This window comes from Trachemys scripta, chromosome 5, assembly GCF_013100865.1.
Source record: "Trachemys scripta elegans isolate TJP31775 chromosome 5, CAS_Tse_1.0, whole genome shotgun sequence".
In the NCBI taxonomy this organism is placed as follows: domain Eukaryota; kingdom Metazoa; phylum Chordata; order Testudines; family Emydidae; genus Trachemys; species Trachemys scripta.
In genome coordinates, this window is record NC_048302.1 from 101,588,838 (window position 1) to 101,733,016 (window position 144,179).

Below are 144,179 nucleotides of genomic sequence, written 5' to 3' on the forward strand. Positions count from 1 at the left end.
TACTATTATTTATATTAACATCATCCCTGAGCAGAAAGCCAACGTAACAGTGAAGTCCCATGTGCATCCTGTTTTGAGGAACCTGGCTAGATCTCTTCAAAGGGGTGAATTTCATCTAAAATAAAGGGAAATATAAATAAAACTACAATGCTTACGACACATCTCATATATATGTGTATACTTCTTGATAATGCATGACACCCAACAAGTCTCTTACTCTCTACTTTAAAAAAACAAGCTGGATGTATTATGATTTTGCTGATTCTATTTACTGAAAAAAAGTGAATATGGTGAGTTTCCCAAAAAGAAAATGTATGCATAAAGGACATAAATGGCCCTGCTTATGCATAGGTTATTTAAATTCTACTCCTATGTAGAGCTTTTAGTTTTTAGGCCAAATTCTCTTCTGTGGGAAACTGGCAAAGCTCCACTGAAGTCATGGAAGCTGCACCAATTTAAATTATTAGACAATTTGGCCTTTTATAATTAGCAGCACCTTTCTCCCTCTTCCACAGGTCTCCAGGGAGTCTTACAATACTCATCTTCTCCTTGACAAACTATCCAAAATAGCAGAATCTTAACTGCAGTTTTCCAACTAGGTAATGTGTGCCACTGCCTGATAACTTGGGACGCTGTGGTTTGTACGTCAAGAAAAAAAAACATGATGAAGCTTAATAGACACAAGGTAAGAGGTTTTCTGCTGTCACCAATAGGGAAAAAAAAAGAACTCTTAATTTGACTTCAGTCTTCATTATTCACACTTGTCAATATAAAGGTGAAGAGCAAAGGAAATATTAAGTTCCCCAATGGAACTCACCTAGCAACCATGCCTGTCTGGAGAGAGTGTTGTAAATATTGTAGCTAACCCAGACATTTGAAAAAAAAAAAAGAATGCACTGCAGATGATGTACATGATTCTTACAACTGTTGTTAAACTGATTGTGTTCACAGATGAATTGCACACACTTGTTATGTTATTTCCTCTTTCTATCAGACTATCTATTATTTAAAGAAACAATAAACTATACTTAAGTATGCATGCTGAGTGCTCTAAAAGGGCACAGAAGGATTTCTTTCTGTAATTTCTGCTATTTTGGAGAGATGGTAAAGTGCACCCACAACCCCATATGAATCATCATGACTTCTACAAATTGCCTCAAGACTCATGACACTCTTACTGTCTAACTGAAACCCTACTGCTTGCCAGTTCCTGAAATGAATTAATGTCTGTGAATGCTAATACTGCATATCTTCACCTTTTAGTCTTGATATTACTGATATATTAGAATAAATCAATTATACCACACCAGCACTTGGCACAGCTGAGGGCAGGGAGTGGCTTTCCACTCTTCCCCTAGTCTTCAGGCTAACCAGATGGCAGTTCATCCCACAGTAGAATGTAGAGCATCCTGAGTCTTATCAACTGTCCCATAATGCATATGCACAAAAGGGCTAAATTAAGGCACAGGCAATCTTAAGTCTGGCATTTCCTAACATTTGAGTGCTTGAATTTGCATTCTTAATAATGTTCTTTTAACCAAGATTTTTGTGTGACCAGGTTGCCTCTGCAGTAACTCCACCTGGCCCATAAGGGGACAACTCACCCACCCTAAAGTTTCCATTGATTCTTGTGAGGTTTCTGGCCAAGGCACACTTCAGTCCCACCCCTGCTATGGTCCAAAATAAATCAGAAACAGAAAACCACAACTCAAAACAGTGTCATCCAACAAGCCCACAGTGGGACTCTACTGTTCTTAGACCAGCACTGGAGGGGCATGAGACACACACTTTGCCAGTGGGTTTCACAACTATTTGTTGACAGCAGAAGAATGTTGAGACTCAGGAATTTTGGGTTCCATTCCTGGATCTGGAGGGGAGAGTGCTCTAGTGAGCAGATTCTTCTGTCCATTTCTTCCAACCTGGAGCCTTTCTTTGTTGTCCCATCCATCCTGTTCTTGTCCCAGTCCTGTCTCTTTGATACCCATGGCTCTGTGTCTCAGTCTCATTCTCTTAGCCCAGCCAATTCTAGTCTTCCCCTCTGGACCCACTGTTTGAATCCCAGTTTCCCCATCAACTTGCAGTCTCTGTCCTCCCCACACCAAATCACAGTCTCCTTTTCCAGCCTATCCTATTTTCCCCCTCCCACCCATCTTGTCTAGCCAGTCTCAGTTCTCTCTTCCCAGCTCCTCGTCTGATCCCTCTTTCTCCCCCCATCCCACGCAATGGCTCCCAGTTCCAGTCACCTTCCCCTGCTTCTTCAGTCTTACCCATTCACCTCTTCTTAGATCCTTTTCCCAGTCCAAGTTCTCCTCTCACCAACTCCCATTCCCCAGCTCCAAGTCAAATCCTTCTCTCCCTTTTTTCTGACCCCATTCCCAGTTCCTAACTTCGTATCTAGCCAGTCCCTGTATCACTCCCTGCACCTCATCTCATATCAGTGTTTACCCTGCTGCTAGTCACAGTGTTTCCCCATGGCTCCAAGTCCCAGCCTAGTCACTTACCCAAGCCCCCTCCAAGCCCAAATTACACTTGTGATCCCCAGCTACCTCAGTTCTAGTATCACAATAATCTTTGTCCCAATCTACTCCTTTCCCTTCCCATGGTCCAGCTTTTGTCCCTCTGCACCTGAATCAGATGGCTTCCTATTCCGTGCTTCCTGGATGCCAGCAGGGGGATCACTAAGGGTATGTCTACACCTCAAAGAAAAACCAGTGACTGGCTAATGCCAGCCAACTCAGGCTCATGGGGCTTGGGCTATAGGCCTGTTTCATTGCTGTGTAGTCATCTGGGCTCAGCCTGGCATCTCAGTTTGGTGACTCTCCCACTTTGCAGGGTCCTAGAGCCCGGGCTCCAGCTCAAGCCCAGATGTCTACACAGCAGTGAAACTGCCTCACAGCTCAAGCCCCTTGAGCTTGAGTAAACTGTCACGGGCCTGTTGTGGGTGTCTAATTGCTGTAGATGTACTCTGAGAGCACAGATGAAACAGGCTCCTTGCTCTCAATTCTGTTGCTAGCCCTACCCCGTCTCAGAGCATCTGGGAGCAACCATCACAGAGAAAGTCCTTCTGAGCCCTTGTAGCCGTGGGCTGAAATCACTCTGTGGGGATTCCAGTGCAGTGTAGGTAGTAATGGGAACTGTGAGTAGATGGAGCATGCTCAGTCACTCTATGGGGATGGCACATGGACAGTCCAGTCAGCACTAGGAGCTTTGAGAAGCATAAGCATGCTCAGTGCACGTGGAATCTTCAGAAATTTTAGGTTTTACACTCGAGAAAATCTCTACTGAAAATGTGCAGACTGATTTTTAAAGGGTTATACGTTGGCCAAATTTTGATGGATTTTGCTCAGGGATGGCAAAAGGCACAACTCTAAAACTGAATTCTCTGCTAAATTTCAAGTCCAGGCTCCAAAGCATATGAGTGCTCAAACCTCTCACAGAAAATATCTCCAGAACTTATTTTTAAATATGGTTAAAACAACATATTTTCCCCTAGCCTTGTTCATAGAAACAGCTGAACCATTTTGCCTGGAATAAGTAAATAAATAATAAAACAGGTGGAGGCAAACACCCAGCTTGGAAACATTCAGTCCAAATGGTTAAAGTTTCACAAAATTATGCATAACAGAAGTGTCAGGCAAATTTAATAGGCAGCACTACCAGCTCTGCCTATAAATGTGTGTGTGTGTGTCATATATTTTTGTGTATATAGTGCACAATTAAGTAAGAGAAAACAGTATTAGATCATCCATTGTGGTCTAGTATGACACTTCCCATATTCCTGTATTTTTATATTATTTAGTCAAGCAATAAAATGACTGAAAATTATATTTTGTTCCAGAACAGATTCTCAAATTCCCATTTCTCTCCAGTGGGAAAAATTCAAACTTCAGATTAGTAATCCTTGATAGCTGCATTTTTGGCTAGTCTGTAATTTATTTTGCTCACAGACAGAAATTTAATAATTGCTTCCTTTGTATTATAGCAATTATGTGGCAAAACAATCAAAGATAAATAACCATTATAATCATAATTGGATTAATTGGCTAACAATAAAAAATTAGATTATCTCCCATGCTTAAACCATGAGTTTATTTAAAGGTTAGTGTTCCTATCTTCTCTTATGAATGGCTCTGATACTTCCAGTTTGCAACTACTACTGTGTACTTTATTTGTGTTTTTATCAACCACCACCATCTTACAGTCCTGTACAGTAATTCTATTAACTGTGTCATACAATTATAAGAGACAGAAAAGATCTCTCTTTGCAGAGATCTTCTTGCACCCTGGCTCTGCTTGACTGACTCACTGACACACACACTCACTCCTGTCCTACCCCTTGCTCTTCCTTCCTATGCTACTTTTATTCTCTTTTATTCTCTCAGTTAATAGGTGAATTTGTTCCTTAGCTCTTCCCAGTGCAGGTTAATCTAGTAATTAGCCATTCCTTCCCTCAATCAGGCCCCCTCTTAGGGAACTAATTGGATGTAGAGTGACCAAAGTGCTGGTTTAGTTGCTGGTACTTAGCAATCTGTCACAGCCAGTTATACTATCCTTTAGAGCTGGTATACACAGTGGTCTTAATTCACACTGATTTTTTGTACACTAGCTGATGCATATTAGACAGTCTGAAATAATGATTTCAGTGTAATTCCATTAACCTCAGTGGATCTACTTCTGATTTCCCTTGGTATAACAGAGAAAACCCCTTGGAGGTTGGACTAGATGACCTCCTGAGGTCCCTTCCAACCCTGATATTCTATGATTCTATGAAAAATCATCCATAGAGACTCTAAAATACATGCTAGACAGCAAGGACTGCTTTTACTGCCTGGAAAATTTGCAGCCATCATGAACTTTCAGTGTAGAATATACCACACCCTGTGCAATGCCTGAAACACCTCTTGACCATCCAGGACCCACTGTAGAGGGCAGAACTTTCACAGTAATATCGATTAATTGTTGGCTCTCTCCTTTCTGATGCTTAGTCGGCAACTTCTTCTCAGAGACCTGGCCCTTATCATCAGTCACTTGAGCCATTCCCTGTGAGAAGGAAGAATTAAACATGCTCAACCAATCCTCCTCTACATGGGGAGTAGGCTCATCAGTGCCCCAAGCATGTGTCCTCTCAAAAGAAAACCTGCTGCCATGTGGAGGGTAGACTTCCTAACAGGCTCCACAGGGGACCTATTCAAAAAACTGTAAATATTAATTGTACATGTCAGGGTCGACTTTTCCCTTGATGTGCAGGCATTTCAGCCTTGTATTAAGGGGAAAATAGCAGACTGGGTCTTGAAATATGTATCAGCCCATATGTTTTCCATGTAATCATCTTTTGATGAGAGATTAGAAGGCTGCAACTGAGCTTAATGTAATGCTGCAAAGACCTGGCTTGTATGCTTATCAACTTCTAGTATTACAAGGATGTGACATTAGTTCAGAATCACAGAACAGGCATAATATTTACAATGGGAAGCTATTATCTGCTTAGCTTTGTCATATATCCCTTTCTTTAACTAAACTGATAAACTCATATTCTGGGATTTTCTTCCTTTTCGATTTATCAAAGCTCTTTTCAATCAGGTTTCACTGATTGGCATATGTAGGCAACAAGAACAAGAACAATCTTGTTTTTTTTCATAGCACCGTTCATCCCAAAGTGTCCTGAGGGCTTTGAGAACTACTGTATAAACAGCACTACGCACAGGGACCATGTCATCCAAAAATGAAATTCAGCCAGCTTAGTATTGAAACCTGGTAAATGTTTCATAATTTACAATACTACACAGTGGGTTGAGACCGGTAGTGAAGAATAGCTTTTCTTTTATAATCTACAGGAGGAAACTAGATAAGTATTAGGTAATTACCTGAGCTAAGTTGGAATTTGGACAGGACATCAGGGTTAGCATATGTAGGGTGAAATCCTGGCTCCGTTTATATCAATTCCAAAACTCCCATTGACTTCTATGAGGCCACAATTTCCATCCTTCAACTTTAGAAAAATTCCATGGGATCTGGGATGGCCATGAGTGATTTCATCTTATTTCTGAAAGACTTTTATGTATCATTCAGAGTTACAGGGTTTCAGCATTATTCTGTCTTGACAAGTACAAGGGAGAAATATGGAAAGGACCAGTTATAGAAGAAGATAAAAAAAGGTTTTTACATTTTATTTTTATTGTTAGGTATCATTATAATTGGAAACTATGGACCAATGGGAGCTGCCGGGTGCTGAGCACATTTGAAATCTGTTATTCTCAAGTTTGGTTTACTATTAAAGTGGTTTGTAACAAATATTTTATTTATGTGTCAGTGTTATGCAGGGTCAGCCAAGGTTTGAGATCCAGTTTTCATGAAAATAAATCTTTTTAAGTTGTTCATAAAGTTCAGAAACAACTTATACTAATTCTAACATTTTCTTGGTCTCACCCTAGATTTGATGTTTTGTTTGTTTGTGTGTTTTTGAAAGGCTGAGCAAAATATAATCCAACATTTTTGAAGGGAAAAAGCACTTCTGAAGTACATTCTGATTAAGAATTGCATTCGTGCATAACTCAAAAATGGCCCAAACAATTTTCTTCAATTTAGTAGATCCTATTGAGATCTAAGAAAAAAGAAATACTTTAAGGGAATCCATTCTGTAGTTGTGATTTGTATGCAAATGCAATAGAATTTGCTGGTTTTTTTCCATTGACTTCAAGCTGCAGAAGTTTAGAAATTTGGGGAATTCTGTAGTATTTTAGTGTGAATTAAAGCTGCTATGATTTTTAAAGACTACTGTAATATCTATAGTGCAGCCAGGAGAAATGGTCTGGACCTCTTATGATCTAGAAGAAAGAGTACAGGGTTAGAAGCCAGGGACTCCTACATTCAACATCCCACTCAGCCGCTCACCATCCTTAACAATATTTTGAATGGTATTCAATATTTTTCAAACATTATACAACTATCCCCACAATACCACTCAGAGGATTCAATCTCCAAGTGGTTAAATAACAAACTCAAGGTGAGATGCAAGTCAGCATCAGAGGTAGGGGCCTCCTGATTCCAAGCTCCACACTTACAATATTATGGTGGCCAACAGCTAAGTCAATTAACCTCTCTCAGTCTCAGCTTCCAAAGTTGAAAAGGTAGGATAAATATACTTACCAACCTGAAAAAAATATGCACCCCTTGGCTCTTCTATTTAATGCAGAGCTGGAGCTTGATTTAGTGGCATTCTCATCTGTTGAGATGGGGAATTATGTGTAAAAGACAATTCATTTCACATCTGACATGTGAACCAGTTACCAGACAACAGACACTAAATGTGTTACCACATCCTCTGTGTCTGCCTGGAAGACAAAAGCTGGATAAGAAAAAGGAGGAGGGAAAACAATACTGCTGCAGTGTACAGCAAAATCTCATAGCATATAAGCACAGTTTCCAAAACCCCACACATTTGATTCAGTTTACTCAGCAGTATGACTGAAGGAAGGTGATAGATCAGTGCCAAATTGAGTGTCTAAGGTGCCACAAGTACTCCTGTTCTTCTTTTTTCAGAGAACTGGGCCAATCATATACATGTGGTACTGGACTGACATGGAAAAATTAAGCACGAGGGTCTAATGGCTTAGACAATAATACCAAACTAGTTCAGGGACAAACTGTGCTCCGTTCTCCCATTGTAAATCCACATTTAGACACCACAATAAATGCCTGATTTTCTGAGGTTCTGAGCACCCATAGATTCTATTGACTCCAGTGTTGATAAATATTGGTAAATATTGATTTCAGTGGAAGCTGTGGTTGCTCAGCCCCTCTAAACATCAGGTCATTGATTTATCATTGTAGAAACCTAATCCTATGCATTGGAGTCAGAGGGCCAAATTCTGTTCTCAGTTCCACCACTTAAAAACAAGGGTAACTTCATGGAAATCATGAAAAGACAATACATTAAACAGATACTTTATTTGAGAAGCAACTACCATATTGATAACTTGCACTCAGTTAAAGAAAACTGATTGTAGGTTATTGTGTTGTGTGACAAAGTTCCTCCTCTATCTTGGTGGGTCCTGTGCTTATTGGCGGATTTTCTTGCCTCAGAGATTCACCATGTAGGTTGGGAAACTGCCCAGAGACCTTCCCCTGTGGAAGAATCCACAGTCCAGGTCAATTGGTAGGTTTGGGGGGAACCCGGGCTCGTCCTCTACTCCGGGTTCCAGCCCAGGGCCCTGTGGACTGCAGCTGTATATAGTGCCTTCTGTAACAGCTGCATGACAGCTACAACTCCCTGGGCTACTTCCCCATGGCCTTCTCCAAACACCTTCCTTATTCTCACCACTGGACCTTCCTCCTGGTGTCTGATAACACTTGTGCTCCTCAGTCCTCCAGCAGCACACCCTCTCACTCTCAGCTCCTTGCACCTCTTGCTCCCAGCTCCTCACACTCGCACCACAAACTGAAGTGAGCTCCTTTTAAAACCCAGGTGCCCTGATTAACCTGCTTTAATTGATTCTAGCAGCTTCTTCTTAATTGGCTCCAGGTGTCCTAATTAGCCTGCCTGCCTTAACTGGTTCTAGCAGGTTCCTGATTACTCTAGTGCAGCCCCTTCTCTGGTCACTCAGGGAACAGAAAAGTACTCATCCAGTGACCAGTATATTTGCCCTCTACCAGACTCCTGTACCCCACTGGTCTGGGTCTGTCACATATCTCTCCCCCTGCTCAACGCCAAGGGGTTGGGCAGCTTGGGACGCCAGACAGTGCACACGTGACAAGCCATTGGCGTTGCCATGATGGCTCCCTGCTCTGTGTTGCACACGGAACTGGAAAGATTAGAGGGATAAGAACCATTTGGTCACCCTTGTGTTCTTCTCCTTGTTCCGCTGCATCCATTGAAGAGGGGCATGGTCGGTCATAGGGACAAATCTGCGCCCGAGCAAGTAGTAGCACAATGTTTCCATGGCCCATTTTACAGCGAGGCATTCTCTCTCCACCACTGCATATTTTTGTTACCTTGGAAGGAGTTTCCGACTGAGGTACAGAATTGGGTGTTCCTCCTCCCCGACCATCTGTGATAGAAAGGCCCCCAACCCTACTTCCGATGCATCTGTCTGCAAGATAAACTCCTTGGTGAAATCAGGGGCTATCAGTACGGTGTTACTGCAGAGGGCAGTCCGTAGGTCTGTGAATGCTTCCTCTGCTGCGTCAGACCATCTCACCAGATCAGGTCCACAGGCTTTCACTAGGTCTGTGTGGGGGCTTGCCCTTGTGGCAAAGTGGGAGATAAATCGTCAATAATACCCCACCACACCTAGGAATGCCCGGACTTGTTTCTTGCGACTTGGTCGGGGCCAATTTTGGATGGCCTCTAACTTGTTCACTTGGGGTTTTACCAAAGCTTTTCCCACAATGTAGCCAAGATATTTGGCCTCTGTAAACCCCACAGTGCACTTGGCAGGGTTTGCTGTAAGGCCAGCTCGCCTGAAGGTATCGAGGACTGCCTCCACCTTCTCCAGATGGGTTTCCCAGCCTGGGGTATGAATGACCACATTGTCCAAGTAGGCAGCAGCATAACTGTTATGCGGGCATAATAGCTTCTCCATGAGGCGCTAGAAGGTAGCTGGGGCCCCATGTAGTCCAAAAGGGAGGCCAGTATATTGAAAAAGACCCTCTGGTGTAGAGAACGCACTCTTTTCCTTTGCGTCTTCTGCAAGGGGAAGCTGCCAGCACCCCTTTGTCAAGTCTAAGGTAGTCAAGTACCGGGCATTACCCAGAAGGACCACTAGCTCATCTATGCAAGGTGTGGGGTACGCTTCGAACTCGGATACTTTGTTTAGTCGCCAGAAGTCGTTGCAAAACCTTGTGGTGCCATCAGGTTTGGGCACCAGGACAACTGGGCTGGACCACTGACTGTGGGATTCTTTGATGATCCCCAACTCCAGCATTTTTTTACTTCTGCTTTTATTTCCTCCTTTTTTGCCGCTGGCACCTGATAGGGCCTCATTGTTACTCTGGCCCCAGGGTTCGTGATGACGTGGTGATATGTCTCAGTTGTTCGACCCGGTTTTGTCGAGAACACAACTTGGTTCTGGAAGATCATCTCAGACACGTCATTCTTCTGGTCTGGTGTTAAATTGGGAGACACTCTCACCTGTTTGGAAGGCTTGTTTTCCTGGGTTAGGTCTTTTTGGACCATTGTGCATGCCTCTTGTGCATGCCAGGGGTTCAGAAGGTTAACGTGATAAATCTGTTCTTGTTTTCTGCGTCCTGGCTGCCGCACCTTGTAGGTTACTTCCCCCATGGGTTCAACCACCTCATAGGGCCCCTGCCATTGGGCCAGAAGCTTGCTTTCTGCCGTGGGTACCAACACCATAAACCGATCCCCTGGTTGGAACTGTTGCACTTTTGCCTGGCAATTGTAATGGGTTCACTGGGCCTTCTGGGCCTTCTCCAAATGTTCCCGTACAACAGGGGTAACCCGGGCTATCCGGTCTCGCATCTGCATTACATGCTCTATTATATTTCTCCCCTCATTGGGTTCCTCTTCCCAGATCTCTTTGGCGATATCTAGTATGCCACGGGGGTGACGCCTGTATAATAACTCGAAGGAGGAAAACCCAGTTGAAGCCTGAGGTACCTCCCAGATAGCGAACATAAGGTAAGGTAGTAGGGTGTCCCAATCCTTCCCTTCCTGACTTACCACCTTCCTTATCATAACCTTGAGGGTTTGGTTAAACCTTTCTACCAACCCATCAGCCTGCGGATGGCAGGCCAAAGTTCTCAGGATATGTATATGGAGCAGCGTACAGAGGTCCTTCGTTAGCTTCGACATAAATCGGGTTCCTTGGTTGGTTAATATCTCCTTCGGTAGCCCCATTCGGCAAAGATCCCCACCAGCTCTTTGGCTATAGTTTTAGAGGCCGTGTTCCGCAGGGGCACGGCTTCTGGGTAGCGAGTAGCATAGTCCAAAACAACAAGTATATATTGGTGGCCCCGAGCCGCCTTCTCCATGGGTCCTACTAGGTCCATGGCTATTCGCTTGAAGGGGACCTCTATGATGGGAAGGGGTATTAACGGTGCCCTCAAGTAGGGACGGGGACTGTGCAGCTGACACTCCAGGCAGGAGGCACAGTACCTCTGCACTTCTTCATGTACTCTGGGCCAGAAGAACCATCGTAGGACTCGTGCCAGGGTCTCTGCTTTCAGCTGGGGGTAGTTTGCCGCAGCCTCCTCAGGCAGATCATGGTAGGCCTTCTGGGCCTCCCCACACAGGAACAGGGCAAGGATGCCAGACCACTGATCTCGAGGCCAGGCCTCCCATAGGGCTGTCCTCTCAAAGGCCAGAAGGTATGGCTCTACATCATCCTCCCGTGTCATTTTCTGCAGCCAATGGCTGGCCCGTATGAGCCACGTCCCATCATGGCCGCGATTCAGCTCTGTAAGGGACTTTACCTGGTTTACCAGTTCCCGTAATGTAGCTCAGTCTTGAGCAGCTTGGTCCATCAGCAGGCAATTAGTCTCTTGCTGCAGCTGCACTGCCTCCTGTTGGGAGGCTGCCTGGACACGGGTAGCCTCCTGCTGGGCTGCCGTAGCTTGTATCAGTGCCCGCACTACATCATCCATTGTGGTGAAAAAAAAAAAAAACCTTCTTTTTTTTTGTTTGTTGTTGTTGTTTTTTTAAATCACCCTCCTTCTTCCGCCATGTTGTGCACCCCAAGATCCCACTGCTGACACGAGTGTGACAAAGTTCCTCCTCTATCTTGGTGGGTCCTACACTTATTGGTGGATTTTCTTGCCTCAGAGATTCACCATGTGGGTTGGGGAACAGCCCAGAGACCTTCCCCTCTGGAAGAACCCACAGTCCAGGTCAATTGGGAGGTTTGGGGGGAATCTGGGACCGCCCTATATTCCGGGTTCCAGCCCAGAGCCCTGTGGACTGCAGCTGTCTATAGTGCCTCCTGTAACAGCTGCATGACAGCTACAACTCCCTTGGCTACTTCCCCATGGCCTCCTCCAAACACCTTCCTTATTCTCACCACTGGACCTTCCTCCTGGTTTCTGATAACGCTTGTGCTCCTCAGTCCTCCAGCAGCACACCCTCTCACTCTCAGCTCCTTGCGCCTCTTGCTCCCAACTCCTCACACTCACACCACAAACTGAAGTGAGCTCCTTTTAAAACCCAGGTGCCCTGATTAGCCTGCCTTAATTGATTCTAGCAGGTTCCTGATTACTCTAGTGCAGCCCCTGCTCTGGTCACTCAGGGAACAGAAAACTACTCATCCAGTGAACAGTATATTTGCCTTCTAATAGTCTCCGTACCCCACTGGTCTGGGTCTGTCACAATTGATAGATTTAACTTTGTTTAACTAACTAGTTAGCTGTTACTTCTTTAACCATAATTTCCAGCCTATTATTGAACAGAAAATCTAGGTCTTTCATATTTCTTTGGATATATTGAAGCTGCCATTCAATCAATGATGTACTTGAACCAGTCCTTCAGAGTAGTAAATTTCACTTTTATCCCAATTAATTTGGTAATTGACTATGGGTGCAAATTCTTCCATCATAGTTGTATTTCTAGTGGACTCCACACTGCTTTCTCATAGATTAGATTTAGTCTCACTATTGTTATGTAAATAACCTTGATATAGATCATTAAACTAGATATTTTCCTGCACAAAGAATGATATGAGTTTGTGATGGTTACCCATTTAAAAATAAAGTATGGACTATTGACTTTCAGTTCTGCTGCAGATAGCACTTTCTTCATCACATTAGAAATTTTGGCTGAGGCAGTGGTAGTAATAGCAAGGGACCAGAGTTCCATAAGAAATAGGAGTATAGTACATTTTCTAATTAGTGCATACTATGGTATTACTCACTGCAGTCCATTAAATTGATGATGCATCTGTTTACGACATCATATGCTCCACTTGAGCATTTGTACTTTGTGTCTTAAAAAATGAAAGATTAGCATTTTGCATTTTGTAACAATATCTAACATGTCTCTGTTTTCTTTTTTCATTTGTCTTGTAGTCTGACAGGCAGAGAAATTGTCAGTCCACAAGAGACCTTTTAAGTCTTGCAATATTTTTCCTGACATAAGCTTTATATATATACAAATACACAAGCACGAGAAGTTTAATATTAGAATGGAAATGTAGCAAAGCCAGAAACTCTACTGTTTTGCTCACTTTTTTTGTAATAATTTAACCAAGCATTTGTGCATCAAACATATTTTAAAGGCCTTCCTGATCACAAGTCGCTCTTGTTAGCTCACTACCTTTAGACAGCTTGTGGACTCTGCATACAGTTACAAAATCATGCCTTTGTATCCAGTCAAGTTATTCAAAAGAAATCTGCCATGCAGTAGAGCCATTCAGAACAATTTTTGTTGGTTCCACCAATGGAAAGCTGCACAAAGGTGGACCTTTAATGCAAATGAATTTCTCTATGCCTTTGGACCTTTTCTCTGGTTTAAGGAGGCCAAAATATTAGCTTGATGCCCCCTTTACAGTAATTTTGTTGTAGCCAATGGATAATGTGGCCAAATGCTGCATTAACTGCCATCTGCATCAGCAACTTGTCAGCCAGGTGCAAGTACTCAGCTGGCAAAGCTGGCAAACTTTCTTCTGGTTTAATTCAAAAATATGGGGTCTTTCTCCATTTGACAGAAGCCCTCAATCAATATTTCAACATTTTAAAAGTTTTAAATGATGCTGGCACTGTTTCCTCCCCTGGCTCCTTAGTGCAGTTCTTTATCACATCTAGTGCAATCCACATGATATTTACCATATTGTCCATCACACATACATAACTTTCAAGAGGAAGTTTGGATGGCACAGTCCTTGCAAAGGGAAGGGAATAGAGTAAAGCTAAAATCCAGCACTGGCATTCAACATGACAGGTCAAGAGCTAATATTTGTATCTTATTAATAAAGATTTCATCTAATGTGTGCCTATTCTGTGGGTGATCTGCGAACAACATTTACAGAATTCACTTTCAACCCTTCTCTAACAAAAATGGCTATTTCTGGAGTTTCCATGTAGCAATATTCTTGTTACAGATATTTTTTTGAAGTAATTGATAACTTCCTAAAGTATATTGCAAAAATTCCAAGGAATATAAAGATAGTTCTGACAACATGCTTCATGTTTCTGTAGTAGAGAGGGAATGAGATTATAAATATTAAGATAGGAAGGAAGGAATATAACTATTTATGAAAAGCAAATAAAATACTTTGAATGAAGAAAATATAGTATACAATTCAGCTGTTCCGGGTGACATACTGGCTAAAATGCACAGAGAATGAACACATTTATTTACCAAACTATACACAATTCTTTTTTTTTTTAAGTTATGGGAAGTAGAAATGCTTTTTGGGCTCCTTTTCCTGTACAGAGATCTGTGCAAGATTAGGCTGGATTGGATAGAATTAGGATTAGGGAAAAATAGCATATTAACATTCTCCCGAATAGCAAAAACAATAGCTTTGGATTTACCATCCTGTGGCCTTTATTCTTTGTGTAATATAAAGTAGGAGTAAGAGAAAGAGTAGGTCTAAGAATTCCATGGTTTCTAGTTTATATGTTTGGTGCAGTTGTGTATGAGGTTTTCTGATTGTGAAAGTTGGATTTAAGATGTGAAATTTGGATCAGATTTCAATCACCCCCAAATTAGTAGATATTTTAAACCTGGTTTTAATTAAACCCATTATAAAAGTGACAGTTGTTTATAAAATTCAGATACACATCATGTTGGGAGTTCAGTTCACACACATACACACACAAACACACACACACACAAATTATGAGTGGGATTATGTGCTGTGGTGTGGGGCTAAGTTCAGTAGTTCTGGTGGACCCTTCCAGTTTGTGTATTACTTTCCTAAAATCTCATGCTTTAAGATTTCAGCCAGTCACCTGTAGGGGCCAGGAAGGGAATATTTTTCCCCTGATGTCTTCTGGAGTTTTTAACTCTTTCCTTTGAAACATCAGAAATGGCCACAGCTGGAGGCAGATCACTGGGTAAGGTAAGACAGCTCTCTGAGGTGGTGCTGAGAATTCTCTTTCTCAGGTGGTTGGATGGTGGGCCTTGCTCACATGCTCAGAATCTAACTTTTTGTAATATTCAAAGTTGGGAAGACATTTTTTCCCAGGTCAGATTGGCAGGGACCTTGGATTTTTTTCACCATCCTCTGCATCATGGGCCACAAGTCACTTGTGGATCATCTGGAATGTCTGCCATTGCAAAGGCTTCAGGCATTGATGAACCTCAGTTTTTCCTGTTCTCTGCCTGTGGCACACAATAGTTTAGTCTCCTTTGATCTAATTTTGGTTGCTGGGCTTGATGTGGGGGAGGCTCGGTAGTAGCTAGTGACTTCTGAAATAGAGAAGGTAGGCTATATGATCTGGAAGTACCTTCCTGCCTTAAACTATATAACTCTAAAGTAGTCCAAGGTGGCTGGAACCAGGATTTTGTTTTGGGCTCAACTCTGAAATCTGTGGGAGCTGGGGGTTGGGTATGTTTATGTGTCCGCTGGTTTACAGAGAACTTTGAAGAACACTGTGTGTAATATTTGTTGTTGGACATCCTTCCACTGTTATTTATTACTTGAGATAGTTACTTAAAAACAACACTATTGATTCTTAGGGTTTGTTCCTCATGCTTATTCATGACTTTAAGGCTAGGTCTACACTACCCGCCTGAATCGGCGGGTAGAAATCGATCTCTCGGGGATCAAATTATCGCGTCTCGTAGGGATGCGACAATCGATCCCCGAATCGACGCTCTTACTCCACCAGCAGAGGTGGGAGTAAGCGCCGTCGACAGGGAGCCGCGGAGGTCGATTCTGCCACCGTCCTCACAGCGGGATAATTTGGCTCCGATAGATCGAATTTGCGTATCTTAAATTGACCCCCCCCGTAGTGAAGACCTGCCCTAAGTCTTAATTCTCCATTTGTGACATTATCTTCCTCTCCAATTATATTATTTATTATTTGGATGATAGAAGTTCCTAGAAGCCCCAGTCATGAACCAGGATATCATTGTGCCACAGTTTGCAATTGTGAGGTCATCAAATAACGATTATGATTTCAAGTGGTATCCTCTGCAGCAGGAGGAACTAGACATGAGGCAGTTGAGGAACAAAGATCTTATGATTGGGAAATTACCCCTTTCAATACACCTGGCAGGAAGTGGAATGAAAATATGACATATACGTATTATCTGTAAATACAGTTTACTGTAAGGTATCAGTGGCTTTTTTTCTCCAAAGAAGAAAAATTAAAAAGCAATGTTACCTTTCTATGGTGGTTGAATATATTATACTTTCTCATATAATAAAATATGGCAAAATAAAAGAAGAGAAAGGTGAAAAGGGACCATGTCATTAAGCAAGTCAGGTGAATAGGGATATTTCCAGATGTCTCCAGCATATAATGATAGATTTTAGGGCTGTCCATCAGCAGAGAATTTTAACAGTCCAATGCAAAAGGCATAAATGTGTATCACATGGAAGTGGCCAGCAACAGAATCATCCAAGCAAGAACAGATAGAAGCCAAAGTCCTTCACTGGCAAAAAGTAGCTCTAGTACATGCAAAATATGATTTTCTAGAGATAAAACAGAATCCATAAATATCTCAATAATATAAAACACATGTTCCAGTGTATTTTTATTCAGATAAAATGCCAAATGGAAATTCTGCACTCTAATAATACTGATAAGAGCCAACAATTCTCAACCAGAAAATAATAAAATTGTCCCCATTCCTGATCTCTATTCCCCTAGCCGTGAGCTTCATACTGCTGCTATTCAGTATCTACATTTAGAGCTGGGCTGCCAGCTGGAGGCAGTCAGATCAGGAGTAGTGCCAGTAGTTGCTGAAAAAGACCAGGAAAAGGCTGCTGTAGAACAACATACAATACCAAACATACTCTTCCAATTTTTTTTTTCTTTAGCTCAAGCCTATAATTATTCAAATAGCATCAAAACTAGAAAAAGGATAGCCAACCCAGGGGCAACAGGAAAAGCCAACAGCTATAGTGAAGTGTGTGAAACTTTCAGCGATCCAATTTGAATTAGTTCAGATTCTTGTCCAAACCATCCGAACCTTTTCAATCTCCATCATTGAATTTGTCCTCCCTAAGGAAGAGTCTCTCTCAAAAGTTCACTTATAAATATAGACAGACATCACAGTGTCTTCAGAAGCAAGTGCCTCAGGAAAATACTAGGTATTAAATAGAATGACTAGTCTCAGCATGTCTTATAAATTCAGAAAGTTCAACAATTCATTATCTCCAAAATTATCCAGGAAAAAAAAAGGAAATATCTGGGACTTGTGTTATTAATGAAGCCAGAGCATCTGTCATGGCAGGCATACCATTGGATAGCTGGAGGAACACACAAAAGGAGCCCTGAAAGGATCCCTCCTTTCAACATTACTCAGAAAGCTAAAACTTAAAAACATAGAGGAAATTCAAACAATGGCCCGGGATAGACAGGGATGGAGGATCCTTGTCCATGCCCTGGCTTTGATCTCCCATGATGCTTATGGGCATCCCTTAACCACATCCACACAAATCATGGCAGATGTGGATACTTGCTGCACAAATAGAAAGTTAAAGACTGTCCAGTGTGTGACTGTGGTCACCCAGAATAGACCATGGAACATATAACAACTCAATGCCCAATTCACAAATATGAAGGAGACATCACAACCATTCACTCTGGTACTCCTGACACAATTGTCTGGCTTGACCATCTGAATGTACAATTATAATTGTTGCTCTACATCTACATTAGCCATACAAAGAAGAAGACTGTGTAGCACAAGAAATACCCCACAAGAAAATAGTAATGTCAAGACTCAAAGATTGCATACAAGTATTCAACAGTTGTCAAGTATGGTGTGTACCAACTGTCTTCTTGGCTTGCCACACAGCACGTTTGAGATGGCTATGTTTCAGTAGTGTATGTGAATCATTTGTAAAGAGCTTGGGATCCTTTGCAATGAAAGATGTTACACTCAGCAATTGTGGATTATTACTTATTCATATACATTTCTTGCCATTTGGCTTAAATGCATTCAGCCTGTTTAGCAACAGCAGAAATCTTGTTCAATCTGTTTTGTTGTGCTGCTAAGAGTGACTAAACATATTTTTGTCAATTGATCAATTTATTGAACCTCCATGGGAAGAGACTATATGTGTTTGTTGTTTTTTGCCATATGTAGAGATACCAGACCCTAGTTTGCATGAGCCCTTCAAATGCTAGTCACATGCAATCCTGCCAATACTGTGGTTTACTTTTATGGAGTCTGTAATTTAACAAAATAACAGGACAGCTTAGAGAATATTTACTTTATTATTTTCATTTGCCTAAAGAACAGACTATAAAACGAGCCTTAAATAGCATCTCCATCTACTTACTTAACTGTGATTGGAACTTCAAGTGTCTATAGAACTCAGGCCCTAAACACCACATATAAATAATCATCTAAAATAATGAATGTCTCCTACCTAGACATCTTGTTTTAGCCTTAGCAAAATTAAGGACTGTGCACTTTCCTTGTAACTGTGATCAGCATCCATAGTCATATCTAAAGTTCAGATATATTATGGTTGTACTAAATACTATATAATTCTAAAACCCAGCAAAGCACAGCATTTGCTGTAGAGTGACCACAATCCTGGGTTACTGACACCTTTGCTATTTATAATACCTGATTTTCAGAGTTTTTTGACATTTCATATAATTAAATATTACAATTTTCTTGAAATTGAGTTGGCATCAATAAAACCTAGTTATTAACTTGTTCAAAGCTCCCCAAACTGTGGCAGCCTGTGAGCATTCAGAAAGTTTGCATTGCTCCTGAAATTACTATGGATTTGTATTTTAAATTGGGGTTCAGAAAGCCTCCCTCACAGTCAACCCATCTCAGACTGTGATCTCAACAGATCTCACCAGCTAAGAAGAGCAGGGGCCTCCTTTATACTTGGAAAGGAGGGTGTTGTAGGGTGACATGATCCCTTTTAGATGCTACAGCTTATCTCCCAGAGATGGTGGAATTAGTGTGAGCCAGGGCTAATAAGAGACATCTGAATAGTAACTGGGGCATAAGTATCAGCTGAAAGTTTTTGCCTAGTTGATGGCTATCATCTGGGGAGAATGAAGTTAAGAAGACAAAGTGTTAGAGCTTGAAAAGAGAAAATGATACTGAAAGAAAGAAGTCAGGAACAAAGATAGTTGGAGACATAGGGAAAAGGAAGTTCTCTGGATGACCAGCCTTGAGAGAAACGCAGTGATTGAAGGTAGTTAGACTGTAGGGAAAGTCAATTCCCCTGTTTAGTTGGCCCTGAAAAAAGGGCAGGACTAAAGAAAACCTGGGCCTTATTGGAAACCAAACATTCCTGTGCAGTGGGACTTGGAAGGAAAAGAGAGTCAGGACTAACACTAATCAGTCTCTATGGGGCAAAGGCCTGGGAGAGGGGATAAGGAGGCCGGCATAAAGAAGTGGTGACTCAGAGACCCTAGTGGCTGAAGGACTGTTCCAGTGGTGGCCAAAGTTTGGATTGATGAGGTAAGATACTATAACATTGGAAGGGGCCTGACACTAGCAGGAGTGTGCTCAGATGGTCAGGTTTCAGTTAAAACTATGTATCTGGGAAGCAATTAGGGAATGCTCTGGACTGTTATGCTTTGTGACAGAGCTTCAAGTAAACCCACATACTTCTGCAGGAACTGTCTTCTAGGTCTGCAATTAATCTGTAACTCAGTGTGAAGCCATGAGTCACTCTACAATTGGTTATGCCACCTTGCACATGAGATCCAAAAGTGAGGTCCCTTACTTCATAAGTATCAGAGGGGTAGCTGTGTTAGTCTTGCATCTGAAGAAGTGAGGTTCTTACCCACGAAAGCTTATGCTCCCAATACTTCTGTTAGTCTTAAAGGTGCCACAGGACTCTCTGTTGCTTTTTACTTCATAAGAACATTAATGGTGCTGTGTGATTTTCCACCAGAAAAGAGACATTAATTCCAGTGCTGTGGCCATATGCCAGCTTAGTTATGTTCTGTCAGCTGTGACAGACCCAGACCAGTGAGGTACAGGAGTCTGGTAGAGGGCAAATATACTGGTCCTGGATGAGTACTTTTCTGTTCCCTGAGTGAACAGAGAAGGGGCTGCACTAGAGTAATCAGGAACCTGCTAAAACCAGTTAAGGCAGGCAGGCTAATTAGGACACCTGGAGCCAATTAAGAAGGAGCTGCTAGAATCAATTAAGGCAGGCTAACCAGGGCACCTGGGTTTTAAAAGGAGCTCACTTCAGTTTGTGGTGTGAGTGTGAGGAGCTGGGAGCAAGAGGTGCAAGGAGCTGAGAGTGTACTGTTGGAGGACTGAGGAGCACAAGCATTATCAGACACCAGGAGGAAGGTCCAGTGGTGAGAGTAAGGAAGGTGTTTGGAGGACGCCATGGGGAAGTAGCCCAGGGTGTTGTAGCTGTCATGCAGCTGTTACAGGAGGCACTATAGACAGCTGCAGTCCACAGGGCCCTGGGCTGGAACCCGGAGTAGAGGGAGGGCCTGGGTTCCCCCCAAACCTCCCAATTGACCTGGACTGTGGGTTCTTCCAGAGGGGAAGGTCTCTGGGCTGTTCCCCAACCTACATGGTGAATCTCTGAGGCAAGAAAATCCGCCAATAAGTGCAGGACCCACCAAGATAGAGGAGGAACTTTGTCACACTGGTGTCAAGAATAGGATCTTGGGGTGCACAGCGCGGCGGAAGAAGGAGAGTGATTTAAAAAAAAAACAAAAAGGGAGAGGGTTTATTTTTTTTCACCATCATGGATGACGTAGTGGGGGCACTGATACAAGCTACAGCAGCCCAGCAGGAGGCTACCCGTGTCCAGGCAGCCGCCCAACAGCAGGCAGAACAGCTGCAGCAAGAGACTAGTCGCCTGCTAATGGACCAGGCTGCTCAAGACTGAGCTATGTTGCGGGAACTGGTAAACCGGGTAAAGTCCCTTACAGAGCTGAATCATGGCCATGACGGGACACGGCTCATATGGGCAAGCCATTGGCTGCAGAAAATGACATGGGAGGATGATGTAGAGGCATACCTTCTGGCCTTTGAGAGGACAGCCCTATGGGAGGCCTGGGCTCGAGATCAGTGGTCTGGCTTACTTGCCCCACTCCTGTTTGGGGAGGCCCAGAAGGCCTACCATGATCTGCCTGAAGAGGCTGTGGCAGACTACCCCAAGCTGAAAGCAGAGACCCTGGCACGAGTCCTACGATGGTTCTTCTGGACCGGAGTACATGAAGAAGTGCAGAGGTACTGTGCCTCCTGCCCAGAGTGTCAGCTGCACAGTCCCCATCTCTACTTGAGGGCACCTTTAGTACCCCTTCCCATCATAGAGGTCCCCTTCAAGCGAATAGCCATGGACCTAGTGGGACCCCTGGACAAGGCGGCTCGGGGCCACCAATATATACTTGTTGTTTTGGACTATGTTACTCGCTACCAAGAAGCCATCCCCCTGCGGAACATGGCCTCTAAAACTATAGCCAATTGCCCGAATGGGGCTACCGAAGGAGATATTAACCAACCAAGGAACCCGATTTATGTCGAAGCTAATGAAGGACCTCTGTACGCTGCTCCATATACATACCCTGAGAACTTCAGTCTACCATCTGCAGACTGATGGGTTGGTAGAAAGGTTTAACCAAACCCTCAAGGCTATGATAAGAAGGTGGTAAGTCGGGACGGGAAGGATTGGGACACCCTACTACCTTACCTTATGTTCGCTATCCGGGAGGTACCTCAGGCCTCAACTGGGTTTTCCCCCTTCGAGTTATTATACGGGAGTCACCCCCGTGGCATACTAGATATCACCAAAGAGATCTGGGAAGAGGCACCCCGGGTTAAACTAGCAGCACCAAGCCCCAGGAGGGCCCAAGTGGAAAAAGAGAGATCTGAAGGCCCATCAGAGGCCACAAAGAGTTGGAGCACTGAAGGAGAAGAGGATCGTGCTGTTAGACTGCCCAAACCAAGGGATCGGGGAACGCCTAGGGCTCCATACAGATGTTATGCCTGCGGGGAGTGGGGACACATAGCTGCACAGTGTCCCAATGCTGAGGAGCCTATGCAGTGTAACCTGGGGAACTGGGCAGATCCATGCTCCTTAATCCACCTAGTGAGGGTCTCACTAACACCACATATGTATACCAGACCAGTGAAACTAAATGGGGTAGGGACCATGGCACTGGTTGATTCGGGGAGTGCTATCATGCATATCTCAGGGAAGCTTGTGAAGCGTAGTCAGCTGCTGCAGGCTAAACGTACGGGGATAACATGTGTCCATGGGACAGTTAGTTACTACCCACCATCCCAGTAAAAATCGAGATCCAAGGGAACACTACTGAGGTAGCAGCAGGTGTAGTGCCTAAACTCCCATACCCGGTGCTCATAGGCAGGGACTTCCCAGGGTTTGGAAACTTACTCCCAGTAGGGGAATTGGAGAAAGATGGGGACCTTAAAATTGGTGAGGCATCCACAGCAGACTATCAACCCGCAATCTTCTCTGAAATATCCCCAGATTTGTTCTCCACTCCCAGACAGGGCAGAAAGACAAAAAAGGGAAAGAAGGGAAGCTAAGGCCTTGGGAACCTGAATACTGATCCAAAGCCAGAGGGTCGCTCTTGTAGGTAGGCGGATCCACGCGGCTGAAAAGGAGGCCACTCAGGAGGGAGAAGCACCTGAGTCTGACCCCCACCCTAATGCGTCTGAACCAGTAGAAGCAACAGAGACTGGGCCCCTAGATCTTGGGCAGATTAGCCCCAGGAGAGGAAATTTTGGATGGGACCAGGCAGAAGACCCAAGGTATAACAACATTAGGAAGGAGGTGACTGAAATAGATGGGGTCCCCATGGAAGGGAAAACCCAGGGACCAGGACCCTACTTCATAATGAAAAAGGATCTCTTATACAGGGTTGCACCAGTACAGGGGAGTAGCTGGAGCAGCAGCAGCTGCAGTTGTAGGGAGAGCCAAGGGACTAGTAGCAGGAGGAGTAGCCCCATCCCTCCCTCCAGAGGGTTACAGGAGAGTGATCCTATTGGGATCCAGGAAGTGGGCGGGCGAAGCCCACCCACTGCTGACGGATCCCCCCCCAGCCCAAGGGGACCTGGAGACCAAAAAATTATGGGGCACAACTAATAAAAGAACAGGGACAGGAGTGAGGTCAAAGGGTCAAATGAAGCAAACCAGATGGGGATACCGAGCAGAGAACCTCGGACAGCACCCACTGCTCCTCGAAGGCGTCAAGGGAGCCAGCGGATGCGGCCCAGAGGAACTCTGCCCGGATACGTGAACGAACGGAGAACCTGAAATAGGCCCCACAGTCACAGGAGACTCCATCGGCCAACTTCCTCACTCTGGTTTTATAGATGGCCAGTTTCGCTAGGGCCAGGAGGAGGTTGACCAGGAGGTCCCGTGACTTTGTGGGGTGACTGATAGGGAGTACATAAACAAAAAGGTGAGGAGAAAAGTGCAACCAAAATCTTAACAAAATATCCTTGAGGAGCCGGAATAGGGGCTGCAGCCTGGCGCACTCCAGGTAAACATGCAAAAGGGGCAGGTGTCTGGGATAGGGGTAAACTGCGCCAAGTACATGCCCGTGCTCACAGCTCCATGAAGGAGCCGCCACCTGATGTCCCCACTGGGCTTCAGGATCAGAGCAGAATAAAGGCTGGCCCACTGGGGCTCCTCACCCTCCAGAGGTGGCAGAAGGTCCCACCACTGAGGGTGAGGACATGAAGAACATGGAGCACGAGCGTGTATAGATGTTACCTTGGCGCGGTCCGGAACAGAACCGGCTGCAGATTGTACAGTCAGCTCATGGCGAAGGGACGGGGAGGGGGCCGGTTGGGTCCACGGGGCAGGGGCCTGATGAAAAAGTCTGGAGGGCTCGGAGTGGAGGGTGGGCGGGGCGTGCCCTCTCGCAGGACCCGGTCGAGAGAGTCCCGAGCAGCGGGCGGCAAAGCGGCCCTCACCTCCCTCGAAGGGAGAGACACCCGAACAGTCCTGTCCATTTCCGGAGCCGCTCCGACACCCTGCCCTCTAAACCTAGCCAGTTCTCCGGCGGAGACGGATGCGTGGCAGAAAGGTAAACGCCAAGATAGAGCAGCGGACCCGCGCTCCACCTGATGACCTGAAGCGCGGGTGGGAGGGAGCTCGCCTGCCACCCGTCCCCTACCACCAGGCCAGAGCTCTTGACCCAGTTGACCCGGGCGGAGGAGGCCGCCGAATAGATGGTCTGGCAAGCCTCCACCCACACCAAGTTGTCTGGGTCCTGGACCACGAGGAGCACGTCGTCGGCGTACGCCGACATGACCAGCCGCAGCTCCAGCTCCCACAGCACCAACCCCGTCAACCTCCTACAGAGGAGACAGAGGAAGGGCTCGATCGCCAGAGCATACAGCTGGCCCGAGAGGGGGCACCCTTGACGTACTCCTCGCCCGAAGCTGACCGGTTCAGTCAGGGTCCAGTTGAGCCTGACCAAACACTCTGCAGAGGCGTACAGCACATGGAGAAAACCCACAAACTGGGACCCAAAGCCAAACGCTCGCAGAGTGCCCAGGAGATACCCGTGGTCCACCCTGTTGAACGCCTTCTCCTGATCCAGGGACAGGAGGGAGAACGACAGACCATCCCTATACCCGAGTTCCAAGAGGTCCCGGACCAGATACAATTTGTTGAAGATGGTGCGGCCCGGGACGGTGTAGGTCTGGTCTGGGTGGATCATGTCCGCCAGCACGGACCCTAGCCGCAGCGAGATGGCCTTTGCTAAGACTTTATAGTCCATGCTGAGGAGTGAGATGGGACATCAATTCCGTAAATCGCGGAGGTCCCCCTTCTTCGGCAATAAGGCAAGGACGTCTCGCCTGCACAAAAGAGGGAGGACCCCACCCTGCAAGGACTCAGCCCAGACAGTGACAAGTTCCAGGCCGAGGACGTCCCAAAACACGCGGTAGAACTCCACGGTCAGCCCGTCCATGCCCGGAGATTTATTGGTGGGCATGCGGCGGAGGGCTTCCGAGAACTCGGCCAGAGTGAGAGGCAGCTCCAGCCGGTCTCGGTCGCCCGCGCCAACCGTCGGGAATTCATCCCAGAGCATTCTGCGAGCGTTAGGATCGGTCGGATCCGGGGAGAAAAGGCCTGCGTAGAAGGCCCTGGCCCTCCCGCACATCTCTGCCGGATCCGTGAGGGGGGTGCCATCCTCTGCTAGAAGGCAGGTGACGTGCTTCTTGGCCCCCCTCTTTTTCTCCAGGGTGTAGAAGAAGCGGGAGCCGCGATCCATCTCCCGAAGGAGGTCGATGTGGGATTGAACAAAGGCACCTCGGGCCCGATGGTCCTCGAGGGTCCGGAGCTCCTCCCGCTTCTCCCGGCACGGTCCATAGAGGGATGGATCACCGGGGCTGGTGGCCACACGCCTCTCCAGCTCTAAGACCTCCCGTTCCAACTGCCCTATCGCCTCATCCCTCCGTCAGCTAGCGCCCCAGGTGTAGTCACGGCAGAAGAGCCGGGTGCACACCTTCCCCAGGTCCCACCACCGCCGCGCCGAGGGAAAGGGACGCCGCTGCCCTCGCCAGGCCAGCCAGAACTCCCGGAAGGATGCCACGAATCCCACATCCTCCAAGAAGCTATTATTAAAGTTCCAATAGGTCGGCCCCGGCCTCTCCGCGCAGAGAGAAGCTGTCACGGTGGCCAGATGGTGATCTGAAAAAGGGGCCGGCCGGATGCTGGAGGAGTAGGCCCGGGAAAGATGGAAACGTGACATGTAGATGTGGTCCAACCGGGAGTGGCATGAATGATGGACCTCCACCCGGACAAAAGTGAACGTCGAAATGTCATCCAGGTGGTGGTCGCGCCAGACCTCCACCAGGGAGTGATGTTCAATGATCTCCAGGAGGACGTCCGCAGCGGCCGGGTGCTGATCAGTCCCCGAGCAGTCCCGTTCCTCGAGGTTGGCGTTAAAATCCCCGCCCAGGACCAGGCACTCATGAGGATCCAAGGTGCCGAGGAGGGCGGATGCCTGCTGATAAAAATGCAGCCTCTCCGGGCCCGATGTCGGGGTGTAAACGTTGACAAGATTGACCACAAGCCCCTCCATGCGGACCTGGAGGTGCAGCAGGCAGCCTAGTACAGCCTCGGCGACCCCCAACACCTCAGGCCGTAAGTCGGGGGAGAACAGGGTCACCACTCCAGCCGTACGAACTGTGAGTTGGCTAAAGTAGACCCTGTCTCCCCACTCCAGCCGCCAGCTAGCTTCAGCGGCCGGATCTGTATGGGTCTCCTGCAGGAAAATCACAGAGTACCCCCACTCCCGAAGGAAGGAGAGCACCTGGCTCCTGCGGAGACCCATCCTACAGCCCCGGATGTTTAATGTTGCAAAGATGATTGGTGCCATGAGGAGGGCTGGGGGGGGGATCCTCGCTAGCAGAGACACCCACGGCCTCCGTCGGGCCGCGCAACAATCCGTAACCTACCCCGTGGGCGATTAAGGAGTCACGGAAGAGGCGGACATGTTGGTAGGCTGCAGCGGCCTGCCTCCCGGTCCTCTTACCCTCCCCCATGAGGGCCCTCGTGACCCGGAGGATCTGATGAAAATCTCCCCCACCGCTGGAGTGCAAGCTGTACCTTGTTGCGGGAGCCACAGACATCCTCAAGGACCTCCCGTAGCTCCTCTCTCAGCATATGGGGGGGTGGGATTACTGGTCTATGGCTTTCCCCCAGTGGGGCCCCTGTCACAACCCCGTGGCCCACCAAGACAGGCAAACAGGGGGAAGACCCTCGACGTGGCGTCCGATGGGCCGACGCCACGTGACCCGCCTCAGATCCTGGCTCAATGGGGAGCGGCGGAGGGAAAATAGCAGCCCCTGGTGGGTCGGGACAGGGAAAAACAAAGGCCGCTCCTTGGGGGTCATCCTCTGGGATATGGAAGGAGACAGCCCCAGGGGCGGCAAAAGCATCACGGGAAGTGGAGGGGACAGGGACAGGGTCGGTGTCAGGGGCAGGGACGGAATCAGGAATAGGGACAGGGGAAGGGGTGATATTGGGATCAGGGGTCCCAGCAGCCAGGCCACTGGGTGTGGGGGGGGACACCCCGCAAATGGGCTCAGGGATTTGCGGGGAGGGAGGTGGGCCCTCGGCTCCAAGGCAGATGGTAAGGCCACGGCAGCCGTAGGTGGAGAATCAACAATGGGGCCCCCACCCGGAAAGGAGGTCGGCTGCCCCTCAGCCACGAGGGAGTCCCCTGGTGACTCGGGTCCCGGCTGCGCAGCACTGGCTGTCGCCTCAAGAGGCTCAGCAGCCGCTAGCGGGGTGCCATCTGTGGCCTGGTTGGTGGAAGAGTCCAGGGGCTCCTCGGAGGCGGGAGCGGAGGCAGTGGATAAGGGGACAGAACATGGGGAAAGGGGGGCCGAGGCGAGGTCGCTCAGATCGAGGCCCGCTGGCAGAGGGTCGTCCTCCCCCTGGGTAACTGGGGTCAGACCCAGGGCCTCGATCTCCTCATAAATGGAAGGGAGATCACCTTCCACCACCCCAGGGCTCTCCCCACCAGCACCCGAAGCGACGCTCGCCTTGCTGCTTGCATGGGCTTCAGACTGTAAGGGAGCGAGAGGGGCCCCATCAGGGCCTTCCATAGGAAGGGACTCCGGAGGAGGGGCAATATTACCTTCCGGTGCTGCCACGGCATCCCCAACTGACACCAGTGAATGGGAATTGGCAGGGGCAAAGCGGAACGCTCGGCATCCCTGCTTCCCCTGTACTAAGAGCCAGCCCTCCATGGAATCATCTGGGGGCTGGCTAACAGGGGTCGGGTTAGGGAGCAAGGGCGAAGGCTCAGGGAATCAGGGAGGCAATGGTGGGGCAGCATGTAGGAGGGAGGATTCTCCCTGGGGCATGCCCTTTCCTATGCCCGGCGGTATCCCTACCTCACCCTCCTCCACAGGCCCCACCAGATCACAGGCGGCAGAGGCGGGGCCCTCCCACTCATCTGGGCACACTGGGGGAGATACCCCTTGTGCCCGAGTGGAAGCATTTTGGTGGGCCGGAAAGGAGGAGGGGCGGCTTTGGGCACCAGGCAGCCAAGGGCACCGGCGATGACGGGGCCGGCGCCCTGCCGGGGCTCAGGGGTCCCGGATGCTCCTCCGTGCCGGGCCAAGGGGCAGTCCCTCCGGATGTGTCCCATCGCCCGGCAGAGGTAGCACCGGTCTCCCCCGTCGAATAATGCACCCGGTAGCGGGCTCCCAGTAGGGGACCAAGAAGGACCCCTCGAGCACCTCATCATCACGTGCCGGCGGCGGCAGTTGTAACTGTACCTGCCGGCAGAACGAGAGGACATGGCAGAGGGTGGGGTCTTTGCAGCCCAATGGGAGAGGGCTGACCACGGAGATCGGCCTCCCCAGGGTAAAGAGGGCAGGTAACAGGGCAGCATTAGGAAGGAAGGGAGGGGACAGAAGTCAGGACCAGTCGGGCACCCAGGTCTTCTAGCAGCTCCAGGGGGACGAACACGCCCCCCACTGCCAGGCCCTTCTCCACCGCCTCCTGGGCTGCGGCTGCCGATGCTAGGAAGAAGACGACATTTCTCTACATCTTGGAGGCCGCCACAATGGCCGTGGGCCCCACCACCCTCACCAACGCCCGCACATAGGTCTCCACGTGGGGCAAGGTGGGCACCAGGAAGCAACGGACGCCGTGCTTCCTGGACAAGGTGGGGAAGGGGCCCCGGCCACTATAGATGGTAGCAGAGGCTGTGGTCGGTTGAGATGATGATGCAGCGGCAGGCGGGGCAGCGTCCGCCACCTGGGCATATGCCCTGGGAGCCAGGGGAGGGACACCTACAGAGCTGGTGGAGGGAACAGCGGGGAGGGACGCCGCGGCCGGTGGTGGGGCCGCGGTAGAGGGGGCAGCCCCCACCATGGAGGGCCTGGCCTTTTAGGTGGAGCCTTTACCTTTTTGTGTCTGACTTTACCTGCCGGCTGGGGGGGCTCCCCCAGATTCAGAAGGGGTGAGGGATGTGGCAGCAGCGGAGGTCACCTCGTTACCTGCCGCTGCCGGCGCTCCAGCAGGGGCATTAGCAGGTGGCACAGCAGTGGCGGTTGTGGTAAAAGCTAGGGGGGATGATGGTGGGGCAGGTGGAGGAGGGGCAGCAGGATCTGCCCAAGGGATCCCACTTGCCTCATCCCCTGCCATGATGAGGATGGGGGGAGGACAAACACCGGAGGGGGCAGGGAGAGGGGAAGCAGGTCGACTAGGTCGAAACTAGGCTGCAGGCAGGGGAGGAGGGCGCCAATAAGGGGATGGGCTGGATGGGGGCGGGACTATCAAGGACTAGGGGTCAGTCACTGACTTGGGGAGGGTTTCCGGCTCCTCTAGTTGTACCAAGGAAGGGGGGATATAACAGCATTGGGGGGTGCAGTGAGACAGGATCAAACTAAAACGGGGAGGGGCACAAGCGCAAGGGAGGGGACATGGGTGCACAAGGGGAGGGGCTAGTCAGGGCAAGGGGACCACAGGGGGAGGGCAACAATCAGGCTGGGAGTGGGGCAGAGGAACAACGGGGCTAGCTTCAAAGGCTGGGGCGGGTCAAACAGATAAAGGCTGCAGTGGGAAAGGGCGGGGCAGGCAAACAAACTGGAGCTAGCAAGGGGCTGGGGCAAGGGAAAGGGGGAAAAGGCTGTAAGGGGCAAATGGGTAGGCAGCAGGGGCAAAGCTGAGGGCTTGCTGCATGGGGGAGGGGGTCAATCCAAAAGGGGGGGCACGTGCACCCATGTGCGCTTGCAACAAAAAGAAAGTCCTTGTAAGCTGGCTGCTGTATTAGGCCCAATGGTGGCAACAGGGCATGGCAAGCCTAGGTGAGCAGCTGAGTCCCAGAGGCAGGAGCTCGAGGCAGATGGTGAGTAGCCAGTGGGGGTGGTGGAGGGGGCAACGATGATGATGGTGGTGGGGGTTGGGGGGGGACACAAATGGACCAGGGGTCAGGCTCCACGACACACCACTTGTGTCCCCACAAACACAGTCTAGACCCCCACCACAAGAGCACAGTTCAAAATTACTCAGTTCATGAGGGCCCCCTCCATGGTGGTCTGTAGAATTCCTACTCGCTCCCCCACTGGTAGATGGTCCTCTTCTTCTCCTCGGGACTCCAGCAGCTCCCCAGCAGCAAACACAGCAGATTTAGGCGGCAGTCTGGTGGCCAGCAGGAAGGACTCCTCTCAGGTTTTGGTGGTGTTCACAGCAACAGGAGCAATGGCTGGGGTCCCTCCCTCCCCTCCTCTGGGGAGTGGGCCAGTAGCCCCCCCCCCAAGGGGCTGTAACTGGAGCAGCAGCAATCAAGGGTGTGGGGGGGGTCTAGCAGCCAGCCAGCAAGCAGGTAGCAGAGAACGGGGAGTGGGGCCTGGCCCAGCCAGGGGAGTAGCTGGAGCAGCTGCAGTTGTAGGGAGAGCCCAGGGCCTAGTAGCAGGAGGACCAGCCCCCTACCTACCTTCCTCTAGGCCAGAGGGCTACAGGAGAGTGATCTATGGGAGAGATCTATCAGCCTCAGATTAAGCAGGTTTTCTGTTCCCTGAGTGACCAGAGAAGGGGCTGCACTAGAGTAATCAGGAACCTGCTAGAACCAGTTAAGGCAGGCATGCTAATTAGGACACCTGGAGCCAATTAAGAAGAAGCTGCTAGAATCAATTAAGGCAGGCTAATCAGGGCTGAGGAGCTGGGAGCCAGAGGTGCAAGGAGCTGAGAGTGAGGGTGTGTTGCTGGAGGACTGAGGAGTACAAGCATTATCAGACACCAGGAGGAAGGTCCTTGGAGGAGGCCATGGGGAAGTAGCCCAGGGTGTTGTAGCTGTCATGCAGCTGTTACAGGAGGCACTATAGATAGCTGCAGTCCACAGGACCCTGGGCTGGAACCCGGAGTAGAGGGTGGGCCCGGGTTCCCCCCCAAACCTCCCAATTGATGTGGACTGTGGGTTCTTCCGGAGGGGAAGGTCTCTGGGCTGTTCCCCAGCCCACATGGTGAATCTCTGATGCAAGAAAATCCACCAATAAGTGCAGGACCCACCAAGATAAAGGAGGAACTTTGTCACACAGCCTAATTTCCATTTTGTGGCTATGGGGTTCAGATTCACTGTTTCCTTTCCTAAACTACTAAATAGTACTGCTTTGCACTTTTAGACATGTTAGATTATTGTGACTTGTCTGCAGTTCCCTGCATTTCACACAAGAAGGCTTATATCCTTGACTTAAATTTTCCAAAGTGACTAGTTGGATGCACAATTGGTGGGTGCGCAATTTAAACCATGCCCAATATTCAGAAAGTGCTGAGTATCTGGCCTCCAAAAATCACTCTTCTTTCAGGAGCATCATCAGTGCACCTAAAAACTGAGGCACCCAGAATCACTAATTATTATGGGCGGTTTGTTTTGGTTTTCAAATTGCCTAACTGCCATTTACTTTGGATGGGACTTATGTTCCTAAGGCACTTAGGTGTCTTTAAAAATCTTACCCCTAGATGTATAAATAACTGATAATATGCATATAATCCATAACTATGTGTATTTTTCAACCTCCTAATACATTCAATGTATGGTAAAAATTGAATGATGTAACTTTACACTACTGTAAAATTACTAACCTAACCAGCTTGAAATAAATAAATAAAAAGAATAATGGAGATATCCCATCTCCTAGAACTGGAAGGGACCTTGAAAGGTCATTGAGTCCAGTCCCCTGCCTTCACTAGGAGGACCAAGTACTGATTTTGCCCCAGATCCCTCCCTCAAGGATTGAGCTCATAACCCTGGGTTTAGCAGGCCAATGCTTAAACCACTGAGCTATCCCTCCCCCCAATATATGGGGTTCAATTCCTTTCTTTTGTTTTGTGTGGGCATTTGTTACTCCTGAGGAAATTCTGCACCAAAAAAATAAAAATTCTGCACAAAATATTTTAAAATTCTGCAAATTGTATTTGTTAAGTAAATGTGGAGATTCCAGCATGGCCTTGGGGAGCACAGGCCACTGGCTGCACAGAGATGGGAGATCACTGTGCAGCTCCCCTGGGACATGGACTCAGCAGTGAGGCTGCACCCAACCCTGACACAATGCAAGGACCAGGCCTGTCCCAGAAACACCCCAGGGCCCTGCCCCTCTGTGCCCGGTGTGCCAGGTGTGGGCAGGCAGGCTCAGCAAAGCAGGATCCAAGTGTGGAGGGGCTTATTGTCGGGGGATCCGGATGTGGATTGAGAGGGTTCTGTTTAGGGCAATCTGAGTGTGTGTGTCTCAGTGGGGGATCTAGATATGGGGGGGATCTGGATGCACAGGGCTTGTTGAAGGGTTCTGGGTGAAATGGTAATAGGACTCTGCATGGGGGTCCAGGTGAAGATGGCTGGGCTCAGAAGGGGTGTCTGGGTGTATGAGGGATAGAGCTCAGAAGAGGGGTCTGGGTGTGTGGTGCTCAGTGGAGGGTCCAGATGCTGGGGTAGTGGGGCTCAGTGGGGTGGGGATCCAGGTGCATCTGGTTGGGACTTGGTAGGGTGGGGATCTGGGTGCAGGTGGCTCATTGGGGTGGTCCAGGTACAAGGGGATTGGGGATCATCAGGGTGGGTTCTGGGTGCAGGCGGTTGAGTCTTGGCAGGAGGGTCTGTGTATGAGGGGATTTGGATTCATGGGGGCTGGACAGATGGGGGACCAGCTCCCTATACAGTAATCCCTCCCCCTGCAGCTGAGGAGTGATCGGTGCAGGAAAAGCAGGGCAAGGGGGAGGGAGTTTGCAGTGCTTCCTACTGCCAGAGGAGAAATCTGGGGGGGTGTCTGACACATCCCCAGATGCCATGCAGGGAAAAAGGAAGTCCCATCCTCCCCAGCCCAGCCAGAACTAGCAGCTGAGCCTGGCGCAGGAGAGGAGCCACCAGCAGTGTCCTCCCCAGTCCTGCCTGCACCCGACAGTGATTTACCTCTCTGCTGGCTGCCCTGGGCACCAGAAACATACTGGTGGGGTGGGTCACGTGACTGCTCTTATGGCTTACCTTTGCTTCCCCATCAGAATTTCATTTTTCTGCAAAGAAGTAAAAAAAATCTGCAGGGGACATAAATTCTGCACATGCGCTGTGGCACAGAATTCACCCAGAAGTAATTTGTGGGCCAGCAGGCTGGGACTTCCTAGGAATGACAAGGTACAGGAAAGCCATGAAGTCAGTCTGTTTTCAGTTGAAAATTTCTACCTATAATACTAGTTTTAAACAAAATGCATCTTAAATAACATATTTTAAAAACTGAAAATAATGTCATTAAAGATCTGATGGATGATACTATATTTCACAGGGCGGAGGTGCCTGGTACAACACAACATTGTAGTATGTCAGCAAAGCCTACAAAATCTGGTGGTAGAAGACCATATTTACTCTGAAGTGAATTTTAGTCCTTGTCTATAAAGTGAATCCTGTAAATAATGGGAATCAATAGAATACCATAGTTGCATCATTTCATTATATTTTACCAATATGAGGTTTCTTGCAACTACATAGTATCATTGAACTATATGTGAATTGCACATTCTGTGTTTGGACTAGGACTATTTCTGTATATGAATCTTACCTGCTCAAACCTTACTCTAGGTTGCATTTTCCCAGTCTTCAAACCATCTTTGTGTCTTGGTACTGCTTGTAAGGCAATTGATATAAGGTATGTGTGGAGACCTCTACCAACCATAGGAAGTCTGATGACAGAGGTTGCTATTGAGTCAAACACACTGGCCATTTATATAGGCTTAACATACACAGCCACACTGAAAACAGAGGTTGCAATGTGATTGACCGCAAAAAAAGCTGCATATTTGCTGTACCCACAAAAAATACATTTACATTTGAAAAGTACTACCTGCTAATCAGAAAACTGATTAGCATTTATTTAGGTATGCATTTCCTAGCTCTTATGAACAATTTCTAAGGTGCATTTCAATGCATTTATTACTCTTTCCTTCAGATATTTGATTAATACAGTGTATGAATAAAATCAGTAGTTTGTTATCTCCATAACACAGCAAAATTACTTCTAAAAAGGCAAAATCTTTTTTTTTTTTCTAACCATTAGGAATGGTAACATGGTAAGTACATGTAAATGGAATCATGCCTGCTGAGGGTAAAAAAAAAACGTTTTTCAGTTTAAAATGCAGCAGTAAAGTTTAATCAACTCCTGATGCTTCAACAAAAGGACTCTTAAAAGAAGGAAACGAGGTATTTAACTTGCAAAAAATCATGTTTCAAACCTGTCTGACTCTGTGGGCAAGCCATTTGTTTCTAAAATATTGACTTCCAAAGTCTACGTGGAGTTCATTGTGCATGACTTCTTTCACAAAATAATGTAGCTCTCACCAAAGTAATGGTGCCAATATGTTCAACAATATCTATGGAATCCTCCAGTCACCATATTCCTAGTACAATTGAACAGAATATATTTCACTCACTTAAATCAGTAGAATGAATACATATTGCATTTGTTTCATTATGCCATAGTTGATTTTAAACACTAGCCAGCAGCAATGTCAAATTATCTAATGCAGCTTATAAAGTGCTTTAACTCAGTATCTGAAAGAATAACACATCTGATTTAAAATGGCTTTTCTAAATTTGTCACCTTTTAGAAATAAGCCCAGAAGCTCTAATATGAGCTAAGAGAGGGGCTTGGGGGAAACTAAGCTCTATAGATAAATTTCACCAGCAAAAACAGATGCAAATCCATCTTTTCCTTCAGAGATGATAGTATATGTGAATCAATATTGCTCACTGCAGTTTCTGATACCCAGCAGAGTAAGTGCCACTTTCAGTGGTTAACACTTTGTACCCACTCAGCTGGACCTAACATTCCTAGATGAAGAGGTCTACTAACTAACTGATGAGAGGTCAACAGTTGTATTTATGTTCTGATTTTGTAAAGTTTCTGGTTTTGTTTTTGTTTTTTTTATTAATAGGGTCTGACCCTGTGAGCTGGTGAGCACCACATACAATTTTGCCCATAATACTTGTCATTTTAATATGTGATCCAAAACTGTAACCTTTACTATCCAGCAATCCGATATGACTGGTTTTAAGGGGAACATAAAGTTATAATTGACTTTTTTCTTGTGGATTATTTTAATAGCAGAACACTGCATAAATTGTCTGCGATTCTTTGCAAAAATCTCTGGGCCACATGCACATATGTGAAAATACTTAATTACTTGTAATTTTAAAATGGCTGAATCAACTTTCTTCAAATTTGGCTTTTTCTTAGATGCACTGAGATTTATAAGAACAATCAGAAGATCTATATAAGCCAAGGTTGGAGCAAAAAAAATGAAGGCATTTTTAAGTTATAATTGCACATTTTTCAACCGTGCATACGTTTCTTAACTTTACACAAATAATTCAGAATTGTTTGAAGTATTTTGCTGAAATTTAACCAAAATCTATGTTAAATAGGTTGAACCTGAGTGTTAGAGAAAGGTCACTTGTCCTTTATGAAAAAAAAGTGTTAATTTATGCTTCTATTTAAATTATTTCTATTTATTATTTAAGTGTTCTGTTACTTACGCATTATTTATGGTTCTGTTTAAAACAACAATATTATTAAATAACAATCCCACAAATTGACAGATGGATATACTGAAGAAAAGAGAAAAATATAGAGACTGCATATAGATATATATACTTGTACACTACCTAAAACTTACTTAAAAATCAGCCAAATGAGCTAAATTACAGATCAAATATGCCTAGTCAATAATATCAGGCTATCCTAACGCTCTTGTATAATTAAACTACTAACAGATTCTAAGATTACCTGACACAAAGATAGCTCAGGCTCCTGACAGCACTGCATTTACCACTGGAGATGACAAATTTTAGCTTTTCAGACCTAAGGATTACAGAGAAATGTATACACACTCACTGTTCAAACAACAACATGACCCACATTTCATAGTATCAGACCTCACTCCAGTGATGGATTATTTGTAGCATGGCATCTTTCAGGAGCAAACTTTGTTGAATTATTGGGCAAAATTCAAAGACTCAAAGATGATTTCCCTGCTTCAGGAAGGAATACTTGTAATAACTTTGCTCCTTTCTTCCCTTTTAGCCTCAGAATTTCAATTTGCCAGTATCATGATCATCTAGTGCCTGATCATCACACACTGAGAATGGAAAGAATCCCATTCACTTTAGTGGAAGTTGGATTACCTCCTTAATGAAGATAAACATTGAAGTTATTTCACTCCCTGGTACTCTGGCTCTAATACTACCAGCCTTTTAGGGCTTCCACCACCATGTCTTTGGCAGATAGATGAATGCATCTGTACATTATTGCATTTTGTGTTCCCGGGTGTCTGACATAACTTAACATTTCCTGCTTTTAAAACAAACAAACTGGAAACTTGACTCTTTAAGTAGATATTTTCTGGAGCTGATCAGAAAACTACTGACAGAAGTTTTCCATTAAAAAAAAAAATGCAAGTTTTGTCAAAACTGAAACAGTTGTGGGAATTGAAAAAATGACAAAAATAATTTCTTGTTTAATTTCATTATCAAACCATTTGTTTTAATAATGTTGAAACATCTTTCAGTGTGGTAGAAATATCTTGTTTCTACTGTATCATTTATATTATTTCTATTATATGAATATTTTAATATAATCAAAATGAAAGTTTATTAAAGGTATATATCGCCCTGCCTCAGAGTGTAGGGTTGGACAAGATGACCTCTTGAGGTCCCTTCCAGCCCTACATTTCTATCATTCCATGAAATCAAACAATTTAACATTGAAACAAAACATTCTGATAATCCCTAATCAGAATTTTTGTTTTGTGGGAAATTTAAACTTTTCATTCCCATTTGGAATGGGGAAAAAAACAAATCTCAGAATGAAATTTTTGCTTTCCAGCCAGCTCTAGTATTTTCTGTTGCAATCTGTCAGCCTCTGTGTAGAGCATACTTTTAAAATGATGACACTTAGACTATTTAAATATCTTGTTTTACAGTATGTTTCATTATAGTTTTTTACTGCACTGTCTCCACATATGGTGTGGGGAAGTATGATTATACTCACTTCCCACATGGGTAAACTGTGGTATCAAGAAGTTAAGTGACTTGCCTAAGGTCACACAAGTCACTGGCAGAGCTGAGAGCAAAACCAAAGGATCCTGACTCCTAGTTCCCCATGATGACCTCTGGACAATAATTTCTGAAACATCCACAAAAATGGTATTTTTCACACTCGGGTGTCCAAGGATCAAGATCCCCGCCACTCCCCCCTTCGCCTCTTCCCTTCATGGCAGGGACAGTGTCTAGCTTTGTTGTACAATACCCACCACAAGACTTTCGGATCCAGATCAGGGTATCTGAGTGCTCCCACAATATTAGTAACTACATACAAAAAAATAAATTAAAAGAATATTGAGATTATAAAATCAGGCACCCAAAAGTTACAAAATAACCAAATTAAGGTTACAGGTACAAAGTGATGAACAACTGAAACCAGGGTCTTATAATGGGAAGTGTCTTAAAGTGGGAACCTTAACTGTAGGCAGTGTAAGTATTTTTACCTACAATAACTTTCAGGAAATTGTGACTTTCATCAGAATGGCTATCATGAGTTCTACTAGAAAACAAACTAGGTCAACAAAAAGAGGGAAGACAGGTATTTATTTTTTCTCTCTCTCTCTCTCTCTCTCTCCCTTCCCCTCTCCCCCAAACACCTTAACATTGTATTTCCTCACTGCATAACACAGCAGGTACTTCATATGCACAATAAAGTATAGAATGCTACATGTGCCAGAAAAGAACAGAGGAAAAAATACAATTGAGTATCTAATATATTCAGCGCTGAACCTGTTATGTGAGGTTACAGTGTTTTCCAAGTTTATACTTGACTAAATTAGCAAGGCCTACAGCCACTCAAATCTAATTTGAATTGTTATCTGCAGCCCTAATTGCCAGGCCCTCTACACCCAACTAGTGAGTGACTTCTGCTTTCATTACCCCACTCTTACTGCTGATAGTAAATTAAGTACTCAACCTAGGATGATTTTCTTCTATTAAAACAAAACAGAGACATACTGATTAAATTTAAACTGTCAGATCTTATTTCATTTATCACTATTACCATTCACTGGAGAGTATAACTAGTCATTTTCTTTTGTGATATTTCCATTTAAACTTTTGTCATCAGATGCAAAGCATGGCAATAGCTGAATTTATTTTTCCAAACTATTAAATTTTTATGGATGTACCTAATGACTGCCAGTAATCAGCATTTTATAAATTCCTAAGTGTAACTTAAGTAGCTTTGAGGACAGTAGTGATTACAGCTAGCTGAAAAAAAATGTTGACAAAGATATACCAAAGAAATTAATTTTTTCTGCAAAATTGTGTCAATTGGGTAAATTTTCATTTAGAAGAAAAAATGGGAAATTTCAAGTGTCAAAATATTCCATTCCAACAATTTCTGAATGAAAAGTATTGATTTTTCATTTTGAACTGGTGTTTTGTTTTGAAATGTACTTTATATAAAAATGAAGGTCAAACTCAAAACAATGTTTCAAATTTACAAAAAACAATGTTTTGCCTGAATACTTTAACTTCATTTAATAAAAAATTAAAATTGGCTTTACCCAATTCAGTATCATGTCATCCGTCTCCCCCCGAATCTCAATTTTTGATCAGACAAAAAAATCCACTTTCTCACCAGTTCCAATAATCAAGGTCCACCTTGATTTCAATGGACTTTTGACAGGCCCCTTCTGTGGTTATTGCACCTTATGGTCATCCCTTATAGTCAGGACATTCCTTATGGTGGAGTTCAAAAAACACCAGCGAGATGTAGTTGATGCTATAAAAGAAGAAATAAAGCACTCTTTGTCTTGGTCAGATTTTTGTTTATATTTTTAAGCTCATTTGATTATATTTAATATTGGCTGCTTGCTGCTGGTAGCTTCAGGGAAGAAATCATGCTGAAAAATGAAGCCTCAATGAAGTAGCAAATTTTTTCAGCTTACATCAGCAAAGACTGAGGAAACAAATGCCATTTATTAAGGCCTTTTCATCTATGAGTGAGGTATAAATTGTACAGTACGTGACTTGCAGAAACTTTTATTTGATCATCAAGAATAATGAAATATTGAATAAAAGATTAGTTTCTCTTCAGAAAACTCTCTTCCCCAAGGGACGTATTTGAGAAGTTTGACATTGTTTTTCAAGATGCAGGGAGAAAGTCCATCTCCTACCTGGACAGGATTTATTATTTCAGAGGTAATGAAAGAAAATAATAAAAATAGACAAACTCAAAAAATTAGTTTCCTGATGAGCATATATAGGAGCATATTTGAACTTCTACACACCTCAGACTTTACCCCCGCAAAATTTAGGCTATTCATGATGATTTGGCATTATTGGTATTGTTGCTAAATTGTATAGTCAATTGCTTAACCACATTTTGGTTTGTTATGAAATATAGACATAAGATCAAATAAACAATGTCAATCAGGTTTATTAATATAATACAGGAAAAAGGCTCTATATGTTACTAGTCTCTGAGAAGCCATCTAATGCAGTGATGACCTTTTGCATGTGTGCTCCCCAAAGTTACACACTTCAGCTGATATTATATTATCAGGACATTCCTTATGGTGGAGTTCAAAAAACACCAGCGAGATGTAGTTGATGCTATAAATGAAGAAATAAAAGGGAATTGGATGGGAAAAGGTAAGGGCTACTCCTAACTGTTTCACTTTATTGTTTGTTTTTTGATGATTTTACAACTTACACATTTCTTTACACAACATTAAAAGCCAACCTGCCAGTTTGTCCCCAGCTACCTCTGTTCCTTCCTTATCTTTGTTTTGGATGCTAACATTCCAATAAAAAGAACAGGAGTACTTGTGGCACCTTAGAGACTAACAAATTTATTAGAGCATAAGCTTTCGTGGACTACAGCCCACTTCTTCGGATGCATATAGAATGGAACATATAATGAGGAGATATATATACACACATACAGAGAGCATAAACAGGTGGGAGTTGCCTAGAACCCCGACCAGGGGTATTCTATTTGCTACCCAAGATCCATAAACCTGGATATCCTGGACGCCCCATCATCTCAGGCATTGGCACCCTAACATCAGGCTTGTCTGGTTATGTAGACTCTGTCCTAAGACCCTACGCTACCAGCACTCCCAGCTATCTTCGAGACACCACTGACTTCCTGAGGAAACTACAATCCATCGGTGATCTTCCAGAAAACACCATCCTGGCCACTATGGACGTAGAAGCCCTCTACACCAATATTCCACACAAAGATGGACTACAAGCTATCAGGAACAGTATCCCTGATAATGTCACAGCTAACCTGGTGGCTGAACTTTGTGATTTTGTCCTCACCCACAACTATTTCACATTTGGGGACAATATATACCTTCAAGTCAGCGGCACTGCTATGGGTACCCGCATGGCCCCACAATATGCCAACATTTTTATGGCTGACTTAGAACAACGCTTCCTTAGCTCTCGTCCCCTAACGCCCCTACTCTACTTGCGCTACATTGATGACATCTTCATCATCTGGACCCATGGAAAAGAAGCCCTTGAGGAATTTCACCATGATTTCAATAATTTCCATCCCACCATCAACCTCAGCCTAGATCAATCCACACAAGCGGTCCATTTCCTGGACACTACTGTGCTAATAAGCGATGGTCACATCAATACCACCCTATACCGGAAACCTACTGACCGCTACACTTACCTACATGCCTCCAGCTTCCATCCAGGACACACCACACGATCCATTGTCTACAGCCAAGCTCTAAGATATAACCGCATTTGCTCCAATCCCTCGGATAGAGACAAGCACCTACAAGATCTCTATCAAGCATTCTTAAAACTACAATACCCACCTGCTGAAGTGAAAAAACAGATTGACAGAGCCAGACGAGTACCCAGAAGTCACCTCCTACAAGACAGGCCCAACAAAGAAAATAACAGAACACCACTAGCTGTCACCTTCAGCCCCCAACTAAAACCTCTCCAGCGCATCATCAGAGATCTACAACCTATCCTGAAAGATGATCCTTTACTCTCACAGATCTTGGGAGACAGACCTGTCCTCGCTTACAGACAACCCCCCAACCTAAAGCAAATACTCACCAGCAACCACACATCACTGAACAAAACCACTAACCCAGGAACCTATCCTTGTAACAAACCCTGATGCCAACTCTGTCCACATATCTATTCAAGTGACATCATCATAGGACCTAATCACATCAGCCATACCATCAGGGGCTCGTTCACCTGCACATCTACCAATGTGATATATGCCATCATGTGCCAGCAATGCCCCTCTGCCATGTACATTGGCCAAACCGGACAGTCTCTACGCAAAAGAATTAATGGACACAAATCTGACATCAGGAATCAAAATACTCAAAAACCAGTGGGAGAACACTTTAACCTGTCTGGTCATTCAGTGACAGACCTGCGGGTGGCTATATTACAACAGAAAAACTTCAAAAACAGACTCCAAAGAGAGACTGCAGAGCTAGAATTGATATGCAAACTAGACACAATCAACTCCGGTTTGAATAAGGACTGGGAATGGCTGAGCCATTACAAACGTTGACTCTATCTCCCCTTGTAAGTACTCTCACACTTCTTATCACACTGTCTGTACTCGGCTAGCTTGATTATCACTTCAAAAGTTTTTTTTTTTCTCTTAATTAATTGGCCTCTCAGAGTTGGTAAGACAACTCCCACCTGTTTATGCTCTCTGTATGTGTGTATATATATCTCCTCATTATATGTTCCATTCTATATGCATCCGAAGAAGTGGGCTGTAGTCCACGAAAGCTTATGCTCTAATAAATTTGTTAGTCTCTAAGGTGCCACAAGTACTCCTGTTCTTCTTTTTGCGGATACAGACTAACACGGCTGTTACTCTGAAACTTAACATTCCAATATTATCTGTGAAGGTACTTCCCTCACTTGTACTAAGACATAGAACAAATGTATCTTGATTTTGACAAGTTTCCTACCTGTTCATGCCAAATATTTGCTTTCACCAAATGCAAGGTGTTATGGGATACTTAGCATAAGTGAATAGGATTATGATATAGACCAGTTTAGGCTACATCACTACTACAATATTTGTGCTTCATGCATACTAATGTGTATATATATGGTGTGGATAAAGCATGTTATTGATTTGATATATACAATATGCTCCCAGTGGCAGCAACAAGGGAAGGGCTTGCCATAGGCTTTGTGAGGCCTTGTTCATCTGTGGAAGCCCCACTGAACTTAAGACCTGGTTTTCCTCCCCTCCCCACAATCATTCATGTCCCCTCTTGACTGAAACTTTCCTCAAGATGTTTAAGAGTTTGTGGCCTCTAGTGAACCACAGACTTTAAATGTTTCTTGAAGCCATGTGAAGACACAGTGCAACTTTCCAAACAGGGAGTGAGAAATAGTTAACTTATTCCTCCTGTTACTAATATCGAAAGGGCTATAGATTATGAAATAGTATTTCAGCTTGTAAGCCAGGTGTAAGTATATGATGCATGGCCTCAACACTACAGCTGTCCTATTCCCACAAAACATCTGGATAGGTGTGTAGGCTAGCCAGCTATGTCCAGAAGATCCTGAATGGAATTAAATGGATCTGATGACTCCTACAGAAACTGGAAGGCAAAGCAAAGGGAAAGCATGGCACAGGGCTGCTTCCCTGGATGACAACACTGACGTAAGTATCATAGGAGTGAGGGGTCTAGACTGCTTGAATAAGGGATGAAGGGTTGGATTTCTTCCTTGAGCACAAAATGTATGAATCATATAGTTATCCAGGGCCAAAAAAATCACAAACCACCTCTAAACTGATGCCCAGAGTTTAGTATGTAGTCATTAGCAAATAAAATGGAATTTATACCTGCAGATGGGATCTGTACTTTCTTACCGGGAAGCCAGATATCTTAACTAACAAATTTTATTTAGTGGAAACAATAGGAGGCAGAGGGGGTATATGACCATTCTTCTGATGGTCTGTTCTTGATGTTTATGGCTCAGAGTCACTATTTAGGATCCTCTGCTACCTCTGTGTGACCGTAGCTATCACTGCATTATTTTTTCTTTACAAGTAGCAAAAGACTAACAATTTCTTTCTGAAGCAGAGCTTGACATATGATCTTTGACTTTGATTACCATAAAGTGCTCTGCGTGGAGCTACCTTTCAAGACTGCTTGGAAAATTCATCTAGTGTGGAACCCATTTTCCCATTTCCTTCAATTAGCACAGAATGCATCTGTACAGGGAGTCTCATACATGACTGCTCCATGGTATGCAATGGTTTTTATTTCCAGGTGCAGTAGCTTTGATTTAAAACTTCTGTTATGGTCTGGGTCCTAAGTACCTAAAAATTTTCCCTCTTAATGCCTAATAATGAAATCAGGGTAGTCAATGGATTTTTATATTGCTTTTAGCAAGATCAGGGTCAAACTTACTGTTTTAACCCATCTGATGAGATCAATTAGGATGCATTACTTGAAGACCCAGCATTTTTATATTAGGAGATGTAGACCGGAATTCTTAGCCTTTGACTCTGGAATGTATTTCTATCCTTGCCTGCTAGCACCAGAATGTAAAAACCTGGCTCCAATGAAATCAATGGGAATTTTGTCATTGATTTCATGGGACCAGAATATCACTCAGAATCTGTTCACCTTTTGGGCAAACTACAAATCTCTTCTGTTTACTTAGCATTTTTGGGAGGTGATGGATTGAGAGGATAGGGTTGTGTTTTGTGGGTGGATTTAAATGAGTTTACAAGGGCCTTCACATCTTTTCCAGTTGTGAATGTTGATCAGTGGTTATATACCATTTTAAAATGTACTTAAAGATTAGTTTATAGGCTCTGTAGATGTACAAAAGAATAAATGCATAAATTACATTTGAATATTTGCACAAGTAAATGTTTATACATGCAAAACTGCACTAAAATGTTGAGGTTGAAGGGAACCCTCTTTAAAATTCTGGTTCATACAATAAGAGTTGGAAATTAATCCAGTTTTCTGGATCTGCAATTTATTTGGTATAAATCATTCACCATATATCCCTGGAACAAAGTATCAGAGTTAGGGAATTTGGTGAAAAGGTAAAGAAGTTTGGATATTTAACAAGAACGGAGTTTCATTATCTTTGAGATGTACCTGAGGGTAAAAACCCACAGCATGTTCAAAGTAAACTTACTGGGAAAAAATACTTATTATTCAGGGACTAAGAAATAAGGAAGAAACCGCACAAAGAGGATTGTATATACCCTTCAAGGTTTTTCACCTGCAGAAATCGCAGTACAGAAGGAACCAGGGGCAGTCATCATATTTCAACATCATGATGAATGAGTTTCTTGTCCACATGTTTAAAAGACACAGCCAGACACACAAACCAAAACAATGTTAACACCCTGAATAAATATTAAAACAGCATCACTTTTAATTCAATTTGCTGTGATGAAACTATATTGTGTCAGTAGTAGAGGATGGATTAGTCTTTTAATCAGGCTTGTTAAGAACTATTTTGTAGCTTTAAACCACAGCCTCTTTTGTCGGGGGATCACATGGTAGTGCAAGCCCCTTGAGGGGAGCTAGGAAGGGGAAAATACAAGTTGTCTATTGATTTTTCCTACACTATTCATTTTATTTATCTCTATCATAAGCATTTTATTTGCTCCCATTCTAAATTATATCATTTGATGATGAAATCCTGGACCTATGGAAGATTTTGAAAAACAAGTCTCATAAAATCCAATGAAGACCTATAAAATCTTTGTCAGAAGTACTGACAGAAATAATAGACTCAAAACAACTGACATGAAACAAAGCTTTATCAGAAACTTGCATTAAAGAGACTACAAATATGAAGGCACAAATCAGCATTCATAATTTAAATCAAATTGATTTAACATTGCCAGTGATAAGCATGTAAGTTCAGACTACCACATGCTGCCCTCAATAACTGTTCACATTAATGTAGCTAAAATTTCATCTTCATTTCTGAATTTATGATACTTTATACTATTGTCCAATTATACTTAATTCAATAATATTAACACCTGCAGAGGAAAATCATGCCTTCAATCTATTACAATTTTGGAGAGTATTAGCAAAACAGTGCATAAAGAAGAAGCAGTCAATATTTGTTTGGACTTTGACCTAATAATCGGATATGTTGATTAGTATTTCTACAATGCTATATAACAAAACATTGTAGAAATGTGAGAATGGTCTGGGAAATCAGGTTAAAAGCTTTTTTTTATCCAGGAATGAATTAATTGCAAAGTTAGCAGAAGACTCTTCTCCTTTCGCCCAATCAGGACATGGAGGGAACTATGGAAGGTTCTCCACCCAGTCCCACTGAAAATGAGAAGAATCTCCTGCCTCCTTTGCACTATATTCCCCCTTCAAGGGACCCTATAGCATGTCTGGAGAATCCAGAATCTGTTCCTTACAACCGATAACATAGGGATGGAAGAGTGTGGGCCTTCATCAGGGCATTGAGGGAATATGCATTTTCTGCCCATACCCCTGCATGAAGCCCAACTGAAAAGGGAGAAATTCCTCCCATAGTCACCTAAGTGGTGTTCCCTGGCAATGCAGTTCTGTTGGAGCCAGATTGCCTGGATGTCCGAGTAGGGCAAGGTTCCCAGAGATAGTACAACTGGCCTCCAGTGGATCCCTTAGACCCACATAGAGTTCAGAGAACCTGTCGACTCTGATGCCAGACTCCATGCTTCTTCCACAAGAGAGAAGACAACCAACCTACCGCTTGATAAAATCTGGAGAAAGCTCTCTGAGATTCCCCTCAGATTTCTTCCCTTGCCTTTTAAGGTTTAAGAAAAATTTAGTGAATTTATTTATTAAGCACCAATGGTTTGCTTGATGCTATACAAAACACAAATGAAGGTTCAGTCCTTGTCCAGAGGAGAATACATTCTGAAAATGCCTTCTGGTTGAGTACACAAATAAGGTCTGATTCTTTCTTACACTACAGACTCTTCGTGCAATACTTCCCAAATCACCAGGTTAATGGACCAACCGCTAGACCTATATTTTCCTTTTCATCAATACTAACTCTGATTTCCTTCTCATTACACACTGTGAAAGCAACTCTCTGAATGATCACCCTGGTCTAGGTTAAGTGATTCCTATTCCTTCCTCACTCTGGCTCTCAAATAGTTGTTAATCTTTCCACTGTGAGATCTCAGCAAGACTTGGGCTTAAGCCTACAACTGTTTCAAACTTCATGAATCCCAAGGCTTCCCTACATCATGGGTGTATATCTGATACTGAGGAAGCTTTAAAGAGCATGAAATACCAACATGATAGCCAGGTTAGCAAAGCCGTCCTAACCTGATAAAGTTTCATGATTAATTTGTCAGCACAATTAGTTCAGATTGTTGTGGGTAAATCACATCATGCCTCAGATACAGATCAGGGTATTTATTCAAACTGATCTGTACCATTAAAGAGGTTTCCTTTCAGGTCTATTTAAGTTCTGAGCTGATTTAGATTAGAAATTAAAAGCCTTATTTTGAAGTACTGGAATAATTGTGAGGACAATAAAGTCTAATGATGAAAATGAATTCCATTGCCGTAAAACTCTCTTTTTAAAAGAAAAATGTCATACCTCTTACTATTAACTCCTTAGATTATTATGAATAATTAAAAAATATAATTTACATTTTACTGCTTACACTGCTAGTTAATTCTTTGCATCAGATATCATGTTGAGGAGCATTGTATAAATGCATTGCTTAGATTTGATTAGGGTGAATAGATTCAGCTTGGTTAATGAAAATCAACTGATGAATTTCACTTTTGTTTATGATCAATATATAGTCATTTTCTAATTCTCATGCAATAGCACAAAGTTTGACTTCATAACTTTACAGAGCAATGGTTAAATTATGATACTTGAATCCTGTTTAGTGTTTTTTCTTCAGATTACATTTTGTAAAACATTTTTAAAAAATCAGAATTTTGATCCTAAAATGCCTCTCCTTTTTAAATTGAGCAATTTAGCTACAATACATAATGAACTCAATCCTGTGGAATGGTATGACTTCAGTAAAGCAAGACTAGGCCAGTAAAGCATATATACTAATTTCCACTTTCCCAGGGGCATAAAAAAACAGACTATTTCAGCTGATGGACACCACCTATTCTATATGATAACTGGTAAATTCAGACATTGCACATAGCTTCTATCTGTATTTATTTGGACTACAATACTTCTTCATGACTAAAATATGTGGCTATCTTGGCCACCATCTTTATATATTGCATTATTGACAATGTACATATTTTTTGCAGAATCCTGGAATAGTTGCTATGCCAATTATGACTTAGACAAGAAGTTTTTGTTAGGACAATGTATTGTCTATCCCATTTAAATTGCTTCTCTTTCAGGAGTTAAATGGAATTCAATAGAAATCACCCAGCAGGGCATAACATCTCACAGAGTTTAGGCAAATTTTAAGTGGACTTCACTCTAGACATCTTTTTGCAATGAGCCCTATAGATGCACTATTGAAAAAGGAACTTTCCTTGGTTATTTTTATTTTTAAAAAGCTGTCCCCAAGTACCCCAGCTAGCAGGCCTTAAAGGACAGCTCCTTTGTATTTCATGCACTGAATGGTCAGCATTAAAAGTGGAGGCATTAAAAAAAAAATCTGTGATGAGCCACTCACTAACTGCAAAGTGGCCTCTTTTAAAACTGGTTATATAATCATGTTCCTCATCTATGCTGCTGGGTGAAAAGTGTCTATCGCTATTGTGCAATTGGCATTGGGATCAGAACAGTTCAGCCTTAAGGGACTATTTTCTCTTCACCTTTGTATGTTTACTATTACTTTTTTTACTATTGGAAAGCTGTAAAAAGATACAATGCACAGTGAATGAGAATGATTTACTGGGGAATGAAACACAGGCGTTCTTCTCATGCACAGCTAAATTGAAGTAGCTAAACATGTCTCTTTGCATCCTACACACATATACACACTTCAGATGCACTTTCAGTCTTTCCTCAGATCTAGTCTCCAAAAACACCTTCTCTTCAACTCCCTTTTAGTGCATATGTTTCTCTCAATGTCTAATAGCCCATCTCTCCTCAACAGACAATATCATTTTGGTCAAAGTGCAAATGTATCATTGGATATAACTGTATATTTCTTTTCTCTTACACCTTATCTGCAAATTTGAAGGAAGGGGTTTTTTTTGGTTTTTGGTTTTTGTTTTTTAACTAAAGAAAAATTTGGAAGTCATTAACTTTTGCATAAGCAAAAGCTGTTTTGAAACAATAGTAGGTAAATGTGTATAAGGAGGCAGTTTTAAGGTTGTGAGTTTTAGTTGTGCAACCATAAAATTTCATTGACATGGGGGATTAGGTGTTAAAAAATACAATCGACGTTTATTATTTGAAAGAACACTTTGGATTCATGCAGTTCAGATGTTACATTGTTTTAAAGTATTTCTTCTGATATATCCTGCGGAGAATGGAAGGAGTAGAAAATGTATTCCTTTGGACCAAACCCTGTCAGAAAAAGAGGAATTAAAAGCATACTGTATTACTCTTTTAACTCAGTAGAAATCTGACATTTCACTCTGTATAACCAAGCATCCATGGCTTTTGGAAGCTTAGGACTAAAGATGGAGTTTGGAGAGCTACTTTCCACAGCATTATCCTCTTGGAAAAAGAACAAGGGGCTCTCCTGAATAAACAAATTGCTTTCGATGTTAGCTTTCATTTGCAGGAAATTTCACTCCAGGCCTTCAGAAACCTGAGTGGGGAATCAGTTTGACCAGGGGAGCACTGAAGACTATGGCAGATCGAGCCCAGGAAATATGACTGATGAGCCAAATGTTCTTCAAGAATACCTGCAGGAATTCCACACAAATGTTAGAAAATCTGCAGACTAGGTGGGCCATGGTCTGTCTGTTCTGTGCATATCCAAACCTGTCCTCAGCACTTGATGTGATGGAATCTTAACAGCATAATACATATAAATTTCACTGCTCTACAGCCAAAATGCTTCTGAAATAAATGTAGTCAAACTTTACTAATTCTGGGTCACTGAGAATGAAAATGATGCTGAAAATTGTTGATTGGCTCTAGTTTTCAAGATATGCTATTGGGTCAGTATATACGACCCTTGACTTGGGAATGGTGGAGGATAAGTGAGTTAGAAAGGGAAGGGATCTCAATTTAAACCAGAAATGACTAAAATACATCTTTGACTGGATCTAGGAATAAATCTATGAGTGGGTTTGGACAGTACTTGCTTTTTAGGCAAAACAATGAATGATACAATCTGAAGCTGGTATTGCATCATACATGATATGAATTGCATCGTGTTATTCCTAGAAGTCATGGATGATGCAATCATAACGAAGCTTACATCACTCTGCTGAACAAATTGCCCTATATCAGCTCTAGAAATCATACAGTGTTGTGCTCTCTTATTTGTCAGTGTTTGATTTTGCAAAGGGACACATTTCTGTTTAGCCAAAGTGAGCAGAGATGCCTCGTACTTGTGTGAACAGTGCAGATAACTTCTGCTATATTTGTGGTGAAGTGACTTTTGCATCACAAAAGCGCAGTATAACCACTATGGTTAAGAAAGCCTATCACCTTTCTTTTGGCTGTAAAATTGGAGATCAGGACAAGAGGTGGGCCCCACACATATGCTGCAACACTTGTGCAACAAATCTTCGCCAGTGGTTGAACAGAAAAAGGAAATCTAGGCCTTTTGCAGTGCCAATGATTTGGAGAGAGCCAACAGATCATACCAGCAATTGTTACTTCTGCATGGTGCCTCCAGTTGGGAAAGGTGTGTCAAAGAAGAAAAAGTGGACTGTGCATTATCCAAACATTCCATCAGCTATATGCCCAGTACCCCACGAAGAAGGACTGCCAGTTCCTGATGCTCCAGAATCATTCTCACTTGAGTCAGATGAGGAAGAGGATGAAGCTTCTGGTCCTGAACCATCAATGTCACAGGACCCACATTTTCTCCCATCCTCCTCCTCTGAACCACACCTCATAACACAAGGTGAACTGAATGACCTTGTCAGGGATTTGGAACTACGCAAGAGTAAGGCAGAGCTGTTGGGCTCCAGACTACAGCAGTGGAAACTCCTGGCAGGTGATGTTAGGGTTTCCATGTTCCATGACCGTCAAAAGATCTTGTCCCATTCTTCTTCATGGAAGGTGATCTTGTAGCCTGCAACAACATCGATGGTGTGATGGCAGCCCTCAACATCGTTCACGATCCAGATGAGTGGAGACTGTTCATTGATTCATCGAAGATGAGTCTTAAAGCTGTTTTACTGCATAATGGCAATGTTTTGCCATCAATTCCAGTTGGTCATGAAGTCCATATGAAGGAAAACTATGACAACATGAAACACCTTTTGAGGTGCATAAACTATGACCAACATCAGTGGCAGCTTTGTGGCAATTTAAAGGTTGTTGTTCTCTTGCTTGGTCTGCAGACTGGATACACAAAGTACTGCTGTTTTCTCTGCGAATGGGATAGTCGTTGTCAAGGCTGTATCTCCACTTTGAACTTTAGGGTACAAATGTAGGGGCCTGCATGAAAACATCTAAGCTTAACTACCAGCTTAGCTCTGGTCCCGCTGCCACCATTCCCAATGGATTCCCTCCCTGGGAAGCCTTGAGAAACCTTTCACCAATTCCCTGGTGAATGCAGATCCAAACCTCTTGGATCTTAAAACAAGGAGAAATTAACCATTCCCCTCCTTCCTCCCATCAACTCCTGGTGAATACAGTTCCAACCCCCCTGGGATCTAAAACAAGGAGAAATTAACCATTCCCCCTCCTTCCTCCCACCAACTCCTGGTGAATACAGATCCAACCCCCTTGGATCTAAAACAAGGAAAAATCAATCAGGTTCTTAAAAAGAAGGCTTTTAATTAAAGAAAAAGGTAAAAATCATCTCTGTAAAATCGGTATGGAAAATAACTTTACAGGGTAATCAAACTTAAAGAGCTCAGAGGACTCCCCTCTAGTCTTAGGTTCAAAGTACAGCAAACAAAGATAAACACTCTAGTAAAAGGTACATTTACAAGTTGAGAAAACAAAGGAAAACTAACACGCCTTGCCTGGCTATTTACTTACAAGTTTGAAATAGGAGAGACTTGTTTAGCAAGATGTGGAGAACCTGGATTGATGTCTGGTCCCTCTCAGTCCCGAGAGGGAACGCACACCCAAAACAAAGAGCACAAACAAAAGCCTTCCCCCCCCCCAAGATTTGAAAGTATCTTGTCCCCTTATTGGTCCTTTAGGTCAGATGCCAGCCAGGTACCTGAGCTTTTTAACCCTTTACAGGGCAAAGGATTTTGGAGTCTCTGGCCAGGAGGGATTTTATAGTACTGTGCACAGGACAGCTGTTACCCTTCCCTTTATAATTATGACAGTCGTGCAAGAGATTCCCACTACATCAAGAAAGATTGGCCACTCCAACAGTCATAGAAGCCTGGCAGGAAAAGTGTTCAGCATCCACCACTTGTTGAATCAAGGAAGATTTTGTTACCACCCTTACACATCAAGCTGGGTCTGATGAAGAACTTTGTCAAGGTCATTGACAAAACACAAGCAGCTTTCAAGTACCTCCGTGGAAAATTTCCAAGGCTGAGTGAAGCTAAGATAAAGGAAGGTGTCTTTGTTGGTCCTCAGATTCGTGAACTTCTTCGAGATGATGCATTTGACCATGCTCTGCATGGCAAGGAAAAGACGGCATGGAAAGCCTTCCAGTTAGTGGCAATAAATTTTCTCGGAAACAACAAGGCAGACAACTACAGGTTGTTGGTGGAAAACTTCCTCAAGGCACACAAAAGCCTTGGTTGCAAGATGTCACTAAAGATACATTTTTTTACACTCTCATATAGATTTTTTTCCACCGAACTGCGGAGCAGTGAGAGACGAGCACCGTGAGCGATTTCACCAGGACATTGCAACAATGGAGAAATGCTATCAGGGCAAATGGAGCCCATCAATGCTTGCAGACTATTGCTGGACAGTGACAAGAGATGCTCCATTTAATGAATACAAGAGACAAGCCAAGAAGCGCCGAGTAGACACTGAATAGGACTAAACTATGTACATAATAGTTTTTTGCCTTTTGTTTCATAATCAATTTTATTTATATAACCCTTTTGCTGATTTTAAAAGTGTTATATAAACAGGACAGGTGAAATATGATCATGTAAAGCAACCATAACCACAAGAAAAGTCTTACGTTTACAATTTATGATTAAAACTCTACTATGTACACAATATACATAGACATAAAATGTAAAAACTTAAATGTCTTAGAAACAGTAGCCAATCAGTTGTTTTAATTGTCATATTTGGATTCAGCACATCAAAATACATAATAAATAGCACATTTTATCTCTGAAGCAGACGACTTCTCAAAAATTGTAGACCAGTGTTTTCAGCTTTGTTTTGTCTTCAAACAAATTTTTCAAGGACATATCTGGATCTGATTGTTTTCTTTTTTTACCTTGTTTTTCTTAACCTCTAAAGTTCAATGTTGTGAAGAACATATTTTCCTACTATGATATTATTAGTTTTGATATTAGTCACAACGCCAATGAATCACCAATATTAATTTGCTCACATTCACAAAATATAGCTTTTAAAGATCATTCATTCTCTGATTGAAGTTAATTAAGTTAACTGACTTTCACTGAGCACAGAATCAGGTGTCTTGAGCAGCAGAGTTGACCACCTATGGACAGGTACATTTAAAATTTAACTCAAAACAGTGCATGTTTTTCACAACAATGCACACTAAAAGAGGTTCAGAGGAGGCAGTAAATGATGAGAGCCCAAGTGCTGCATTTTCTTGACTGTCACCTCATTTATTCCCTTTATACAAAACTAATATAATAGATGTTAGTGTTACTAAAAATTCCAAATAAACAGGCAACAGACTGAAGATAAGCGTGAATACATTACACAGTTGTTATATTTAATGGATGTTCTGTGTATACATTTGTACTGTGTGAATTCATACAAGCCTAAATAAATGCTCACTAAATATGGGTAAATGCTGAGTTTTAAAGTGCTGAACAAAATTACCACTTAACTATTAAGGATATACCAAAAGTCACCTCTTGAGTTGTCCAATTTTAATTAAACTGAATATCTCATGTTGTGAGTTGATAGTTTTGCAAACATCAGATCTGATCATTTAATACAAACCTATTGCTTTCTTTCAGTGAGTAGTGAATATTCCAAAGTGAAGTTCAGACATGTGCAATCAACTTGCCATATACTTGTCTCAAAGGGTTAATGGATGTTTATTCTTTGGTTCAGCTCACTACAAGGCTTCTCTTGATTTTTCTAACATAAAGCTTCTTCTACAATATCATTATATTGATATTTTTAAAAAATATATAAAAGGTGAGTGCTTTCATTTTAAAAGCATGGGATGTTTATAATGTGTAGCTGAAATGAAAGTATCAGAGAAACCAAGGAGGTATAGAAACAGAGGACATATCTGAGAAATGAGAGATGAAAGATATAGATGAGTTCTGGTAACACTCGCTCTCTGCTAGTTGAATGTAATGGTGGTCATCTCCTCCACAGCGTTTTAATCATATACTATTATTTATGAACAAGTACAGCAATAGTGTTCTGTCAGGCAGTCATATTTTCCATTACTCCAGCCTCTCCTGGCCATTTTATGATCATCTGTGAAATCAACTGTGTCTGTGAGAAAGTTGTCTGCAGTAAATTTATTTATTGAAAAGTGGAGGCAAGTCTTTCTATAACAGAAAGATGAGAACATAAAAGGGATCAATTCAGTGAAAAAATATTCCAGCTGCTGGATTTTTTTAAAATAAAAATCAAGCTTTTTTCAACGTGCAGCCTAGCAAAAATGAAACGTACAGGTATTCAGGATATTCACCACTGAGGTGTTTGACAACTGGCAGTAAGCTGCAGTCTGTACCCTCTACCATACATAGCACAAAAAATATACAGGACAGCTAAACAAAATCTAGAGGATATAGGCTCCCTTTGGCGTCTGCCCTAGCAGAACACAAACTGGATTTTTATATCAGGGCCTATTCATTCAAGTTCAACCTGGGACAAAGCAAATAATTTACAAAATATACTGGGGAGCAGAAGAGTGAGAGAGGAAGGAGGACTTCTGTGCAATTATTCTTCTGATCACAAGTTGGCTGTTGCTGGATTTAAAAATTCACAAGCATAGAAATCTTCCAAGCTTTCAAGGTATCATTGAAAGAAAGACAGTTTAAAGACACAGTTGAAAGACACAGTTTTAAAAAGCATCACCAAACAGCAAAAAACCTTAGTAAAATCATAAATGCATTTTGACATTACTGTGTCAGGCATTGACAGTTCTACATAATTTGTTATTTTTGTTTGTTTGTTGTTACCTTGTTGTCCGGCTATGCCGAAGGAGGACAGGAGACATTTGACATGGGTTTAATCAGGCTGCATCTTTATTAGATGTCTGGAACTACCTGGCAGATAAAAGTGTACAGTGCAGGTAACCCCATGTTTATTCTGTAATTACCCGGGGGGGGTTTACCAGGTCTCCCAATTTTTCCATCCAGGTCCCTCCAACAAATCCATTGCCGGGACCTTATCATCCACCCCATCTTGTAGGAGTGTTAAAGTGGGCTACATGAATGGGGGGTTGGCTCCCTGTTGTACCAAACATAGGAGTCCCCAACTGCCCCTCCCCACCCCATTTGTTCCTTTAATGAATGCCCCTTTTTAAGTCCTTTTCCAAGCCATTTATCCGGTGACTGTATACCTTTCCTATGGAGTACCTGCCCTGGACATCCACCACAAGGAGGTGCCAGCAATTAGCTTGTTCCCAGACATCTCCTAATGCCATCTTTTATATCAGTTAAAAACATGACAGCAGTTGGACAGGTGAATCCCATCCTCTCGAAACAACTCTGCTGCTCCATATACTATGCCAGCCTGTGAAATTACTGCCCCTCCTATGGTCCCAAGGAATGTAGCTACCTCCCTGTTTGCATACTTTCTTTCCTTGTCCACCCTGGGGGGCAGGGGGAGGGGACTCATGGCTTCAGGCAAGACCCGGCACTGAAGCATGTCTGACAAAACAATGTTAACTCCTGGAAAAAGTTCCAAGATGAGAGCAGGATCCAGATTATTAATGTTATTACTGGAACTGGTTGAAACTCAAATTTTGTTTTGTGAGGAAATTTTGACATTTTGAAATTTGGTTCCAAAATGGAACAAAATTAAATAATTTTGAAACTTTTCAGAAAACAAAAGTCCCTTCCTCCTTCAAAAAAAAAAAAAAAGTGTTTAGACACTTTTCATCTTGAAAAAACTTAATACTTCATGTTTACATATATTTAGTCTTATTTATTGTATTTTTATATTTTCATTTAATATTTATATTATTCCTTAACAAGTCATCAATAGTGTTATGGAACCCTGCTTTTGATTTACCACAAGTTTGTTGACCCCAAGATGTTTCTGTGAAATATATTAGGTTCTATGAATTAGCATTTTCTGATAAAACTCTGTCCATCCTCTGGTTAATTCTGATTTGTTGATTTTTCTCTATGAACATAGCTCTTATATTTTGGTTTTCCTATATGACCTTTTCTGATCAAGGGTTCTTGGTGTTTATTTTATGTCTCTTATTTCGTTTTCCTGAGTTACTGCATTCTCACAAATTTACAACCTGCCAGTACCAAATCATTGCTAGAAGCTTCACTTGACGATTCATTTTTGTTACTCATCCAGATAGGATTGAGGACTTTGAACTGTCACAGACAGTGGTTCAAAGGATTGCATATGAAAGAGAGGCCAATCCTGATGTGACAAATAAGAAAAAGGAATGATCATCGATTACAGAGAGATTGCTTCAGAGAGATTAGAATATAGATGTCTAATCTTCTATATGGAAAAAGGACTCAAAACAAACAAAAGAAAACTTTACCCTTAAATTAAATATCCTAATTTCCCCTTTGTATGGACAAACTATGTCCTGAGAAATTAGGATGACACAGCAGCCTGAGTTTCTTATGTTCCACGTAATATCTAATCTTTGCTTTTCTTTCTTTCTTTCTTTCTTTCTTTCTTTCTTTCTTTCTTTCTTTCTTTCTTTCTTTCTTTCTTTCTTTCTTTCTCATGCTAATATTACAAACTCTAAGTACTTCTATAGTTATAAAAGCACCTACTAAAATCGTACACTGGGACAATAGTCATATCACCCTCCATTAATAAGAGACTTGTCTCCCTTTTGGAAACTACTCATCTCACTTATTCATGGAAGGCCCTTCCAGTGTGCCCTGAACATTATTAAGTGGAATTCAGTTAGGCAATGGGGTAAAGTATTGTGTAAGGGACATAGGTATTAATTCAAGGAAAGAGCAAAAGGGCTCTAAAACACCTTATGTATTCACCTGTGTCTTTAAGGAAGAGTTTTGTGACCCTGATGCAATTTTGATAATGTAAACCAGCTCCGTATATATTTATAGATTTTATGAATAAGAGTAAGCAAGAACATATCACTTAGCTAATTAGAAATAAACAACACAATGATGAAATCAAAATCACAATTAAAATGGAAACAATAAATCATTAGGTTCAAAATATCCAATTACAAAATCAATACAGCATGAAATTAAATTACTTTTCTTGACCCTGAAATGGGAAAATTTAGGCAGGAGCCAATGTTATAGTAATGGTCCATTCTTGTATTAGTCCCTTTGTGAATGGAAATGGCTCATGGTAGGTAATCTTGTCTCGGTTCACCTTATAGACGTACACTGATTAGAGTATTTCTTGGTATCCTCAGTTTAATACTTCATTTTAAATTTCAGAGTCAAGTGTTATGATTTCACTGACTTTGCTTACACCTTTCACAGAATAGCATAAAATTATTTTTACAAATTTAACACAAGTATAGGTTAAACCATACACAAAAGCCGTTTTCTATTAGATTACATTTTAACCTCGACTGCAGGACTGCTGAGCCCTCTTTCCCACTAGCCTGGGGTGTCCGTCTCACTCTGTGATGCTGTTACCAAGCTACAATTCTCTGGCAAGTACTGCACTTACACAGACATTCACAGGCACGGACATACCCAACTGAGTTACATGAATGCATCTCCCAGCCACTCCCAACAATAAAGAGTCTCTAGCCAATTCTCCTCAGCTCCCCAGGCTTGCACCCCAGAACTATATCATCCTGAACTGGTCAGGCTTCTGACCAGTGTATATTCATTGCCCAGTCCACTTCTCCCTCAATGTGGAGAGTACACACACTAGCCTTTGTAAACTGAGCTGAGATTTCGCAAGCATTTCAACCAAACTTCATACGGTAAATTAACATCCAATGATAGCACTTACTATCCAAAAGGATATTAATATTCAACAAATCAAGACTTTTAAAATGATACTTCTCAAGGCATACCTTGTACGAAACATATCATAATTATATGACAGTGGTGACTATGGGGGTTTCAAGGTGCTAATTTGAGATACAGAGTGCCACAGTGTAATCTGCAAATTCTATAAGCATACACTCCACTCCATTATCCAAGTCTTTAATGAAAATATTGAAAAATACCAGACCCAAGACAGACCTCTGTGGGGTTTCAAGAGATATGTCCTTCAAGTTTGAAGGTGAACTATTGATAACTATGCTCTGAGTATGGTTTTTCAAGCAGTGTTACACCCATGTCATAGTAATTTTATCTAGACCACATTTCCCTATTTTGCTTATGAGAATGTCATGTGAAATTGTGTTTAAAAAAAAAATTTACACAAATCAAAATATATCATATCTAAAGCTTCCCTCCTAGCCACTAGGCCAATAACCCTGACAAAGAAGGAAATTAAGTTGTTTTGGCATGATTTTTTTCTTGCTGACTGTTATTTATAATCCTGTTATCCTCTAAATGCTTACAAACTGAGTCTTTAATAATTGTTTCCATTATCTTTCCAGGTAACCAAGTTGACTAACTGGTTTTTAATTCCCTAAGTCCTCTTTGTTTCCCCTTTTAAATATATTTACCATGTGTGCCCTTCTTCATTCCTTTGCCACCTTGCCTGTCCTCGAGGAGTTCCCAAAGATAATTGCTAATGGTTCCATGATTGTTTCAGATAGTTCCTTAAGCACCCTTGGATGAGTTTATCAGGCCTTGTTGACTTGAATACATCTAACTTATCTAAATATTCTTTAGCTTGTTCTTTCCCTATTTTGACCTGTTTTCATTGTTGTTAATATTTAATTGTGTTAAGTGTCTGGTCGCCATTAACCTCTTAAGTGAAGACTGAAACAAAATAGGCATTGAACACTTCAGCCGTCTTGATTTTGTCTGTTATTAACTCTCCTTCCCTGATAAGTATAAACCTATACTTTCCTTTGTCTTTTCTCTTGCTCTTTGATATACTTATAGAAACTCTTCTTACAACAGGAGACAATTGCATTACTCAGTATTCAAAGCCTCTTTTTTCATCCAGCACTCCATACAAAAAGATCTCTCTCCAGGATCACTATACAAGTGCTTCTCTGACTGTGCTTGACTGTTTCTGCTGCCATCTTGGTCTTCTGTGTTGTTTCTGGCTACAGACACAGACACTCACAAACTCCACCAAAAAATACCCAGTAATCTGTGTTTGCATTTAGCTCCCCATGGAATGCTTCCACCCATTTAGCTTAGCTCCTGACCGGCATTGCATGTGGCCTGTGTTTTGAGTGTTGACTACTATTGTTTCAGCTGACTTATTTCAAAAGGAGTTTTACTGCTTCTTACATTTATCCTAGAGGAAGGGTGGCTATTATGCCCACCAGCTTCCATGACCCACACAACAATATGTTCCACTATGGAGAACTCCTCACCTTCCCTTCTCATTTAAACAAGAGGACTGTTAGCTCGAGCATCTGTACTTATGGCATTACCTAAGGGAAGTGGTAGTCACTAAGGTAGGTTGGACCAAAAAACTTTATCCAGAAACCAATTGGAAGCCAATCTACACTATGGAGCAGAGGTATAATGTTCATCCTCTGATAAACACTGCTTAATATGTAGTCAGCTGAATATTGCCCTAGTATAATTTAGTTGCGGACTTTCCAGTCACAATGCTGGACTGACAGAAATGAATCAACTGTGGAATTGGATTTTTTGTAAGATATCAGATTGGTATTTTTGGATAAATCTTCAGTTCTAAATTAATCAATGAGATAGGTCTCAGATCAAGGTCTTTTAGGCGCATTAAACAAAGTACTGATCTCATTAAGTGTTAAGAAACTTTATCTTCATCATGGTAGGAAGGAGACTTCGGAAAAACAGAACAAGTTTGAAAACCAAATAATTTATAAAACAGGGAGGGAAAAATATCTGTCCCTGGTGATTTACTAGAATCGAAGCTTTTAAAAGATCCTTTGATCTTCTCAAAAGAGATGGGTGTTTCTAAATATTCCTGTCTAAATTCTCAAGTGAGGGGAAGGGCAATTATGAAAGTTACATGATTTACTGCTTCAGGAGGTGCAATAGACAGAACTACTGAGGCAAAATAAAAATTACAGAACTGAAATATCCAATTACTTAGGACAGACAAATCCACCTTCAAGACTTTCCTATTGTGGATTGTCTTAAGGGATTATTAAGAAACAAATTTAATAGCAAGTACTGTCATTTTCCATTTGCTTCCTCTGTTCATAATATTACTGACACTATCTAAAACAAACATGCTGTATTTAGCTTTTTGTTAAATAAATAATTGAAGGCCAATTTTGCTTTGGTTATCTGCTCCCTGGGGGTCATATCAGTAAATAGGTTTTGAGCTTTGCCTTTAATTCCACAATTACTTCCTCACTTTCCTTTAAACAATTTACCACAAAGACTAATAATATGTACTTGTGATGCGACAAGATTCCATCCCAGCCAGGAAAGGGTTAATGAGCTCCTTTGGTTGCTATCAGCTCAAGTGGGAGTATGTAGATGTGTAGGCCATTTAAAGAGGGGTGGTTCTTTGTAAGGGAGAATCCAAGCATAGTGAGAAATAGCACATAGACCAAAGCAGAGTTACAGAACAGAGATTCTAAAAGCCAGAGTGTGGAGATGGCTGACTAAGAAAGTTGCTGAGGGATAATCTGCCTGGACTCTTTAGGTAAGTAAAAGGACCATCTTCACTTTGTTTCTTTTCTCTGGCGTTAGTGACCCAGCCCTTGCTCAAAGACTATTACTCCATAGCCTTACAAGTGTCATGGAGTGAAGTCAGACTGAGCAGGGGTCAATGAGACCGACAAATTGTTGCCCTTTCCATTTGGACTACTGAAAAACTCCAGAAAGAGGGGGGAAACTGCTCCTAAGGCTTGTTTCTGGAGGGACATGTTTCTGCAGAAGACTAGTTCTGTGGTAACACTGGCTACCAAAGCAGGTGTGGGAGACAGAGTAAGTGCACATTTGTACCTGGGAGGTGCTCTAGGGGCATAGCCTATGACAGTACTTAGTATCAGTTTCCTTTATATGCCTTCCAAAAAGTCATGAGAAAGGAGACATAATCTGTGTTTTGTTCATGGAAAAATCTTAAAATCTGTACCCCTTTTGATAGCATCTGGATCTTTTAGCTGATTGAAGTTATATCCACACTCTGGTGGATAATGGGATTGGGACATTAAGAGTGAAGGCAATCAAGCTGCATTGGGTCTGAAATTGCAAAAAAACATTGTATCACAAGATAAAATGTCCTGCAAGAGCATTTGGAACACCAAATTCAGATCTAAATGATAAAATAATGTATGGGTCTGAGTAAATCTGCTCATTTAATCAGAGGGATAAAACTCCACATATGATGGTGACATTCCATCTCTCTCCAGGTATGCACAGAACTGCTAGTGTAATGTATTTTTGAATAACTTCCACCTAGACTATAGCCCTTATACCAACCTCTCAAAAAGCAATTAGAGCTGCAGACCCCCCACCCCCAACATACTTCCTTTTTGAAGTCAGAAATCCTACCCATTGCCCCCAAGAAATCTTATGAATGTTGTTTGGAACCAATCCTTTTAATTCCCTTGAATAACAGAACTGTGGAAGGTAGTGGGAATTACCTGTTTATGAACCAGATTTTACCCTCAGATGTATGTATGAGAAATGTATTCATTGGAGGAGAGAATGTAGCCCTTAATATTTAAAAGGATTCATGCATGTGTGACTGAATGAATATTTTAAAATATTCTATGTTTCAGAAGATGAGTATTTTTTAATATTTTGCACAGTTAGTCTGAGATATTGGGATGACAGCTGTCTATCAGTCAGTATATCCCATCAAAATGGACAAGCAAGAGAAATATTAACTTTTAAAGTTGGAAAAGTATTTTACATTTCATTCAATAAGGGTGATTTAATACATAACAAAGTGATGATCACATCTTAGCCACAAGAAAAGGGAATAGACATATTGTATTAGATGAATAACAAAAGGTACAGGCAGGGAAATAAATAATCAGAAAAGAACAGTGGATGGGGAAACAAACAAACAAACAGTGTCTGTGACTGGGAAAACCATCATACCAAAAAAATCAAACTCCACATATTTTATCTTGAAACAGAAAGACCAGCCTCTCTCTCTGGTCATGATGCCCAGAGGAATAGGAAAGCCTTTTCAAAGTGTCCCAAGACAATATCCGATTGGCATGTACAACCAAAGCCTAGAATAATAAAGTACAAAACAAAAACAAAGTACAAGCAGCTAAATGATTTGTAGTCTGTCGGGGCTAAGCATATCAGTAGCTACAGAAAACACATTTAGTCTTCACGACTGCATGTCAAAATAGCATTGAACATTGAAGTCAGTATTATCTCAAAAGTGAAAAATTAGATGTTGGGCCAACATTGTACACTGCTAAGTACAGTTGTAGGGAAATAGCCTAAGTAACCCAGTCATCTGTCAAATTCTCTGTAGGTAAAGTCTAGTCAATCATGGATGAATAGATGGCTCTAAATATGATTGCACCAATGCAACAACATCTATGAAAGGCTTAATGCCCCAAGGCTACTAGCAGATAGCAACAATGTCATACCACCTGATCTGCCAATAAAACTTTGTACTAATGATGTAATGTTTGTAGTTAGATATCCTGAAGGGGAGATCTGAAGTGTAAAGTTTCATGGAGCCAGACAGGACTGGAATCTTCCCTCTCCATTTAACCCATGCAGTTTCAGTGGACCTAAATACTCTCTAAAAACATTCAGCCTTTATTTTTCTAACTTGTCTTCAAACTCCTAAATACCATTAGTTGACATACCACAGTGATGAGAGAAGGATGGAAAGCACCCAAACAAAATGTTTTAATATTAAGCAGCCCTGGATTCGAAAGTGAAGTCCTCAAAAGCATATATGAAAACTGGCTAGAGTGTGGCTGGCCTTACACAGCTGTTTGTATGTGGAGAGGGGGAAAGAGGAGGAAAGAGGGAGGGACTTTGCCTTCTATGCAAGGACTAGCTATGACTCAGTGTGGAGAGTGCAGGAATTATGCATAGTGAACTCTGTCAACAGCACTAGCCTCCACAAGATGCAGGAGGTGAAGGTGGAACTACAGTTTCACCCTCAGAACTACGAAGACCAGCAGAATTGACTGAGTGTGGAGGAGAATGGATGCTACACCCTCTGCCAGGTGAGTAGCACTGCCAGACAAGCAGACACTCCCCAGAAGGTATTCTGGCTGGCTCCACTTGTTGCAACTCCCCATCAATGTGATCTGTTGCTAAGCCTCACCAGACCATAATAGCAAAACAGTGGGCCAACAAAGGTTGCTACCCATACAACTAAGAATAGAAAGCCTTAAATGTGCTACATAAACAGGCACAATATGGAACATACTTCCCATGAAGGTCTGCATTACCAGTTACTTTAAAAATGAAAACTTCATTGCCACAAGGAAAGATGATGAAGTGGGCTGTAGCCAACAAAAGCTTATGCTCAAACAAATTTGTTAGTCTCTACAGCTATGGCTACACTGGCGCTGCAACTTTCTCGTTCAGGGGTGTGAAAAAACACCCCCCTGAGCGCAGCAAGTTACAACACTGTAAAGCGCCAGTTTAAACAGTGCCCCAGCGCTGGGAGTGCGGTCTAATCCCCTCGTGGAGGTGGAGTACCTGCAGCGCTGGCACGACCACACTCTCACTTCAAAGCTCTGCCGCGGGAGCCTAAGATGCCACGGCCTAAGATGCCACAAATACTCCAGTTCTTTTTATAAAAGAGATTGTGATTACACTGTTATCTTCCCATAAGCATTAGAATGAGAGCATATCATTTTAAAGCATTGAAGTCAGCATTAACCTCTAGCCAACTGAGAATGAGACACAGTACAAACTTGGGTTTGAGTGAAAAATCTCTTTAAAAGAGAGTAATGACACCTACTTACGATGAAGGGGAAGATCAAATGTTCTTCTCTAGGCATTGCTATAGCTGTAAAGGAGCAGTTGTTTTAGCATGGTGGAGAGATGCTGCCTCACCCACAAAAATAACAAGTTCAGCTGAGATGGTCAACTTATAGTTAGAGTAATTTCTGTAGGTGCACACAAAGGGCCAGATTCTGATCTCAATTACATTATGGACTAGCTCCAGATTCATACTAATGAAGTCAACAGAATTCCTCAAGATTTACACGGCTGTAATTGATTAGCTCAGGGGGCCTATCAGGTGACTTCATAAGCAGCTATCCAGCAAAACAGGGGAAAATACAAAAGATGTTCACTCTTGTTCAGGTTGCTATCCTGGATCATTAATAGCAGGGCTTGGTACCGTTATATGTAGAGGTGGGAGAGGGTGTAGCGTGTAGAATCCTGTTTCTGGTCTCTTGCTCACTGGGGTTGAGTCACCTCTGGATCCAGAAGTTGTCTTTCATCTCTTAACTCTGTCAAATGAAAAGGGGCATTATGGCTTGGAAAAGAGCTCCAAACAAAATTCTTTGGTTTTACTGTGGGTCCTCAAGGGGGGACGTACAGGTGGGAAGAATGAAAAGTCCTCACTTCTCTGACAGGACCATTGAGAAAGAAGAAAATGATTAACTTTCAAATGCCTTACCCTGGTATTTTGGCACCAGTCCCTGAAGGTTAAATTGCCCTGTGGTCCCTTTGCATAGACGAGGAGCCAGCATGACCAGCTCAGGGTAAACCTTTTTAGAACTCTCTGTTGAAGGCGTTCCATGGGAGTTTGGGGAATGGACAAGGTACATCTATACTCTGGCTATTCTGCTGTGCTACAACAGCCCTCAAGGGTCATTGCAGAAGGTATGCAAGTTAAGGCAGCGCTCAAGGTTTCCCTTCATGTTCTCTACCCTGGGTTGTTTAAAGGCACAGGGATAAATTTAGTCTTACAGCAGTTGAATTTCTTTCCAGATGCTGACTTTGGGAGAGCCAGCATAGTTATTAATGAGATGTGCCACTTTCAAAATAAGTTTAAAGAAAGAACCAAGTCTTAAACTCTTCTGAAAACCATGTCTAAATTGGCAACATTCAAAAGGGATCACTCAATCGTACCTTTCCTCTATTCAGTTTGGAATGGAACAATGAGAAGCTGGGTCATACCGCTTCAGTGCTGTCTACCGTATAGACAAAATGATGAAAGAGTCCCTCCGAGATTCATACAGTGTGATGTCAGGAGAGCACAGACCTCACAGGTGTGGTTATGTGTGAAGGTTTTCACAGGCAATGTGCAAACAATAGGTTGCAAAGCCATTCACTGGATTGTTCAGGGAAGTTAACCTTAACTATTCATACAGATAAAATCAGATAAGAACATATCCAAGCCAGCACGACTGTTAAACAATTTAGCTTCCTTACACTGCAGTTACAGCAAAAAAAAAGGGGAAATAGCTAATATTTTCAATAACTGCCAATAATATCAGAGAGGTCTGTAATATATGGAATGCAGTGACAAGCACATTTTAAGCCATGTAAATCAGATCTCTTAATTCACAGTTATAAATGACCAAAAAAAACCCACCAGTCATGTTCACAGTGAAAGCCTCTCTGAAAAAAATGGCCAAATATTGCACAACATTTCTCAAATATTCCTGTGAGTCACAGTGAATGTGTAAATGAACTGCTTTGACTTATTTGCTTTTCATGTTTGCATTCTAACAAAATATACTAAGAGTAGTATTCACAGAAACTCAATTATAGTGAATACTGCAGAATACGCAAAGTATTTTTTGAATCATAAATGAGTATTTGCATCAGAAACCAATCCAGGAGCAGAAACACTCAGTGACCAATGTCTCCATCAAAACTAATAATCACAACTCAAATGTAGAATTTTGACTATCAAATGTTTGCAACTGGCTCCTTATGAAAAAAAATATTTAGTGACAAATTTTCTATAACAAATAAATTCAAGAAAGTCAGTCTATGTGTGGACACTTTGCAAATGGAAAAAGGCAAAAAGAAATAACACCAACACTGCTTCCCTGCCACCCTCCCTCCCCCCATTGTCCAGGTAACAGAGACAGAAAAGTGACTGACATCTTTGAATGTAAGATTGGGCTCTCAGGTTGCACATCATATGGACAGTATGACTCTATAGGCCGCAAGTAGTTAAGGAAAGGATGACAGCCTGACACATTCCATCGTCTCTGAGCTGACCTTGCAAAATGTCCTCGAGCTGAGTTCAACTTGCCTCATGCAGCTGGATATAAGTGCTTTCTGTCCACGGAACTATGGCAGAGAATTTGAGAGTTGTGCTTTTGAAGTAACTGGCATATCCTGGCCTCAGAATCAGATTTTTTTTTTTTTATCACTTCTGTTCTCCTTGCACACTGTGATGGAGACAGTGAAGTGGTTCCAGTGTCTTTCAAAGAGCCACACTATCAATAAATGTTATACAGTTCAGTATGAATTTTTTGCTATGAAATATCAGAACAGAAACATAACATTATAGTTCCCACTCCTTTGAAGTCAATGGCATATTATTTCCACTGCTTTAAAGCTGTTACTTCTAACTCAAGATACTGATCCTTGTACTATTCATCTAGGTCACTGAAAGGAAATTTGTATTTGGATTGTATGCTATATGTGTTTCAAATCACTGAATAGTTGTCTTGATCTGACTTTTCCTGATAAGGTTAAAATGGAGTTGGTGTGATAAGAACAGTGTTTTGTATCCTGTTATATATTAATAAATCTGTGTCATAATGGTGAATGCTGTATCTTATTAAAGGCTCTGTGGTATGCAAAATATGTTAAAATATGAAAACTAGGTAAGACTACAACCAAAAAATAAAAGACTGTGCAAGAATTGATGTTTTTGTGCCATTTGGACTTTCAAAATTTCATTGAACAAAGGTGACCATTTGCACTACCTTGCTTCCTATGAATGCATGCCCCGAATTTATATTTCAAAAATCCATTTTAAAACACTTACACAAGTTAACACCCCCCCAAGCCACCTCATTTAATAGTTGTATACACATTTATTGTGTAAACAATCGTATTAATAAACAATGGAATAAAAATATGCCTAAAATATTTTCTCTGAAAGTAAAGCTATGAGGGAGTCCTGTCCAGAAATTACTGCAATAGCCTAAAACTCAAGAACCCCAGGTTCAGTTCCCTGGTCTGCCACAAACTTCTTGTGACCTTGAGCAAGTCACTCAGCCAGATTTGAAATCTATGGGCGTTAGGTGCTTTTGAAAGTCCCATGAGGCACCCGTCTCTAGGTGCCTAAATACCTCTACAAATATGTCTCTTAATCTCGATGTCTCAGCCCTTCATGTATAATGAGGATAATAGCTGTTCCCTACCCCACAGATGCTTTGTGGTGATAAATATCTCAATGACTATGAGGAGCTCAGGTACAAATGTAGTGGGGGACTATACAAATACCTTAAATGGATGAGGTTTTATGTAGTCTTCAGAGAAGGAGATGGGAGGTGGAGGACATGCAAGCAGCTGGTGCAGGGGGAGGTCGGGCCTAACAGAATGAAAGCTCTGAGAAGGGTAGCAGAGGTACCATAAAGACAGGGATGAAGCTGCAGCAAAAATTGGTTTTAAATGTGGGTTGCTCTGTGTTGCACTTGATTTTAGGAGCATTTTGAAGCCTCAGTAATTGTTTTGAATTAGTTTGGGAAAGGGGAAATTTAATTTGGGAGAAGGGATAGATCTGGGGGAAAGGGTGCAGAAGGAACGGAATTTTAGAAGTTGGGGAGCATGGGATGGAGGCGGAGGAAGGACCAAGAGATTTGGAGGTCAGGACACATTCCTGGGAGCATTGGGTGTAGAAGAATGGAGGCTCCTGGAGAAGGAAACAGGGTTCAGGTTGTAGAAGTGTGGTTCCACAGGGTATAGGTTGAAGGAAGCAGAGATGTGTTTCAGATGAATGGAGCACTAAAAGCAGGACTCAAACAAGGAATTCACCACTTTACACTTTATCCCAATCCCAGATGGGGGTGCTGAAAAAGCAGCTTTGACCCTAAAAGTTGTTTTGTGGACATGTGCTAGGAGCTGCATTGAGACTCCCAGTTCGATTCTCAAAGAACTATGAAGGGGGTGGGGAGGAATTACGGCTTTAAACTGCTTCTACCATCCCAGTTATGGCCCCTTCCCATTTTGAAATATTGCTTTTGACACTGGGGCTGAAAAGGTGGGACACCACTAACCTAAAATATATCCTATATATGGATGCATAGGGGTGGACTCTGAGATGATTTGAATTTATTATACGCTACACAACCACAATATTTTTAAGTTTGGTATTTAATGTTGTGTTATGTAATATACACTTAGTGAGAATCAAGCGCTTTATAATAGTGAAACCTAACAACCCATGGGGAGGAAAATATCTTCATTTACAGGTAAGGAAACAAATATGTAGAGAAGCTATTTGCCTAATGGCCCACAATAAGAAAATGTGAGTCAGGAATAGAACTCCATAGAACTGAGTAAATGCCTCATATTTTAAAAAAATCAAATAATAGTCAGCTATGTTTGGCACTTTCATTTTCCTGTGAATATGCCAGTTAAATGCTTAGAGAAGCAGAGAATTTTTAAGTATGGTGTTTTCAATTGCTGTCAGTATTGGTCATGCTGCTCCCATTGAGGTGAACTTCTATTGACTTTCTTGGGAGCAGAATTAGACCAATCCTGAATGCTTTTGAATATCCCACCTCAATGTTCATTAGCAAGTATTTATGAAAAAAAAACTCAGTACTTAATATTCATATTGAAAACCTTATTACCAATTGAACTAGGAACAAAACTGACCAGCGCCTCTCAAATTTTGAAATATGTGCAATTAGTTTCTTTTGTGAAAGCTCTAGTTAATCACTACAATTATTTGTCACATAAGTTTGAATAACAAATTCACAAAAATCACAACTCAGTTCATGAACAGAAAGATGAAATTAATTGAATACATTATTCATTGTGAATAATCTCAGATTTAGAACCCAAATCTCTTGGTTTCCAATCTGTGATTTAAGCACTCCCAGACTTACTCCAAATCTATATTTTAGAATTAGAGTTGGTGGAAACATTTTGAAATTTTGAGATCATGTTCATAAAAGGGGTCCACATCCAGATACACATCCTTCTGTGTTCAAGGGAACTGCACAGCCTGCAGCATCCTCCAGAGTCCACACAAATACTAAATAATATTTTAGGGGATGAAGTAAGGAGGGATGTTGTTTCATTTAAATTGCATGGAAGATGTAGATAGGCAATTTCCAAATTTCAGTTTGGCCAGGAAATCTGGGCTAATATACCTTCTCTTACAAAAAGTACTATGGTGCCAAGTGACCAGGACTTCAGCATATTTGTCATCTAAATGACAACTCTAACAGTGCAGTGTCCCCTATCATTTTGCAAAAACATTGGTTGAGTACTATCAGGATAGAAGATGGTCACCTATTGATTAGAGATAGGTTAATTTTTGCAACACAAACTTTTTTTCCATGAAAAATGCAGATTTGATGAAACTGAAACATTTAGCAAATGTTTGTCATTCACCTGAATGTTTTTAGTCAAAGGAGAAAAACTACAAAAATATGGAAAAATTAGACATTTTTATCTTGATATTTTCAGAATGAAACATTTCAATTTGTTTTATTCAAAATGACATCTTATCTTGAAATGTTATTTAATTTTATTTTTAGAAAAGTAAAAAAACAAAATGCTTGAAATCTAAATTGTGTTGTTTTGGGTCAAATAATGTTCCATTTTTGTTCCAACTAACTTTTTGATTCACAGAAAATTTTGAAAAGTTTTGGTTCAACCCAGAGTATATGCCTCGGCCTAACCTGCCTTAGATTATAAGATCCACCAAGTTCAGATTCTGAAATGGTATGAGTATGCACTTGTAAAAAGATCTTCAAGTAAATGATATTCACAATAGGCTTAATTATTGCCACTCATTGGGTCAGATCTTCAGTTGGTGTAAATCCGCTTGGCTCCTCTGAAGCCTATGAAGCTATGTCAAATTCACAGCAGGTGGAGATCTGGCCTGTGATATCCAGGGATAAAGCTATACTCACCAATGAGGTTCCAACACAAAACACAGCAGCCTGTCTGCTTTTTTAGACATTCAGGTTGCTATGAATTTATCACCACCATGCTCTACTCTCTGCACTGGCTCCACAGTGAATATAGACACATGTACAAGTTCTCTATCCTGATATTCAAAGCCTGAGGAAGGATTGGCTGTAGTAGCCTGGAAGATTACTGTCTCTTCTCTGACTGACTTTGGACAGTAGCTATGTTGTACTGGAACAATGAAACTCTCAACCTATATGGGGAAAGACTGTGAATGAAAGACAAAGACCTTTAAAAGAATGGACACCTAGACCATGGAACTCACTCCCACAAAATATAAGAATAACCTGAGTACTAACCACTTTCAGAAGTAAATGCAAAACTCACTTTGTCTTAGTGTCCTCTCAATACATTCTTCACACAATACACCTACTCAAATATTACCTAAGGCACATATATGGTCCCTATTGCCATAGTATCTGAATACCTTTAATGTACTTATTCATACAACACTTATGTAAGAAAGTACTATTACTCCTAATTTATAAATGGGGGAATTGAGGCCCAGAGAAACTAAGTGACTTGTCCAAGGGAAAACAGGGATTCTGGTATAGCAGGGAATTGAATGAGATCTCTCAAATTCCGGGCTAGTGCCCTAATATATATAGTATATATTCACAAATATAATATAAATTTAAAATAAACACAAACAACAAAAACTCTCAAGTATTCAAGCTGTTTTCCTAGAGACTGGGAAGAAAAAAATTGTTATTGATGTTTTTTATATATTTGGAAGGAACTGAACTACTAAGATGATGGGAGGGTGGGGGATATAAGAAGATAGAGTAAAAAAAATGTAAGGCATATAACATACCTGCATACATTCTTATTCCACCTAGAGTGTCATGATGAAAGCTTAAACCAACCTTTAATTCTTTTGATTTAGGAAGAAACTTCTTATGTTTGAAGCTTGTGGCAAAATTGCCCCTTATCTTTCTTATATATACTCATGAAGTCTCTGATATGGACCATTTTTGATAACTGGATCCTGTATTAGATATCTGATCTGGCAGTGTCTGTGCTGTAATGTAGAATTTGTTGATAGCAAGATACACTACCTGCTTCAACCCACAATTAAAGGAAGCAAAATCTCTTCATCCACCTAAGTGTCTATTCACTCAGGCTGGCACATTGCAGCAGGTATATATAGGTGTTAGGATTGATTTTTTTTTCTAGAGACCTTCATTTTAACTGCATATATTAAATCTGTGTTTTGGAAACAATTATTTATCTAAGCATTTCCTAAAAATATTACCCTGGTGTAAGAATTTAAAATTTTCTTATAGATTATCCAGGTTAGAGTTTATGGGTTATGTGATCTGTTTAACTATATGCTTTAGTAAACCTGACTTCAATATAGGCTTGGGAATAATATTAAAACCCTATTCTTGCAGTGCTGACTTTGAGCATCCTATCTATTTGGCCACGTGAAACTTAGGTGTCTGTATAGAAAGGATAATAGCTAATCCTCTCTGCTATTTAGTTATAGCTAATCCTTTCTGGTACTTATCCTATTAACACTTTTTTCTTTCTCCTGTATTTAAACACCATTGCACTGTACTCAAACTACTTATACTTATTGCCATCCTTGTGAAATATTTACTTCAAAAGGGTGTACTCCCAGAATGTTCTGACAGCTCAAGAAAGAGAATGCATCTTTGATTCAATATTTATCATGGTATGCTTAGATTGACCATCGTTAGCTATTTGCTATTTTTTGGTAGCAGGAACTCAGGTCCATGTAACTTAATGGTGGTTCAAAAAGCATAGAACATATTCCTCCTATTTAAGGTACATTGTTAAGGGTTTTGACAACAGCTCTGTGACTAATGCAGAATTAAAATCAATGCACCTGATGTATCTATTTATGAAAGAAGGCCATCTCTGACTTTCATACTGAGCAAGATCAGTGATGTCCACTAAAGTAGAAAGCCTCTTAGAAGATAACTTACTACATCACTATAACACATCATCCTGAAAGTGAAATGCACAGGCTCCTTTATACTAGACTGTGCTGCGCTTAAAAACAAAAATCCATAGCCTGGCCAATGTATTAGCCCAGCCCAAGCTATTAATCTACTCCAGTTAATTGGCAATAGTAGAAAGACACAGATGATCTATTCCCGTTCTTTCTTCTTCTTTGCCTGTCCTCTATATTATTAGGGCTGTTTCCAGGCAGAGAGAGCAAAGGTTTTTATTTTCTTTTGCCCCATAGGAAAAAGAATTGGATGCTCTCTTGTTGGCTAACTGCTGTCTTTAAGCAGCAAGTACACAATTTGAGACTTGCTCTTTTTTTCAGATTCACTTATTTGTGGTTCAGTATGTCCCCAGGTGCCATGGCTGACACAGGTTTGCCTGTAGCTATACCTTCCACATACATATATTTTGACAGATAATCACTGTTTGTCACAAGCATATCATTCACTCACATTAAATAAAACTTGTTTTACTGGAGGATCAGAACTACCTATAACTTATCTTTTCCCCCTTCCATTTCTCTCTGCTATTCAAGTATTTTATTTTCCTATATACAGTAAAGGCCATATTTTCAAAACTGGTGTCTGATTTGTGCATGGAAACCAAAATGAGTAATTGGGCATGTAGAAGGGGCACTTGTTTATACGCTACCCATATTTTGTATGTACACATTTTAGGTGGTGCAGCATATGTAATATAGAGTGGGACCAACTTATGTCTCTGCTACTGGTGGAGCCTTGTGTCATCTGGTGTGATTATCATATATTTAGGTGGAAAATACTTTGTTAGTGAGTCCAGGTTTGAAAAAAAGCCTGAATAGTCTTATAGAAAGAGGAGCATCCATGTACCAGCAATGGAGATACAGGTGAGCAACCGTTTTCATGTTCTCTCCACAGGTACTAATACAGAGAGTGGAGTAGATGATACATCTGAGGGAAGGGAGCAGAAGGAGACTCCACCAATTGGAAGGCATGAGATGCACTGTCCTAGGGATGTGGGTTCCATGACCACCGCTCCCAAGAGAAGGAGGAGGGTGGTGGTGGTCGGGGACTCCCATCTCAGGGGGACTGAGTCATCTATCTGCCGCCCTGACAGAGAAAACCGAGAGGTTTGCTGCTTGCCAGGAGCTAGGATTCATGATGTGACGGACAGACAGCCAAGACTCATCAAGCCCTTGGATCGCTACCCCTTCCTGCTTCTCCATGTGGGCACCAATGATACTGCCAAGAATGACCTTGAGTGGATCACTACAGACTACATGGCTCTGGGAAGAAGAATAAAGGAGTTTGAGGCGCAAGTGGTGTTCTCGTCCATCCTCCCTGTGCAGGGAAAAGGCCTGGGTAGAGACCGTCGAATTGTGGAAGTCAACGAATGGCTACGCAGGTAGTGTCGGAGAGAAGGCTTTGGATTTTTTGACCAGGGGATGGTGTTCCAAGAAGGAGGAGTGCTAGGCAGAGACGGGCTCCATCTAACGAAGAGAAGGAAGAACATCTTTGCAAGCAGGCTGGCTAACCTAGTAAGGAGGGCTTTAAACTAGGTTCACCGGGGGAAGGAGACCAAAGCCCCGAGGTAAGTGGGAAAATGGGATACCGGGAGGAAGCACGAGCAGGAGAGTGCAAGAGGGGAGGACTCCTGTCTCAGACTGAGAAAATGAGACAATCAGCGAGTTATCTTAAGTGCCTATACACAAATGCAAGAAGCCTGGGAAACAAGAAGGGAGAACTGGATGTCCTGGCACAGTCAAGGAACTATGTCATTGTAATAACAGAGACTTGGTGGGATAACTCACATAACTGGAGTACTGTCATGGATGGATATAAACTGTTCAGGAAGGACAGGCAGGGCAGAAAAGGTGGGAGAGTTGCATTGTATGTAAGAGAGGAGTATGACTGCTCAGAGCTCCGGTATGAAACTGCAGAAAAACCTGAGAGTCTCTGGATTAAGTTTAGAAGTGTGAGCAACAAGGGTGATGTTGTGGTGGGAGTCTGCTATAGACCACCAGACCAGAGTGATGAGGTGGACGAGGCTTTCTTCTGGCAACTAGCAGAAGTCACTAGATCGCAGGCCCTGGTTCTCATGGGAGACTTTAATCACCCTGATATCTGCTGGGAGAGCAATACAGCGGTGCACAGACAATCTTGGAAGTTTTTTGGAAAATGTAGGGGACAATTTCCTGGTGCAAGTGCTGGAGGAACCAACTAGGGGCAGAGCTCTTCTAGACCTGCTGCTCACAAACCAGGAAGAATTAGTAGGGGAAGCAAAAGTGGATGGGAACCTGGGAGGCAGTGACCATGAGATGGTCGAGTTCAGGATCCTGACACAAGGAAGAAAGGAGAGCAGCAGAATACGGACCCTGGACTTCAGAAAAGCAGAATTTGACTCCCTCAGGGAACTGATGGGCAGGATCCCCTGGGAGAATAACATGAGGGGGAAAGGAGTCCAGGAGAGTTGGCTGTATTTTAAAGAATCCTTATTGAGGTTGCAGGAAAAAAACATCCCAATGTGTAGAAAGAACAGTAAATATGGCAGGCGACCAGCTTGGCTTAACAGTGAAATCCTTGCTGACCTTAAACGCAAAAAAGAAGCTTACAAGAAGTGGAAGATTGGACAAATGACCAGGGAGGAGTATAAAAATATTGCTCAGGCATACAGGAATGAAATCAGGAAGGCCAAATCACACTTGGAGTTGCAGCTAGCAAGAGATGTTAAGAGTAACAAGAAGGGTTTCTTCAGGTATGTTAGAAACAAGAAGAAAGTCAAGGAAAGTGTGGGCCCCTTACTGAATGAGGGAGGCAACCTAGTGACAGAGGATGTGGAAAAAGTTCATGTACTCAATGATTTTTTTGCCTCTGTCTTCACGAACATGGTCAACTCCCAGACTGCTGTACTGGGCAGCACTGTATAGTGAGAAGGTGACCAGCCCTCTGTGGAGAAAGAAGTGGTTCTGGACTATTTAGAAAAACTGGACGAGCACAAGTCCATGGGGCCGGATGTGCTGTATCCGAGGGTGCTAAACGAGTTGGCGGATGTGGTTGCAGAGCCATTGGCCATTATCTTTGAAAACTCATGGCAATAGGGGGAGGTCCCGGATGACTGGAAAAAGGCTAATGTAGTGCCCATTTTTAAAAAAGGGAAGAAGGAGGATCCGGGGAACTACAGGCCAGTCAGCCTCACCTCAGTCCCTGGAAAAATCATGGAGCAGGTCCTCAAGGAATCAATTCTGAAGCACTTAGAGGAGAGGAAAGTGATCAGGAACAGTCAGCATGGATTCACCAAAGGCAAGTCATGCCTGACTAACCTAATTGCCTTCTATGAGGAGATAACTGACTCTATGGATGAGGGGAAAGCAGTGGATGTGTTATTCCTTGACTTTAGCAAAGCTTTTGATACAGTCTCCCACAGTATTCTTTCCAGCAAGTTAAAGAAGTATGGGCTGGATGAATGGACTATAAGGTGGATAGAAAGCTGGCTAGAATGTCGGGCTCAATGGGTAGTGATCAATGGCTCCATGTCTATTTGGCAGCTGGTTTCAAGTGGCGTGCCCCAGGGGTCGGTCCTGGGGCCAGTTTTGTTCAATATCTTCATTAATGATCTGGAGGATGGCGTGGACTGCACTCTCAGCAAGTTTGCAGATGACACTAAACTGGGAGGAGTGGTAGATACACTAGAGGGTAGGGATAGGATACAGAGGGACCTAGACAAATTAGAGGATTAGGCCAAAAGAAACCTGATGAGGTTCAACAAGGACAAGTGCAGAGTCCTGCACTTAGGACGGAAGAATCCCATGCACTGTTACAGACTAGGGACCGAATGGCTAGGAAGCAGTTTTGCAGAAAAGGACCTAGGGTTTACAGTGGACGAGAAGCTGGATATGACTCAACAGTGTGCCCTTGTTGCCAAGAAGGCTAACAGCATTTTGGGCTGTATAAGTAGGGGCATTGCCAGCAGATCGAGGGACGTGATCATTCCCCTCTATTCGACATTGGTGAGGCCTAATCTGGAGTACTGTGTCCAGTTTTGGGCCCCACACTACAAGAAGGATGTGGAAAAATTGGAAAGAGTCCAGCGGAGGGCAACAAAAATGATTAGGGGGCTGGAACACATGACTTATGAGGAGAGGCTGAGGGAACTGGGATTGTTTAGTCTGCAGAAGAGAAGAATGAGGGGGGATTTGATAGCTGCTTTCAACTACCTGAAAGGGGGTTCCAAAGAGGATGGATCTAGACTGTTCTCAGTGGTACCTGATGACAGAACAAGGAGTAATGGTCTCATGTTGCAGTTGGGGAGGTTTAGGTTGGATATTAGGAAAAACCTTTTCACTAGGAGGGTGGTGAAGCACTGGAATGGGTTACCTAGGGAGGTGGTGGAATCTCCTTCCTTAGAGGCTTTTAAGGTCAGGCTTGACAAAGCCCTGGCTGGGATGATTTAGTTGGGAATTGGTCCTGCTTTGGCCAGGGGGTTGGACTAGATGACCTCCTGAGGTCCCTTCCAACCCTGATATTCTATGATTCTATGATAGTCTCAGTTCCCTCTGCTGTCTGGTCAGATATGTTGTCATAGTGGGTGTATAAGGGAGCCACCTTACCCAGAATAAATAAATCATGAGATGGAAACTTTTATCCTGGATTTCATTGGTGAGACCCTGGTATTACTTGTAATTATACTGGATTGCTCTGTTCCAGTGGGATTCATTTTTCAAACATTGATTCAATGTGTTTATCTTCGATAACCAGACCTTGCTAGATGGGGAGTTTCAGCTGAATGATTTGGTTGGATGCCAGCTAAGCAGTTGAAAGTGGGGTCAAATGGCAAGGGACTTCTTACAGGAGAAAATTCAAGCCAACTGGCATCTAAGCTTCGAGGGAGATGCTATTGTCTTCCTTCTTGGTAAATGGAAGATGTTCCAGAATAGTGAAATCCAGCAGTGATGGCCAGGCATTTCCCTGCTGCTTCTCTAACCCTCTCTTTAAAGATAGGGTGCTGGCTACTTTACAGTTTTAAGTCAGTTGGACAGGGCATCATAGGCATTATGGCATATCATTCTGAGGACTTGCTAGCAGAAATATTAGAGATATCATTACTACCGCTTGGAACAAGGGACAGCCAGTGGACCTTAAATTCAACAGATATCATTTCAACAATCAGTGTCTTTAAAGTTCTCATAATAGTGATGTACTGTTAAGTTCTGTATAATCAGAGCAAAACTCATAGCAGAATTCTTCCAGCAGTTTTACGGATTTAGGTTTGCCCAACAGCTAGTAAAACATTACATTAAAAATAAAAGCTCTGTAACAGTTTGCGGAAGACTTGATGATATGATGTGTATCACACCCTTCCTCAGTGGTCCTGGAAAAAGGACAGAATGTCTTCAAGCATTTTCTAGAAAATATTAGAACATGTCCTGCCTTTTTGTCCAGTTAGAACATTTTTTTACATTTTCCCACTGGCTCTGGCTATCATTACCACCTCAGATGGACTCTTTATATTTTTACTATAAATCATAGAATAGCAAATACTGTCAAATTCAAAAGCCTCAAATATTTATTATACTCCAAATTTTTGCCAACTCTAGAAAGAAGCTTGCTGAAATTCTAAACTGCCTACTCAATTAACTTCTATTATACTATTGAACTTTTCTGGAAATAAACAAATCTTTTAGTAGAGACAAAAGTGGATCTTTACAACTTTCAATTTATGAGCTTGTAGTCAAGAGGGCCCTCAACAATATTTTCTTTTCATTATCAATTGCTAATTAGTCCACTGAACTTGTCCATCTGTATCACAGTTGTTACACTTAAGTGCTTTTGAGAAAATCAAGGAACAAGCATATATGTATGATAATTGGATAATATTGTTCTCACATGGAGTAATTGGTCTGGAAATACATAATAATTTGTCAGTCTGAAACTGTTGGAGGTACTGAGTCTAAATGCCAGTTTCTCATGCTTACTTGGTAAGTTGGAATTCAGTATACCTAAAGCAGTAAATTAAACCCCAACAGATTGAATTCCAAACTCATGTCATGGGAGCAGGACAATAGCAAAGCATTAGCAATGTTTAAAGAGATGCTCTGCAACAGTGTTTCCCAATGTGGGGGGTCATGACCTCCCAGGGGGTTGGGGGCAGGGTTTACAAGGGTCATAAGCAGCGTTTGGCATTAGGGGGTAGGAAGATTTTTTTGTTAAATTCTTTGATATTGGGATGGCAACTTGCCATAATAATGTCACTTATTTTAAAATTCCGGTCTAGGTTAGTTGGTTTTGACCAAACTCTTATGATGTGGTTGTGGCCGGGAGTGTTAGCAGAAGCCATTTTAGTTCTTTCTCACAGAGACTACATTTTGTTTACATTTTCTAAGCCAGTCAGAAAACTACTGCTTGATCCTGGGAAGTGATGAACAGCCACACCCTTGGCTGTTCAACAGTTTTCAGGATCTAACCCCAAGTGCCTAAGCCTTGGATGGTAGAAGTTGTGGGGGAGAGGGAGGCTAGAACCCCTGAAATGGAGCTACTGGGCGGGCTGATATATGTATTCCACTGTCACAATATCTCACAGAGATGAGAGCAGGACTTGGTTACGTTTCTTCCCCTGTGTGAACTAGCATGGGAGTGGCAGGAGGAAGCGAGAGCGGGTTCCGGAGGAGGGGCTGGAGAGGCCATTGTAACACATGAGATCAGGCTGACCACCAGGGAATGGGTAGGAACTGCTCTCCTTTCCCTGCCTTCCAGCCACCTCAGGTCCTGGCACAGACACCCAGACAAGAGAGGGGCCAGGAGAATGCACAACAGCTGCAGAGGATGACGGGGAACAGGGAACTGGCAGAAGATGCCAGGGGCAGAGCCGGGATCGAGGGGAGCATGGGACATCAGACACTGAGGAACAGCAATAGGAACTGCTAGGATGCCCCTTCCCTGCCTGGAGCTGATCTACACTATTTGAATTCCCTGGCAACCACTTACAAAGACTTATGGGGCATGTTTCTGCCCTAGTTCCCTGTGAACCAGTAGCAGCAGACAGATTGATCCTGCAAACACTGACAGCAGTGACAACATTTCCATTGACTCCAATGGATGCAGAATGAAGCCCAGAGAGTGACTATTTGTAGCTCCCTGTTGAGGGAAAAGCTTTCACCTGAAAACCATCCAGCATTTGAGGTGACAGTGGGCCCTGCCAAATATACCAGAGAAGTGTAGTCACTAAAGATATTAGAGAGGATTATCAGACTCCTAAAATTTCTATACAAGAGTAATGATTTCTTAGATATTTGGAGGGAAGAGTCACAATATATAAGTGTTTCTATGGGAGCCTGGCAATCATTAGGAAAGGAATTGTGGGGACTGTATTTTGTTGTTTACTGTTTGCAGCATATTATTAAATTCTACATTATGCTTTTTTATTAAAACAGATAGTTCAGGGTAGATTTACACCCCAGCTTCCCATGAACTAATTGTTCATGTAGATGAGCTCTAAGCCTTCTAGTTCTGAGACTTACCCATATATTAGCGTTAATAGCTTAAATAAACTAAACTAAATGATTCCTTTGGAGGGACCACAGAGTTATGATAGTTCTTTACTAACATACCAAATGGAGGAGTAACTTAAAAAGCAAGATATACATGCTATTATCCACATCTGAAAGAACAGCAGATAAGCCTATGAATGTTAGATTCTTATACCGTTCTCTGAGCCAATGAATTCTGGTTTGCTTATTGATATATATATATATACACACACTCCTCTACCCCGATATAATGTGACCCGATATAACATGAATTCGGATATAACGTGGTAAAGCAGCACTCCACAGGGGGCAGGGCTGCGCACTCCGGTGGATCAAACAAAGTTCGAAATAACGCGGTTTCACCTATAACACGGTAAGATTTTTTGGCTCCCAAGGACAGCGTTATATCGGGGTAGAGATGTACATATATATATATATCAACAGGTACAGAGCAAAGCAGAATAGGTGTGTTTCTTTTGGGAAGGGGGGATCCACTGCTGTATTACAAGTCAAAAATATATGTTATGATGCTTCTTCATACTTCTATATGGCAAAAGTCAGATGTTTTAGTTTTCAGAGTAGCAGCGTGTTAGTCTGTATCCGCAAAAAGAACAGGAGTACTTGTGGCTAATTAGCCTCTTAGAGTTGATATGGCTACTTCCACCTTTTCATGTTCTTTATGTATATATATCTCCTTACTATATGTTTCATTCTATGCATCCGAAGAAGTGGGCTGTAGCCTAGGAAAGCTTATGCTCAAATAAATTTGTTAATCTCTAAGGTGCCACAAGTACTCCTGTTCTTTTCGCAGATGTTTTAGTGTAACTACATCTTAAGTAACTACATTTGTTTAACACAGATAAAATAAAAGGGAGCAATCATAGATCAGCAAAGACTTTTTTAACCAAATTATAAATGTAGAGTATCCTACCAGGCAAGGTAACAGAGGCAAAGCACTGAGTTTTTTTTCATGAAAACAGATGGCATCCAGAGGGATTGAAGTATAGAAAAGGAAATGATCCTTGTTGGGCTAAAAGGTCTTTACTTGATCCTGACCTGAACACTTTCTTCCATTGGTAGATTGATAGAGAATAAAGGACACAGGGACTCTCAGACTGAAAAAAGCTTGTTTTGTGCCACTGATTCTCTTCTTTTATCTATCAAACACATTACACATTGCTGCAGCACAAATGTCTGTTTAGCAATAGCTGGAATTATGAGTTGCCGTTATGCATTCTAGCAGCTCACAATACACCTGCAAACTTGACCTATGTTGAAACAGTGTTTATCTGATCATCTTGACAAAACACTTGTTACACACACACACACAGAGTTTTAAGAGACTCATTTTGACCAGCTTCAAGCTAGAGTAGGGTGAAATATGCAAGAGGTTCACAGTGTGAATGCACATTTTCTCCTGTAATTAAAAATAGGGGGGGAAAGGTTTTTAAAATAACAATTGGTGCTGTGAACTCAATTTTTCATCTGAAAATAAAAAAACAGATTAATTTACTTCACTGATTGTATTTCTCAGAAAAATCCAGCATCTGGGCCTGATTAAGGAAAATATCCCTATTCAGTTAAGCACATGCTTAAGTGCTGTCCTGAATCAGGGATTATAAAAGCACACTATAAAACAATAGAAAATAAGATTAACATTTTAGCTTGGTAGCCTCATCTGGAGTATTAGCATTTTAAGCAATTCCAGTTTATTCCTCCAGTTATTTTAACTGTATTGGCAATAAAAGTGATTGGCAAATGACTAATATCATTGGAGAACCGGATGGTACACTAAGTATTTGTATTTCTAAAAATTCCATGACAGATTCTCTTCTAGTTTTCATTCATCAGAGGCACCATTTTAATGCATTACTTAAGTAAAACAAAAATATAAAATGTTGCATTAAACATGTCAGTATCTAAACAAAGATCTACCTTTTTCAAAATAATTCTATTTATCTAGGTATGTTTAGGCAGAAAAGAAATTTCATTTTTTTTAAATCACTATATTGTAGTTTATAGTCTCTCTTGATTTCTTTTAAACTTCTCTGCCCATCTCCAGCACGTATGACAATTAGTGTTGCTCAGTCTCCCAAATTTATTGAGGTGATTTTTTTTTTTTTTTTGCTCTTGGTAAAAAAGCTCTCGCCCCCACATCTATCCATCAATTAATTCTGACCCCACCCAGCCACCAACCCTATAAATTCAACCCCTACCTATCAATTCAGCTGCTCTTCCTAAATTTCTTCATGCCCCTCTCTTGGGCCTGGGAGGACTACAGTGGAGTCCTTTCTCTACTTTTTAAGCTATAGGGGAAGTCTTCACACACCCCTGCCCAAGCCAGATGCTGCAAGGATGGAGAGGGGGAGAGCAGAAGCATCTTCCTTTCCCTGGTGCTCACAGGAGTGGAGGGGGGAAGAGTGAGCAGAGTTATCTTAAACTGCTGGGCTCTTTAATTCCCTCCTCCCATCCCCTCCCCTCCTGTGAGAATGTTTTTAGGTTGCTATGGGGAGGGTGAGAGTTCTACCTGTAGCAGCTCTGATTGATTATTCTGCTCTAGGATGTAGGAAAGTGCGGCAGGCAGCCTGTCACAGGGCTGAGATTCACTAGAAGGATGGAGTTTCTCATATAATCAGCTCCTGCCTCAACCACAATCATGTCACTGGTTTAAAAATAAAAACAAAAACATGAGAGTTGGCAACACTTGTTTCCAGTATTATGGTAAAGGGTGTCCTAAACATCACCTTGAACTCTCCCTATTCCATTACCTTAGTGGGCTATGAATATATTTATATAACGAGTGGAATACAAACATAAAAAAATATTAAATTATTTCAACTACTCTCCACCATTGTGGGGGTAAATATTCAGAATGGCCTGTTAATCTGTGTATTCAAGTCCTGTATTTACATATGTGTAAGCAAGCTTTTGTGCATGCAAACAGGTAACTGTGTTCTGTGGTCCTTTGTATGTGCAAATGCAATGTTTGCATGTGAAGAAAACTTGTCCCTTGTGTCTTTTATACTTTACATAGCAAATTTAATATGAAGGAACCACACAGTGTAACTTACTATATACAGCACAAAAACCTATATATATGTCTTGCTGATGTGTTAGAGTTCTGGGTGCTTCTGAAACATCCGTGATGGTGAGGACCACTAGATGATTTGGAAACTAATTAAAGTGATATTACCCAATTCCTATCCACTCCAGACCTGTACACTTTGTTCTTTTGTTGTCATTATGACTAATAACGTCATGCAGTGTAGTTGTAGCCATGTTGGTCCAAGGATTTTAGACAGCTTGAAAGCTTGTCCTTCTCATCAACAGATGTTGGTCCAATAAAAGATATTACCTCAACCATCTTGTCTGTCTAAAATCCTGGGACCAAGTTCAGTATATATATATATATAACAGTCATGCAATATATTAATTGTGTCAGACACTATATATGATGATATATTTAATGATGACATTTACATTACCCTTCTTTTGGTGCATGCTCTTCTTCCTTCTTTTGATGTATCTCATTTATTTCTGTCTTCATGCAGCTAATTTCAGTGTATGGATTTTTTTCTTCTGCTCCCATTCTATTTTTTCTGTACTTGGGCCCCAACCAATCAGTACATCAATGTGACTTAAACTGATGCTTAAAGTTAAGCACATGCTTAAGTGCAGTACTGAATAGAGATAGACTTAAGCAAATCTTGAGTCTATCCTGAATTGAGGTCTTGATCATTATTACATGGATTTTTGTAATGGAGTTCAGTCCTCCCTCACTTCAGCACCTTGTTTTAGGTAAGTAGATGCCCTCTTACCTGATAGATATTGATCTATTTATAGAGCTGGCCAGAGAATGACAATTGTTTCTCAACAACTTCCAAGGATTTAAAATTTGTTTTTATTCCACTAGAACAAAACCGAAAGCTTTCAAACACTTTCACAAAACAGAATTGTCTGTAAATATCTGATTTCAGATTGAAAAGGTCAGGCTTTTGATTCAGCTCTTTTTTCTACCAAAATCCATCCATCTCCTTGAAACATTTCAGCTGTGACAAAAACAAAAACCCATTCTGACCAAAATGTATTTACTGAAAAATGGTCTGACTGGCTTTATTTACTTATTTGTATTATAGTAACCCGGTGTATTTTTGTGTCCTAATATATTATGAGTGTTCCATGAACTGTAAGAATCCTGTAGAGCACATGAACCTAATCTTGGTCAACATTTTGTTTCTAAGCCTCACTTAATCTGCTCAGCTAGAAGAATCCAATATATATTCCCCTTTTTAAATTTGCATTTTTTAAAACAATCACCACAGTTGAATATGAGATTTCAGAACAGCAATTAATGTTTCAATTATTAAAAATGCCTTGCAGGCAGTTTAGAACAAAAATTCCTTCTTTACCAGTATCAGGGTATATTATATTCAGTGAGAAATGTGAAATGCTTTGATTCCTAATTTACAGAGTTTATCCTGAGAAGTTCCATCCTCCACGTGTAAGAGAAATTCCTTTTGTTTTTGTTTCCTCAGCAGTAGGGGTTGCATATGAGTATGCATGCAAATAGAAGATAATCAATTCTGTGCGTATCTATACAGAAATCTGCCAAAGGTGAACATTTGTACTATTGTTCCTATTGGAAGCTCTCAAAAGTTTCACAGAAATGATTCCGTTACTTCTTTTCTCTTCATGTTTATATTTCCTTTCCTTTGAAAGTATATGTAGAACACACTGACAAAAGGCAAGGATTACAATAGTAATTGTCTTCACAAGTCATATAACCTACATCTTCAATGATTTCCACTATTTGGATTGGGGGCGGGGGGCAAAATTGAAACAGCTATGATCTTATGCAAAATTTACAATTTGAGATAAAAGATGGTCTCATTGGGTTAAAGCACTGGGTTGGGATTCAGAATATGAGTTCAATTCTTGACTCCATTACAGATTTATGTGGTCTTGGGCAAGTCATAAACTAGCTGCAAATGTCCAGGAAGAATTCCTCTGTCAGAAAACTTCTTGCTGGTGCATCTGTTCAAAAAGACCCAGCACTCCAGACCCTGCATCCCACTCCTCCCCCCACACACACACATTTCTAGCATAGAAGACAAAGAGTAAATATGTCAGGGTTATAGCAGTTGAGATAAAGTAGAGATCTGGCACATCAATTCTCCTCTGGTGTAGGGTTCACAAAAGACCCTAAGACAGTGGCAGAATATAAAGGCACTCAGGAACAGTTCTAAACATCATTGTGACTATTGTGGCCTCAAGACTTAGGGAGCTGGACATAGGTGCTGGAAGTAGCTGCTGGGGGTGTTACCACATCCCCTGACTTGAAGTGGTTTCTCTCATATACAGGGTTTACAGTTTGGTTCAATGGCTCTCAGCACCCCCACTGTAGAAATTGTTCCAGGATCCCTGGAGCTGGAACGAAGCAGACTGATAACACAGGTGGGAATCTGTCCTAATGTATTTTCATACATTCCCTAAATATGCATGCAATAGATTTAGTCCCCTAATATGCACTATTCATATGTAACGAATGTATAATAATAATACCACCTTCAGTTTGGTTCTACTCTGAAAAATGCCCCTGAAAAAATGACATAACGTGGTTTAGTATTTCTTACCCATTAGTTGCCTTTTTAAGTCCATTGGATCCTTATTCTGCTGCTCTCATTCCTTCTTTTCTCATTTTCTTGTTGTTGTTTCCTTGTGCTCCCCTTGTCTGTTATCCTCCTAGTATCTCTTATTTCATACATAAATTATGTTAGCTTTTTGGGACCATTTTATTGTTGTGTTTTTACCATGCCTAGCACAATTGGGCCCTGGTCCCTGACTTGGGACGCTTAAGTGCTACTGCAGCACAAAAAATTATCATTACAAAACATACAATTCCAAAGATGGTAAACTCTAAAAAAGGCCCCTTCACCCAGAGAAACAAATAGCACTCTTTCTGTTCACCTCGATGCCCTTGCAGAAAATCAAACAAGACTTGTAGTGTGTCAACAGGGCATCAATTTTTTGCTTTAATAAACCAAGGGGGTGGGGGAGGAGGAAGGACAGTTTATAGTTGAGGACCTCCTCCCAAAGGAAGTAGAAAGAAAACCAAATACAGAGAAACTGATAGAATAGCACCAGAGAGATAGAGAGAACACCCAATTAAAAACAAACAAAACCATTATGTGCATTATGTATACTGGTGATGCCCATAACAACAGGTGGTGCTGTCTTCCAAATCCTCCTGCAGGCACAAGCAAGTTTTGACACTTGGGAAGCTATGAATGTTGTGGGGTTTGCAGGGTTATACAAGGGTAGAGGCAGCTTCAGGAGTGAGGCAGCTGTGCAAGCAGCTGGAGAATTTGGTTTTCTGCCTTGTTCTCAGCTCAGAATCAATTCTTGAGGCAGAGTTGTGTTTTGGAAAGTGGACATTGGTGTTGGGCTGAGATTCCGGGAAGAAAGGATTGCCCAGCATGTGGTGTGACCACCTATGAGCCAGGACTGGTGTGGGTGTTGAAATAAAGCATCTTATATCACTAATTTCTCCTCCACTGGGAAGTGCCCTATAAGGCCGTGGCCACCAGCTAGAGCTCAACAAAGGAGCAACACCGATGTCAGAATGGTGTCAGCAAAAAGCAACAACAATATTAAAGGGGCCACATTTAATAGGCCATAATCTATCGTTCCCTTCCTCCCCACTTCCTTTAAAGCATAGACTTAGCCATAGTTGGAAAAATGTTTGTCCTTTAATTGAATCTCCCTTATGAAAATGAATATAAACTACAGGAAATGTGTCAGCGACTCAACTAGTTTTGCAAACCTAATTTTTTTTGGAGAAATTTGCAAACTCCCACGAGCTTGTCCATCCTTATAAATACATAGTATCAGAAATGAGTTGTGGATAATAGCACCAGAGTCTCTGCTGCATAAAGCTGCCACTGTCATGCAACTGTTTATGGCTCCCTAATTCTTTGTCAGGCCCCAGACACAGGTTAGAGCTGCCTGGACCTTTTGCCAACCAGGAATTGCCAGAGCATATTGTGCTGGTGAGTACAGGACTCTGCCACCTCTGTCTGTTGGGACTCCCCATGATGGGCATAATCTTCTGTACAGTGGTCAATGGACAATCCTTGTTCCCCTTGCCCTACCTGGGAGGTTCAAAGTGAGCAGTGCATTGAAATTGGGAACAAACTCAAGGTCTCCATGGAACTTAAATGTGAAAGAAATATTGTATGTAACTAGAGGCATTTTAGACAGAAGTTTGATCTTTAGCTTCCAGCTATTGGAACAGAGGGGACGTGGTTTACTCAGACTACTGTTTTCATTGTCGGGTACATTGTCAGGTACCTACATTCAGGTTCAGATGCACTTGAGGTCTATAAGACTTTCACAGGAAGACAAGAAATGTATGAAACAATTATTACAAAATGTGAGGCACATTGTACTCCGAGAATATTAAAGGATAAGGTAGATTTACTTTTTAAAGATCCAGAGAGTCAAAAATACATTGAACAATTAAATTTGTTTGACAGACCTCAGGTTAAAAAGCCAGTCTTGTAATTTTGGCACAATCATGAAAGCTCCCATTGTAATGGGGGTCAGTTATAGGGACACCAAGCATCTGCTTATAGATAAAATAAGCTCAAAGAAGATGTAAAATACAACCATTCTGATGTGGCCACATTTATAACCATTTTGCACTCTCTCTGCATAGCTGTGAGGTACAAAAGTGAAGAAGCTGGCCCATTGTTTTAACATTTGAAGAGCCAATTTTGAACATATGTCCCCTCCATACTTCCATGTGCTGCAGACCCATTGCACTTTGGACAATTCCATGGCCGGGTGGCCCATACAATTGGTACTTAATACTAGTTGGACAGGGCAAATCTACCCCATGCAGACGCTTGCCACTGTGAACATCTCCACCCCCCTGCAGCAGCACCAAGTGCAACCTAAACATGGAAGGTAAGGAAACAAGAGGAGGGGGACAGAGACATGCAAGAGTAAGGGAATTATGATTTGGAACTGGTTTCACTGTTAGTGCTGTTCATGCACTTTGCTTTTGTTAAAGGTTTTAGTGTTGGTTTATTATTGGTGTTTGGGTGTGCTAATGGCAGCTGGCCTGCCTGGCAGCGATTTAATATATATTTTTTTTAATATAGGTTCAAAAATAAAGTTTTTTTATTTTAACAGATTCTATTGCCATTACCACATTATATAATATTTCAAATAATAAAGGTAAATGCATGATAAGGGATAACTGGGAAGTTGTTTTGAGAAAGTATTTGCATACATTTCTCTGTTAAGCCATACTGTAAATCCATAGTTCTTGCCACTTGCCTCATAAGTTGTCATGTCATTCACAACTACAATGTATGGCAATCTGTCCCCCTACACATGTACAGTTCATTGCATGATGTGACAGTAAAGTTCTACAAATACATTCATAAATGTACTATTCTCCCTAATCCATTGGCCCATGCAAGTCCATGGTAGCATAGAACATCCCTGATTTTTTGTTACCCAGGTGTATGCTGCCCCAGCTAGCATAGGTGCACTTTCTAGTTGATTGTACTGGTTCAGCAATCCATTATTGTCAGCTCCATTCAGGGGCAAACGGATCATCTTTGGCTTTACAAAGATTAAGAAGAGCACACTAATGCAGATAGTATTGATGGCACAAGCATCCAAATGTCTCTGTGAAGAGCACCAGTGGGATTTCAGTCTGTCAAACACACATTCTGCACCTGCAGAATGTAATTGAATGTTCTTTGCCAGGCCCTCTGAGATCAGGATATGGTTTCATAACCTGGGGGACTCACATACCTGCTTTTGCCTTGACTTAATGGTGAGGACAGTAATTCCATTATGACAATGACGTTTGGTGGGAATAGCTTCCCAGCGACCTGATGAATTTAGACTCCTGATCAGTAGAAAACTCTGGCATCATGAACTTTTCCAGTGCAGCCCACATTGGCATCCATAAATCAGTGTGGTGCACAAAGCCCTGAATCAGAGTAAAGTATATAAAATTGCCATTTGTGTACTCACATGCTCCTCAAGGAGGGCAAACTATGGACTCCTGAGTCCTATCAATGGCCCCCATGCAGGTTGGAAACCCCATTATCTTAAAACCAGCAGTTACTTCAGGGATATTGTTTATGCCCACCACCTATGGTTAATCACACATCTGATTGCCCCCAAAACCATTTTAGCCATGGTTTCAAGTATCAGAGGGGTAGCAGTGTTAGTCTGAATCTGTAAAAAGCAACAGAGGGTCCTGTGGCACCTTTAAGACTAACAGAAGTATTGGGAGCATAAGCTTTCGTGGGTAAGAACGATGCATCTGAAGAAGTGAGGTTCTTACCCACGAAAGCTTATGCTCCCAATACTTCTGTTAGTCTTAAAGGTGCCACAGGACCCTCTGTTGCTTTAGCCATGGTTGACTTTCCAATGCTGAACTTATTAATGGTCGGGGGCAGCCAGCTTCCAGATGGTTATAGCAACCTGCTTCTGTACTGGATGCATGACAATGTGATCCCATCACTCTATGCTTGTGGCCCTACTCCTGAAATGCCGGTCTACATAAGCGGCATCAGTGGCTACACCGAGAGTCATAAGCAGTGCCAGCAAGTTTGTATCATTGTCATCCATTAGGTATATTTGGTAAGTCAGAAACCACCTTTGGAATTTCCATCAGTGTCTTGTGTAGGCTCTGCCCATTTTCTGAAATAGGAAGAAATTAGCCCTAGGAAGAGAAACTCTTCAAATGGTGATTCCTCCTAGCTCTGGTTGCCAGGAGCATGCAGACCCAAAAACTTGATAGGATCTGTTGGGAACTTGACATGCTGTGACACATTCCTAGAACATGTAAGGTGGACAGCTAAGGTGTCTCACACTGCACCACAAATAAGGGCCTACAGCACCCAGAGCTGGCAAGGGTGCTAGGAAGCCTGGTTTTACTGGGTCTGTGTGCGGCAGTGTGGATCAGACATTCTAAACCTCGGATCAATAGGTGGACGCTCAAGCCCAGTGTGCAGTATGGAAGCTTGCAAACCCAGGGTCTCCAGACTTGAGCCCCACTAACCCTAGGCTTACATTGCAGTCTAACCCTACACTTAGAGACCACTGTTGGGAGCTGTTGCCTTTTTAAATTTATGGTTTGATTATTTTACCAGTTTTATCATGTACTGCACTTAGAGCGCTTAGTGTAACAGAAGGGATTTGCTTACATACTGCTCCTAGCATAAAGTCATTCTAAATTAGATGGAGTAGCAGAGAAATTCTCTTAAAATCTCCCCAAGCAATATATTGTTATCTCTCTCACTCAGTAATGAGAGCAAAACCACAATGGAAGATTTATGAAGATATTAAGCATAACAAGTGAGGATAAATTTCTCTTATCATACAGTCCATACTATTTAGCATGTTTGGTTCAACCGGAAGGAAAGAAACATTACCTTATAGCCTCTCAGGAGAATGAGAGTACAGTGCCTACTTCTCTCTCTCTCTCTCTCTCTCTCTCACAGACACACACACTTCTACATAGTTAATGATGGAGGTGCTGGGTATAATCAGAGTCTCTGGTTTCTGTGAATGCCTGGCTGTATGTGTGTGTGTGTGTGTCTTAGAGGCTGGAATCCACCACAGTTTTCGCCTCTCCAAAGAGGTCAGGGAATGGAATGTGCAAGGAGGAGAGCATACTTGTTCTTGAAACAGATGAGCATATTGGCCATAGTCTTCCTGTGCACCTCACAGTGATGGGCAGCATTGTGGCTGCCAGAAGCTCTATACACCCCACGTTCCCACTGGGGCAGTGTTCCCTATGCACCACCTCCCAAAACAGGCTGTGTCTTAAAAGCTCAACCAAAGCCTGTAGATTTGAAGTTTATGCTCCTCACCTTCCTGTATTTCCCTAGCAAAGTATTCTCCGTGGCAAGTAATCAATGGGAGTTTTGCCACTGACTTCAGTGGGGCCAGGAGTTCACCCATGATTTTCGTAAGAGCTGAACAAAGATAACTCCAGCTGAAGACAATGGGGTCTGTAAGTGCTCACCACCTCTGAAAAGCAGACCTTAAGTGACATGCCCAGGGTCACACAGGAAGTTCGATGTACAGCTGGGAATTAAACCAGATCTCCTGACACCCAGTCTAGTGTCTCAGTGTTACCTGGGGTTCTTTCAACCCAAAGCTCTTGGTAACTGTTACTCTGTGCGAGGTGGTGTCAGGAAATAAATAAGGGGAGACACGGCTGTCCGACCGATAGATGGCTGGCACAAACAGGACAACACAAGAGTGCTCTCACTTAAAGCTAAACTTTACTTAGTCTCAAGCACTTACACACATCCGCAACAAGTTAGTAAAACACTCCCAATCCTTGATAATTACCAAAGCTGAGTGTGGCTCTCGAGTCACAGTGGCAGGCTTCCGGTGGCCAAATCTTCCGTCCGCTGGTGGGGACTGCAAGATATATCCATAGGGAGAGTCCAAAAAGAGTCCAACTACCTCAAACTTTTCCCCCTTATTCATACATTAGTAATAATGACATGTCCCTTAAAGAAAACTTGTTAAGTAAGCAGTTTAAATGGTCTAGCAAGAGGTTCCTTCTGATTATTGACTAACCAGGTGTGGGTTTTTCCAGCGTTTGCAGCCTGGAAACTCCAATAGACATTCTTGGGACACATCCTGCTCTTTTAAAATGCATGTATCAGCAACTTCAACACAATTCTTATCAGGAAGGACGCAGGGTCAAGCTGCCCTTTCTGTGGCACCCCAAATCCCCTCCCCTCCTGCCTTGGTCAATCTGAGACTGCTTAATAGGTTGCTTTTAACAATAAGCCATAGTGGTTTCAGGCACTTTACTGGTTTGCGAAAATGTCCCCATACATCAATTACACGATCATCCTTCCTAACAGCCAGGAATTTATTTTTGTCAGATAGGTTTGTATGTAACCTACCATACACGTTCTTGCCAAGTAATTTATTACAGTCTTGTAGTAGCAATGTTAGAGTTAACATCAAGATGTTTCTTTCATATCAGTCCCTTACTTTCAGTTGCTTTTAACTTCTTCAAAAAATATAATTTGGGTTGCTATGTCTCATACTAGGTCTCATCCCACCCTGTTCATACGAAGCATCATTTTGTTTCAGTTGTTTCATTTCAATTCTCCCCTTGTAACTATCTCTCTCCTAGTGTTTATCTCCCCTTATTTTCCTCTCTTGTCTTTGTCCCCTACTTCTCAATCTCGAAAATTACTTCCTCTCCCCTATTCATCCTTTCCCCAGAACTTAAACAGGTCTAAAAAAGTTTGACAGTCTATTTTTTTCAGTCAGCAATGAAACTGAATGAATTCAAAACAACATGATGGGGATCAAATAACTTATTGCATTTTAGGCATAATTGAATACTTTAAGGGAGGCAAGAAAATGTTGTTGACTACTTGAAAACAGAAATAAAGTGGATGCCAACATGGCTTGGTCTGCCTATATTTTTATATTATTGCAGACCATAGGTCAGATCCTCATTTGGTGTAAACTGGCATAATTCTATTGATATCCAAGAGGCACACTAGTTTACACAAGCTGAGAATATGGCACCATATATATTGTATAATGAAAGATCTTCTTTGGAATGCATGCAAAAAACAGAATTCAGAATGATGTAGAAACCTTAACCCTTAATATAATTACGTTGGTACCATTAGATTTTCAAACCTCACTTTTCAATAACTTTGAGTTTTTTGGATTTTTCCTTATAAGCACTTTGTTACCTCTTCTGTTTGTATTTGAACTTCTTGTAATACTAAAACTCGAGCACTATGAAACCAGTCACTTCATTAAGTTGATCTCCCCAAATTAGATTATTTTGAATACATTCTCTTCTCCTAAATATGTAATAAACACTTTTTGCTAATTATCTCACTGATTGTGTGAGTGTTTATTAAAATATTCTTAATGATATTGTGCAATTATTAGATAAGCAGTTACACCAGAAATTACATTAATTTGTACCTTTATTAGCTGCATGGGTAGATTTACCAAAGGGCAAATTGACACGTAGATTGAAATATGATACTCAGTCACCCATACGGGTGTATCCTCCAAGTAGGGATCAGGCATATTAGTAAGGCGATGTGAAAAAAAGCTGCCACTGTCCATCGTGTGTCTGTTCTGTGCATAAATAGAACCTCATTTGCCATGACTGTTAATCAGTCACTTTTCATTAGCACTAAACCAAAGGTATACTGATATTAAATCTCTTTTGTTTCAACTATAGTAAAAAAAAAATCTAAGAAATTTTGCCAGAAATTCTGGGCTATAATACCTTTTGATCTAATCTTGGTGATTAGATTTAGTGTGCAGGTGCTGGGTGGCTGTTGGTGGCCTATGATATACAGGAAGTCAGATTGGATGATCTGGTGGTCCCTTTATGAATAATACAAACACTAGACTTGAAGCTATCCTTTTGACTTGAAACTATCCTTTCATATGTGCATTTTGTCATACTGGACTATTAAATCATTTCATTCATATTTTAAAAGAATAATCATGATAGACATTTACAGGATAGTCTTAAATAGCCACATAATTCCATATTTTAAAAAAAAATTGAGACCAGAGTGCATTTTAGCCAGGGTTTCAGAGGTGCTCTATAAAATTCTTTATCTCATGATAAAGATCACTTTACCCACCAGTATAATGCAGTTGCCTCTTTTGTATGGAACATCTGCAATTTAATCACATCCCACAAGGCCAAAAGTAAAGAATTCTTATCCAGTTGAAACAGAAGGGGGAATGTAGGGAGGCAGAGTATAATCACTCAATTAGAATGTAGCCAGAACAATGCAATGCTGCTGCTAATTCCCCTACTCTTGCAAAAAGTGTGATAAGAACTTTAATGGCCACATGTGGCCAGAACATTACAGTTATACAGAAGGCAGCACTTCCAACAGTACTTTTCCCCTGATACCATGCTGTTGCATTGGCTCAGTGGCCATTTATTGAATCCTCAATCACAACTTCTCTTTAAAAGTCTTTCATATAATTGAATACCCCAGGTCTCATCCTGCATAGTTAGAACACTGAGCAATCACAGAGCAAAGTGATATGACTACAGGAATAAGTGAGCTATGGCAGTGGTTAACATATTCAGGTCATGTGTTTGGAGTAGATTTGGGGCTTATCTGGGTTGCTCTGCGTGCATAAATCAACTCTTAAAATCGCATGTCCATCCAGGGGAGGGGAAGAGGGGGTTACCTGATAGCACTGTGTTGTCATAGTGACACCAACCTTACTCCTGGCACCCAGCATAGAAAATGTGGCCAAAGAAAAGTAAATGTGGTTCAGGCATGTCCTTGTCCTGGCAATCCTGAACTGGTACAATGTCCCTTTGGTGTCACTATCAGGCAGAGTAAATTACGGCACTAAGCTGTGGATCAGGAGTGAGGGGGTCATAAAAATGGTTTAAAGCTCCCTTTTCACATGCAAGTGTGGTGCACACACATGCCCTACATCAGGGGACGGCAACCTTTCAGAAGTGGTGTGCCGAGTCTTCATTTATTCACTCTAATTTAAGGTTTCGCGTGCCAGTAATACATTTTAATGTTTTTAGAAGGTCTCTTTCTATAAGTCTATAATATATAACTAAACTATTGTTGTATGTAAAGTAAATAAGGTTTTTAAAATGTTTAAAAAACTTCATTTAAAATTAAATTAAAATGCAGAGCCGCCCAGACCAGTGGCCAGGACCCGGGCAGTGTGAGTGCCACTGAAAATCAGCTTACTTGCCGCCTTCAGCACGCATGGTGCCTACCCCTGCCCTACATCATGGATTCCTCAGCTGCAGCTGAAGATTGGGACCTCCTAATAAAAAGGTGCTTACTGGATTACAAGCAAGGTATAAAAACAGATAGAGACTTTTATTTAAAGGAAGAAATGGAGTCATGAGTGTTAAAATCTTGTAAATACTGCTATAAACTATGTTATTGCTTGAATGTGTTGAAAGTTATTGTGTTCTGAAACACTCTTAATAGCTGTACCTGTTCTTAGCAAGTAATAGTGATTACAGTTTAAATGTGCATTACCTACACAGAATAATGATTCTGACACATAGTGAGCACCTCATAGAGTTAGCACTTTGGCAACGCTTATAATACTGCAGTCTTAGCACTGCATGTAAACAACAAAACAGTAATGCATATTTATAAAAAAAGAAAAGAAAAAAGAAAAAGAATCCCTACAATTGCAGATTGCCTGTATAATGTAATTGCAACAAACACCTTCAGATTCTCTTTATTGATAAGACACTGCAACCAAAAGCTATTAAAATATCTCACAACTGGGACTGCATTAAGTCAGGAAAGAGTCGTGTGGACATTCCTTGCTGTATCCAGTCCTACACATTGCATGTACATAGCTACTTGGTTGCCTATCTTCAAGCTCATCCATTATGTACACACCAGTTACATCTATTTCACTAGGGTGCAGGGGCCAACGTTTTTTTTCCCCTTCACAGTAGCATCTTTCCTTCCAAACACCCAGGCACAGTTTCAGTCACATACACTGTCTCTACCAATCCCAAGTGTGTCACTTTGTTAAAGTATTTTCAATCTACCAGCTATTTCTCCAGCAGGAAATCCACCCTCTGACTCTTAGTTCACACCCATAGATTTTATGTGCCAAAATAAATAAATGAACAACTAACCATTTGGGAAAAGCAAGATCCAAAGTGCCTCCTTTTCTTTTATTGCTAAAAAGACGGGTTGCATTGCAACAAGTGCCTTAAATATCATAAAATGCTGAAAACATGGGCCCAAATCCAACAAAGTCCTTGAAGTATGTGCTTAGCTTTAAGCATCTGAGCAATTACATTGAAATCAATGGGACTATTCACATCCATAAAGTTAAGTATGCAATCAGAGCCTTTGAAAGCAATGTATAGTGGCTTGATCCTGTAAGCACTATGGCCCCATCCAGTAAATTGGTTAGGCACATGCTTAACTTTAAGCCCATGAGTATTCCTACTGAAATTCCATTTTAAGGACTTTGTTGGATCTAGGCCAGAGAGCTCAGCAACTTGCTCTATAAGAAGAAATGACGATATCAATTCCATGACATAAAGTGACACAAAGGCAAAAAGAAAATGACTAGCATCTGGCAACTATTTATTGTATCTCATTCCTGAGAAGAGGATAGCTTTTTTAAGGTTTTTGTGGGGCTTGTTTTATTAAGCTTTTAAAAATTATTTTGTAAGGTGGATTGTGCCTAGCACAATCTAAGCAGCTCTTCTGGTGTGACTTTAAATTAGCTGCTATTTTTGGCCACAAACATATTTTTTTTTAAGTTTTTAGTGCTTTTTTAAACTTAGGGTGCCCTTCTGCCAAGCTTTTATGCACCCAGCTTAGGAAAGCTGTCCCACTTTCCTGAGGGCACAGCATTACCGGTTTTTGATTGCTAGAGCATACCAGATACCTTTTTTTAGTTTTATTTTTGGTATATGCTAGGCTTTAGGTTTGTAATGCCTATTAGTTTTAAATTAGATTTTTGTAGTTTTTGAATTTGATTTTTTTTATTTGTATTTATTTTATTTTTGTTATTATTGCTAAGGGCATACTTGGCTGTGATTTCCATGGCCATTGGGGTGCCTCTATTGCAGCTCATTTTGCTTTCATATTGGCTAAGTTATTTTATTTTTTTTATTTAGGGGGCCTGCTTTTTTGTGTGCTTTTATTTTTATTATGTTGATTTGTGTAAAGCAATGACTTAGCTTCTTTACCTGTCCCCACCAATTAGCATGTTTAATAATGGAGCCACTCATTGCCTTAAACCAGTGGTTCCCAAACTGGGGTTCATGAACCCTTGGGGGTTCGCAACATGTTACAGGGGGTTCTCAGGAAAAAATTCCCTAATGGTGGACAGAGCTGTCCCTAGGGATCCCAGGCAGCACGGGGCCAGCAGCCCAGACAGAGCTCCTGGACTTCCAAGAACTAAGCAGATCAAAGCAAGCATATCTGTCACACTGAGGAGATTTAAACTTCAAGACTTCTTATAAGAAATGGAAAGGGAGGTGGATTTTGTTTGCTGATTTTAAAATTAATAGGCAGCTAGTATTGTTTTTAAAATTATTATGAAGAACAAGTTTAAGCTTTGTTGTAACATGTGTTGTTTGCCTGAACTGCTCAAGACCTGAATGCTTGTGTAGGAGGAACTCTTGAGTTGGCTTCTGAAATACCTTCATGCTGTTTCACATCTGATATTCCTTAATGAAAAGGAGCCTTGTCTTATAACTGGCTTATTCAAAGTGATACAAGCTATGAAAGTGAGATCTTGGAAGAGTGTTGCCATTTTCATAATGTAATAAAAATATTGTAATGATAAATAATAATTAATAACAAATTCTGTGTAATAAGCATGTCATAATTTTTTTTTATATTTTACATTTCCAAGATCACTGTTTTCATAATTTATACTCAGGTAAAGGAGAACATCCCTGGAAATATACATTTTTAGGAGGGGGTTTGCAAGACTTGACATTTAAGTGAAAGGGGTTTACAGGTTGTTAAAGTTTGGGAACCACTGCCTTAAACTGATTAATTGCCCACCATTTTAGCATTAGTGTGGTTTTACAAAACAATAGCCCGCATTTACTATTACCCAGCATTTTGGCTTAAATTTGGGATTTATTTTATTTAATGCTGTTAGCCAGGCTGCCAATTCTGCTTTTTGTGCTGATTGTGTCTCCAGGGAAAAGACACTAATGCTGATTGTTTTGGTTTTTTTTTATTTTTATAACAGCTGAGCCTGCAGTTTTTTGCACTTCCTTTCCCCCCAATAGATACAACTTTTGAGACCATACCAGAGATTTTTTTTTTTTTTACCTAGTTGGGATTAGCTGCTTGAAATACCTGATGTTGGGTGTAACCCGCGTGGATTTCACACTGGTGTGGAGTGACGACCAGATGCAGTTCCGCCACCCAAACCATGGATTTCTTTAATACCTTTGCTTTGATATGATTAGTTTGTAATGCTAACAGCTACTTTGTAATGTGTTGTTTACTTACTTGTTTTTGTAAAATACTTTGCATGTTTAATAACTGGAGGGGATCATGGTGGGACTGGATGATTACCTCCTGCATACCTGTAAGATATTTGAACTTTTTTACTTTTTAATAGGTATATAGTAGCACTTTTTTATACCATTTGTACTTAACTTTTACAGCACTTAAAAGCCGGGAGGCAAAGGCCACTGGTTGGTTTTTTGCTTTATACACCTATGTTAAGGCACACCCAATAGTAGTGTTAGACACTAATGGGTACAGGAGAAAGGGCTTTTCCCCATTTGAGGAAGCCAGTACTGGGGCACTGGCCAAGTGTTCCTTGAGTACTTTTACTGCCTTAATACACTTTTTTGACCATTTTTAAGTTGAGGCTCAGGCTAGGTTGAATAGAGGATGGGCCAATTTTACATAGTTAGCTACAAACTTTGCAAGCTTTTAAAATTGATGGACAGTGGCAGGGCTTGTATTAACTGCACCCGTGGTTTTTTTTTTTTTTTTTGGCTTGGGATAGTTTTACCCCCAGGTAGGTTACTTTTGTTTGTTTTATTTGGGCCTTTTTTTTTAATTTACCTTTAACTTCGCCTTTGCCAAAGCTTTTAAGACCTGATTAGGTCATTGGGGCTTTGTGTTTGATATTAATAACAGGCTATTTACATACTGTATACACCATGCTGGGTCCACTCTCTCCATGGCCTGCTTCATGTATTGATGGAAAATAGCAGTAGAATCCCGATGCCCTTGGGGTACGACTGTTCAGCAATATTGCTTGTCCTTTTATGTAAATGCAGTTTTATACTGGCATAAGGTAGCCAGTGGTAGGGGCCAGAATTCATTTGCTATATTTAGAACAGTAACATTTTGAAACTGGGGTCCAATGCAGGCCAGCATTTCAGGGTATGCTGCCACCACTGAGGCCAGTGAGTCAGCTAGAGCATTTAATGCACTATAATTAATAGTAAGACGCCACATACTGTTTGGCTTCTTTACTGTCCATACGGCAGCATTACAAGGGGATGCAACTGCTTTAATTCGTTCTTTTTGTTTTAGTTTTATAATAGTTGCCCCTATTTCTACCAGTGCTTTTTGGGGAATAGGGCACTGTTTTTGTGGGGGAGGGTCCATTTCCTCTAGCAGCACTTTTATATTGTTTACAATTTAAATTATTTTTAGCTTATACAGAAATATGTTTTTACCCCACTGGGGTTGGTGGGAGGGCATATGCCGTTTTAATGGTTACAGTGGCCATTTTTATAGGGATGGTATGGCCCTGTTCATTTTGTGTTTGTTTTTGCAAATATGCTTAATTTGCTAAGTTTAATACAAGTTTTATTTTATTTATTTTTTCCTTCTAATAAATTGGTTTATTATAATTTTTCAGATTTTTTGAAAATTGTTTTAATGGTAATTGTAGGTTTTCTTGTTGCTTTTATAATGTTACAGTCCCCTTCATAGGTTTTTTTTTTTTTAATGTAGTTAAGCTGATTGCTCCTCCAGTATCTACCAAAAAATCCCTTATGGGACTTTTCTTGATTGCCCCCTGGAGCCTGGGGCGACCAGATGAGTCCTGTTCTAAGTTGAGAACTTAGAGGGAGCATTCACCCATACGTCCCTATGCTGTGATATCCGCCTCTATCTTTTTCAGGGGGCGGGGTCAGGGTTTCTGACACCAATAACATTCCTGTTTCTTAGGAAAATTATGTGCCTGACACTCCAGGCAATCCTTGTCCCCAGCCTTCAAAGCCACTCTCCCTCCATCCAAGTGGTATCCTGGCCAGCTAATTTAGCCTGAAGCTTCTGTATCTGTTGCTTTATTTCAGTCCGCTTATTTTTAACTAACCCCCCCCCCAAAACCATGGCCCCGTCCTCTGGATTCCCCTCCATGAGCTGGCCCACCTTTTCCACCCGGTACTGACCCCCCGGGGCAATGGCATGAATTGGCTCCCCCTTCTGATGCACTTGTCTCCACACATTCGCCTGCTTCAGGACCTGAGGCAGTTGGTTCGGAACAGGTTCAGGGTGCTGCAGCTGCAAGTGTCCCATAAACTGCAGGTCACTCACTTCAGCCACTGCTCAAGTAACTCTCCACCAGACCAGGTCCCAGCCTCCCCTCCTGGGACATTGCCCAAGGGTCATCCAGGGGGTCTGACCAGCACTGTGCCAATGCCTGTATGCGATTGAGTATATCCCACCCCATTTCTCCAGGGATCCTCTTCATTTTGTTCATGCTGCACTATAGGAATACACCCAAACAACTGTTTCGCCACCTGCCCTAGGATTAAAAACATATTTGCCAACCCTGCCACATTGATCCCCAATGTGCCTCTGTGACGGGTTGGATCACAGAAAACCCCTTGGGAACTGCTAACTGATGTGCTGAGACTACCTCTGAGCCCGTTTTCCCTGGCATCTTGGGACTTCAGTGCCCTGCCTGGTCTCCAACACTTAGCTGCCCAGCTCCCAATTGGGTCCAAACCTCAAATAAATCCGTTTTACCCTGTATAAAGCTGTCCCCCCCCCAGGTATTAATACATACCCTGGGTTAATTAATAAGTAAAAACTGATTTTATTAAATACAAAAAGTAGGATTTATGTGGTTCCAAGTAATAACAGACAGAACAAAGTGAATTACCAAGTGAAATAAAATAAAACATGCAAGTCTAAACCTAATACAGTAAGAAAGTGATTACTGATGAAAAGCAACAGAGTCCTGTGGCACCTTACAGACTAACAAACGTATTGGAGCATAAGCTTTTGTGGGTGAATACCCACTTTGTCAGACGTCCAATACTCTTTGTTGCTTTTTACAGATCCAGACTAACACGGCTACCCCTCTGATACTTGATTACTGATGAAATCTCACCCTCAGAGATGTTCTAGTACATTTCTTCTATAGACTAGCCTCCTTCTAGTCTGGGTCCAGCAATCACTCACACTCCTGTGCTTACTGTCCTTTGTTCCATTTTCTTTCAGGTACCCTGTGGAGGTGGAGAGGCTATTTCTTGAGCCAGCTAAAGACAAAATGGAGGGGACTCCAAGGGGCTTAAATAGATTTTCTCTTGGGTGGAGTTCTCCTCTTCTCTCCTATGCAGAATCCAGCTGCAATATGGATTTTTGGAGTCACATAGGCAAGTCACATGTCCATGCATGACTCAGAATTTTACAGATGGCAGCCATTGTTCACATGCTACCTTAAATGTCCCCTGATAGACCTCTTATGTGGATTGGAGTCTTCCAAGGTTCCATTGTCCACTAAGTGTTTCTTGATTGGGCACTTAACTTGCAAATTCCTTTCTTAAGAAGCTGACCAAATGCCTTACTAAGGCTACTGAAAATCAAACAACTACACCGCCAATATTCATAAGTTCGAATACAAAAATGATATATGCATACAAATAGGATGAATATATTCAGTAGATCATAACCTTTACAGAGATATGTTACATGGCATATATAGCATACAACATATTCCAGTTATGTCATATATGCATTCATAAGCATATTTCCATAAAGCATTATGGGGTGCAACGTCACAGCCCTGTTCCAATAGGCTGTGCCATATGGCCACCTGGTCTTCTCGAGTTAAACCCTCCAGCTCCCTGCTCACTTCCACAAGCCACAGAACAAACTGATCCCAGTCATCCCGGGGTATTTTCCCCAGCCGGTTCAATAAAGCCTCATGATCCTTTAAGGGCAAGGGGAAAATCTCCACCTATACTACTATTTGTGGGGCTTGGCCTTGTCCCCAACCACCTTTAGGGACTACTATGCCCACCCCCTGAAGCTCCTGCAGAGTAGCTTGTCTTGCAGGAATTGTGACTGTGGATCGCTGACTTGCAATGTCTACTGGTTGTGAACTCAATATAATCTCAGGGTAACGGGGAGAAGATACTTCTTTAAATGTCATCAGTTGTGCGGACGGCTTGGGGCCCCCTCGCCCATCACTCCCACACTTACATTGCTACAATCCATTCTCTGAATCTGACATTCCCCCCACCAGTTCATCCCTCTCTTTCTGAATTGCCTTACAGGACTTTTCTGCCCATGCAGCACCCCATGTCTTTAAATCTGCCACCTCTACTGCAAGTACAGATTTTTCTGTTAGAATTCTTTGCTGATCTACTATCTTCTCCATAGACTTAATATGCTGGAGGAGCTCAACCTCCCCGTTTACCCAGTACGCTATCTTAGCGCATAATCATAACACCTTCCCTTTTTTTCAATATTCCTTTTCCTTGGGGTCCCCTAACACCTCAACTACCTCCTTCTCAATCTCATTCTATGTTGAGTCCTGTATCTGGTATGGGCTCTGACTCCTCTGTATCCACCTGTTTAAAAAATCCGTTACCCCAGTTTGCAAGAACCGGCAACTCCCTTCATGAAAGCCTGCCATAACACATCAAACAGCTGCATAGACAGTTGACACGGGGGACTTACCTGGCTGCTACTGTATTACTTACCCATCCAGTGAAATGTATCCGAGTCACGGCACCAAGATGTTGGCGGGGGTTCAGCTCCTTCCTCCCTTTTAGTTCCCAGACACAGTTTGCTGGAAAATAACAGTGCAGAGTCCAGTTTGCAGGCAATTTGGTGGGTTTATTGGAACGAAACAAGCAAGCATATTCCGAATCCCTTCACACCGGTTGGGCTATTTTTATACGCCAATCGAGTTTTCCTTTTCCCCTCCCCCAACTACAGTTCTATACGCTGATATAACTCCCTTCTTCTCCTAACCCCTAGCTTTGCACACTAACAGAGATCCCTCTTTTCCCTGCTTTTCTTGGCAAACTTAATTATACTTGTAGTGCCCCTCCCCTGATACCACCCCTTCCAATATATGGTCATGTTCCGTTTTGGGAGGTCCTGAGTCTGGGTGGATAAGACCACCTTTTTTGTACCTGATGGGAGAGATATGGAGTGGGGTTTCTTTTGGTCATGGTTACTTTTTTGCAGACTCTGCATCTCCTCCTTACACCCTCCCTTCCCCTCCAGCTACTTAGTAACCATTGCAACCTCTTGCTCAATTAGCCCCTTTTCTTCAAGGCTACCAACTGCGGGGAAGGAGAGGGAGCTGGGTGCAGCCTTGTGCTTTCACTTATCTGAAACCTGTCATTGTTTTACTTGCATATTTAGCCTGTTTAAACTAAAAGCAAGGCCAGAAACAAGATTATTATTGTTTAATTTTTACCCTATTTACTTCACATCCTCCTAACACAATCCATGGGGCAGAGCTAGTCACTGTAGAGTATAGGGTGTTAGGATATCCTTTTACGTGGTAACAAATGTTTGTACAAGACTTTGATGGTGTTGTTTCTGCCTCAAAACCCCAAGTAAGAGGGAAGGTATTTTCTCAGACAACAGAGTTCTGAGAGTATTGCTTATAATATGGTAGAACCTAAGAGCCCTTCTCATAGACATGGACCCTATTTTGCTATACACAGAACAAAGGGTGTACAATCTAAATGTAAGGGAAGAGACAACAGGTTGATACACACAGATGGGGGAGCACAAGAGACAATATTGGACAATATGAGAAGCAGCAACCTCAGCACACCAGCTGCTTGACTACTGTTAATTTTTGTATGCTTTGTGGCAAATGGGAGTTTTAAAGTTTTCTTGCATGTTTCATAGATATGATTATTCAGTGTGATCCTTTATCCACTTTTCAGCTGAGCCCATTTGCAGTGAAGAATGAGCTCACAGGGCAGGCAGTCTGTGACCTTTTCAAGACTGGTTCAGAGTTCATAGCTGTGGCATACAGTTGGCTGCTGCTTTATTAAGGATGGTGATTAAGCCTTATATTCCTTGGTTTTGCAACTTACATCACAGGCTTCATGTAATGTGAATGCAGCCATTTTGAGTTAATTTATTTATGAAGTGTCTGAAGTCACATCCTGTCATGAGCCTGGTGGCATTTATTTATTCTGAAAGGCAGGGGTGCATATATTAATTATTGGCTCCCTCCATTCCCCAAGCATTGTGTTTTGTGTGAATATTTCTGTTTTGAGAATAATGTGACTTGAAATTCCATGCTCTCTTTTGCTGTCCACCCTCACACCCCTGACCCTTAAATAAGATGACAAATATGTAGTTTCAAAGAGATGGTCTTCTCTTGCTGTAAGATGCCTGGCTTATCATATTTATTTCTTCATCACTACAAATATTGAAATTCCACTTGGCACATACTGAGGTTATGAAAGGTTAAAATAAACATGCATATTTGCATCATGGTATATAAGGGGCATAAGAAGACATTTCTTTCATTGAGCCATGTAAAATTTCAGAAACAATTATGGCTAATAACTGAATGTCACTAATTGCTGCACGATAGTGGATGCTCAGAGGCAGAAGTGGAAGAGAGACTTCTCCCCACTCAGTGCCTAAGTGGAAACAAAACAGACAAGGAACCCCTGAGTGTATCAAGAGGATCAGCAATCCCTGGGAGGTTCATCCCTGATGATAAGGTCACGGAAGGGGCAGATTCATCTAGCAGTGTTACTCCCTCATTAACTCCCACTGTTCCAGTGTGCTGAGAGTCCAGCCAATGTATTTAGTATGGCAGGCTGAAGAGGCTATTGATTAGCCGGAAGTTGAGGTATGCAAAAATTGATTGATGAATTGATTGATTGGCTTCTAGCATGTGATAGGATATTTGTACCTTCAGAATCTTGTTTGCAAATATTTCAGGGTACATACCAGTGATACTTTAATGAAGGGAAAGACTGTCTAATTAGTAAAGTAGTTCCTACTAGCTCTGCTGTAGATTAGGGCTTGTCAGAGTGTCCACAGCAGTTTAAGCAGTACATTCCAAAATTCTATCATGCTTCTAGAATATCCCAAGCCTATTTGTATATTTAGAACTGCTAGTTAGTCCCACAGTAAGATCCTTAATCCTTAAAATAATTTTTACAGTGTCTCATTCATCCCCTCCACCCCCCGCCGCATCAGATCTTTAGCTACGTGATGTGGCTGTGTAGAATAGTGTAGAGAAGGAGCCTCATCCTTTTCTGCACTCTGCATAAGAGAAAACAGGTATACTGCAGCTCTGGGTGAACATGCCAATGGTGTTATTTTTCATTATTTTGTTAACTGCATGATTATTTTTTACTTTTGCAGCAGTGAGATTGTATTTACCTATTTCTCTGCACAAACGATGAAGTTCTAGCCAAACACTTCAGCAGACATGATCAGCACCAGTGGATTGGAAAAGCAGCTTAAAAACTGTCAAAATATTCACAGTGACTGGAGAAAAACCAACACCAGAGTGATGACCTACCCAAATTTGCAAAATTTTAACCTTGGCAAAATGACTCAAACCACCCTCCCTCGCCCCAAAATTACAGCAAAAATATTTGAACAATTTGTCAGCTTTTATTTATATTGAAAAATGAAAAGTCATCCACTCCAGTGAATTTTTCTCATTAATTAAGTTTTTATATCAATATTATTATAATAGCACCAACTGAGATCAGGGCTTCCATGTATGATGAATTGTCAACATATAATAGGAGATAATTCCTGCCCCAGAGAGTTTAGGGACAGATTTTTAAAGGCATTTAGGCACCTAAAGATATAGATAGGTGCTACATGGAATTTTCAGAAGTACCTCAGGGCCTGAGTCCTATTGAAATCAATGAGAGTTAGGCATCTAGGGACTTCTGAAAATCCCGCTAGATATCTATCTTAATTTTCAGACACCTAAAAACCTTTAAAAATCTGTCCCTTACAGTCTAAATATTTATTTCCTTCCACATCTTCCTATTTGTATGTAAACTTTGAAATTTTCCTTAGTCAATGAGCTAATCTTCACCTTCATCTTTATGATATATAATGCACTTAAGTGACATCATTTCCTTGTGACACTAGCTAAGAAGCAAGCAAGCTAACTGTTTGGAATCTATCTGGCATTAGAAATGGGGTATGCATTTTTTAATTCTTGTCTAAAATGGTTCAGAGCAACCAATGGCCCATTTTAAAAAAAAAATTCCTCATGCAGTTTTTTCCTTGATAGCTGTGGGAATTTTAGTCTTCCATTAACCCACAGAGCAGGTACACACAGAAACAATGACACTTCTCTATATTCCACATCACATGTATTCATCCTGTTCTGGGGAAACAACCTCAATTTGCTAGTTTCTTTGTGTTTTTTTTTTTTTTTTATTTTAAAAAATCAGTTATTCAAGGCTTTAGGCGGACACTGTGAAAGTACACTCAGTCTCCATGGTTCATGCAGTATTTTAGCATCTGATGAGAGACTGCCAACAAAAGTACAATTAGCATCATTTTTGTGCCATGGACACTTGTCCATTAAGAGCTGCTTTCAACCCAACAATTTATTGCACATAGTACTCTAAACACAGGTGCACTGTATCCAATCATAGATATCCCATTATCTAATTTCTATGCTCATAACTAATGTATAGTTACACTTCTTATGTAGCGAGAATGCCTGTGTAGTAAAATGGTGTTCATTGTATAATATTATATCACATCAACGTGTGCTAACGTTAATTTTTTTTTAAATAAATGCTAGTAATATTACTTATCAGTAACCAGCAGCAGCTTGCAGATCACTGCAGACATCACAAAGAAGTTGATCTGAAGTGAAACGGGAACAGCTAAACTGAAGCTAAATAAGCTACACTGCTCTCTGGCATTTTAACAGACTAGAAAAAAGAACTATTATTTTCCTCCTTGTGGAATAAACAGAATACATAATAAGCATTTGTAGCACTGTGTGGAATCGATTTCACTTGAGAACAAAGACATTTATAACTCACTTGTGATGCTGGCTTGAGTTGAATTATGAGGTGTTCCCATTACTTGTGGAATGTGTTTGATACTCTACAAGTGACCGTTCACCCTAATGTGTGTGTTCATCAAGCCCTGGTGCTCATCAGATGAAATGCCATTAATCCAGACTATAGGCTAACTAGTCAGAACACTTATTTACCCTTAAAGAATCAAGTTTAGTGTACCCCATGGCGAGGCTTTTATCAGATATAGTAGTAAAAGAGTAGTAGGAAATTACATATGGATATTAATACATATTAATACAAATAACGTTTTGTGCTTGACTTTCAGTTGAGGAACTGAGAATCTCAGCACTTTGCATGTTCTCTTTAACAAAGCCCTTAGGCACATGATTAATTTTAGGCACATTAGCACACCCTTTGGAACTACATTCATGGAACTACTTACATGCTTAAAGTTAAGCACATGCTTAAATGGTTTGCTGAATAAAGATGGATTTACTCATGTGCTTAAGGTTAGCATACTTAAGTATGAATTGTACAGCCTGAAAATTCAGTTAAAATGGACAATTTGGAATAGCTTTGTGTGCCCAAATATTACATATGGTGCTTAAAGTGACCCTTAAGCACCTATCACCCATTTAATAGAATTTTAAAATAATTGAATAAAACATTAATTTAGAAGATTTGGGGGACACAATATAATCATTATTCTTGAGAATAGAGCCCCTTTCCCCTAATTCATACCATTACTGAAACAGATTAAAAGCAATACAGCCTTACAAGTTAAGGGCAAAAGCACAGTTTCTTAGCTGGTGTAAGTGGGCACAGTTCCATTGACTCAGCAGAGGTATGTCCATTTATGCCACCTGAAATCTGGCTCCAAAAAGTGCTCTTAACTTTAACACATTGTGCCCTTTTGGGGGTTTGCCAGCAGTTTAGTTATGTTTGTTTTTACAATTTAGAATTTTGGATAGTGCCCATTTTTATTTTTGTATAAACCTGAATAAATAAATAAGTAAATATATTTGCTTTCTAAATATTCAAAACAAAGGATGTAAGTATACATGACATTATTTACATGTCTCATTTAGTAGCTTCAAGGACACAGACTAGTTAGAAATCATATACTATATACTTTTCTCTGACAGAGGGAAATATTTAATTAAAGAACAAAACAGCAGCCCAGGCCTGTCTGCAGGGAGATGTAGGGCGTGTTGTGAATTTACAGTGTACTCACATGATGCTTACTAACTCACCAAGTGGGCCCTGCTACTATGTATTAAATTTCAGGGCACACTAAGGACTTTTGAGTATGTAATAAAGGGGCCATATGGTGAGTTAATTTGTGACATGCTAGTGCGCCTTAGAGTCGTGGGTTGCTGCCTACCAAACTGCCATGTAGACAAGCCTCCCAAAAAATTTTATTGGATGTATTGTATTACTAGAATATTTAAAATATTCTTTATTTCCCCCCACATACACACTCCTCATGACCTCCATTTAGACTCAGAATATCTTGCTTTAAATCTTTAATTCAAATTTGGTTTTGATTTGCAGAAACACAAAAATGTCTTCTGTTTTCGTTTTGTTTTCCCATTTAGCCAAGTAGTTCATAAATGATTTTTTTTTCAAACTCGGAAAAACATATTTGTTCCTCAGCTGGGACATTCCACGCAGTCCTTTGCAACTGAGATATAAAACTTTTGAAAAATATGAGGTTATTAATGTAAGTGCTGACACAATCTTAACAGTACGTAATGGCCTGAAGGCACCTCTACAATAGTTCAGATACACCAATATATTAAAGCCTTCTTTCTTATTTCACTTTTGTATGTTCTGAACAGGTTTTTTTTTTCAAACTTAACATTTCTTCCATAAATTGTCCTTTCATGTACACTATTACTAAGAAATACCTAGGCAAACGCTATTTGTCTCAGCTCTCTCACACTTCCATACAGTCAAAAGGTGTGAGTCGCACTTTGATTTCAATAGAATCTCATCAGCAGCAGTGCACTGAAAACAATTTCCATAGGACTCTCTCCTCCTTGTCACTTTTCTATTTATGGTAGTTACCAATAATGTGACACAAACATAATTTTTACTCTACAGCTGACAAAGACAGACTACTCCACAAGCAGCTAATATTCAAAGACCAGGGGGAGAGGAAAGGGGAGAACTAAGGCAGCACATTGAAAAGTTTTCATCCAACTGTTTGAAAAACAAAACCCATAGAGCTAGGATGAATGATATGCTAAATTTTAGCTTTGTGATACTGATGTGTACTTATTATACTGCACTTTTTAATAGAAATAAAAGTAAGTAGAAGCCATGATTATACCAATGTAAATAAGAAGCAACTTAATAATTATGGTCTTTGTGTCACAGAAATTCCATTTCCACAGCTCCCAATCATGCACTTAACCCTAAAACAGGAGACTAAGACTAAAACTAAAACCTACGCCAATGTCTTTCTAAGAAAGTTGAAAGTGAACTATCAAAGCTGCTGTCCTGAACCTGTAGGGGAGCTCAAAAGAGACACAATGATAGAGGATCTGAAATAAGAACTATTCCTTATGGGGGCACAGGTGCACACTTTCAGTAGCATTTGATGAATTAGGCAACTCATTGGTTCAAGCATGAGTCAAGAACAATAAGAAAACTGAACTGTACTGCCTGAGAGGGTACAGACTTGGGTGTGTGACAGTGCCACCCATAAGGCTTTATGGAAATATGCTTAGGTATATGTATATATATATATATATAACATAACTAGAATGTGTTTTATGCTACATATGCCATACAAATATCTCTGTAAAGGTCATGATCTACTGAATCTATTAATCCTATTTGTATGCATGTATCATTTTTTGTATTTGAAGTTATGAATATTGGCTGCATACTTGTTGATTCTAAGTAGGCTGTAGTGAAGCAGTTGGTCAGCTTCCTGAGAAAATAATATTCTCAGTAAGTGCCTCATCAAGAAACACTTAAGTCAACAATGAACTGTTGTTCAATGCACATCTGGACTTTCCCAGGAATGTGGCTTGGCTGGTAAGGAACTCAGTCATGCATGGACATGTGATTTGCCCAGGTGACTACATTTTGTAGCTGAACTTTGCATAGGAGGGAGGAGGGGGTCTCCATCAACAAGAGAAAGTCTATTTAAGCCCAAGGGAGACCCCTCCATGTTGTCTTTAGCGGGCTAAAGAGAGAGCCTCTCCACCCCCAAAGATACCTGAAAGAAACTGGAAAAAAGGACAGTGACTGCAAGGGGTGTGTGTGATTGCTGGACCCAGACTAAAAGGAGATTAGTCTGTAAAAGGGAGCATTCTGAAACTGATGAGGATCTTATCTATATTCAGGTTGATTAGACATAGATTTGATGTTTTATTTTATTTTGTTTGGTGACTTACTTTGTTCTGTCTGTTACTACCTGGAACCACTTAAATCCTACTTTCTGTATTTAATAAAATCACTTTTTACTTATTAATTAACTCAGAGTATGTGTTAATACCTGGGTGGGCAAACAGCTGTGCATACCTCTCTATCAGTGCTATAGAGGGTGAACAATTTATGAGTAAAACGGATTTATTTGGGTTTAGACCCCACTGTGAGTTGGGCATCTGAGTGTTAAAGACAAAAACACTTCTGTAAGCTGCTTTCAAGTAAGCCTACAGCTGTTAGGGGGACGTGATTCAGACCTGGTTCTGGGTTTGCAGCAGGCTAGCGAGTCTGGCTCCAACCATACAGGGCACTGAAGTCCTAAGCTGACAGGGCAGGAAAGCAGAGGCAGAAGTAGTCTTGGCACATCAGGTGGCAGCTCCAAAGGGGGTTTCTGTGATCCAGCCCGTCACAAGGTGTACCAGCACTAATCATCCACATTAGCAGAATTTGGGCAGGAGACTTGATTAGTTGAAAAATCAGCTTAAAAATGCCCTGCCACCATTCCAGCCAAACACCTATTGTGTGAAAAAGTGAAGGGGCTTAGGGACTCCAAAAGGGAAATCAAAAAGGACAAGACTGTTAGCCCGAGTCATATCTGGGGTTTCCACCCCTCCAGCTGTCAATTTTTCATGTGTTCAATAAATGCACATAAAGAAGGTGTGTCCCTATAGGGAGTGTGACTATAAGGAGGGATTTTGATTTATCTTCTCCACAGGTTAGGTAGTTTGTAGGGGTTGGGTACCCAGTAGACTCAAGATGTGCCCAATTGTTAGTGTAATGTGGTTTAGTAAATTCTGGTGTTATTCATGTGGCCAAACTTTTTGAGGTAACATGCAGCCTTAGATACTCTGTGATATATGCCTCCTCCAGGATTGAAGCTAGGTATACCATTCATTTCCCTGGCAAGTCGTTTTGGGGAAAACTGAGAACACTTACAGTCCCTTGTGGGCAGTAGGATGCCTAGAAAGTCATGGGACTGGCTACTGCCATTGTTAGTGAGAATATTAAAATGCTGATATCATCTCTTAGGAAGGAGAGAAAAGGTAACCCTTGACAGATGGGTCCACAGCCCCATCTTGAAATAAAGGTGCGCCCTAGGCGAAACTTCCACCTTGAGCCCCCCCCCCAGCTCTGCGGCAGCTCCCCAGCACCCACCCCTGCCCTGAGGCGCCCCCCCGTGGCAGCTCCCCCCTCCCTGGGGAGCCGTGCAGCAGCTCCCCACCCCAGCTCACCTCTGCTTCGCCTCCTCCCCGAGCACGCCACCTCCACTCTAATTCTCCTCCCCTCCCAGGCTTGCGGCGCCAAAAAGCCGATTGATGCTGCAAGCCTGGAAGGCGGGAGAAGTGGAGCGGTGACCGCGCGCTCGGGGAGGGGGCATAGGAACGCTGTAAAAAAAATTGGGGGCACCGCTTTTTGGTGCCCCCAAATCTTGGCGCCCTAGGCAACCGCCTAGTTTGCCTAATGGTAGCACCGGCCCTGCATCTAGTCCAGCCCTTTGCACCGAGGCAGGACCAAATACATTTTGACCATCCCTGACAGTTGTTTGTCTGACCTGTTCTTTAAAACTTCCAATGATGGGGATTCCACAGTCACCCTTGGAAACCTGTTTCAGAGTTTATCTATCTTTATAGTTAGAAAGATATTCCTAATATCTAACCTAAATCTCATTTACTGACATTAAGCTGGTTGCTTCTCATCCTATCTTCAGTGGTCAGGGAGAATAATTGATCCTCATACCCTTTATAGCAGGCCTTAATATATTTGATGTTGTTATCAGGTCCGCCTCAGTTTTGCTTTTCTCAAGACTAAACATACCTAGTTTTTTAACCTTTTCTTATAGATCAGGTTTTCTAAACCTTTTATCATTTTTGTTGCTCTCCTCTGGACTCTCTCCAATTAATCCATGCCTTTTGTCCACACCCTGGAACTAGACACAGTACTCCAGTGAGGCCTCACCAGTGCCAAGTAGAATGGAACAATTACCAGCTCCATTTTACATACAACACTCCTGTTAGTATAGACCAGAATGATATTTCCCCTTTTTGTAACTGCATCACATTGTTGGCTCATTCTGAATTTGTGATCCACTATAGCCCCCAGAGCTTTTTCTACGCATTTCTACTTCCTAACAAGTACTTCTTTCAATCTGTTATGCACCCACATTAAATCATTTTCATCTTGACTACATTTCTCCAGTTTGCTTTTGAGAATGTTCTACCCTGAAGATAGGGACTGAAACCAGACTCACCCCTTAACATCTGCGGGCAATATCAAGTCTGGAGTGGCAATAAAAAACAGATGAAGCAGGCTTCAGAGTCTGGTGGAGAGATTTGTGGATTAAGGCAGAGAAAAACCTTTAAGTAAGCAGCTCTGAGGTAGGAACACAAGCAACCACACCAAGGGAGATGACTTATTTTTGTCATATTGGTCATTTATTTGTAATAAGGTCAAATCCCAGTGTGACAATGCGGTTCTGGCAGAACTCAACTGAGAGTGCCAACTCAGGACAAATTGCTCAAATAGGGCAGTTACAGCCCAAGGCTGGGGTTTTTTCCACCTCTAAGGCAAACCAAACCAGCCAGACTAGGAGGACTTCGGTCTCACCCCCTGGCTAACCGCAAGTCTCACAAGCAATCTCCTTAGACACCCCAGTTTCCCAGTATTACCACCAGTGCCACTCGTTATAGGGACAAATGGTTATGAAAACCAATACCCCAGTAAAAGAAAAAGGTTCTCCTGATCCCAAAGGACCAAGCCCCAGACCCAGGTCAATGTACAAATCAGATCTTATCCACAAATCACGCTGTTGCCAATCCTTTAGAATCTAAAATCTAAAGGTTTATTCATAAAAGGAAAAAGATAGAGATGAGAGTTAGAATTGGTTAAATGGAATCAATTACATACAGTAATGGCAAAGTTCTTGGTTCAGGCTTGCAGTAGCGATAGAATAAACTGCAGGTTCAAATCAAGTCTCTGGAATACATCCCCCACTGGGATGGGTCCTCAGTCCTTTGTTCAAAGCTCCAGCTTGTAGCAAAGTTCCTCCAGAGGTATGAAGCAGGATTGAAGACAAGATGGAGATGAGGCATCAGCCTTATATAGTCTTTTCCAGGTGTAAGAACACCTTTGTTCTTACCGTGGAAAATTACAGCAAAATGGAGTCTGGAGTCACATGGGCCAGTCCCTGAATACTTTGCTGAGTTACAAGGCGTATCTGCCTTTTCTCAATGGGTCCATTGTATAGCTGATGTTCCTTAATGGGCCATCAAGCAGGCTAGGCAGAGCTAACACCATGTTGTCTGGGATGTCACCCAGCAGCATAGCCTAAGTTTGAAATGCCTAACTTCAACTATAAAATTGATACATACATATAGACAGCATAATTATAACCAGCAAACCATACCCTTGTCTTAGACACCCCATTTGACCCCCCTTTACACAAGATCTGGGTGCCACTACCGGACCTTGGTTGCAACAATGATCTATATGGTCCCAGAGTATATCAATAACGTCACACCCAGGAATGAGTGACTTTATATAAGGCTAGTGGGACAGCTCTTAGACCAGGTGGGACAGTCACCTGCTGAAAGGACAAAAAGTGTCTGCTCACCAGAAAGTTAGGTCTGTTATTCTGTTCTTTTGGAGCAATTAGTTTTTTTTTTCCTTTATGAAAAATCAACACAGTTATACAATTAGTTTTAAATCTTTCACTGTTACACACATATTCTTGTAAATCTAAAGCAAAACAGGCCTCATTCAGTTAAGAAGTGCAGCCAGACCATTATTTCTCCCATTCAGCAGTCAACATATAGCATTAATAAATATTGAAGATGCTTTTCATTACAGCTAAATACCCAAAAATAACAATTGTGGCAAAAGACACTTCATGAATAATCCATGAAGTCTGAATTTACATTTATCGTTTAAAAAATCTGCCTATTTTCTCTGCTATGTAATGTGTTTTTCTTTAGAAAAATAATACAAAAAGCTTTTTTTTTTAAATTCTGCTCCCTTGCTCCTGAAAAGGTCACTGTTTAACCCTACTAACACCATTGCTCTTTAATGATATCTTTGAAAATAAAGCACTTGTAATGAAAGGGGCAGTCAGTGCATTGTATAGGATCCTGCTGTACAAATGACTCATTGATTAATGGCTCCTGCATCTACCAAAGCACTTGTAGACTTACTCAATTAACCACAATTGCAAACAAAGACTTCTTCATGTTGTTTCCCAGCCATGAGTGTTGTTTCAGAAGGAAATGAATATTTATGAGGATAAATGATGAACAAATAGAGAAGAAAATTGCAGTACTTCAGTACTGGTATGAAATTTCACCTTTTTTTCTGGGACATGAAATTATCTGCTTAAATTTGCTTCTTTAAGAAACTTTATTTTTTAAATGCCAAAACATGCCATTTCTAAACTGTTTACTTCAAAACAACCTTATCATTAGATGCTTTACAACTGCCTTTCTGCAAATCAGAAATGTCATCTAGTATCCTGCCAGGTTGATTGCAGATATGTCCTATTTTCATGAATTCCAGAAAATGTTGCCTTCTTTTCATATTTAAAGGCAATTATTTAATTTGGATTCAGATACCAAACACCTGCAATGCTTATCACATCTCTAGTTCTGAGGAGTGTTCTCAAAGGATGTAGTAGTAGTTACTTAGATTTGTTTTACACTTTGAACATAGGCATTAATATTAGGGGACAGAAACAGATTAAGGCTGAACACAGCAACAATGCCACTGGGGAAAAAAATTGGTTGGATGGAAGGCAGATGAAACAACCATAAGGGGTGAGAATGCCCTCTTTCAAGCACAGGGCTAATTCAATCATGCTTTAATCCATAACCGATAAGGGTCAACTAATAATTGCCTGCCACATACATGTCTTGATGTCTGTCTCAGTTGATTAATTGAAAAAGTAATTCATAGTAAGTCATCATGCAAATATATTCATTAGGTTGGATGAATTTGTCTGGCTGAATTTCAAAACGACTTGAATATAATAGAGCATTTCTGCTTACAAGAAACTGTGAAAAAGGGACAGAGAGTGGACAAAGAGAAAAGAGCCAAGGAAAGAATAGTGTGAAAAATAGAATGGAGCTTGGAAAGTACGTGCAAAAATAAATAAATAAATAAATGAAGTGTGAATAGAAGACCAGAGTAGGATGGGAAATGTTAATGAAAAAATACAAGATGTATTACAGATGATCCAAAACTAAAACCTCAGGTTCAAACACCTTCACATGTCAGGAATGGATTGTTTTGGATTGAGATCCCTAAATCTATGCCTGCCTCTTTGGTTTTGGTTGCAAATTAGATTTAAAAATCAAAAGGGACCATTTTTCTGCTTCCTGTTTGGAATAAGCCAAATGTAACAAGATTTTTTTTCATCTTTTTGTGAGATCAGGCAACATCACGTGACAGCCTGATTTGCCATCCATTCTGTGCACTAAATGAGGCACAGATCAAATGGAAAAAAATAGCATGTGACTATTTGTAGATTTTAGAGCCAGAACGGACAATTAGATTTTTGTAATCTGACCTCCAGTATAACACAGGACATAAAATTTCATCAAGTTACTCTTTACTGAGCCCAATAACCCGCTTTTGCCTAAAGCATATCTGTCAGAAAGTTATCCAGTCTTGATATAAAGAGATGGGGAATCTACCTCTTCCCTTAAAAGTTTTTTTCCAATGATTTTCTCACCCCCCCACTGTTAAAAATGAGTACCTTCTTTCTAATCTGAAATTGTCTGGTTCTAACTTCTAGCCACTGGTTTTAGTTACAGGACCCATTATCTGCTATTTTCTCCTCCTCAAAGTACTTACACATTGTAAACAAGATACCACTTGATCTTCTTTTTGATAAGTTAAACAGTTTGAACTCCTTAACTCCCCCTGTAAGGGCTAGTCTACACTATGTGGACTTTGCTTATACAACTGTACAGGTATAGCTGTACCAGTAGAGCCCTCAGCATAGATGCTGACTATACCGATAGGATTTTTTTGGCCAGTGTAGTAACACCACCTCCTTGACAATATCAGCTATGCCATCAGAAGCACACTGGAGATTTTGCTGGCCAGTAAAACTTTGGAATATAGACCTGGACTGAGACATTTTTTCCAGCCCTTGATTCATTTTTGTGACTATACACTGTGCTGTCTCCATTTTTTGACATCCTTTCTAAAATGTGGTCTTCAGAATGGGATGCACTATTTAAGTATACAGAGTAAAATCACATCCTGATAATTACTCACTTCTCTCCTGTTTATACATCCAAGAATCGCATCAGTCCTTTTTTTCCCCAACATCACACTTGGAGATCACATTCAGTTGTTTGTCCACTATAATACCTACATAGTTTTCAGTGTCACTGTTTTCCAGGGTACAGTCGCCCCATTCTGTAGGCATGACCTGCATTGTTTGTTCCTAGATATATAACTTTGTATTGGGCAAATGCATTTTTTTTGAATGGCCAACCTTACCAAGTGATCTTGATGGCTCCGTGTGACTGTATTTAAAGACTACATTATAATGCATGTGCATGAGGGAAGAGTATTCAATTCTGTGGACAACCCTAATTTTGGTATTGCCTGACTTTTGAGTATTTGACTCAACCTGAGGAAGGAAACAAGCATGGAACATATCAGCCAAAAAGATTACAGTTTTTTTAAAGTTCCAAACAACTGGAAAGAAAGGATTATAATAGAAAGTGTTAGTCAACCTCATCTATAGACATCACTGTTGCACTAGCTATAACAGCTTGTGCATCCTAACTTTCTAGATATTCTTCTCTAATGTCAATGAGCTTTGAGGTTAGGTTCTAAGAAGGGAGAGATGTTCTTATAGTTAAGGTGCAGGAATAGGAGTTGGGATCTGGGTTCTATAACCAGCCCCCACTCCAGATGTATTATTTGCCATAGGCACCAACTCTTGAGTGCTCCAAGGCTAGAGCACCCACGGAAAAATATAGTGGGTGCTTAGCACCCACTGGCAGCCAAGCTCCCCCCTCCCTTCAGCGCCTCCTGCCTGCTGGCAGCCCCACCGATTAACTCCTCCCACTCTCTGCTAGCATCTCCCACCCACTATGGATCAGCTATTCTAGGCGTGCAGGAGGCGCTGGGAGGGAGGCAGCAGAACTGGGTGGGAAGAGCAGGGCAGGGGTGGGGCCTTGGGAAAGAGGTGGGGGCGGGGTGGGAAAAGGCAGGTTGGGGTGGGGTTTGGGGGAAGGGGTGAAGTCAGGGTAGGGCCTGGGGTTGAGCAGGGGTTGAGCACTACCAGGGAAAGTTGGAAGCTGGCACCTGTGCTGTGTGCCCTTACTGTGTAATCATTTCTAAAGCCATAGGCTCAAATTTATAGCATGGACATGATTCAGAATCAATGAATACTGGGAAGAATACATATTAGACTCTTTGTGCATTTATCTATTACTCCATATGCATTGAACTATCTGATCGTAGACAAAAAAAATGTCACTTTAATAATGTTTTAAAAATACAGAAATGGGCAATACCCAATTATATTTACTCTTCTCCATTGCTAAGGGATAGATTTATTAGTGCACTACAACCCCAATTAGAGGAACTGACCCATACACCTACGTGACCACTTGTTGAAATCAGTGGGATTCCACATGCATGGCTTTTATTTATTTATTTTCAACAAGAAGCGACTCCATTCAAAGTGCAGTAAATGAAGAAATTATTACAGTAACCCATTTTAAAACCACAGTATTTTTAATATCTAGTTGTAATGTAATGCATAAATAGCCATTTTCAAGCTGATTCCACAAAAGGCAATTTAAAAAAAATATTTATAATTATGATATTTGATACTAACAATGCATATTGCACTAACTGAACATTGTATCTTTCTTCCAAAGATCTCAGACCATTTTTTTTTTCTCAATTATGAATTTAGTCTCACAGCTCTAAAATAAGTAAACAGTCTACTATAGCCATAACAGAGATGGAGACAAAAAACAATCTCAATGACTTGCCCACGTTTGCATAGTGAGTCCATGGGAGAATCTGGCATAAAATCATAGTGAACTGAATGATACTATTTTGAATGAGTGATGACTCTAAGGCAGAAAACTGTCAGGATTTCCCTTTAAAAATACCCATATTTTGGAACATATATTATATGCTCAAAAGGTTGCGAGGGGCATTTTTTTTAATATTTGTAAATGAAGTTGCTCACAACTACCCCGTAGAGACTGTATGGCTGTTAGATCAATAGTTCATATCTTGTGTTCATCACTGTCCTTCAACAGTTCATGGACTAAACTCCAAATGAACTGTTCTTGAACTTCCTTGATGAAATACCATATGCGTTCTCATTTTTCCTGTTTTAATCTCCTATACAGTAGCTGCTGGGGTTGTGTATAAATCCAGTGCTAAACAGTGTCCTAAATGGTCTGCAGATTTTAGATTAGACAAATAACAGCTCTTCAGTATGCCACTGCATATTGCTAAATAAATGAGCTTGACGTAATTGTGTACGCTTAAATGTAAGCTACATAGCACAAACAATTAATGAAGCATATAATGCAAAGCATTAGCAGCACTAAAAGATCTGCATCAAATCATCTTTTCCTGTTAAAATGCTGGCATCCCATAATAAGTACAAGCCCCTTTTCTTAAAATGAAAAAAAAATATTCTGGGTTGTCATTATAATGTTAATGAAAGCAGCACTCAGGAAAAAGAGAGAGAAAAAACAATGGTTTTATATATATATTCTTTTTTAATTAAACATTGCTTGAGTTAGATCATACAGAAAAATTAACTGATGAAATAATTATCTTTTTTAAAATTCCTCTCACAATTTAATGTACATGTTGATTATGTAGCTGGGAAAAAATTTCCCAAGTTAAATTTGATTAAGTAAGGCAGAAAGTGTGTTAGAGTAAATAGATATCTGAAATTGGAGAGTGCACTTTATCTAATTGTATTAATGAATGACACCAATGAGGTTTGTTTAGTAACAAAAGACCCTTGTGACCTTTTGATCTAGTGTAAAGTAGACCACTTATTATAGCTGGGTCTTTTAGCAGCATTCTCATTATGTTCACTAAAATCAAACACTTTTATAGGGCTTGGCCACACTGAGAAAATAATGGAACTGTTAAAAGACTTTTAAATTAGTTGAAGTCTCAGTGAAATACAGTACTTGTGAAGCTTTGTTCTTTCTGTTGTGTTTGTAATGCTCCGTGCATTGTCCAAATTGTAAATGGGAACAATTGTAATCTAACACTCTCTCTCAAAACCATCTGAATCATATATTTTTAAAATTTATCACCTGCTGTCAGGTTTGTGATATTTAAGAGCTAATATAGTGTTTGCTTCCACTCTCATTGAAATTAGTAGGGTTTTGCCATGGATTTACAAAGGGGCCTGTCATGATGCCATGTATTGCTGAGCACTCTAGCCACTTTAGGGAAGATCTTTAGCTGTTGTAAATTGTCAGAGCACACTGAGTCAATTGACATAATATATGAGGTTAAAGGTTGTTTGTGTGCTTGCTCTCTCTCTCTCTCTCTCTCTCTCTCTCTCTCTCTGGTATATACACCAAATCCTCACTTTAGAAAACATATTCTCCTGAAATTTTACATGCTACATCTCACCTCAAGGTAGAATTATTCAGAAAGGCTTGGGGAAAAAAAACAGAGAAGTGGTTTTAAATTTATGGCACCTAAATTTAATGATTGCCCAAATTGTCCTCAGTACCAGATCCAACTATTGGGGGGTGGGAAGCTGAGGAGATGGTTGTAAAATCTTTTCCAGATTTTTAAATAATTGGGTGTATTCAAGAAAATAGTTTTGAACAAAAGCAACAAAATAGCTTCCCGCGTGACAGAATTTTCTAGTCAGAAATAGGCTTTTCTATTTTATAAGTACTACACAGGAGAAAAGTTAAAATCTTAGAAAAGTATCAGAGACGTTTCCTCCTATCCAAGCTGTCTCTAAGTCTTGCCAATTCTTCCTCAACACCATATGGAAAATCTGGCCCTTAGTTTCTGTCCCAACATACACAAACTTTCTCTGAACCCTACCTATCTGCTATATTGATTACTGCAACCTTCCCATCTCACTGATTCTCCAATTCCCATCTCCGTCCTCTCCCGCTGTCCAAAATACAACCATTATAGCTATCCTCCTTGTCTGTCAATCAGACCATATTATTAACTCTTCAACATTTTTTCCTGGCATACTGCTCCCTGTCATACTGAACGTCTTTACCTTGCTTCAATGACCTTTACACTCCCTCTCACCTATCTCATGGCCATATTTCTTATTGCTTTCTTTTGTTCCATCAGCAAGGCCATCCTCACTTCAACTTCCATTGCCTTCTTTCATTTTCATGCCTTGTTCTATGCTACATGGAACAACTCTAAATCCCAGTCCACCAGACCATCAACCCCATCCTCAAGACTGTTTCCATGAGCTTCTCATCAGTCAAATACCTTCTCCCTCCCAACATAGAGATCTTTTTAATTAAATGGGCCAACTTTTGAGCAAAGATAGCTACACATAGGAAACACAAAATTACTATTTTCTCCTCCGTTTTGTAGAACAGCCTTTTATCTCTCCACGTTTTGCTCAGTTAACTTGTGCCTCAGGAGTAAAATGCTTTCAATTTCTTAGATGTTATTTTTATTGAATAGCAAAGCTTTTATCCAGTGGACTCTGATAGGGTACACACCTACAGGAAAAAAAGGAATTTAAGTGACACCACACTTATCCAAATCAGACCAGAATGATAGAATTGTTCATTGCAAACTTAAAAAACGAAGTCTACAGGCATATAAATAAACAACACCAACAGCTAAATATGTTATATAGAATATTTCTTGCTGCATTTTTAGTATTATTGATTTGTGTTATACTGGTTACTCTGTTACATTTTAAAAATCAGCATGTCACTTCATTTTCAAGGGCTCCAAATTGATATGAAGTAAAATCCTTCCTTTGCTGGTGGGTGCCAAGAGAGTTAGAATCTTGCACTCTCATTGCAAAATATGCAACAGCCAGCTGAGAACCTGGTTCTATCCATCTTTTCAGAAGACTATGCCCCCCTGGAGTCATACTGTGCCATGTGGCATGATAGCAAGTTCCTTTCCAGGATGGGCTCCTGAACACAAGGTTGAAATTCTGTCCTTCTTCATATGAGGATGTGCAATGGTCAATAGCTCATCTTGTTTATTTCCCATACTTTTGCAATTAGCATGGATTCCTCATACTTTTATAATACTTCCCCTCTCACCACGACGATCACCATTCCTTTCAATTCAATGTTTTCAGTTAAAAGGAAACAATATTCTTCTTCTTTTCAGTGACTCTCAGCCTTCTCCATACTGTGATCCCATATTACAACCAGCCAGATGTTCCACCTCCTATAAAGAAAGTGTAAGGACCCAAGAACAGATACTTTTAGAAACTCGTTCACATGGTTTACATGTAGTAGTAATTTTTAGGGCTTTCAAGCGATTAAAAAAATTAATCACGATTAATCGCACTGCTAAACAATAATAGAATACCATTTATTTAAATATTTTTGATGTTTGCTACATTTTCAAATATATTGATTTCAGTTACAACACATAAGACAAAGTATACAGTGCTCACTTTATATTTATTTTTGATTGCAAGTATTTCTACTATAAAAAAAACAAAAGATATAGTATTTTTCAATTCAACTTATACAAGTATTGTAGTTCAATCTCTTTATCATGAAAGTTGAACTTACAAATGTAGAATTATTTTAAAAAAACTGCATTCAAAAATAAAACACTGTAAAATTTTAGAGCCTGCAAGTCCACTCAGTCCTACTTCTAGTTCAGCCAATCGCTCAGACAAACAAGTTTGTTTACATGTGCAGGAGATAATGCTGCCTGCTTCTTGTTTACAATGTCACCTGAAAGTAAAAACAACCATTCGCATGGCACTATTGTAGCCAGGGTCACAAGATATTTACGTGCCAGATGCACTAAAGATTCTTATGTCTCTTCATGCTTCAACCACCAATCCAAGGCAGTGACGACTAACACATATTTATTTTCATTATCTGAGTCATGAATCAACCAGCAGAGGTTGATTTTCTTTTTTGGTGGTTCAGGTTCTGTAGTTTCTACATCAGAGTATTGGTCTTTTAAGACTTCTGAAAGCATGCTCCACACCTTGTCTCTCACAGATTTTGGAAGGCACTTCAGATTCTTAAACCTGGGGTTGAGTGCTCTAGCTATCTTTAGAAATCTCACATTGTACCTTCTTTGCATTTTGTCAAATCTGCAATGAAAGTGTTCTTAAAATGAACAACATGTGCTGGGTCATCATCTGAGACTGCTATAACATGAAATATATGGCAGAATGCAGGTAAAACAGAGGAAGAGACATACAATTCTCTCCCAAGGAGTTCAGTGACAAATTTAATTAATGCATTATTTTCTTAATGAGCGTCATCAGCATGGAAGCATGTCCTCTGGAATGGTGGCCGAAGCATGAAAAATTATACAAATGTTTAGCATATGTGGCATGTAAATACCATGCAATATGGCTACAAAAGGGCCATGCAAATTCCTGTTCTCAATTTCTGGTGACATTGTAAATAAGAAGGGCAGCATTATCTCCTGTAAATGTAAATAAACTTGTTTGTCTAAGTTATTGTCTGAACAAGATGTAGGACTGAGTGGACTTGTAGACTCTCAAGTTTTACATTGTTTTGTTTTTGAGTGCTGTTATGTAACAAAAATAAAATCTACATTTGTAATTTGCACTTTCACAACAAAGAGATTGCTCTACAGTACTTGTATGAGGTGAATTGAAAAATACTATTTCTTTCATTTATCATTTTTACAGCGCAAATATTTTAATAAAAAATAATATACACTTTGATTTCAATTACAACACAAAATACAATATATACGAAAATATAGAAAACCATCCAAAATATTTAATACATTTCAACTGGTATTCTATTGTTTAACAGTGTGATTAAAAGAGCGATTAATCACAATTAATTTTTTTAATCGCGATTACCATATATACTCATTCATTAGTCCATTCTTTTATAAGCTGACCCTCCAAGATGGATAAGTAAAAATGGCAAAAACTTTCATGACCCTTTCATAAGCCGACCCTATATTTCAGTGGTTGTCAACCTTTGGCTCCCGGCCCGTCAGGATAAGCGGCTAGCATGCTGGGACATTTTGTTTACATCGAGCACAGGCACAGTTTGTCATTCCCAGCCAATGGGAGTTCCAGGAAGTGGCAGCCAGCACATCCCTCAGCCCGTGCCACTTCCTGCAGCTCCCATTGGCTGGGAATGGCAAACCACGGCCACTGGGAGCTGAGGGGCTCCGTGCCTGAGAACGCTCCAGGTAAACAAAACAAAGTTTGCCGACCCCTGATCTACAATGAAAATGTATTAGATATTCAATTCAATAATTCAATAGATCTTAAATTCATCAAACTTTGATGTTTATAAGCCGACCCCCCATTCTTCGATGCTTCACTTTTTTACCACAAAAATTTGGCTTATGAACGAGTATATACAGTATTATTATTTTTTGTTTAATCACGAGTTAACTGTGATTAATTGACAGCCCTAGTAATTTTGAATCTAGGTTGAATATTTACTTTCTGTTGTATTTGTATTGTTTGTATGGTTTTGTTAATACTTATATACATTGTTTATTTGGAGAAATGAGAGCAGACCTTTACGAATTGGGTGGAGGCACTCAGAGCAATGTGTGTTGGGAGTTCAGCTTTAGCTGAGGACTGTGAGGACTTGACCTGCAGGAAGCTCCCAGGAAAGGTTAGATTTTCAAGAATAAATAGTTTTCTTTTGAAAGAATATGTCTTGCCATTGACGGTATAAAAAATGGGAGGGCAAGAGGTTGCAATTGCAACTCCTTATACCCAGTTACCGGCCCCTTATGGGTCACAATCCTCACCTTGAAAACAAATGGTCTTTCCTACCTATTTTAATTCCAATTTAGCAATCCCTACTTGTTTTGAATCTAGCAAATTGGTAACCCATCAATTTAAGCACAGTAGTATCTAATCCTAATGATCTCCACTCATCAGAACTAATTTTAACGTGGTATTGCCAGTGCTAGGCATTCAAATATCATGAGTCAGGCCTTCCCAAAATCGTAAGATTGATTTAAAGATCATGATATATAAAAAAAAGTAATAATGTTAGGTTCTTTTTTATTTGTCTTCTGGTTACTAAGCCATTAGGATGGACTCTCTTCTTGTTTTCAAGCTTTGTTCACTAAAGTTAAAGCTAGAAACTTACTATTTTTTAAAAAACGAAATCTGTGATTCGTATGCAATCTCTTGATTTCAGCTGCTGGGGCTATAAGAAAAAAATGTCTGAGACCTGCAGGCAAAGCATGACAGTTAGAAACACTAATGTGTCAAGAACTCAGACCTTCTCCTTTATACCATATTAACACATGTACTAGTCTTTTCCTTAATGTATTGGCATTTGAAACTGGAAGGATCTCAAGAAACTCACCTGAGGAGATATACATCTATTGCAAAGAACTGTAAGGGACCCTGAAAGGTTCATCAAGTCCAGCCCCCTACCTTCACTAGCAGGACCAAGTACTGATTTTGCCCCAGATCCCAAAGTAGCCCCCTCAAGGATTGAGCTCATAACCCTGGGTTTAGCAGGCTAATGCACAAATCACTAAGCTATCCCTCCCCCCTGTACTAACTCCCTCTCCAGATTTCTTCCTAGGTTCCTTAATATGTCACTGGGAGAGATTTTCAGGGGCATAAATGACAGTTGGGCATCTGTTAGTGGGAGTCAGGGGCCTTGAAAATCTTGTCACCAATGGTTCTACGTCAACTACTGCATGCCAAATTCTCTTTGGGTGCAACTCCACTGAAGGCAATGCAGATCTGTTTGCTCTGATCTGAACTTGTCCCACTAAATGAAAATTCCTTCATATTCTTCAGTAAAATATCAGTAAGTGTTGTTGCCCTTTTTATTTCTCTTCCAATTGTGCAGTGTTCCATACTATTAAAAAAAAAAAAAAAAAAAAAAAAAAACCTTCCCTTCCACCTTGCTGTTAGAGTTCCTTCAAAATAAGAGTTTTCTGTAATTCTGCCCTCTGTCCTCCCCATGCACATTTCCCCAGATTCCCATTTGTTCTTTCCATAATAAGACTTCTAATGGATATATACATGAAGGTGCAATTCAAAGCACTGAATCAAAAGAGTGAGAATCACAACATTTTTTTAGTTATAAATAATTTTGTTAATAATCCAAAAATATGAGCTCATTAAAGGTTGCAGTACCTTCTAAATTGCTAGAGCATCATTATTGGTAAACACCTTGTAATCTCTACAGTAATTTATCACTGTTAACTCTGACACTGTATTTTGAGTGCAGCTCAAGACTCCCAGGTGCTATGTTGTGAACTGTTGTGGAAAGGTAAGTTTCTATTGTTTCAGATGAGAACCCTGAATCCAAGCAGTTCATAATTAGGTTCAGTGTCACTTTATTTTGAAAGCTTTCATACGCGTGTCTAAAAAAACCTGACAATCAAGAATTCCTGATTCAATAATTGCAGTGAAAAATATATGGGGCTCCCTGCTATGTTACAGCTGCTTTGCATCTGCAGCTCAAAGCAGTTGGAGTATACAAGTGAATTTGGCCCACCCCTTAAAACCTGACTGGGAGTGAACGTACTGTGTGACCTGGCTGAGTTAGCCAGCTCTTAGGTCCCCCTATGCACTAAGCCACACATGCCAGAAGGTGGCCCTCACCTGTCAGCTACAAAAACTGCAGTGGAAATTCCTATTTGTGCTGGGGAACTGCCAGGTCTGGGAAGCAGGAAGGACCCATCACCTGAGAGCTTTGGGCTGGTCATCAGGGAGAGTAAGGTAAGGAGAGTGAGAAGGGGTGCAGAGGCTCTGGCAGGGTAGGGCTGGTGGGAGGGGGCAGGAGCTCCAGGAGAGTGAAGCTGGTGGAAGGGACAGGGGCTCCAGTAGGGTGGGATGGAGTGGTGGGGGCAGTGGATCTGGGAGGAGATCCTTGGGTGGCAGGGGCTCTGGAAAGGTGAGACTGCGGTGGGGGCTGGGGTCCGGGAGGTTTGGGCCATGGGGGAGGGGGTTTTGGCCACCCCACTCTTGCAGTCCTTCCGTTGCCTGTAATTTGGCCCATAGTTGACAAACCCCTTAAAGGTAACAAAGAAAGAATAATGACCATGACTTAGATATTAAGCAACACATTGTAACATGAGATACGTTGTACACTTTAGTACAATTGTATACTCATATTTGTTTTAATTTTGTGAACCATATGCAGATGTATTAATATTCATCTCATTTAGACAAAGTATCTGTTCCTGTCTTTTGATTCTGCTATACTCCATCCATCTTCCTTGAGGCTTCTCTATCTTCTTCACTTAATACTGTGAGAAATTTGCTATGTTCATCCTCTTGAAGTTTAAAAAACAGACATGTCTTCATTGCTGTTTTGCACCAAGTACCTATTTTTTTTCTTTGATCATTTTGAGATATGCCATTTTTTACCTCTTTCCTCCTCCCATTGAAGTTATCACTGACTTCATCTCCTCCATGAACAAAGAGAACTCCTCAGACCCCTTCAACCTCTCTACTTTTTATCCCCAATCAATTATTTCATCTCTATAGGCCTCTCTCATTTAAAATTTCTTTCACCCAGGTTAAAAAAAATCATTCTCCCTTCCTCTCTGAATAACTACTATCTCATCTTCTTCAGCAAGATTCCAAGAAGTAGCTTTTTTTCACCCTTATGACCACATTTTTTCAATCTATTTTCCTTAATTGCAATCCCACTCATTTTTCAGTCCTTTTGTGGTTATTTAGGGCTGGAGCTTAAGTTCTTGGCCTTGTACATTTGTCAAATTGTGTGTGCACCCATTTGTGTCTCCAGTACACCATCTAACCCTTTAAACAATCCATTACCTGTGCACACACGACTGTTATACCATTTATACCTGACCTATTGGAACTAAATGGTAGTTTCCTTAATAGGTACGTTGAGTATTAGGAATGAGTAGCAGGTATTTGCACCTGAAAATTGCAAGTGCAAAAATGTACTACACAGTTTTACAATTTCAATTGGAGGTCAGGTAGAAAAATTTATTCTCCATGCTGTAGAGACAGATTGTCCCTGGCCCTTGCATCTCCATATCATCAGTTCACTTATAATGTGTCAGTCTCTACCATACCATGAAAAATACTCTGAAATCACTTTATGTGGTTATAGTCAGAAGAGATGCCTACATTCATTCTGAATTAACGCTGTCCATATCATATTCATTCAGTAACAAGTGAAAACATTTATTTTATTTTTGAAGCTCTTAATAATATCAGAAAATCCATCATATCTACAACTGAGTGAATAATTTATACATAATGATCTATTTGATTAATTGCATCTTTTTCTGGTTCAAACTTTTCAGCAAACAGATGTTTTTAATATGTATTCATCATTCTAAACAATTCAGCAGTTAGGCCCCAAGCCTGCCTCTGAACACATGAGTTTAGACTCCCATGTCACCTAGGATCTCAGGTGTCTCCAGTCCAAGTACTAGCCAGCCCTACGACTGCTTAGTGTCTGAGTGCAGACAAGATCAAGAGCACACAGGCAGACTCTTGTGTACTCACATAGCCCTATTTATTTCAATGGGTTCCTACACTCTGCCGATACAATTGCAGGCCTGGAGCCTTCATTTCTGAAAAGAACAATTCTTTATGAGCTATTCTGAGTATTTAGTATTAAAAATTCAAGCTCTGACTGAACACACAAGTGTCATGGTGTATGTTTGTTTCTGACTCGCTAAATATCTTAGAATGAGGTTTGTGTTGTGATTACGGTGATCACAAATTCAGAATTTGCTTTCCATGACTACCCTGCAACATTAATTTAAAATTCACTGCTTCAGTGAATATTGCTGCCCCTAAACTCATTTGCTAACACGTTTGGGGAAAGTGAACACTAAAGAGATGTAAACATTGTCAAAATGAATTCATTTAAAACTATGAAGAATATGTACAGAATTTAGTTTATAATACTCAACCTCTACTCTTATTGCTCTGTGTGTGTTTGTTTGTTTGTTTTTTAAAAGAATCTTTTTCCTTGGTATCCAAGTCCTGAGCATCAGCCTCTATCCCAACACCTAAAAATCAGCAGGTACTGTATTAAGATTCTGAAAGGAGAACTGCTGACTATTACTTGTCAAGGGATAAGGATGAATAGGATATAGCTACTGTGCAGCTACTGTGCTTTTCTACACCTACTGCATATTAGCTCTGCCATGGTGGCAGTAATGAAACTTTTTTCCTCTTTAGTAAAGCAGAGACGATTCAGAAGCTACATGCCTTAGGGATGCTTTTATGTGCACTAACACAGGACTTGTTTTATAGACACATTTCTGACATAAGAATGGCCCTACTGGATCAGACCAAAGGTCCATCTAGCCCAGTATCCTGACTTCTGACAGTGGCCAGTGCCAGGTGCCCCAGCGGGAATGAACAGAAGAGGTAATCAAGTGATCCATCCCTTACCGCTTATTCCCAGTTTCTGGCAAACAGAGGCTAGAGACACCATTCCTGCCCATCCTGGCTAATAGTCACTGATGGATCTATCCTCCATAATTTTTTTGAACCCTGTTATGGTCTTGACCTTCACAACATCCTCTGGCAAGGAGTTCCACAGATTGACTGTGTGATGTGTGAAGAAATACTTCCTTTTATTTGTTTTAAACCTGCTGTCTATTAATTTCATTTGGTGACCCCTAATTCTTGTGTCATGAGAAGTAATAAACAACACTTCCTTATCTACTTTCTCTACACCAGTCATGATTTTATAAACCGCAATCATATCTCCCCTTAGCCATCTCTTTTCCAAGCTGAAAAGTCCCAGTCTTATTAATCTCTCCTCATAGAAAAGCCGTTTCATCTGTGTTGCCCTTTTCTGAACCTTTTCCAATTCCAATATATCTGGACCATAACTATACTTTAATTATATAAGGAATGTCAGTCTTTGCCCCCCAAATGGCATGTTGATATTACCCCTGACATTGAGTTGTAATAAAGTCTAAGAAAACTAAATAGCATGTGGGCAAATATTCTCTCTCTAGTACTCAGGATCAGAAGGACTACTGTTTCTTCTGGTTGGTTTGTCTTCTCCAGGCTCCCAAACCTGACTGTTCAACACCCATTGAATTTGACGCTTCACTTCAGGATGGAACTGAAAATGTGGTTTCTGCATTGTCTCTCCTGTTTAAAAATGACTTGCAAATAAGTGAAGTCCTGTCAACAGTTAGCAACAGAGGTTTTGAGCGTGACAGGATGTTTTACACACAGAGATGCCAATGTGACAACAAAGTCCCATAGAAAGCAGCATGGAAACCTCTCTGCATCTGTGTCAAATTAGGAAGTCTGTTCCAAAATAGTGATTTGACTGCATATTTTGCCTGTTGTCAGCTGAAGAAATCTGTCTGACTCATCTATCCATCTACTACTGCTTGCTGCTGGAGTCAATGTCATCCTGTCAATGGGTTCATCATTACATTCAGTTGGAAGGTTTGCAGCGTCTTTCAGCTCTGTGAGAGAGCTATTATGGTGTTTATGGATGACTTCAATGCTAAATAACCCTTTCTGGTAGTGTCAGACTTCTTGGCAACCTGTCTCATAGAACAAAAGTGAATCCTTGCTGTGTTCAAGCCATGAATCTTATACACCATGTACTGTACATTGCTTCAGGGAATGATTGTCTAATGATTATCTGTGTCCTGTTGAATAGAATGGAATACTGGTTCCCTGATTGTAGTCATACCCTCTTAAACAGTTTTTATCTACTTTCCAAGCTATTATTCACTATGAAAATATTTCTGCAAGCCATTTTCCACACATATAAAAGGCAAATACCATGAAAGAGCTTATATATCAGCATACACAGCAATGTTTGTTCCACAGTTCCAACAGAACTAATTAGCAATGTAGCCCTTTCAGTGTATTTTCTTCTGGACCTGTTGTGTAATGGGATAGATTGAAGTAATTCTTTTTAAATCTAATACAGATGCATTGTCAAAACAGGACTTTCTACAAACTGTAGATGTCCCCAAGGACATGAGTCTATTTATGTTCTATTCGTCATTGAGTTTCTCATGCAGTGAAATTATTTTCCCTCCATGTGTAGTGTTCAGTAAACACTCTAGGCCCAAAGTCCTTGAGAGGAATCTTCTATATTCAATGATGAAGTTCTCCAGTTGCATCTGCATAAAAGAACCAAGGCTTCCGCAGCATCTCTCCCCCTGACTTCTTGTCTGGAACCTAAACAACTTAAACATACAGTTTCCAACATCAGACATGCCGAGCAATAATTTGCCACATTTTCTAGCAGTTGTCATATGCAGTCTTCCTATTTTTTTTTGTGCACATGTGAAAGTAACTAACCGGTATTTCATTTTAATTTTTCACTGCATTCAAATGCACTATCTGAAAAAGGAGAAAGCATGAAAACTGTGAGGTTAAATTTGCATAAATTGTAATTTTACCTTCCAGCAGTTCCATACACTAATTGGAGGGGGAGGTGGTTTGTTTTCGGAGCTTATTCTGTTTTTAGGAAGGATATCAAAATGTTCCTGGAACAATATGTATGAAATTGCAAACTAGAAAAGGTATACCTTAGAGGAAGCAGATTACCCTTTGCTGATGGTGGTGGGTTTGGATTTGATAGTGAGCCCAAAATAAATGAGAGAAGCAGCACTCTGTATGAAGATCTTACTGTAGGTTTCCTTTCATCGTTATGGATTCTGATGGTGCTGACTTTAGAAAATCATGACCATGCTGTAGCAGACCCAGGGAGATGACTTTGTAACTCTAAACCTGGTACTATCAGACTTTGTAGAGCTGATTTCATCAAACCAAGGCTTGGTTAGGATCTGACCTGGCAGCATCAGGTTGCAACAGAATCTAGTGGTGTGGATTTCACTGGGCTAGAAAAGATAGGCTGAGCAAAGACACCTCCTGAGGAGAATTGGTCATCACTGAATAAAATTGGGTTTACGAGTCAGGTAGTTAAGCACTGGAACAAATTACCTAGGGAGGTTATGGAATCTCCATCATTGGAGGTTTTTAAGAACAGGTTAGACAAACACCAGTCAAGGATGGTCTAGACTCTAGATAATACTTAGTCCTGCCTCAAGAGACTATACTAGAAGACCTATCAAGTTCCCTTCCAATGCTACATTTCTATGATTCTAGAGGAGGGTGAGGACAGTGCTGTAAATATAAACCTCAAAGGGAAGGTCGCTTTCATGAAGCCTGTTCCCCACCACCAATCCCCCAATGGCATCATTCAGAACGGCCAAGTGACTTCTTGAGGTGCTAGGTGTCTGCTCGTCCATCTTCTCACTTTAGTGGCGCTGTCAGGTAGAAACTCTCCTCACCCAATTCCATTGTTTTTTTGTGGGCTGCAATATCAAGAAAAGACCTGATAGTCTCCCAAGGAGAGCAGAAAAGAGATACTCTTGCTCTTTTGCTATAGCTGAGTCTACATTAAATCTAGTGATAAGTGTGACAGATTTTGCAATTGCATGCAATGTTTTAGGGGACCATATTGTATTTTAAGTTTGAGTCACTGTGGGTGAGGGATTCTATGCAGTTCCATGGACAGATGTTACTTTTAGCTCCTCCAGGAACTAAAAACAGTGATTGTGAGGGGGAGGGGGGAAGGATTAAGGTGAATAACTCAGTGGTAAACACATCCAGAGAGGTACCCTCCACTAGGAAGAGTTGCATATACTAGTTCAAATTGGATTTTCCAGAGACCAATAGGGCTTTTGGCATAAAAAAGCTGCATTTAAACAAAATCAGGCCTTCTTTTTGATCCAGCAAACAGATAGGACTTTCTGTCCAGTAGGGGTCCCTAATTCTTGTGGGAGGTTTGGAAAGACTTTGGTCTTCTAGGGATGATTTTATTTAAAATTTGTTTTCCGTGTAATAATTTTACTTTAAGAATAAATGTTCTTGTGTACAAAGAGCTCTGTGGTAAATTGTAACTACTGACAATACACTGTTCATTGCCCACACTGAAAAAGAAAAGTTCAGGTACCAGCCAGATTGCTTTGCTAGGGATATCAGAATGTAGGACAAGGGGCTGTACAATCTTAAAACCCCTGGTTAGTAGGGAGAGAGATGCAGGTGTCTAACCACCAGAGGTGATGGCTGGGGGCCTGAAACCTTAAGGGACCATGGAGGCCAAGATACAGGTTCAGTTTCCCTGACTGTGACAATATGGTGGCAGTGTCTGTAAGATCTTTGACAATAGAGAATTGCCAGTAAAGTTTCTAGAAGGGGAAAGCACAGAGAAAAGTCTTGTCTTTTTGAGAAAGAAATAGCAAAAACAGACAGGGAAAAATAAGCAGCGGACAGAGGCATAGCTAGTAGACCTGAACATCCAGCCCATCAGCAGTGAGTCCAGTAGGCAGGGGAAATCTTGGAGACACCTCCCTTAAGGCAAATAAGGAGGAGGCTGACAGACAGCAACTGTACTACATCCAAATCAAATGTGGCACTACAGTGGGGATCGTGGACAGTTTGATAGTTACAGCAAGAGAAGCTGCAACTAGAGAGGGACAGACTGCATCTGGAAACCAGCTGCTTGCAGACTGGGAACAAAAGTTACAGGCAGATTAGTAGCACAAGAAGAGAACAAGGATCATCAACATCAGCTCTAAATGGAGATAGTGTCAGCAAATCCTAGTCCCATAGGTGGACCCAGATCCCATCTACCAGTTGTGGTGTGTGACATGGACTCCAAATTATTTTCTCACTTTAGGGAAATGTGTTTCTAAAAGCTTTTGAAATGGGATGTGAATTAAACAAGCTAGGGCAAGAGGACATGGTTCAATATCCGGCTTGACTACAGTCAGGGACAAAACACTGAGAAATTTTCACCCTTCTGGACAGAAAGAACTATAAAAGATTATGGGTTATGTAAACAGTCTTTGCTAAGAACATTTAAGTTGACCTCTGAAGCATATAGGGAGAAGTTTCTGGGAGTTCAGAAGAAGAAATTATGACTTTTGCTGAGGTATCAACACAAATTAGGAGATATGTAAGAAAATGGGGACCTGGTTGGAGAGTTACCTTGGCAATGAGGCCTACTAGTAAATGGGTTTCGAACAATTCTATAAACTATGCCCCACAACTGGGAAAATGGCAGTTCATTATGCTGATAGTTGGCCTGTGTTTGATAGAAAACCTTACAGGAATAGAATGGGATCAGAAGACAGGGATGTCCCTGCCAGCAGGTATATGGGATCTTGGGGAGCAATTACCACACAGGTGGGGTGCCAATTAATTTCTTTATTAAAGGAAAAAGGAAGTGGTAGGAATTTAACAATGAAATATGATGGGATGGGGTGTATAGGGTGTTTACAATAGACAATGATGGGGGGGTTCTTCTAGTAAATGGGATAGGGGGTTTCAATAGTGGGGTACAATACAGTTGGTAACCAATTAACACTGAAGTATAAATGTAAGAGGTAGCTAACAATTTCTATGTAAAGAGTGTGTCACAGCAGCATATAACCAACAGTATGAGTAAAATGGGTTAAATAACCAACAACTTTAGGTAAAAATGTGTCACAGTGGTGTAAATGTAAAATGTGAGGTGTGTTAGAGAGAAAAGGGGTAACCAATGGGGTTTTATGCTAGAAAGAGAGAGAGCAGACAGGCTATAAGTTTAAACAGCAGAGAGGAAGAGAGAGAGAGAAAAAGTGGTAGAGAAGTGAGGTTGGGGGATGGGGGAAAGAGGAGCACGTGGTGGAGGGAGATTTAAACTCAGGGAGACACAGAACAGACAGGCTGCAAGTTTAAACGGCAGAGAGACAATTATACAAAACACAGCAAAATCTTATCTATGATTTAACTTAACCAAAACTACACAAATTAGCAAGTAACAAAACACAATGCAACAATTCTTTAAGCCTAATTTACAGGGTACAATGCAAGCAATTTTCTAAACCTAACTTAACTACAGCTATGCATAATGAAATTACAACTTATCTAGACTAAAGGACAAAATCTAACCTAATGGGTGCACCTTATACTAGGAGTAGTTCCAGAGGGCAGAGTGGTGTGTGCCCAGGATACAGTTCCAAGCGGGGAGGGGGATTTAACTAGTGGTGGCTGCAAGCTGGCAGCCCAGGATACAGTCCAGGAAGGCACAGGCTTATTTCTAGCAGCAAAGGCGCTGCAAAGCAAGAAACAGATTACAGATACAGACCAAGGAGTTTAAGAGAGGTTTTAAGACACAGACCAAGGTTTAGCTTGAGTCTGTGTGCTGGGGAAACAGAGCCAGCAGCTAAAGTAATAAAAGTATAGAAAGTTTCACAGAGGGATTCTTACCAGTCCCCAAGGCAGCAGCAAAGGCAGAAGCAGCAACAACATTAGAAGAAGCAAGGAGGGCTCGGTATGGTCTTGATAATCAGGAGGTCTCTCAGGCAGCAATTCGTTCTTCATGGGGGGGGGTGTTAAAAACGGGGGTACATCAAAAATAAAACGAGAGCGGAGAAAGGACCCCCCAGAACCCCTGGCTGATCAGACCAGGTAACAATGCAGGAACCTTTCTGATGTTTGTTTCAAAAATGCCTGTTCTTAAAGGCAAACTCAGGCAGTTTCCCGCCAGTAATCCTGATAGGTTCCTTCTGTCACAGGGGAGGAGATACAGGGAAAAATTGCAGGTGAGCATAGAGACATGCCTGGGCAGAGTCCTGGACCATAGGCGTGAGTTCACACCTCAGGACTCAAAAGCACATGAGGCCTATGACTCATGCCCAGGATCTCAAAAACACATTAGGTCTTGCAGCTCTGGACATTGCCTACCCTACACCGAGCCCAGGTTTAACAAGGTGATAACAGGACCAACCCTTTGAACAGGGCAGTGGTCCCACTTAGCACGCAGCACAAGTGGCCATCCCTTTGAGAAGGGCAATGGCTCTTGGTAAACAACTTAAGGGGCCCTCCCTTTGAGAAGGGCAGTGGCCCTGGTTAACAACTTAACAGCCAGGGAGGGGAACAAAAACAAAATGGAGTAAAGGGACAGCTGTAAGAAACAAAATGGAAGAGGGGGAAAGCTGTAACAGACAAGGGACTGGGCTGAAGCCAAGACTCATGCTCAAAGTTGAGGGAAGGCACAGAATGAGTGGAGAAAATTCATGTCATCTGTGGCCAGCTGGGTCACTTTGCCCAGGATTGCCCACTCTGCCCCCTGAGGCAGAGAGAAATGCTGGAAAGACCAGCTGCACCCCAATCTCTCAGAGTTTACTGTGTGACTGAATCTCTGGAAGGAAAGAGTCACACAGCCAGTCCACCAATGGATATAATGTTCATGCTAATCCTTTCAAACCCAAAACCACTGCCCACATATGCTGCATCCTCCTGGTACAGACCCAGCAGATCCCTAGTGGGAGAAGAAGGTGGTAGTTAATGGGGAGTTAATTCATTGTATGGAGAGATACTGGGACTGCTTAGACTGTGAATAATCCCCATGTCATGAAACCCCATCCAATACTTCTAGGGTGTGAAAACTGGTTTAAAGTTGTCAGAGTGAAAGCCTTTGCCTTACCTACAGCACAGGTTGCTGTACAGACCCAGGAGGGTCAGGAGTGCAGACTGTAGGTGTATTGATAAACATTACATTTTCTTTGCTGTTGGGCTCTGATTCACACCTTCCACCTTTAAAGCCATAATATCATCCCCCCTCAATTAGTTGCAGACCTGTAAAGTATTGTGTTAGCCAAATGTAAATGCAGTAGCTGACAGAGGGGATGGAGGTATTTCTCTATCCCGCCAGTATCCAAAAGAAAATAGTTGAGATGAAGTTACCTTTGAGGGAAAGAAGGATGGGACAGCCCTCAGCTCCATAGGAGCAAGGAGTCATACTAACTTGAAGGGAAACTCTGAGTTCTGTGACCTGGGACAGGGAAATCAGCTATTTGCCCACCCTTACCAGGAAACCGAGGCAGTACACACCATGACGATGACAGTGTCTCCAGCCAAAAGTGGGAACATTGCATGGATAATTGGAATGAGAATGTTTGAGCAGACGTATTAAGTGTCCCTGCTGTGTGAATGTCCTTTCCCAGATTCCCATAATGAAGGGTGGGGGTGGAGAGCCCTAAGCCTGCAGTTCAAGCCACTCTCACATCTCTACAGTAGTCTGTTGCTATAGATTAGTACTCTACCTTGTCCTGGCATTTCTCTCCATATTTCTTTGGTACATACCATATACACTGTACACATCTTTTCCTTATCTCTATCAAGTACCTCTGAAATATGCCAAGGTAGACTTTTACTCCCACATCCTAGTTCTAGGGTTATAGCTGACCATTTCCCCAGTGAGTCACTGAAACTTCTGCATCATTCCAGTCAATGGATCTTTGAGACCCCATTCTTTTAATGTGATTGTACTGTAGATTATGTAGTTGGAATCACTGCAAAATGTTTCCCAAGACATGATGCTATTAGTTCAATAAGCCATTATATGTGCTTTAGTTGAACTTTAATAGCTGGGGAGAGAGCAACTACAGTCAGCAAAGAGTTCTCTTTATAAACCTACACAACCCTTCATGCCAATGAATCTAAATAATGGAGAAAATGATAAAACAGAACTAATAGAGCCATAAAAGATCCTCAAAACCAACAAATTAAAGCTCTTAACATTGTATTTCCTTTGGGATTTTTGATTACACAGTTATTTGCATTCCCTGGCCACTGTAAGGCATCATAAAACCACAGGACCTGATTCTCAGTGTCAGAGGACATGCCACTGAAGTCAAAATAGTGAATATGATAAGAATTAGGCCCCACATGTCTTTTTCACTTTTGTTTTAGTCTAATAAAGTTATTTTCCCACTTTTTATATCTGTGCCATTATACAACATTCTCCATGAGAGCAACTTTAAGGACCATATTAAGTGGCTCACAGCTCTCCTCCTTTTAAACCTGTGCAGTATAATGTACATTCCACTGGTTGAAAAGTGAAGGGGTCTATAGCCACACAAGAGCAAATATTGATACTGATCTCCCATATGCCACTTGAATGGTTAATTTGGATCCACTTATATTTCTCATACAACTGGTATCACAGGTGAAATCCTTTTATTAGTGAGTCTGGCATACTGCTTCAGAGTCATGTGGAAAACTTTAAAATGCACCTAGCCAATTGTGCAACACTATTATACACATGGAGGAGAAAAATCCTTCCTGGGTTTTTGTCACTCAAATAAGTGTTTCCTTTTGATCAGGTGCTTCCTAGACCTCCTATTATTAAAGTCAATAGGAGTAACTGATCAATTTTAACTAGACCATTCTTCATAGAGGGTCAGCCTGGTGCAACTTGTTTTGATCCTGCAGAACCCTGGGATAAACCATGGATGTTTATAGAGTGTCTAGAATAGTATTTACAAATGCTAGGTAGCTCAAGGTAAGTGGCAATTGATTAACTTGAGTTACAGTTGGACACAAATTAGACAAAACCTGGATGGATGACTGTGGAGATGTCCTCCACAGTTACCAGAGAGGACCTTGCTGTGTTGTAGGGGGAGCTTAGTACATGTAGGAACTTCTCAAAGAGGGAGTTCTCTAGTTGCTGTTTAAGGCATGGATGGCTCTTCGTGTTATCCTCACACTACATACTGTGGTATGATGGGTGGAACTGGAGTAAGAGAGTCAGGTTTCAGAAGGGAACTAGTTTGGGCTAAGAGCAACAGAGGGTCCTGTGGCACCTTTGAGACTAACAGAAGTACTGGGAGCATAAGCTTTCGTGGGTCAGAACCTCACTTCTTCAGATGCAAGTAATGGAAATCTCCAGAGGCAAGTATATATCAGTGTGGAGATAACGAGGTTAGTTCAATCAGGGAGGGTGAGGTGCTCTGCTAGCAGTTGAGGTGTGAACACCAAGGGAGGAGAAACTGTTTCTGTAGTTGGATAGCCATTCACAGTCTTTGTTTAATCCTGATCTGATGGTGTCAAATTTGCAGATGAACTGAAGCTCAGCAGTTTCTCTTTGGAGTCTGGTCCTGAAGTTTTTTTGCTGTAAGATGGCTACCTTAACATCTGCTATTGTGTGGCCAGGGAGGTTGAAGTGTTCTCCTACAGGTTTTTGTATATTGCCATTCCTGATATCTGACTTGTGTCCATTTATCCTCTTAACAGATTCAGACTAACACGGCTACCCCTCTGATAGTTTGGGCTGACACCGTGTCTCTGAAACATTGGGTCTACCTAGCTGAAAGCCAATAACAGCCAGACAGGGATAAGGAAGAGTTGCTTTATTTTGCAGAAAAAAGGAGTCTCTTGCACCTTGGTACAAGAACTTTGTTTTACATACATTTTACAGATTTTTTTATACACATTTAGACAAAGGCTCTTGCCGTGTTAACACTTGATTGGTGGTTGTTAGCAAAAGCACGGATCTATCTGGTCAGTGAAAACCAGCTTGGGGTTAGCTTCACTGGAATATGGCAAGTAATCACCTGTGAATGAGGTCCGGGTCGTCGCCAAGGCGAGGCGTAGTGGTTTGCCAGTTTATAAGGCCAGCAGTGGTAAAGGGGACATGAACATAATGGTCTACAACATTCCCATCCGTTGTAGGGACTGGGATGGTCCAGAGGGGTGCTTGGATATTAATTACCTCATCCCCATAGAGTGCCCCCTTCCTTGTATGGGACGGACTAAGGATGGGAACAGGCAGGGAAGTAGTGTACCCACTGCTGGTGGCTCCACTAGCTGATTCACTGACCTGCATTGTGGCGTCCTCAATCTTTGTTGGCGGGATCTGTCTCGCTAGAACTGCTGCCCCGGGCTCTGTTCAGGAGGGTACCGGGTCCGCCGCAATTGGTAATGCTGCCGCTGGGGGTGGCCATGGTCTAGGGCAATACAGGGGGGTGGATATCCTCCCAATAATCAGCCTCATGAGGGGCAGAAGCTTTCGGGAATAGAGGGGCCTGAATCTGTACCTTTTTCAAGCAACGATGAGCCTCATCGTCCCACAAAAACCAATAGTTCATTTGCCCCGGTGCTTGGTTTTCCAATGTCAGGCGTAAGGGGGTTAAATGGGTAGGAATATCAAAGGAGCCATACTCAGGCCATGCAGTCCTCAGGGCTGGCCAATCCTGGGTGCAAAGGTGTAAAAAAATACTTCCTTGACATCCCTTTTTGAACACCGGGTAAGGGCCATTTGCTTAACATATAATTCAAAGGACTATCATTTGAGGGTTTTACCAGAGACCCACCCATCTACCTGCTGACACTAACAGAGAATTACACAGAGAACAGAGGGAATTGTGGCCTAATAGGATCCTATTACAGGAATTTCTACTAATACTGACCACTACAGGGGATGGGACAGAAGGATCCCAATTCGACCTCAGAGCTTCATCGCACACGATGGCTTCCACTCTGAGGAATTACGAATGAGGGGCTCAGTTCTGTCCACACACCTAATGCCCAAATGTATAAGACAGAAATTCATTAAACGGTTAACCAAAACCGAACCAGACCAGAACCAGGTAGTGTCTCCTTATCCTATTAGGACTTACCTTCTCGGAGCACGAACCCCAGGGGCTGCGGTGAAGCAGAGAAAAGGAGCAAAACACCCCATTGGCACCATTCCCAGTTCGCCGCAGCCGTCCGGAGTCCAATGTCTGAGCTAGGAGAGTCCTGGCGGAGTCGCTAGTAACTGTCACTGAAATATTGGGTCCACCTAGCTGAGAGCCAAAAACAGCCAGACAGGGATAAGGAAAAATTGCTTTATTCTGCAGATAAAGGAGAGTCTTGCACCTTGGTACAAGAACTCTGTCTTATACACATTTTACAGATTCTTTATACACATTTAGACAAAGGCCCTTTCCGTGTTAACACTTGATTGGTGGTTGTTAGACCCGTGCTTTTGCTATCTGGTCAGTGAAAACCGGCTTGGGGCTAGCTTCAATTACCTTAAGGCCTTGAAAGGGAAGACAGTTGACAGGTTCAGGCTACTGTGTCCTTTAGGTGTTTGCTTTTCTCTAATGGCCGTTGGCCGACATAACGGCTGCTAGCTGTTAAGGGGGGGGGGGGGGGTCACTAGTAATTTTCACACCATGAGCACAGGAGTGCAAGCTGGGGGCCAGCCTGCTATCAGGCAAATGCAGGACTCTGTATCACATAACATGAGCCTTTATCCATACTCATTAGAGGTCTCTTGTTAGCAACTCTACTTACCTACCACCACACTTATTATTAAAGGAACAGTGACCTTTCCGCCTCCTTGTTCCATCTGCTGGTGCATCACCTCCTTACATTCCTTCCATGAGTGTCCTCATACTACTAGTGCCTTCTGTCCACTATTTCCAAACTCCATGCCTGCTACTATCTCTCTCTCTCTCTCCCATGGGACTGTGGTGCATGCCCCATCCAGCTGGGGCCAAAACCATGTGGAAAGAACATGGAAGCCAAAACATTTTCTGGTGGAGACAGTGACATGGAGATATTACTGGAAGATGCTCACAAGTCCCTATGACAAAAAAAATCTCACTAAGAGGCAATGTAATCATATCATCATTTTGATTGGCTCAACCTCACTGCCATCCACAGATGTTTCAACAACATTATAGGTCTTCTGTTTCCCTTTAAAATGCCTATTTCAGAGTAGTGGGTCTTCCTTTATATCCTTTGTTCTGTACTGTGCTCAGCCTAGATTTTAAATTCAGGGGAATAAAATTAATTTCATGGACTTCTGCATTTGGGCTATAGTGATAAAATTTCCACTCAGATCTATGATTTTTGCCAGAAATTTTGCTCTGAATTTTGCAAAGATCAAAATCATTATTTATATACCTCACTAAAGAATGGAGCTGGGCAACTTTTTTTTTTGGACAAGTCATTTATTCATTAAAAATGCAATTTTGGATCAGCTCTTCATGAATTTGGGTCAGATCTGGCAAACTTTCAGCAAAAAAGTAATTTTCAAAAAATTGAAGTGTTTTGTTTTGATATTGAAATGAAACCATTCCACTTTTGTTTAGAAATGTAGCAAAATTTATTTTTTAAAATATAAAAGTTAACATTTAAAAATCAAAATAAAACATTTAGTTTGGGGTCCAATGAAACATTCCATATGAGAGAGAAACAGAAATATTTTCAGGTCGATACAAATCCCCCTCTCCCCCAATTCTGTCCGATGCCATTCAACATTTTCATTAATGACCTTGAAGTGAATTATAAAATCATTGCTGATAAAATTTGCAGAGGATACAATGACTGACAGAGTGGTAAATAATGATAAGGACAGGGCAGTAACACAGAGCAATCTGAATTGCTTGTTAAGCCAGGCCCATTCAAACAATGTCGTTTTAATAAAGCTAAATTCAAGGAAGTACATTTGGGCACAAAGAATGCAGGCCATACCTACAGAATGAGGAGGCTGTATCCCGGAAACCAGTGACGCTGCAGGCATCATAGTTGACTAGAACCTGAACATGAGCTCATAGTGTGATGTTCTGGGGAAAAAGACATTTGAGTAGTGAGAAGGAGTAGAGAGGTGATTTTTTTTCCTCTGTATATGGCATTAGTGAGACTGGTACTAGAATACTGAGTTCAGTTGTGGTGCCTACATGTTCTAAAAAAATGTTGACAAATTGGAGATGGAGCAGAAACAAGCCATAACATTTATTCACAAGCTGGAGAAAATGCCTTACAGTGAGAGACTTCAAGAGCTTAATCTGTTTAGTTTATCAGAAAGAAGACGGAGTGGTAACTTGATACAGTGCATAAGTATCTTGATAGAGGAAAATACCAGGTACAAAGGGGCTCTACAATATATCAGAAAAAGGCATAACAAGAAATAATGGTTGGCAGCTAAAGCCAGACAAATTCAAATGGGGGGCGGGGAGACTTTTTTTTTAGAAACAGTGAGAAAGATTAACCATTGAAATATTCTACTGAGGAAAATAGTGGATTCTCCATCTCTTGCAGTCTTCAGATCAAGACTGGATGCTTTTTCCAGAAGACATGCTTTAGCTAAACACAACCTACTGGGCTCAATAAAGGGGTAACTGGATAAAATTCAGTGTTGTATGGGAGGTCAGATGAGATTATCTAATGGATTCTTTTGGCCTTAAAAATCTATTAATCAACGTAAAGTGGAGAATCCTGTCTGCAGCCTACCATCCAAGTAACTGGGCTGTACACTGGGTGGGGGCTGGGAGAAGGAGGAGAAATGAATCCATCCCAGCTATGAAATGGAAGAAGTTCAGAATTACAGAAAGACCTCTCCATGGAGGAGCTTTTCATTATATTAAATATGGATGAGAAGCTGGATATGAGTCAAGAGTATGTCACCAAAAAGGCTAACGGCATGTTGTGCTGCATTAGTATGAGCATTGCAAGTAGATCAAGGCAAGTGATTATTCCCTTCTATTCAGCACTGGTGAGGCCCCATCTGGAGTATTGCATCCAGTTTTGGGGCCCCCACTACAGAAAGGCTGTGGACAAATTGGAGAGAATCCAGTGGAGGGCAACAAGAATGATTAGGGGACTGGGGCACATGACTTATGAGGAAAGACTGAGGGAACTGGGATTATTTAGTCTGCAGAAGAGAAGAATGGGGGGGGGGGATTTGATAGCGGCCTTCAACTACCTGATGCGGGGTTCCAAAGAGGATGTAGCTAGGCTGTTCAAAGTGGTAGAAGATGAAAGAACAAGGAGCAATGGTCTCAAGTTGCAGTGGGGGAGGTCTAGGTTGGATATTAGGAAAAACTATTTCACAAGGAGGGTGGTGAAGCACTATAATGGGTTACCTAGGGAGGTGGTGGAATCTCCATCCTTATAGGTTTTTAAGGCCCAGCTTGACAAAGCCCTGGCTGGGATGATTTAGATGGGGTTGGTCCTGCTTTGAGCAGGAGATTGGACTAGATGACCTCCTGAGGTCTCTTCCAACCCTAATAATCTATGATTCTGTATATCCACCCTGAAAAATTAAAAGAACAAAGAATCAAAGGAATATACACCCTATTTCAACCACCACTGAAATGGAGCTGTAATGAGGCACATTGAATCCTCATCCTCTAAAGCCCCAGAAACCTCTCACACTAATAAGTGGCAACTTTGTGTGAATTTATTTATACTACCATTATCAACACCACTACAGTCTCATGCAGCAAAGCATTTACAGTGTTTCTTGCCCTTTCCTACAGAACCAGGAGGAGTAGAAGTCTCCCTTCTTTGAAATCTCAGAGCAAACTGGGGTCAGCTAACCCAGGTCCTCCCCCATTACTTTTTTCCTGTATCTTCTTTTATATCCCTCAGAAAATGGCTAATTGGTTTATCCACATAAATCACATTTTGTGGGTGGGGGTATCCCGATAATTCTGTTTCAGCCACCTGGTTTTCACACCAGGCAAAATTAAAGGATTAATTGCCTCCCCCTTGCTCTCTTTGTTTGGAGCATAGGGTATATCTTAACCCCACGTCATATTTTTCCCCCCTCTTGTTCTCCTAGTCCTAACAAAATCTCTCAGGATTCCTCCTTCAGAGACCCTAGTAGCAAAAATTCTGTGGACAGTCAATCCCCTTCTGATACTCTTGGGCTTCCTTTATCCTCTAATGCCTGTTCAGACAGTTTTCTTTTCTCCTCAGGAATCTTCATTTCCCCCTTGGTTCATATCCAGCTATCTTGGGTTCTCCTGTTCCCTAATTCGAGTGTTTTCTTTATCTTCTCAGGCATCTCAGTTGCCATGTGTTGTGGGCCCTGGATGCCTGCTGGCTTCCTAAAGGGAAAGGGGCTCCAATCCATCCCTAACATGGGTGGGTCAACTATCCACCACTCCAGCCTATTTCCATCTGAACTTTCCCCAGACTTTCAGGGGTTTCTCCCCCCATGGGTACACTACAGACTCAGCCTTTCCCCAGCAGGATCCAGTGTGGCATACCACATTTTTACTGACCAGCAAACCCCCTGACAGTGTTAATTAGGCCACTCTCCTGTCTCCTCCTCACCTTCACCAAGATGGCTGGCATTTTCTCCACTACTCTCCCAGTCCAACCACAAAATCCAGCCAATCCAGAGTATATATAGGGGCAGTCTTATATCTCCCTGTCTCCTACATTGGTAACAGGTAGTTTCCTGCCTCCCTGAAGGAGTTCCTCTGCTCTACTACCTTCTCTTCTCTGTAGGCTTTACCCCTGTCAATAACCCAAACTGCTGTCCCCACTTGGGTCTGTTAAGCAAATGCACCACCTTTAGGGGAAAATCTGCTTCCTCAAACTCCTCTGCAAGTTTGACCACTGCCTCCAGAGTTGTGGTTTGATGCATCCTAACCTCAGCATGATTGTTTTCTGGGAAGCCTTGTAGAAATTGTTCTAGAATTATGGAGTCCATAATTTCACCCACACTTTGCATATCTGGCTTTATGCAACAGGTAGCCCAATCTGTTAATTTTTGGGTGAATGCTCTGGGCCATACATCTCCAGTCCACCTAGTGGCCCAAAATTTCTTCAGGTATTTCTCCATAGATGGGCCCATTCAGCCTTATAAGGCCACCTTAACTACCTCATAATCTCTGACCTGTTCGTTGCTCAAGGACATGTAGGCCACTTGAGCCTCCCCTGCCAAATAGGGTGCTTGCCAGAGGACCCACATTCCTCTGTCCCAGCCAGCACCTATTGCTACCCTTTCAAAATGTCACT